This window comes from Anthonomus grandis, chromosome 19 (genome assembly GCF_022605725.1).
Source record: "Anthonomus grandis grandis chromosome 19, icAntGran1.3, whole genome shotgun sequence".
NCBI lineage: Eukaryota > Metazoa > Arthropoda > Insecta > Coleoptera > Curculionidae > Anthonomus > Anthonomus grandis.
In genome coordinates, this window is record NC_065564.1 from 3,144,080 (window position 1) to 3,284,099 (window position 140,020).

The 140,020-nt window shown below is 40.3% G+C and overlaps 18 protein-coding genes across 19 annotated transcripts; 16 read left to right on the plus strand and 2 right to left on the minus strand.

The window, feature by feature from the left end:
- Window positions 1-9,437: 9,437 nt before the first annotated feature.
- LOC126747175 (zinc finger protein 184-like) lies at window positions 9,438-10,269 on the plus strand. The gene is made up of 2 exons (XM_050455677.1): window positions 9,438-9,489; window positions 9,564-10,269. The coding sequence occupies exons 1-2, from the start codon at window positions 9,438-9,440 to the stop codon at window positions 10,223-10,225; spliced, it is 714 nt and encodes a 237-aa protein (XP_050311634.1). The 3' UTR covers window positions 10,226-10,269.
- Window positions 10,270-13,793: 3,524 nt separating this feature from the next.
- LOC126747176 (zinc finger and BTB domain-containing protein 41-like) lies at window positions 13,794-15,611 on the plus strand. The gene is made up of 2 exons (XM_050455679.1): window positions 13,794-14,131; window positions 14,288-15,611. The coding sequence occupies exons 1-2, from the start codon at window positions 13,794-13,796 to the stop codon at window positions 15,609-15,611; spliced, it is 1,662 nt and encodes a 553-aa protein (XP_050311636.1).
- Window positions 15,612-29,378: 13,767 nt separating this feature from the next.
- LOC126747177 (zinc finger protein 91-like) lies at window positions 29,379-34,142 on the plus strand. Its single transcript, XM_050455680.1, has 3 exons — window positions 29,379-30,070; window positions 32,134-32,763; window positions 33,212-34,142. Exons 1-3 carry the CDS (start codon window positions 29,379-29,381, stop codon window positions 34,140-34,142), a joined length of 2,253 nt encoding a protein of 750 aa, XP_050311637.1.
- A 1,269-nt stretch (window positions 34,143-35,411) lies between these two features.
- Window positions 35,412-36,542, plus strand: LOC126747178 (zinc finger protein 239-like). Its single transcript, XM_050455681.1, has one exon. It carries the CDS (start codon window positions 35,412-35,414, stop codon window positions 36,540-36,542), a length of 1,131 nt encoding a protein of 376 aa, XP_050311638.1.
- LOC126747729 (zinc finger protein 883-like) lies at window positions 36,539-40,490 on the plus strand. The gene is made up of 3 exons (XM_050456527.1): window positions 36,539-37,797; window positions 38,292-39,548; window positions 39,721-40,490. The coding sequence occupies exons 1-3, from the start codon at window positions 37,772-37,774 to the stop codon at window positions 39,980-39,982; spliced, it is 1,545 nt and encodes a 514-aa protein (XP_050312484.1). The 5' UTR covers window positions 36,539-37,771; the 3' UTR covers window positions 39,983-40,490.
- A 231-nt stretch (window positions 40,491-40,721) lies between these two features.
- Window positions 40,722-42,538, plus strand: LOC126747179 (zinc finger protein OZF-like). The gene is made up of 4 exons (XM_050455682.1): window positions 40,722-40,762; window positions 40,836-41,504; window positions 41,845-42,010; window positions 42,071-42,538. The coding sequence occupies exons 1-4, from the start codon at window positions 40,722-40,724 to the stop codon at window positions 42,536-42,538; spliced, it is 1,344 nt and encodes a 447-aa protein (XP_050311639.1).
- A 548-nt stretch (window positions 42,539-43,086) lies between these two features.
- Window positions 43,087-43,689, plus strand: LOC126747181 (zinc finger protein 525-like). The gene has a single exon (XM_050455683.1). It carries the CDS (start codon window positions 43,087-43,089, stop codon window positions 43,687-43,689), a length of 603 nt encoding a protein of 200 aa, XP_050311640.1.
- A 697-nt stretch (window positions 43,690-44,386) lies between these two features.
- On the plus strand, window positions 44,387-48,786 carry LOC126747182 (zinc finger protein 420-like). The gene is made up of 4 exons (XM_050455684.1): window positions 44,387-44,503; window positions 44,816-45,847; window positions 46,560-47,296; window positions 47,514-48,786. Exons 1-4 carry the CDS (start codon window positions 44,387-44,389, stop codon window positions 48,784-48,786), a joined length of 3,159 nt encoding a protein of 1,052 aa, XP_050311641.1.
- Window positions 48,787-50,379: 1,593 nt separating this feature from the next.
- LOC126747730 (zinc finger protein ZFP2-like) lies at window positions 50,380-54,359 on the plus strand. The gene is made up of 3 exons (XM_050456529.1): window positions 50,380-50,528; window positions 50,598-51,389; window positions 53,615-54,359. The coding sequence occupies exons 2-3, from the start codon at window positions 50,641-50,643 to the stop codon at window positions 54,126-54,128; spliced, it is 1,263 nt and encodes a 420-aa protein (XP_050312486.1). The 5' UTR covers window positions 50,380-50,528; window positions 50,598-50,640; the 3' UTR covers window positions 54,129-54,359.
- A 1,277-nt stretch (window positions 54,360-55,636) lies between these two features.
- On the plus strand, window positions 55,637-62,241 carry LOC126747183 (zinc finger protein 721-like). Its single transcript, XM_050455685.1, has 5 exons — window positions 55,637-56,946; window positions 57,292-58,135; window positions 60,343-60,701; window positions 60,752-60,951; window positions 61,223-62,241. The coding sequence occupies exons 1-5, from the start codon at window positions 55,637-55,639 to the stop codon at window positions 62,239-62,241; spliced, it is 3,732 nt and encodes a 1,243-aa protein (XP_050311642.1).
- A 330-nt stretch (window positions 62,242-62,571) lies between these two features.
- Window positions 62,572-68,355, plus strand: LOC126747185 (zinc finger protein 208-like). The gene is made up of 6 exons (XM_050455686.1): window positions 62,572-63,099; window positions 63,169-63,665; window positions 64,511-65,089; window positions 65,139-65,430; window positions 66,786-66,860; window positions 66,937-68,355. Exons 1-6 carry the CDS (start codon window positions 62,572-62,574, stop codon window positions 68,353-68,355), a joined length of 3,390 nt encoding a protein of 1,129 aa, XP_050311643.1.
- Window positions 68,356-69,065: 710 nt separating this feature from the next.
- On the plus strand, window positions 69,066-69,836 carry LOC126747186 (oocyte zinc finger protein XlCOF15-like). The gene has a single exon (XM_050455687.1). It carries the CDS (start codon window positions 69,066-69,068, stop codon window positions 69,834-69,836), a length of 771 nt encoding a protein of 256 aa, XP_050311644.1.
- Window positions 69,837-69,843: 7 nt separating this feature from the next.
- On the plus strand, window positions 69,844-71,215 carry LOC126747731 (zinc finger protein OZF-like). The gene is made up of 2 exons (XM_050456530.1): window positions 69,844-70,092; window positions 70,154-71,215. The coding sequence occupies exons 1-2, from the start codon at window positions 70,082-70,084 to the stop codon at window positions 71,079-71,081; spliced, it is 939 nt and encodes a 312-aa protein (XP_050312487.1). The 5' UTR covers window positions 69,844-70,081; the 3' UTR covers window positions 71,082-71,215.
- On the minus strand, window positions 71,202-71,954 carry LOC126747737 (cytochrome c oxidase subunit 4 isoform 1, mitochondrial-like). The gene is made up of 2 exons (XM_050456537.1): window positions 71,606-71,954; window positions 71,202-71,548 (listed from the first exon to the last, which is right to left on the minus strand). The coding sequence occupies exons 1-2, from the start codon at window positions 71,905-71,907 to the stop codon at window positions 71,254-71,256; spliced, it is 597 nt and encodes a 198-aa protein (XP_050312494.1). The 5' UTR covers window positions 71,908-71,954; the 3' UTR covers window positions 71,202-71,253.
- Window positions 71,955-72,379: 425 nt separating this feature from the next.
- Window positions 72,380-74,763, plus strand: LOC126747732 (uncharacterized). The gene is made up of 3 exons (XM_050456531.1): window positions 72,380-72,526; window positions 72,636-73,212; window positions 73,265-74,763. The coding sequence occupies exons 2-3, from the start codon at window positions 72,724-72,726 to the stop codon at window positions 73,673-73,675; spliced, it is 900 nt and encodes a 299-aa protein (XP_050312488.1). The 5' UTR covers window positions 72,380-72,526; window positions 72,636-72,723; the 3' UTR covers window positions 73,676-74,763.
- A 7-nt stretch (window positions 74,764-74,770) lies between these two features.
- Window positions 74,771-77,133, plus strand: LOC126747187 (zinc finger protein 468-like). Its single transcript, XM_050455688.1, has 2 exons — window positions 74,771-75,336; window positions 76,563-77,133. Exons 1-2 carry the CDS (start codon window positions 74,771-74,773, stop codon window positions 77,131-77,133), a joined length of 1,137 nt encoding a protein of 378 aa, XP_050311645.1.
- Window positions 77,134-97,896: 20,763 nt separating this feature from the next.
- LOC126747188 (zinc finger protein 239-like) lies at window positions 97,897-99,358 on the plus strand. The gene is made up of 2 exons (XM_050455690.1): window positions 97,897-97,913; window positions 98,224-99,358. Exons 1-2 carry the CDS (start codon window positions 97,897-97,899, stop codon window positions 99,356-99,358), a joined length of 1,152 nt encoding a protein of 383 aa, XP_050311647.1.
- A 2,093-nt stretch (window positions 99,359-101,451) lies between these two features.
- On the minus strand, window positions 101,452-115,517 carry LOC126747727 (zinc finger protein 502). Of its 2 annotated transcripts, none has more exons than XM_050456524.1 (9): window positions 115,155-115,517; window positions 108,782-108,984; window positions 108,137-108,718; window positions 107,808-108,078; window positions 106,906-107,115; window positions 106,605-106,845; window positions 106,373-106,546; window positions 106,124-106,317; window positions 101,452-106,063 (listed from the first exon to the last, which is right to left on the minus strand). In XM_050456524.1, exons 1-9 carry the CDS (start codon window positions 115,240-115,242, stop codon window positions 105,906-105,908), a joined length of 2,121 nt encoding a protein of 706 aa, XP_050312481.1. In that variant the 5' UTR covers window positions 115,243-115,517; the 3' UTR covers window positions 101,452-105,905. The 2 variants fall into 2 exon arrangements, with proteins under 2 accessions (XP_050312481.1, XP_050312482.1); XM_050456525.1 differs by having other exon boundaries at window positions 107,892-108,078; window positions 115,155-115,515.
- Window positions 115,518-140,020: the final 24,503 nt, after the last annotated feature.

Consider the following 140,020-nt stretch of genomic DNA (forward strand, 5'->3'; position numbering starts at 1 on the left):
TTAAGTTCACATGTTTACACTAATTTTTATTATTAATGCCCTAATAATGTAATATATTTTTTTTTAATTATATAATAAAAACATTTTTCATGTCATCCTTTCACCTGGTCCTCTTGGTCATTCTTTTTTTACTGACTTTATATTATGATAAAGGTTCAGTCCAGAAGATCTCTCCGTCACAACCATGCTTTTTTGGGGGGGGGGGTTCTTGTCCGTGGAAGATTTCCAAAAAACTTACCCGGCTTGACCTGCATATGCATAAATAGTCTAAGAAACCTCGATATCTTTCAGATCTAAACAGACAATTTTGAGCAAATATCTGAGGCCCTTCAAATGCCTCGAATGCACCAAATCCTTCTTCCTCAGGAGCAGATTGAAGAGGCACATGTTCTACCACGAGCAAAACAGACTGCGCCCCTTCAAATGCTCCCAATGCTCCAAAAGGTTTATGACACAGAGATGCTTAAGGTCACATCTGCAGGTGCACGCGAGCACTGAGCCTTCGTTCTGTTGTAACCTCTGCGACAGGAGGTTCAGCAGGAAGAACAGCTTAAAATGCCACCAGGAGAGGGTCCACTTTTTGCAGGACCACGTTCACTGTGAAATTTGCGGGAAACGGTTTGCCCTGAAGCATGACTTTCAGCAGCATTACAAAAGCATGCACGAGAACCAGGATAAAGTCGTTTGTTCTGCTTGTGGAAAGTTTTACACGCCAAGTGAGGTTATCAAGTATCCGTTAGTGAGTAAAAATCAAGCCGGTGAAATTTCAGAGTTTCTCCCAAGACATATGCAACTGATGCACGGGGAAACTGGAGAGTTCCCGTGCAAAAGGTGCGATCAAGTATGCAAAACTGAAGGGGCCCTCGAGAGGCACGTGAAGACCGAGCACAGAAACACGTTAAAAGTCTGTGAGATCTGTGGTAAACACGTAAGATGCTTGAAGTTGCACCTCAAAATCCACGCAGGTACCTTGTTGCCATCCTCAAAAGAACTGCTGTAAGCATGATTTTTAGGCATAAAAGACCACAAATGCAGTAAATGCGATAAGGCGTTCGTGAGAGTCGGAGCTCTACGGTTACACGAGAGGACTCACACCGGTGAGAAGCCTTACGAGTGTCCTTACTGCCGTCAAAAATTCACTCAGTCAGGCTCACTAAGGATTCACGTGAGGAAACTGCATGCGAACCGAGAGTGTGTTTAATAAAGGGTTGAAGAATAAAGTTTTGTTTTCTGGATTCCTTATCCTTGTCCTCCTCCTCGACTCCTTCGGGGGCAATGTTAAAGAAGAGGTGTCCATTTTCCAGGATTTCCAGATTTTACGAGTTCAAAAATTATTATTTTAGGCCTCCCACTCAAAAGTCATGCAGTTTATGTTCAAAAACCTTCAAAAACAAACGTCAGCTGGTAAAGCACATGGTGACCCACCAAACCGAGCGTCCTTACACATGCGCCCTCTGTCCAAAGACTTTCAAACGCAAATACGACATCACCTGCCACATGGTGGTGCACGGTAAACACCGCGTCTACAATTGCGAGTTTTGCCCGAAAACCTTCAAGACCAAACAGGCTTTTATGGTGCACCACAGCCGTCACCTCAAAGAGTACATCGCGACCTGCGTGGAGTGCGACCGTGGGTTCGTCACCAAGCACGAGTACCTCAAGCACATGGATTACAGGCACGGCACGAACCCGAACATTTGCGAGATCTGCGGGAGGGCGTGCTACAACAAAAACAGCCTGATCAATCACCTGAAGACTCACGACCAGGGTCACCACCAGAAGAAGTACAAGTGCGAGTACTGCAAGAAGAAATTTAATCAGCAAAGGGGCTTGGCGCAGCATTACGTGCGGATCCACAAGGACGGAGGGCAGAAGTACGTCTGCGACGTCTGCGGCAAAGAGATCCACTCGAAACCGAGTCTCGTGGGGCACATGAACATGCACCGGGGGGCGAAGCCCAACAAGTGTCCCTATTGCGAGAAGACTTTCGTGCTGAAGACCACGATGAAGCAGCATTTGTTAACGCATACGGGAGAACGACCGCACGGTTGCACGCTGTGCGGCAAAACGTTTACCCAGAGGGGCCCGCTGAAGGCCCACATCCAGAGCCACTTGGGCGAGAAGCCTTTCGCTTGTGATATTTGCCAGGCCAAGTTCGTTACGAAGGCCCAATTGAATTATCATATGAAGGTTAAGCATGGACAGGTTTAGGGGTTATTGGAGAAGTTAATCTTTTGTTATGAATAAATTTGTTGATGATGGTTTATCTGCTGTTTATTTGCCCTTAAGTGTGTTGATTATCGTGAAAATGGCTGCAGGAAAAGTGATTTTATCAATTAAGTGCTGCGAAAAAGCCCCTCTGCTTGGCTCCAGTAAGTGAGACAGACTGGAATTACTACAAGCAATTATGTAATTTTACTACATTGCTCATAAAAGATCAGAAAAGAAGTACCAAACTTCAATATTACTTGAAAAAATTAACACCCACAACAAAACAAAATTAACTGTTCCAGATTCACTGAAAAGAGTAAGAGAAAGAGGAGAATCTCTCTGTGAGTTGTTCCTCGTAACGGAAGATATTGTATTTAAAATTCTTTATAACATTAACAGTAAAGTTTTTGCTTATGATGAAGTTAATATAAATTTAATATTACTTACCGCTCACATCCTAAAACTTTGTATCATATTTTACTCATAAGTGGAAAGGAACTAATGTGGTACTACTTCCAAAAGTTCGTAATCTAAACGACTTTGGGCAATTTCTATATTACCAACTCTCACTAAAGTTTTAGAAAAAATTATTGAATTTTTATCACAAGAGCTATCAAGCTCAATAAATATATTGGTGTCGTTGGACTTTACTGGGGCCTTTGATGTGGCAAATTATAAAATTTTGACGTCTATTTTACACTATTTTGGTTTACTAGCACTCACTAGAGTGGTCCATTAAATTGATTTCCTCATTTCTTACTAATAGAACACAACAGATTTCTCTGAATGTTATATAGTACTTGGCAGTCTTAAGGTGATTGCAGCTGTACCTGAAAGGAGTATACTTGAGCCTTTGCTCTATATGTTATATACCTCTCAGCTATTTAAATTAATAAGATGCTCTCAATGCTCAAATTAATCCTAATTTAGAAAGTCTGTTTCAAGCAGCTACTAAGCATATGCTAAAAATGAATTCAGCAAAATCGGTTGCATTAGTGTTCTGTAGTGAGAGCATAAGAAATAATGTCCTTAACATAGAACTTATTTCTAATTAATATCAATGAAAAACTCTGCTAAAAATTTAGGCTTGATTATTGACAGTAAAATGAGGGATAAGGAGCATGTAATGTCTGAAGTTAGAATCAGTTATTTAGCATTAGGACTGTTGTTTCCACATAGGAACAATTTAAATTAAGATACAAAAAAAATTGTATGCAACAGCTTAGTGCCTTCAGCTATGAATTTCTGTGATAATATCTATGGATTCTGTTTGGACTTTTCGGATATTCAAAGAATTCAAAAGTTACAGAGCAAATTTTCTATAAACTAAAGGAAGTCAATTGGCTAAATATGCCACAAGCAACACATCATATATTATTTATTCAACGATTTTTTAGTAAATTTTTGGTTTTGGTGAATATATAATATATTTGATGAAATTCTTCTGAAAAATCATTGTTTTTGGTCCATGTTATCCAATCTAATAACGCTTTTTTTATACTAAATATTTATATGTAAAATTACATCAAATTTAAATAAACAGTGACACCAAATTAAATATTAAATAAATATGTTCTGCAAAAACATTGTTTTTCATCAAGACAACCCTTACCCCCCCACCCACCCCAATCATTTGCCCAGTAAGAAATTCTTTTGAAAAACCACCGTTTTTCGTCTTATTAATTATTTATTAAATACTTATTAAATATTTATTATTATTACAAATTGTTTATTTATTATATAAATAAACAATTTGTATTATTAGATTAGATATTAACGACGAAACCAGCTGGTATTTATGCGTATCATTTTTGAAAACAATTTCTTACTGGAAAATTGTGTGGGTTGGTTGGGGGGTTAAGGGTAGGATCAATGAAAAACGGCTTGTTTGCAGAAAATAATTGCCTGAGAAAAAAATGCTTTTTTAAGAAAATTATAGCTGATAAAAAATCTGTAGTTTTTGTATCTATACTTTTCTCACATAACCTCAAGGCTTTCGAGTAAAACGTGAAAAAAACCCTATTTTATTTCTCTTTTTGTTGTGACGGGTTAATAAACATTATATTTTTATAATTATTATAAGGGTTTATTTTTTAGGCCAGACATTTTGTCCATCATTTTACAGGGCTACAAGCAAAACAATTACAAAGACGTGCCGATCCAGTGCCCGTTTTGCCAAAAAGTCTGCAAAAACGACAAGTTCCTAAAGAAGCACATGGTGTGCCACCAGGACTCCCGTCCTTATCCTTGTCCCGTATGTGGCAGGGCGTTCAAACGCTCCCACGAAGTTAAGAACCATATCGCCTCGATCCACGAGCAAACCAAGAGGTTCCATTGCAACCAGTGCCCGAAAGTCTTTAAGACAAAACACGGTTTTCTCGATCACATGAATCGTCATTTAAAACAATTCGTGGCCGAATGCTCGGAGTGTGGCAAAGGGTTCGTGACGAAACAAGAGTTCGAGGTGCACAACGCCAAAAAACACAACGGCAACCGGGAGATTCTGATCTGTTTCGTATGTGGTCGCACCTGTGTGGACAAGGCCTCCTTGGCGGGTCACCTGAAGACCCACGAGGAGGGCTACCACGACGAGAAGTTCTCCTGTGAACACTGCGGCAAAAAATTCGCTCAGAAACGCGGCTTGGACCACCATTACGTGCGCAAACACAAAAACGGTGGCGAGCGATACGTGTGTGACCTGTGCGGCAAAGAGGTCAACTCGTTGCGCAGCCTCAGAGGTCACAAGTTGCTCCACGAAGGTGCCAAACCGCTGCAGTGCCCCGAGTGTCAAAAGTGCTTCGTCCTGGAGACCACGCTTAAGCAGCACATGGTCACGCACACGGGTGCGCGTCCACATAAGTGCGACGTGTGCGGAAAACGGTTCACGCAGCGGGGACCTTTGAAGGCGCACCTGCGCGGACACAGCGGCGAGGTGCCGTACGCGTGCGACATTTGCCACGTGGCATTTTCCACCAAAAGTCAGTTGAATTACCATACGAAGAGTAAACATCATGCTGTGTGATCCGAAGACACGATGTTTGATATTGTTTTTGTTGTAATAATAAAAGTTTCAGATCTTATTACCATTATATGAGTTGTTGTTATATTTCTGGTTCAAGTTTACTGGGCAATGAGTACTACAACTCGTTTCCAGCTCTATCAACAGGTTTTCCTCAAAAAAATTGCTCTAGGTTCTAATAGGTGAGCTTTTGAGTACAAGAACCCAACTACTTACTAACCGGTTTCCATTTTAGGAAATCCACCACAAGAGGCAAAAGAAAACCCAATCAGGCCGAGTGCCATTTATGCCAGAAGCAATTTTCCAATCACAAGCTCCTATCCAAACACCTTAGGATCCATTCAGACCAAAAACCCTTTAGATGCGACCAATGCCCGAAGAGTTTTAGGGAGGAAACCCAATTAAAGACGCACTTAGTGCGCGTCCACGATTCTAATCAAAAACCCTTTGAGTGCGACATTTGTGGACTGAAACTGAAGTCCAAAGGGTCCCTGGGCATTCACATGAAAAGACATTTGAAAGAATACGTGGCTGAATGCACGTACTGCAAAATGGGTTTCGTTACGAATCAGGAGTACGTTAACCACATGGGGTCCAAGCATGGCCCGAGCAACCACGTGTGTAACGTTTGTGGTAGGTCTTGTTACGACAAGGCCGCCCTCCAAGGTGAGTAAAAGGTCCAAGCATCTTCAATTCTTAAGCAAAAAGACAATTGACATTACCATTGATCGTATTGATTAAGATCCTCTAGGTATATTCAAATCTCTGCTAACCATCAATTGAAAATACATCTCAATGTATTTAATATTCTATTTAGCAACGAACTTTCTAAAAGTTTAATTTTAAATCGTCTAGATCTGCATATAGATAGCACACGAATTCCCATAGTGTCACAGGTAAAAGTCTGGGTTTGATTATTGACACTCATTTGCGTTTCTGTAAGCATATAACCCTAAAAGTGAGAAAAACATATTCTACTCAAGCTGAAACATAAGTCGTTATGTTATTAACTTTGCTTTTCAAAAACCCCTAAAGAAAAAATCTAGTGATGTTAAAAGTTTACTGATAAATCACTTCAACTTGCATCAATTTTTTTTTGGCAAAGTAATGGAAGATTGTTTGCCATTTAAAATTATGTATGACATTATGAGGCAACCTTTTGACCTACCAAAGTTTAAGTTGATAAAATGTCTTTCGTTACCACACATTTGTGCTTACTATCTGCTTATGTGTTAGCCGATTTTGTTTTTTTTTCTACAAATTTCCCACGACATTTTTCTAGGTGTTTAGTTCAGTTTGCTGTGTGTCAGCGGTGATTAGTTTTCGTCTAGGTGTGCTAACCCATGGGATAAAGAAAAATTTCTAAAAAAGCAGTGAATTATAATGTTGTTAAAGAACTAAGAAATAAACAGGAAAAAGTTTAAGTCGCATATATACATTGGCGATAATTCATTTGCATATATAGTTATTGCAATAAACATTTTTTGTGAAAGTGGCAAATGCAAATGTAAACAACAAAAGTGAGAAATGAATTCTGAGAAGAAGAAGCTGTTGTGTTAAATCTGTGCATAGCAAAAGACAAAGATTTCCTGGTTTTTTAACAGGTCCAATATGTTTAATACTTGGGTTCAGCGTCTGAAGCCTTAAAACCACTAAAATCTCAGTAATAATCAATTATATTTGAAATTATATGTATGTGAAACTTATTATATATATACACATACCTTCCGTTAGTCTCTCAGGCTTAATACGATGTAAGTTAGAATGATCTACAGAATATGACATCACTGCTGTGTGGCCAAATGATATTTGAAATCAACAAAATAATATCTTTTTATTTGTTTGACATTCCTTGTAAAAATGTTGTTTTTTAGACCACGATTATAAAAAACTGACCAGATTTAAAGACAGATTAAAAACTACACCCAGGTCTTAGTAATACCATAGGATCCTGATTGATATTATGGCAAATTGGGGTAAAATTTAATTTTTTTGAATTGAATTAAAAATTCTTTGAAATATACTTTATTGGAGAAAAATAAATTACCCAGTGAAGTTCAATATATCAGAATTCTTTTTGTTTTTGTATAGACTTTTTGACAGCCTCAATGTCAAAACTTAGTCTAAATCCGACCCCAAACCTAAGAGAAACCCAATTTCAGCAGTTTGAATGCATGATGAGCAATTTTGGATTCTATACAAATCTTGGAGTCTATGAAATTTTTAGGCCAATAGAAAAATTGTAACTCCTGTAAATTTTACTTTTAACATATTGCCTCTTTTATCACGAATTTGGTGATGGTTATTTAATTCATAATATTTCGACTTATGTTTCAAGTTATCTACTAGGGTTTTAGGCAGTATATTGATCAGTTTCGGTGCGATATATTTAAAATGTCTTTGCCTAATAACTTTTTTGGTTTTTTTGGAATTTTGTATGTATGTACTAGAGGACTTATTTGAATTTTATTCTTTTTTGCGTTCATTAAAAGAGTAAATAAATATAACTCTCGAATGTCCATTATTTTTATAGTTATTGAGTTTAAAATAAGCGATTTTTTTTTCAAAAATAACTTTAATTATCCGTTTTTTGTCAATTATTGAATTTGTTTTAGATGCAAGCTTTTCTCTTATTTCGCTGAAAGAGCCGTTAAAGAAGTTTGATTTTTTTTTGTTTTGTCTGTTATTATTTCACCTGTATTTAGTTTTAGTTGTTTTATTTCTTCCTTTTTACATTTTTGCTTATTACATAAGTTGTTTATGTTGTTCCACAAACTTCTGCTTGGATTTTCGCCTTTTGCTATTTCTCTTAAAATGTAGTTTTTCTTTGTTTCCTTTATTTGTTTTGTTAGTATTTTTTTTGCATTTTTTTGAAGCACATCAGTGGCCACTTTTAACAGAAATAAATCAAATTATTGATTTGTGATTCCTTGGTATTGAGTCAATTTAATTATTGCGACGTTGTTTATGGTCCTTGTTTGGATAGTTTTCAGTCACGTAGAATTCAAAAAGTACAGAATTTATGGATTCTTTTCTTCTTATGCTATTTTTTACCATTTCGTGTTTTTTCGATCCTATTTGTGTTTTTTTTCTCTTTATTTTCATCCAAATATTTAATTATGTTTTTTTTTTTGCAATTTTTTATTTCCTTTAAATTCATACATTAAACAGTACCTTGCATCTTATGTAAGCAACTCTTACCTATGCTGATGGTTTTAATAAACATATTTATTATATAAAAAAAAAACCTTTAAGGTCACATGGCTCGCCACGCCAAAGACTACGGTACCAATCCGAACATCAGGTGCGACATCTGCAACAAGACCTTCCTGCAGCCCAAGTACCTGAAGCACCACTTCATGCGCATGCACGAGAACGGTGGTCAACAGTTCATTTGCCATCTGTGCGGTAAGAAAGTGAACTCCAAGAGGTCCCTGAGGGACCACATGTACATCCATCAGGGCATTAAACCGTTGGAGTGTAAAGAGTGTGGCAAGACCTTTGGATTGAGGACCACGTTGAAGTTGCACCTGAGAACCCACACGGGACAGAGACCTTATAAGTGTATGGTGTGCGGGAAGGCTTTCACCCAAAGAACTCCTCTAACGGTTCATATGAGATACCACACCGGGGAGAGGCCTTACGGTTGTCATTTGTGCGGCGATAGATTCGTTAGCGGGGGATTGATGAATATGCATATTAAAAAAGTGCATGGGACTAATACGTGAGGAGGATTCGTTCGAAACTGTTATGTTTTCTTGCCAGACTAATTGTTACTTGCCAGTGCAATAAATTCTTATATTTGTTTTGCTCGGACTTATTATTACACCAAACCCTTTATCCTCCCCAAGCTTTGCAACCCTTTAATAAAGCATTTATGTTTTAGGTCCCAAAAGGCTGTAAAAATAAACATTTCCATTGTAAGGTTCTTTTGCCAGTACTGCAACAAAACCTTTAAGTCAGAAGAACAACTGCTAGAACACTCCCAAGTCCATGTGGACTTGAACACTACTTTCCAGTGCACCACATGTCAAAAAGAGTTCAAAACCGCAAAGACCCTTAAGACTCACATAAAGAAATTGCACGAAACGGCACGCGTAAGCTTCGAGTGTTGCGCAAGGGTCTACGTGGACAAGGCAAAGTTCGACAAGCACCGCGACAAGTATCACAACGATAACTGGGAACGGTTCAACAAAAACTACTTTTTATGCAAGTTCTGCCAGAAGGTCCTTCAATCATATCAGAGCGTCGTGGAACACGTGAACAACCAGCACGTGAAACCTGAAAAATTCACGTGCGAAATATGCGACAACCACTTTAACACCTCGGATAGCTTCAGGCGTCATCAGATCAGACATCAGAGGCCCCCCCTTATCACTTAAGGAAAAAATCTCGTTCAAATGCTCCTACTGCCACGCGGAGTACAGCACCAAAGAGTCACTCGAGGCCCACCAAACCCTCTCTCACACCGAACACTTCGATAAACTCCCTGACAAGAGGTTCCGGTGCAAATACTGCGACAAAATCTTCGTGGCCAGGATCAGCATCCAGGAGCACGTCAGCGCAGCACATTTAACAGACGGGGCGCACATTTGTATGCACTGCGGCGGCAGCTTTTATTCGGTGACCTCCCTGATCAGACACGAGAAAATCCACGTGGTTGCCAGAGCTTTTAGTTGCGATATGTGCGAGAAGACGTTCAAAACACGTCCGGCCATGAGGAAGCACAAGAAGTACGTGCACAAAGTCAGGATGAGAGACGATTTGAGGTGCGCGTGGTGCTCGAGGGCTTTTAAGAACCTCGGGGCTTTAGAAGCCCACGAGGTTAAGTATCATCCCGAAGTGACCGACGAGGATGGTGAGGTGGAGAGAAATGAGGTTGATGCACTTGAGGTGTTGGAAGAAGTTACGTGTGAGGAGGTGAATGATGAAAAAGAGGAGGAAGACGAGGAAGAAAATGGTGATGTGCTAATTTATGAAATCACTCCTGATTAAGCTGACTATGAAAGTTTTTTAATAAAAAAAAATATGAAGTTGTTGTTTGTTGTACTTGATTGGCTTTTAGGCAGTGGCGTATCTAGTAAGGGGCTTGGCGGTTTTGTTTCCTGATTTTTTTCACCAGTGGTTTCTAAGTAATTCGAGTTTTAGTGTCAATAGGTTCAAAAAAAAGGAATGTTCCTTAAGGTCTCTACTGTACTTGGAGGAATTATTATGAAATGAATGTTTTCGTACGTAATTGGATAAACTGCAATATAAGAACACAATTTTAACTTGATATCGAGGATATTAAAGAACTGAGACAGGAATATGTCCGAAAAAGTCGAGATTTTGGCTTTTTTAAGACTAAGCTCTATATCCTGGACGCAGTTTAGAAATAAGCCAAGAATTATTATAAATTGAGTCTTTTCTTACGTAATTGGATAAACTGCAATAGAAAAACATCATTTTGAATTGATACTGAGGATATTAAAGAACTGAGACAGGAATATGTCCGAAAAAGTCGAGATTTTGGCTTTTTTAAGACCTATGTCCTGGATGCAGTTTAAAAATAAGCGAGGAATTATTATAAATTGAGTGTTTTCATACGTAATTGGATAAACTGCAATAGAAGATCATAATTTTAACTTGATATCGAGGATATTAAAGAACTGAGACAGGAATATGTCCGAAAAAGTCGAGATTCTGGCTCTTTTAAGACTAAGCTTTATATCCTGGACGCAGTTTAGAAATAAGCCAAGAATTATTATAAATTGAGTGTTTTCTTACGTAATTGGATAAACTGCAATAGGAAAACATCATTTTAAATTGATACTGAAGATATTAAAGAACTGAGACAGGAATATGTCCGAAAAAGTCGAGATTTTGGCTTTTAAGACCTATATCGTGGACGCAGTTTAAAAATAAGCGAAGAATTATTATAAATTGAGTGTTTTCATACGGAATTGGATCAACTACAAAAGCAGATCATAATTTTAACTTGATATCGAGGATATTAAAGAACTGAGACAGGAATATGTACGAAAAAGTCGAGATTTTGGCTCTTTTAAGACTAAGCTCTATAACCTGGACGCAGTTTAGAAATAAGCCAAGAATTATTATAAATTGAGTGTTTTCTTACGTAATTGGATAAACTGCAATAGAAAAACATCATTTTAAATTGATACTGAAGATATTAAAGAACTGAGACAGGAATATGTCCGAAAAAGTCGAGATTTTGGCTTTTTTAAGACCTATGCCTGGAAGCAGTTTAAAAATAAGCGAAGTATTATTATAAATTGAGTGTTTTCTTACGTAATTGGATAAACTGCAATAGAAGAACATAATTTTAACTTGATATCGAGGATATTAAAGAACTGAGATAGGAATATGTCCGAAAAAGTCGAGATTTTGGCTTTTAAGACCTATATCGTGGACGCAGTTTAAAAATAACCGAAGAATTATTATAAATTGAGTGTTTTCATACGTAATTGGATAAACTGCAATAGAAGAACATAATTTTAACTTGATATCAAGGATATTAAAGAACTGAGACAGGAATATGTCCGAAAAAGTCGAGATTCTGGCTCTTTTAAGACTAAGCTTTATATCCTGGACGCAGTTTAGAAATAAGCCAAGAATTATTATAAATTGAGTGTTTTCTTACGTAATTGGATAAACTGCAATAGGAAAACATCATTTTAAATTGATACTGAAGATATTAAAGAACTGAGACAGGAATATGTCCGAAAAAGTCGAGATTTTGGCTTTTAAGACCTATATCGTGGACGCAGTTTAAAAATAAGCGAAGAATTATTATAAATTGAGTGTTTTCATACGGAATTGGATCAACTACAAAAGCAGATCATAATTTTAACTTGATATCGAGGATATTAAAGAACTGAGACAGGAATATGTACGAAAAAGTCGAGATTTTGGCTCTTTTAAGACTAAGCTCTATAACCTGGACGCAGTTTAGAAATAAGCCAAGAATTATTATAAATTGAGTGTTTTCTTACGTAATTGGATAAACTGCAATAGAAAAACATCATTTTAAATTGATACTGAAGATATTAAAGAACTGAGACAGGAATATGTCCGAAAAAGTCGAGATTTTGGCTTTTTTAAGACCTATGCCTGGAAGCAGTTTAAAAATAAGCGAAGTATTATTATAAATTGAGTGTTTTCTTACGTAATTGGATAAACTGCAATAGAAGAACATAATTTTAACTTGATATCGAGGATATTAAAGAACTGAGATAGGTATATGTCCGAAAAAGTCGAGATTTTGGCTCTTTTAAGACTAAGCTCTATATCCTGGACGCAGTTTAGAAATAAGCCAAGAATTATTATAAATTAAGTGTTTTCATACGTAATTGGATAAACTGCAATAGAAAAACATAATTTTAAATTGATACTGAGATTATTAAAGAACTGAGACAGGAATATGTCCGAAAAACTCGAGATTTTGGCTTTCCTAAGATCCATATCCTAGACGCAGTTTAAAAATAAGCGAAGAATTATTATAAATTAAGTGTTTTCTTACATAATTGGATATACTGCAATAGAAAAACTTAATTTTAAACTGATACCGAGGATATTAAAGAACTGAGAGAGGGATATGGGATATAGGCGCTGGATAACTTGGAAACTTATTCTTGGATCACTTTGGATACTAAGCAAATTTTATAGTGGACTCTCCGTAATCTAGAGCAGTTTGTTTTATTAATTTTCCTTCGGTGGATTTTGAGATATTTCAGTTTTAGTGACTTGAAGCCGGATAGCTTGGAAACTTATTACTTGATCGCTTTGAATCCTAAACAAGTTTTATAGAAAATTATTTCCTCAAACCAACGCAATTAATTTCACAATTTTTCCTCCAGTATTTTTTGAGTAATTTGAGTTTCAATGGGAGAGGGTCCAATAGAGAGACCATAATCTACTTAATTTTCTTTATTCATTATTTATATGTATCCACAACCAATATAATAAATACATAAACGTTACAAATTATTATTATTATTATTATTATTTTGGTTTGCGCCTTGGAAACATTCTGCCTCTTCCGCCTTCAGAAGCTGGGTACGCCACTGCTTTCAGGCCCAAATTTATGACTATGAGGGAAAAAAGGGGTTTTTAATATCGGTCCTTATAAGCATATCTGGATACTCGGAACCTTCGCTTCATGGATTCTAACCTAATAATAATCTTTTTTAGTTTTACAAAGAATCTCAGAAAATCAGCACGTCTGTCTTCCATCAAACAAACATACAAACCCATACCAAGGAGGTCAACTCTCAAATGTCCCCTATGCCTATGTCGCTTCATCAACCAACAGTATGTGGATTACCATCTGGACAAATCTCATACGGAGCACTTCGATCAACTAGAGCAACAATCGTTCAAATGCAAATATTGCAACGTGAAGGCGAGCAAACGCAAGAAGATAATCAGCCATGTGAAATTCGCACATAGAAAAGAACGAAACAAGAAGAACGTCCTGAAGGAGAAAAACCACGTGCCGAAGTGCCAGTTGTGCCAGAAGGAATTCAAAAGGACCTCGTCGTTAACGAACCACTTGAAAAACATGCACGGTTGGATCTCCAAAGAGGCCATCCGATGCCCCGTCTGCTTTAAGCCGTACGTGGTCAGGAGTTTACTGATCAAGCACATGTACAAGTTCCATCCTACGGCAGATCATAACGGATTCATGGCTGAATTGAATGAAGTTGATCGAAGAATGCGTCTGGACAATTTCGTGCCCCCAGACGCCGATTTGGAGGAAGAACAAGAAGTGGATGATGATGCAGATTATAGAATGTATTTTGATAATTTTTTGGCTATGGAAGCTAATAAGGGAAACGGTGCTGGAATTATTGATAACGTTGAGGTGTTTATGAAAGAGGAAAGTGATCTGGATCCTTTGTGCGAAGAAATGTTGATAGTTCCTGATATTAAATTAGAGCCAGATGTGTTTTGATTTTTTTTAAGTTTTTTTTTTTGTTCAAGTCTGATAAATTTCAATAGATTCAGTTTGGCGACTCTGTCAGTATTATAAATTAATAAATTATTTTTTTGTAGATGCGTTAACTCAGACGATGACGGCACGTGTCCGACCTGCCAGAAAACCTTTAAAACGCCCACCTCCCTTAAAAGTCACATAAAATCGGAGCATCCCTCCTTGGTAAAATACTGCTGCGAGATCCCTTTTTTCACACAAGAGCCCTACGATAAACACACGAGTCTTTACCACACAGAACATTGGGATCAATGTGGACATAACAAATACTTCGAGATCCATTGCAAGCATTGCACCTACTGGTCCATCAGCCTTAAGAGCATGGAGTCGCATTACGAACGGAAGCATTTGCACTCGAAGAGGTTCACGTGCGAGGTCTGCAGGGCCGGATTCGACCTCCTCGGCCCGTTCGAGAAGCATCGTCAAACTCACGAGGACAAACCGATGATGAAATGCGACATTTGCGACGCACCTTTCAAAGTGTTGACCGCCATAGAGGGTCACAAAAAAAAATTTCACACGGAACACTTTGACAAGCTGTGCAACACCGGCAAGTTGAAGTGCAAGCATTGCGACGTGACTACGTCTACGAAACCGGATATGCTTGATCATCTCGACTGCTCGCACGGTATAGTCGTACCGACGACCCAAAAGAACGACTTCCGTCAGTTTTATTGTAATACCTGCTGCAGATATTACAGAACGCGGCTATTGCTCAAGAGCCACGTGTCACGCGAGCATATGTTCAAACCGAAAAACGACCGGGTGTGTTCCATTTGTAGAATAACTTGCGGCGACAATAAATTGTTGCTGATTCACATGCGAGAAAACCATCTGTTCAAATACGTATGCTCCTACTGCAAAAAGCGGTTTGCGCAGCTTTTCACCCTGAGCCGGCACATGAGAGAAAAGCACATGCCCAAAATTAGGGAGAACGTGAAATGTCGCATTTGTGACGTTCAGTTTGCTCACATGAACGAGCTGCTGAGGCACATTCACGTTATCCATCCGGACACGGATCCTTCTACGATTTGTGTGGATTGTAACGAAACTATTGATGGTCAACAAAAAGAAGAAGGATCCACAGCAGTCCAGGAGTTCAGACAAACCATTAAGCAAGAAGAAGTGGGCTCTGATGATCGAGAAGAAGTTGCTATAAAGGTCAAACTTAAAAGCAAAATAATTGAACAAGAAGAAGCGTATAACGCATTCCAGGAGGCCACCAAGATAAGTAAACAAGGAAACGGAGAAGAAGGGGGAAGAGTCGTAGAAGTGATAAAAGTGAAAGAGGAAGTCCCTTCAGAAGATGAGAACACTGACATCCCAAGATTTTTAATTGAAATTGAAGAAGCAAGATTGCAACGTTCAGCAGATTCTGTTGATTGAAGATGTGTTGGCCAGCACGGCCACCAGACCTTTGTCCATTAGATTTCCTGGATATGGCATCAATAGCCTTTATTTATGTCATTATTCTTTTAGTTTCATATATAATATGTTACTTGCTATTGTGCTATGACAAATAAAGAGTTTTCCTGGATATCATTTTTATCATTAACAGCGATTTCAGGTGGTACGATCAGTCATCTGATATTATCTCACTCCAGAAGTGAACTATACTGAAAATCTATTATTTTAGTGGCTTCCAAGAGGTCTTAAATGTGGTCTCTTCAGCTCCTGTTCGTCCAGAGCAGTGGTACTGCTGCGAAAGGTTTTATTACACCAAAGACGACTTGCAAAAGCATCGCTCAGTATACCATAACGACCATTGGGACCGAGTGAATGACGAGCTGCAATGCCGCCATTGTAAACGCTGGTTCAAAACTCTGCAGAGCGTCAGTCACCACGTCAGCAACCACCACATGGGGACAAAAGAAACGTTTCACTGTCACCTGTGCGACATTCAGTTCGGGTCCAAGGAGGCGCTGTGGAGGCATCGCAACCTGAACCACGAAAAGCAATTTTGCAAAATTTGCCAGAAATATTTCAAAACATCACGGATTCTGGACATGCACCAGAGCAGGAAGCATAACGTTGTGTATTTCGGGAAAAACCTGCGATGTCCGATCTGTGATTACTGTTGTTTATACCGAAAAGTGATGTTGAGACATATAGCAAACTCCCATCCGGAACTTGATCCAGATGCGGTGTTTCGAAGAATGGACACGGAGAGTGTACAGAAGTGTACTTATTGCAATCACACTGTTGGTAGCAAAGAGGCCCTGGAGGCCCACGTGGCCTCCGTACACACCGAACACTTTGATGTGTTATCCAGAGGAAGCTACCAAATGTATGTGTGTAGGCATTGCAATGTGGTCACTTTGAACAACGTCTCCATGACTGACCACGTGGACTGTACTCACTTAAATGATAAAACTTACGTTTGTGAGGTATGTGGGAAGAACTGTTATGCACCTTTTGCCTTGAGCAGACATCAGGAGACGCATGCCGAAGATGTTGAGGTAAAAAAAGAACTTGATCCGATTGAAGAAATTATGATTATCGATGATGATGATGTAAAAATAGAAAAAGATACCGGTTGAGTGTTGATTTTATTTCCTTCCTTGTCTTAGAACTTTGAAAGGCTAGAATTAGCATTGCCGTGGAACGATGGGCAGTTTGTTTGCGTGCAATAAATGAATGGAAATGGTAAAAAAACACAATACTACTGTTCCTCTTTAATAAAATATCTCGCTTAAAGAAAAAGGCAACAACATCGCAACGCCGCTCGATCGCTTTGTTGATTCCACCGACACAAGGAATCTTTACCAGTGACGTTGTCAAAAAATACATGACAAATATTTATTATTAATAGATTATGCTTAAAAATATAAACAATTGTACCGTTTATAAACTTTTTATGCGTTTTTTAACGCATATCATTAGAATAAAGGTGGCTATCTAATAAAAAGCATTTTCATGGAAATTCAATATTTTATATTAAGGAAAAAGCTAGTAGAGGAAGTCTGTTCTCCACAAATAAAATCCTAATCCCCTAATTTCAGGAGTGACGCATTTCGGCAGTGTTCTTGCCATCATCAGACTCTAAAATATATTACCAACAGTTCAAAAACTTCTACGAAAATTTTTTTAATTTTTTTTTAAAGTGCATCACTCTTGAAATTAGCATTTTATTTATGGAGAAAAGACTTTCCCTACTAACTTTTCAAATATTTAATAATAATTACAGATTTCTTATTAATTTTTTATTTAGGTTTATTTCTACGATCCCCTATTCTACGCCTATGATGGCGGTTCTCTCTTGATATTATAAATAAGAATGTTGATAATTTTTTTTTTGCTTTGAAGTTTGGCGCTTATAACATATATCTATTTCTACTTTTTTTTTTAATCCAAAATCTAACATCATAAGTTAAATTAACATTATTATATGTGTTAATATATAGCTAAAAACTTCCTCCTTTGAAAATGTGTGTAAACTTGACTACAGAAAATCGGTGAATATGTTTGTAAATAAAACAGTAGCCCCTTTACTCCTGAGCACATGTTGAACTCAAACAAAGTTGTTGTTTACCAATTCTAGTCTTTCAATGTTCGAGGTTCCTTATACTGCGAAGTCCTCACGAAACCATTAACGCCCAAACCATTTTAGGAAACTAAAATACCCCAGAAAACCCCACCCGAGGCAGCACCTTCAAAAAGATTTGCAACTGAGCATCATAAAAGCCTCAGCCGAGCTGGACAAACAGGATCACAAGCTCAGATTCACTTGCGAGGTCTGTGACTATACTGCGGAGCACAGCCTGGACTTTGCCCTGCATTCCAAGCTGCACACGGAGAAGTACTATTGCCAGTACTGTCCGTACAAAACCAGCAAAGAAAAGAACATTGGGAAACACATAAAGAAACACGGGACAACCTCTAGTAAAGAGGAGCTCTTCTGCACGGTGTGCTTCGGGGTATTTCCAGATAAATTCCAAGCTGAGGAGCATAAGAACTTCCATAGTGGCGAGATGCCTTTTAGTTGTGAGATGTGCGGCAAGCATTTTATGTTTTCTTGGTTGCTGAACGCTCACAACAGGTCGGCATAACCAGTCCGGTCGAGTATCGGTTGTGTTAACGTTCATTTTTAGGTTTCTTCACCACGGGGTGACCAAGGAGGACGACCACTACACCTGTCTCCTTTGCAAGCTCACCTTCGGCACCAAATCAGGTTTGAAGAAGCACCAGACGAGGAAACACGAGCCCAAAGTGCAAACTCTGTGCGACATCTGCGGCAAGAGTTTATCCAGCACGGAAACCCTCAAGTTCCACAAGAGAACCCACACTGGATACAAGCCGCACAACTGTAACGTGTGCGGAAAGAGTTTCTTGAAAAAAGGGCTGCTGGTGGAACACGAAAGGGTGCACACCGGTGAAAGACCATTTACGTGTTTGGTGTGCAACAAGGGATTTAGCCAGAGAGGGCCCCTGAAGATCCATGTGAGGATCCACACGGGGGAACGCCCCTTTGTTTGTAGGTTCTGCGGAAAGGCTTGTATTTGCAAAAGTGTCCTGGATACACACTTGAAACGTTGCTCCGAGAATGTTGTTTAAATTAATATTTTTCTGGATCACGGTTATTTGTTGAAAGTTTTAATGTTTCGTTATGCCATACTGTTACGGTTTTATGTGGTGTGTTAATTAAAATAAAAGTATTCGAAAACCCCGTATACAGATTACTACTACCCAACAATCCCGAAACCTGTCCCAACCTTGACTGTTGCCATGGACAGCAATAAATATTTCCTAATCCTGTCAAAGTGACATTTTGCTGAATAGTTTGGAACGTTCTGCTTCTGTAATCGCTGATTCTTCTTAAAACCTTGTAAGGTGTTATAACGGGCCAGTGTTCGGGGGTAAGTACAATTTAAGGTTTGCTTTTGAGCTCTGGCTTCAGTTCTCCCCCGCAGTTAAAAGCTCCCTACTATCCTGAGTTTCTTTATTAAGAAGTCCTCGGGACTCTTTCTGCATTATTTGCTAACACTGTCCCATTTTTAGGCACTTCGACAGCTCGATCCTAAACAATTTAATATACGGGCCGGGCATATCGATCACCCCGATTGCCCCGCCTCAACCTCAGCCTCAACCCTATGATTATTCGAGGTTTGAGCGATATTCGTCGAGGCCCAACAACCAATACTTCAACTATAACCACTTTGAAACGGTTCCAGACTTGAACCCTTTCAGCCCAAGCTTACCAGCCATCTTAACCAAGATCCTGGAACCTCAAATTAACATGACCGACGGTCTGGACGTGTCCAAAGAAGAGGTGAAGGTTGAGGAGTCGAGTTTTTTAGCTAGCGACCTCAAACCTGACTTGGCGTCGAATATCGAGATCAAAGAGGAGCCGGGGAACGGTCAGGGTAACATCCTGGACTGTTTGCTCCCGAAAGATCCCGAAAAATTAAGTAAACCCAAGAAGCCTAAGAGCAAGAGCATAGATAAGCATCCCCCTCCAGTTGAACTGGACGAGCCTATAGAGTGTGACATGTGCAATGAGACCTTTAAAAATAACGTGGCCTTTGCCATGCACTCGATAGATCACTCCGATGATAACAAGTACTCTTGTCACCTCTGTGACTACAAGAACACTTCCAAGTACCACGTGGAGATGCACGTGAGGGCCCACGAAGGTACCACTAAGTACAAGTGCGAGGTGTGCGGCAAGGCGTTCATCATAAGCACCCACGCCATCGAGCACAAGAACTTCCACACCGGAGAGAAACCGTTTCAATGCGAGATCTGCGGAAAGCATTTCATGTTCTCCTGGTTCTTAACCTCCCATAGGAGAACCCAGCATTGGGAGATCGTCACCGGGAGCCCCCTGGTGAAATACGACTGCACCATTTGTAACAAACATTACACCTCTTCTACCGGTAAGCGTGCCAATGCTTTTCGTCTACTGTTGCCGGAAATGCGTTTATTTTTAGGCTTGAGACGTCACAACATCAAATACCACGACACCCCCGGGGCCGACCACTCGGTCCTATGCGACATTTGCGGCAAGAGTCTCTCCTCGAAAGAGAAACTAAAGTTCCACAGACGTATCCACACCGGATACAAGCCGTACTCGTGCGAGATCTGCACGAAGAGTTTCTCGCGTAAGGAGCAACTAAAGGAGCACGAAAGGGTGCACACCGGGGAGAAACCCTACATATGTAAATATTGCGGTAAGGGCTTCACCCAGAGGTCGCCCCTGAGGATTCACGAGCGCACCCATACGGGCGAACGCCCTTACACCTGCATGATTTGCCAGAAGGGGTTCATCTCCAAGGGGGTGATGGACACCCACATGAAGAGTTGCTCCGTGGCTAAAAACGTGTACGAGACCCCCCAGTTCGATTTGTGCTGAGGGAGGTTTCGTCCGATTGGAGGGGGCCAATGACGGTTCTTGACGTCATCGGCCGGGTTATTGTTAGGGTTCGCCTAACAGAGCTTAAGGTAGTAGTGACTGTATATGGTTTTTTTTAATGCTGCTAATTTGTTATGAACCTTTTGGTTTTCGCGTTCGCCCTGTACAGGGTGTCCCAAATTTGGACACTTTTGTAGGTTATTGCGGTTTTCGCGTTACTGTGCTACTTTCTTATGGGACGCGATTTGTCATTGTCAAAAAATTGACAGCCGTCATGGTTTTTTTAATCTACAGAGTAATTTTGAAAATTTTAGATTTTGGGACTCTTGAATATTATTTAACATATTAAAAAAATAAAAAATGGCTTTAATAGACTTTTTACTGTAGAACACGAATCATCGAAGATAGATTCTGGCTGGTTGATGTATATGACTGTTTGTTTCAAGTAGCCTTATAAAAAAAGTCAAGAGGTGCAAGATCAGGCGACCTGGCTGGCCACTCGGTAGGCCCTCGACGACCAATCCACCGATTAGGGTAAGTATTAGTCAAATATTGTGTAACATTGTTGCTAAAGTGAGGCGGTGCCCCATCTTGTTGAAAACTGTTTCCAATTTAAATTCATGAGTGTATTGTCTTCAATAATCTCAAGGATCAGTGGTTCTACTGAATTTTTCAACATGTTGAAGTATTATTACAATAAAACAGTTTGTATATTCGTGTTCTACGAAAAAAAGTCATCAAAACCATATTTTATTTTTTTAATATGTTAAATAATAACGGAGACAGAAGAGGGGTCCTAAAATCTAAAACTTTCAAAATCACTCTGTAGATTAAAAACTATGACAGCTGTCCAATTTTTGGCAATGCCTTATTTCGAGTTATGAAAAAGGAGCCCAGTAATGCAAAAATCATCGCAAGGCTCAATCTCCTATACTAACCTAGATAACCTACAAAAGTGTCCAAATTTAGACCCCCTGTATTTTGTAGGGTAGCCAAAGGATAAAAGTGAAAGTTCTGGAGACTTCCGAAGAACAAAGTTTCTTATGGCAAAAGATTCAGGTGCACAGTCAGGGCGCAATGGAGTAGAGACTGTTTTCTTTTCTCCATGGCCCTTGCTCCTTTCTGTAGATATTATGTTGTTTCCTCAATTTGTTTTACTTGTGAATTTCGCTTATTTTATGTGTTTTACGGATTATATCATGGACTGCAGTTAAATACAACATACTGTTTATATAAATCACTTATTTATTACCCGAAAAACCTATAAAATATCCCCCGAAAGGTTGCTCACCAGGCTAAACCACCCCCCTTTTTAGGCTTATACCACTTTTAAGAAAAAGCAAACGGAATAAGATAAAACTGGAGGTCAACGACGAAAACGAACTGATCAACATCCCTAAAAATAAACCTAAAAAGGCTAAAAAACAGCGCATCAAAAAACCTCCTCCCATAGACCTGGACGATCCAGTGGAGTGCGATGTGTGCAACGAAACCTTTAAGAACAACGTGGCCTTCGCCCTCCACTCGATCCGCCATAGTACCGACCAAAAGTACAACTGTCACCTGTGCGAGTACAAGGGCACCTCCAAGTACCACATCGAGATGCACGTGAGGGCCCACGAGGGCACCACCAAATTCAAATGCGAGATCTGCCATAAGGCGTTCATCGTCAGCACGAACGCCTTGGAGCACAAGTACTTTCACACGGGGGAGAAGCCGTTCCAATGCGAGATATGCGGCAAACACTTTATGTACTCCCGGTTCCTCGCCTCCCATAGGAGAACCCAACATTGGGAGATAATGACCGGCACCCCGTTGGTAAAATACGATTGCACGATATGCAACAAACATTACACCTCCTCGAGCGGCCTGAAGAGGCACAATTTACGAAACCATAACACCGAAGGGATCGACACGAGCGTCTTATGCGAGAACTGCGGCAAACGCATATCGACGAAGGAAAAGTTAAAGTTTCACATGCGCATCCACACCGGGTACAAACCGTTCGCGTGCGAGGTGTGCGGCAAAGCGTTTACGGAAAAAGAGCGACTCAAGGAGCACATCCGGGTACACACCAAAGAGAAACCGTTCGTGTGCACGTACTGTGGCAAAAGTTTCACCCAACGTTCCCCATTGAAGATCCACGAGAGAACCCACACGGGGGAACAGCCCTATCCGTGTCGTTTGTGTGGCAAAGGGTTCGTGTCCAAAAGTGCCATGGACGCACACATGAAGTCTGGACATTTTTCCACCGGGCGCACCTCCAGACACCATCATCACTTTACCTGCAAAATATGCGGGAGCATCTTCGGCTCTGGGGAGTCTTTGGAGGCACATCTGGTGACTCACACTCTGGCACAGCCCCCCAGAGGGGGGAAGGACGAGGAAGAGGAGGAAGGGAAACATTTGCAAGAGCTGTTGGAGAGGCGCCAGTTCACCGCCTCCTTAAACGAGCTGCTCATGGCGAGGAGCAGGGAGAGAGTGAGTTTTGAGGCTCACGAGTTGATTCAGAAGCGTGAGGAGGAGGTGAACGTCGGGGAGCCTCAGTGATTGTTGTTTTTGTTGTTTTGTTTGAGGGAGGCATGCAGGGCCAGCCCAACTATTGTTGCATTTTATATAGATTTTTATGTGTGTTATTTGAATGTAAGTTGTAATAATGCCGTACTTTTTAAATAAAATCTCTTGGAAATCGACGGTTTGGTTCATTTTTTTGTTTGATGTGACACTTTTAGCCCATTTTAGCCTCCAAATGTAAGGAAATTCGCCAGAGGATCGTTTTCTGAGTGTCCTACTGTTTATTGCATTAACGGAGCCTACAATGCAAAAAATATAGGTAAGTTTACAACTTCTTTAAGCTGTACAGGGTTATACAAATTAAATTTCCACCATTGGTAACTTTGTCATTCGTTTATTTCATTAATGGAGCCTACATTACCAAAAATAGGAATAAATTTATACAAAATCTGGATTGTTGTGACGAATTTATAATGAGTTCCTTATTTTATTGGGTATCACGTCACTTATAGCAAAAATCAATTTAGAAATTACTATCTCACACGCTCTAAAAAATTAAACGAAGAAGAAAATAGATTTATTCATGTATTTAAGAGAAATATGAACTCAAATCTGTAATGATACCGTTCGATATACTTAATTTAATTTAAGTTCAATAAGTTTTAAATACAATAATTTATTTGAGGTATAATAGATTTTTTTTTATATACCTATGAGCTGAGGTTTAATCTCTAAGCTCGTTTCTTTGTTTCAATATCCTACCTAACTTTGTTATGAATATTAAAATTAAAAAACGATAAAAACAACGAGAAGACCTACTTTTTCAAAATACCTAATTTGAACCAACGCTTCGGTAGTTATATCTACTACCGTTATCAAGGTAATTAAAGTAAAATTAAATTAAATTAAAAATATAAACAAAATATACTTATCTTTTAAATTTTCTCCTCTATAATACTTCCTTCAAAACTCTTTCCTAATTCGACAATACTTTAAATGCTTTTTTATATAATTTCACGGTTTATTAATAGTTTGACAAACTGTTTTTTTTGAGCGTGTGAGATAGTAATTTCTAAATTAATTCTTGCTATAAGTGACGTAATACCTAATAAAATAAGTAACTCATAATAAATTTATAGTTCCTTTAAGCTATGCAAGGTTATCCAAATTAAGTTTCCACCATTGACAGCTTTGTCATTCATAAAAATAGAAAGTTACTGAAATTTCCCTATTTATTTTTTGTAGTGTAACTTCCTTAAGCCAGGAGACCGAACCTCTGCCCTAAGAATAATGTAATTCCGTAATAAAGTCTTGTCAAGCACCAAGTGTTGTTTTTCATTCATCCCAACTCCTACACATTCTTGTACTAACTAACCAATGCACATTTTAGCATCGAAGTAAAAGTAGAAATAAAAGAGGAAGATCTTGCAGATAATTTCAACCCCCATGAATACATTGCTAGAAAAAGCACGAAAAAGAAACCCAAGGAGGAGCATCCTCCACCACTGGAACTGAAGGAGCCGATCGAGTGCGAGCTTTGCGATAACGCCTTCAAAAACAACATCATCTTTGCCTTGCACAGCCTTCGTCATAGCCAAGATGGTAAATACTCCTGCCACTTGTGCTCTTATAGGAGTGGCTCCCAGTATAGCATTAAAATGCACGTAAGGGCCCACGAGGGTACCACCAGGCACAAGTGCGAAGTGTGCCAGAAGGCTTTTACCAACAGCGTATACGCCTTTGAGCACAGGTATTTCCATACAGGAGAGACTCCTTTTCACTGCGAGATCTGCGGAAAACAGTTCATGTATTCCAGATTTTTGGCTGCGCATAGACGCAACATTCACTACGAACTGTTAACCGGACAGCCATTGGTGAAGCACGATTGCAACATTTGCGGCATTCATTACGCTTCTGCTTCCGGTCTTCGTCGACATAATCTGAAGAACCATAGCGAACAACCAGTAGATTTGTCGGTACTGTGTGATATTTGCGGCAAAAGGCTGACCAATAAGGAGAGGCTCGTTTTTCACAGACGTATCCATACTGGTCATAAGCCCTTTGCTTGTCATGTATGTCCGAAAAAATTCACCACGAGGGACCGACTCCTTGAGCATGTGAGGGTGCATACTGGAGAGAGGCCTTTTATTTGTAAGTTCTGTCAAAGAGGGTTTACCCAGAGGGCTCCTCTAAAAATTCATGAGAGGACACATACCGGGGAGAGGCCTTATGTTTCCAAGTGTTGCGGTAAGGGGTTCATTTCTAAGGGTCTGATGAATGGCCATATGAAGAATTGTAAAGTTAAAAAGTCTTCTGAGTGATTCTTCTAGAGTGGTTGCCATTTGGGAGAAAGTTGTCTTTTTATCAATGGATGAATCTCTTTTTTTTGTTCCTTCGAAATTTTCTGGAAGAATTAGGTTGAAGATCAGTTTTTCCTGGATCTGGAGATAAATTTTCACCTAATCATTGTCGATCTTTGGCAAAGTTTGCAAAGAAAAGTACTCTGTTACTGCCAATTTCAAGATCAGACCCCTTCTTTCACATTTATCATTTACATTGTGTAATAAAACTATGTGACAAGCACCGAGTGTTTCTCTTCATTTACCTACCTTCATTATCCTACTGCTGTACTGTCATATACCTACTCACCCAGACATGTTTTAGAGGGGAAATAAAAGTAGAAATAAAAGAGGAAGACCTCATAGAGAGTTACAATCCCCATGACTTCATGGTTTTACAAAATGCGAAGAAGAAGCCTAAGGTGGACCATCCCCCACCACTGGAACTGAAGGTGCCAATCAAGTGCGAATTCTGCGACAACCTCTTTAAAAACAACATCCTATTTGCTCTACACAGCCTCCTGCATAGCGAAGATGGCAAATACTCGTGCCACTTGTGCCCTTACAGGAACGCCTCCAAATATATCATTAAAATGCACGTGAGGGCCCACGAGGGTACCACCAGGTACAAGTGCGAAGTGTGCCAGAAGGCTTTCGTCAAAAGTGTCTACGCGTTGGAGCACAAGTACTTCCACACCGGAGAGACTCCTTTCCACTGCGAGATCTGTGGAAAACAGTTCATGTATTCCAGATTTTTGGCCGCACATAAACGCAACATTCACTACGAACTGTTGACCGGCCAACCGCCGGTGAAGTACGATTGCAACATTTGCGGCATTAATTATGCTTCTGCCTGTGCTCTTCGCCGACACAACCTGAAGAACCATAGCGAACAACCGGTGGATTTGTCGGTACTGTGTGACATTTGCGGTATTCCGTATGCTTCTGTCTACAATCTTCGCCGACATAATCAAAAACACCATAGTGACCAACGGGTGGACATGTCGGTACTCTGTGACATTTGCGGCAAGAGGTTGACCAGTAAGGCGAGGCTCGTTTTTCACAGACGTATCCATACTGGTCAGAAACCGTTCGCTTGTGATATATGCCCTAAAAAATTCACGACAAGGAACCAGCTTCAGGAACATGTGAGAGTCCATACCGGCGAGAGGCCCTTTATTTGTAAATTCTGTGGAAGAGGATTCACTCAGAAGACCCCCCTAAAAGTTCACGAGAGGACACATACTGGAGAGAGGCCTTATGTGTGCAAATATTGCAGTAAAGGGTTCATTACTAAAGGCTTAATGGATGGTCATATGAAGAATTGTAAAGTTAAAAAGTCTTCTGAGTGATTCTTCCAGAGGGGTTGCCATCAGGGAGGGAATAATCGTTTCTCTTTTTTTTTTGTTGCTTGTAATAAAATTCTGTCACAAGCACCAAGTGTTTTTCTTAATTCTTCCTTACCGCTGTACTTTCATATGCCTACTCACCTAAACATGTTTTAGAGGGGAAATAAAAGTAGAAATAAAAGAGGAAGACCTCTCAGAGAGTTTCAACCCGCATGACTTCATGGTTATAAAAAACTCTAAGAAAAAACCTAAGGAGGACCATCCTCCACCACTGGAATTAAAAGAGCCAATCAAGTGCGAATTCTGCGACAACGTCTTCAAAAACAACATCCTATTTGCTCTACACAGCCTCCTGCATAGCGAAGATGGCAAATACTCGTGCCACTTGTGCCCTTACAGGAATGCCTCCCAATATATCATTAAAATGCACGTAAGGGCCCATGAGGGTACTACCAAGTACAAGTGCCAAGTGTGCCAAAAGGCTTTTATCAACAGTGTCTACGCGTTGGAGCACAAGTATTTCCACACCGGAGAGACTCCTTTCCATTGCGAGATCTGTGGAAAACAGTTCATGTATTCCAGATTCCTGGCTGCACATAGACGCAACATCCACTACGAACTGTTGACCGGGCAACCGTCGGTGAAGTACGATTGCAACATTTGCGGCGTTCATTATGCTTCTGCTTCCGGTTTTCGCAGACATAACCTGAAAAATCATAGCGATCAACCGGTGGATTTGTCGGTGCTGTGTGACATTTGCGGTACTCCTTATGCTACTGCCTACGGTCTTCGTCGACACAACCAAAAACACCATAGCGACCAACGGGTGGATTTGTCGGTACTGTGTGATATTTGCGGCAAGAGGCTTACCAATAAGGAGAGACTTGCCGTTCACAGACGCATCCATACGAATTATAAACCGTTTGCTTGTCATATATGTCCGAAAAAGTTCACGCTGAGGGACCGTCTCCTGGAACATGTGAGGGTCCATACGGGGGAGAGGCCCTTTATTTGCAAGTTCTGTGGAAGAGGATTCACCCAGAAGACCCCCCTGAAAGTTCACGAGAGGACACATACTGGAGAGAGACCTTACGTGTGCAATTATTGCAGTAAAGGGTTTATTACTAAAGGCCTGATGGATGGCCATACGAAGAATTGTAAAGTTAAAAAGTCTTCTGAGTGATTCTTCCAGAGCGGTTGCCATTAGGGAGGAAATTATTGTTTTTCTTTCTTTTTTGTTGCTTGTAATAAAATTCTGTTACAAGCACCAAGTGTTTTTCTTCATTCCTCCTTACCGCTGTACTTTTATATACCTACTCACCAAAGCATGTTTTAGAGAGGAAATAAAATTGGAAATAAAAGAGGAAGACCTCACAGAAAGTTTCAACCCGTATGACTTCATGGCTATAGAAAACTCGAAGAAAAAACCTAAGGAGGACCATCCTCCACCACTGGAATTAAAAGAGCCAATCAAGTGCGAAGATGGCAAATACTCGTGCCACTTGTGCCCTTACAGGCATGCCTCCCAATATATCATTAAAATGCACGTAAGGGCCCATGAGGGTACCACCAAGTACAAGTGCCAAGTGTGCCAAAAGGCTTTTATCGACAGTGTCTACGCGTTGGAGCACAAGTATTTCCACACCGGAGAGACTCCTTTCCATTGCGAGATCTGTGGAAAACAGTTCATGTATTCCAGATTCTTGGCTGCACATAGACGCAACATTCACTACGAACTGTTGACCGGGCAATCGTCGGTGAAGTACGATTGCAACATTTGCGGCATTCATTATGCTTCTGCCTCCGGTTTTCGCAGACATAACCTGAAAAATCATAGCGATCAACCGGTGGATTTGTCGGTACTGTGTGATATTTGCGGCAAGAGGCTTACCAATAAGGAGAGACTTGCCGTTCACAGACGTATCCATACGAATTATAAACTGTTTGCTTGACATATATGTCCCAAAAAGTTCACGCTGAGGGACTACGGGGGAGAGGCCCTTTATTTGCAAGTTCTGTGAAAGAAGATTCACCCAGAAGACCCCCCTGAAAGTTCACGAGAGGACACATACTGGAGAGAGACCTTACGTGTGCAATTATTGCAGTAAAGGGTTTATTACTAAAGGCCTGATGGATGGCCATACGAAGAATTGTAAAGTTAAAAAGTCTTCTGAGTGATTCTTCCAGAGCGGTTGCCATTAGGGAGGAAATTATTGTTTTTCTTTCTTTTTTGTTGCTTGTAATAAAATTCTGTTACAAGCACCAAGTGTTTTTCTTCATTCTTCCTTACCGCTGTACTTTCATATATCTACTCACCAAAGCATGTTTTAGAGGGGAAATAAAATTAGAAATAAAAGAGGAAGACCTCACAGAAAGTTTCAACCCGCATGACTTCGTGGCTATAGAAAACTCGAAGAAAAAACCTAAGGAGGACCATCCTCCACCACTGGAATTAAAAGAGCCAATCAAGTGCGAATTCTGCGACAACGTCTTCAAAAACAACATCCTATTTGCTCTACACAGCCTCGTGCATAGCGAAGATGGCAAATACTCGTGCCACTTGTGCTCTTATAAAAACGTCTCCAAGTACCACATAGAAATGCACGTAAGGGCCCATGAGGGTACTACCAAGTACAAGTGCCAAGTGTGCCAAAAGGCTTTTATCAACAGTGTCTCCGCGTTGGAGCACAAGTATTTCCACACCGGAGAGACTCCTTTCCATTGCGAGATCTGTGGAAAACAGTTCATGTATTCCAGATTCTTGGCTGCACATAGACGCAACATTCACTACGAACTGTTGACCGGGCAACCCTCGGTAAAGTACGATTGCAACATTTGCGGCGTTCATTATGCTTCTGCCTCCGGTTTTCGCAAACATAACCTGAAAAATCATAGCGACCAACCGGTGAATTTGTCGGTACTGTGCGACATTTGCGGTATTCCTTATGCTTCTGTCTACAATCTTCGCCGACACAACCAAAAACACCATAGCGACGAACGGGTGGATTTGTCGGTACTGTGTGATATTTGCGGCACGAGGCTTACCAGTAAGGAGAGACTTGCCGTTCACAGACGTATCCATACGGGTTATAAACCGTTTGCTTGTCATATATGTCCCAAAAAGTTCACGCTGAGGGACCGTCTCCTGGAACATGTGAGGGTCCATTCGGGGGAGAGGCCCTTTATTTGCAAGTTCTGTGGAAGAGGATTCTCCCGGAAGACCACCCTGACACTTCACGAGAGGAGACATACTGGAGACAGGCCTTACGTGTGCAAATATTGCAGTAAAGGGTTCGTTACCAAGAGCCTGATGGATGGTCATATAAAGAATTGTAAAGTTAAAAAGTCTACTGAGTGATTCTTGCAGAGCGGGAGAAAATTATCGTTTTCTTTTTTTTTGTTGCTTGTAATAAAATTCCGTGACATGCACCAAGTGTTTTTTTTATATTTTTTCTTACTGCGGTACACTGGATCCCATTTTGAATAAGATTGCAGGGTATCCCTGTTATCTGCGATTTTCGCGACCCTATATTTATTTTCAAGCCACAAATAAAAATATTCCAATTACTTTTGTTCCTGAAATACAGAGCGAAAATGTAAATGGAGAAGTTATTATTTCTCAGGCCCTGTATAAGATAAAAACTGCTAAAAATTCTTACCTAAAGTCAGCGGCGTATTTAAACAAAAATTTAGAGCACTTTTTTAGAATGGGTCTAAACTTGGTATTTTTTAAATGGAACACCCTGTATATTTTAAAGTCAAATTTTTGCAATTTTTATTTTCTGGATATGTTGATGTATCACAACTTAATTTTTAATAAATTTTAGTAATAGTAATAATAATAATAGTAATTTTTTAATAGCAGGCCGTGAATCCTTTCACACACGCATTTAATCATTGCCTTTTTAAACCGCCATGTAATTTAAAACTATTTATTTAAATATATTTTAGACATAAACTTAAAAATGTTAAACAAGAATCAAATTGGCAAACTAATTACAAAAACGAAAAATAAAATTGTTCAGTGTCGTCCATTTTGTCTTGTACCTAAAACACATACGGTTTCAATTCGCCTTGAGGCATTTAAAATGTTAGGGCTCGGAGTTTCATCTTTATTATTTTGCCGATTTGCATAAATTTTATTTTTTAATTATGACAATACAAAGAAGTCTAAAATACTTGAGTAAGGTGACCTCGGGGGCCACCTGGTTGGCCCGTGTGTGCCAATCCAGCGTCTACCAAAATGTGCACATAAATATTGTCTAACTACCCTTCAATTAAGTACCCCCAAATCGGCCTTGTTACTGTCGTTCAAAAGAAATATGTTGGTTTTTTTTATACCAATGTCTTGGAGTTTGCCTATTCAATATGCCGCTGCTGCTTATATGGGGTTTGTCAGATCATATTACCTTTTTTGCAAAATTCGGATTTCCACTAGTTTTGATTAAAAACCAATTGGAAAATTCCAATCGTTTTAATGGATTGTCAGGATCTAATCCTTGAACAATATTTACCTCACACTTTGTTTTTTAAAACTCTCACCTCTTCCTCTATTTTACTACAGGAACTGTGGGGTTCTGCTTCCACACACGCTGAAATATTAATTTCGTCAGCTTCATTTCTTTCAACGTGAGGTTGCCTAGGTTTTGAATAGCAGCCATTATTTAAAAGATTGGATTTTATCCGCGATGCCTGACGTCTTCCTGGAAACCTAATAAGATATTTTTTATTTTTGAATCTAACAAAATAAAATAAGCCGATTCTTTACCTGTTTGCATATAATTGCAGCGCTTTTTCGACATTTTCGTTAGAAAGGTTTAAACATTTTATAACATCATACTTTTCAACATTTTAAAATTCCATGTCATTCAGCCATCACTATTGATTTGTATTTACTCTGTTTATGAATTAATTTCCATGAATGCAATAAACAAAACATTTTTTTATGCATGTGTGTAAGAATTAATGGCCTAACTATTAAAAAAAACAAACATACGTATGGATTTTTCTGATTTTTAAAGCTAAAATTTATTCAAGATTTGTCTATTTAAAAAATGCCAAGTTTATGACCAATCTTAAAAACAGTGCTCTAAAAAAAATTTAGATATGTCACTGATTTATGTAAAAATATCTATTTTAAGTAGTTTGCATTTGTTGTCAATATTTAAGGCCTAAGAAATAACAACATCTCCAAAAGTGAATATTTTTAGTCCTGTATTTCAGGAACAGAAGTAGAAGGTTGGAGTTTTTCTGTTTGTGGAAAATTATATTTTAAAAAATGACAGAGATACCCCGCAATCGCATCCAAAATGGGACACAGTGTACTTTCATGTGCTCACCAAAATATGTTTTAGGACAGAAATAAAAGCAGAAATTAAAGAGGAAGATTTCAGTGACAGTTTTAACCCTTATGAATTCATGGCTAGAAGAAACTCGAGAAAGAAACGTAAAAAGGACCATCCTCCGCCACTGGAATTGGAGGAGCCGATCGAGTGCGAGCTCTGCGACAACGTATTCAAAAATAACATTATCTTTGCTCTCCACACACTTCGCCATAGCCAAGATGGCAAATACTACTGTCACTTTTGTCCTTACAGGACTAGCTCGCAGTATAGTATTAAAATGCACGTGAGGACCCACGAGGGTACCACCAAGTATAAGTGTGAAGTGTGCCAGAAGGCTTTTACCACCAGTGTATACGCGTTGGAGCACAAGTACTTCCACACCGGAGAGACTCCATTCCACTGTGAGATCTGCGGGAAGCAGTTCATGTATTCCAGACTTTTGGCTGCACACAGACGCAACATTCACTACGAACTGTTGACCGGACAGCCGTTGGTGAAGCACGATTGCAACATTTGCGGCATTCATTATGCTTCTGCTTCCGGTCTTCGCCGACACAAACTGAGCAAACATAGCGAGCAACCGGTGGATTTATCGGTACTCTGTGACATTTGTGGCAAGAGGTTGACCAGTAAGGAGAGGCTCGTTTTCCACAGACGTATCCATACTGGTCATAAACCGTTCGCTTGTCATATATGTCCTAAAAAATTTACGGCAAGGGACCGGCTTCTGGAACATGTGAGGGTACATACGGGGGAGAGGCCCTTTATTTGTAAATTCTGTGGAAGAGGATTCACTCAGAGGACCCCCCTAAGAGTTCACGAGAGGACACATACTGGAGAGAGGCCTTACGTGTGCAAATATTGCAGTAAAGGGTTTATTACTAAAGGCCTGATGGATGGCCATATGAAGAATTGTAAAGTTAAAAAGTCTTCTGAGTGATTCTTGCAGAGCGGTTGCCATCAAGAAGAAAATTATCGTTTCTTTTTTTTTTGTCGCTTGTAATAAAGTTCTTTGACAAGCACCAAGTGTTTTTCTTCATTCTTCCCTACTCCTGTACTTTCAAATACTAACCAGAACATATTTTAGGATAGACATAAAACTAGAAATAAAAGAGGAAGACGCCAGTGACAGTTTTAACCCCCACGAATTCATGTCCAGAAGAAACTCTAAGAAGAAACAGAAAAAGGACCACCCTCCACCACTGGAACTGGAGGAGCCAATCGAGTGCGAGCTCTGCAATAACGCCTTCAAAAACAACATTATCTTTGCCCTCCACACCCTTCGCCACAGCCAAGATGGCAAGTACTACTGTCATTTGTGTTCTTACAGGAGCAGCTCGCAGTACAGTATTAAAATGCACGTGAGGACCCACGAGGGTACCACTAAATATAAGTGCGAAGTGTGCCAGAAGGCTTTTGCGACCAGTGTTCACGCGTTGGAGCACAAGTACTTCCACACCGGAGAGACTCCTTTTCACTGCGAGATCTGCGGGAAGCAGTTCATGTATTCCAGACTTTTGGCTGCACATAAACGCAACGTTCACTACGAACTGTTGAACGGAGAGCCGTTGATGAAGCACGATTGCAACATTTGCGGTATTCATTATTCTTCTGCCTCTGGTCTTCGCCGACACAACCTGAATAAACATAGCGACCAACAGGTGGAATTGTCGGTACTCTGTGAAATTTGCGGCAACAGGTTGAGCAGTAAGGAGAAACTCGCTGTTCACAAACGTATCCATACTGATTATAAGCCGTTCACTTGTCATATCTGTCCCAAAAAATTCATGACGAGGGACTTGCTCCTGGTACATGTCAGAATCCATACGGGGGAGAAGCCCTTTATTTGTAAGCTTTGTGGAAGAGGATTTACTCAGAGCACCCCCATGAGAGTTCACGAGAGGACACATACTGGAGAGAGGCCCTATGTTTGCAAATATTGCAGTAAAGGGTTTATTACTAAAGGCCTGATGGATGGTCATATGAAGAATTGTAAAGCTAAAAAATCCTCTGAGTGATTTTTTCTAGAACCATTACTAAAGGGTTTTCCAATATAAATGCTATTTTGAAAAATGATCGGATATTTATTACATCATAAAGAGGAAGGTATGCCGTTAATAATGGCCACCATATCCTTTTCATGATATTTTCCATAATCAAATCGCAGTCGATATTCAAAGTCTTGTCTTGAACCGACGCTGGTCTGTTGACGTAGACCTTCTCTTTCACGTAGCCCCACAGGAAGAAGTCGCAAGGTGTTAAATCACAAAATCTCGGTGGCCACTGGAGATCACCTCTTGGAGAGATAACACGGTCTTGAGGCTTTTCCCATAAAAGATCAATGGTTTCGTTGCTTGTGTGGCATGTAGCGCTATTTTGCTGAAAGTAAACGTTGTTTAGATCAATACCATACAATTCCGGCCATAAAAATCATTAATCATCTCTCGAGATCGTAATCCATTCATCGGAACTATTGTTCTACCCTCATTCTCGACAAGGTAAGGTCCATTGACCCAAACAGTCACACGTTGAGGATAGAGAGGCTTTTCAACAATAACTTTTGGGTTTTCCAAGCCCCAGTTGTGACAATTTTGCTTGTTGACGAAGTCACCGAGGCGGAACCGGGCCTTATCACTCAAGATGATTTTTCGATTAAATTCCCGATCGTTTTCGTGCATTTCAAGGACCCAATCAGCATAGATGCGACGTTGTTGTTGATCGGCCGGCTTGAGTTCTTGTGTTAACTGATCTTTATAAGGCTTAAGGTCTAAATCTTTATGCAAAATACGGTGTAATGGTGTTTGTCGAATGCCTAACTCCAAAGAACAACGAAGAATGGACAAACAATAGGACAAACCTTCAACACTTTCGGCTACAGCAGCACAGGTTTATTCTTCACATCACTAAGTTGTCCCAACAGCTCGAATTTTTCCACCAATTTCTATATTAGGGTTCGACAAGGTCTTTGACAAATTTTCACGATTTTTATAGTGAATTTTCAATGCTGTTGTTGTTGAAGCGTGTATCGTTACTTGTCAAACGTCAAAAAATTGCAGCTTCAAAAGTGACATCTACCGAAATAACGGTCTATTCGAAGTAACATCTCTTATTGGAAAACCTTTTATCTGCTAGAAAATTGTCATGTTCGAAAATGTATGTACAAAATAAAACTTATAATAAGCACCAAAGCTTTTTAATTAAACATTCCCTCCAGCTGTTACGAGGCATATGCTCCTATATTTATTCCAATATAAAAGTGAGCGTATGCCTTGCACCTTCCTGTACTAATGCATAACTATTTTAGGACCGAACCCAATGTCGAAATAAAAGAAGAGGATGACTCGGATCACCTAAACATCCCGGACCCAATCAGGGTAAAGAAAAAGATCAAAAAAACCCTAAAAAAGAAGAAGATTCCTGTAAAAAAGCGCCGTAAAACCCACCCTCCGCCGGTGGAATTGGACGAACCGATCGAGTGCGAGGTTTGCAACGCCACCTACAAGAACAACGTCAGGTTCGCCTTACATACGATCAGCCATAGTGAGGATGGCAAATATTCATGTCACTTGTGCTCTTATAAAAACGTGTCCAAGTACCACATAGAAATGCACGTCAGGGCCCACGAGGGTACCACCAAGTTCAAGTGCGAGGTGTGCCAGAAGGCTTTTACCGTCAGCACACACGCCTTGGAGCACAAGTACGTCCACACCGGCGAGAAGCCGTTCCATTGCGAACTGTGCGGGAAACAGTTCATGTTTTCCAGATTTCTGGCCGCGCACAAACGCTCCCAGCACTACGAGATCCTCACCGGAAGACCCCTGGTGAAGTTCGATTGTAAAATATGCAGCAAGCATTACGCCTCGGCCTCTGGCCTAAGAAGACACAAACTGAGCAAGCACAACGATCAGGGCATCGACTTGTCGGTACTGTGTGACATCTGCGGAAAACGGCTCTCCAGCAAGGAGAAACTCAAGTTCCACAGACGTATCCATACTGGATACAAGCCGTTCGCTTGCCAAGTGTGCGCCAAGGCTTTCACCAAGAAGGATCAGCTCATTGAACACTTGAGGGTGCACACGGGGGAGAAACCCCACATCTGCAAGTACTGCGGCAGGGGCTTTACCCAGAGGACCCCCCTGAAGATCCACGAGAGGACCCACACCGGTGAGAGGCCCTACGTGTGCGTGTGTTGCGGCAAAGGTTTCGTCACAAAGAGCTCGGTGGACTCACACATGAAGACGTGCGAAGGCAACTTGATGTCTGCCTTCGCCTCCTCCTGGATGAGGCATCCTTTGCCCGCACTCGCTCAGCAGTTCCTTGGGAGTGCCGATCGACTGCTCATGCCCGAACCAGGGGCTTCTTCTGAGAACAAAGTGTTTCCTTTGGTGTCCGAGATGAGTTTACCGAAAACCGAGTGATGGGAGGCTGTGGTTTTAGTACGGGGGCCGATGCACGATTTTTGGGACCTTTTTCCAAAATATTCGTTAACTTAGGCCCTTGGCTCTCGTACTTTGAAAGGGATGTGGGGCAATTTCGCATAGCAGGGTACACAAATCGCTAGTTTTTATACTTGTTAGTCTTAAGATATAAGGCACGCCCTTGGGAAGAAAACAAATAAATTAGGGGAGAGGAGACTTTTTTGTATAGTGCTGTATAGGAAGGACGTACAGTCTTTGCCCCTGCCTCCCCTAATATTTTTTCTTATTGGGCCCAAAAGAATTGTTATAAAAATTGAACAATTCACAAGAAAGACTTTATATACATATTATGTTTTCGTAGGTAAATAATGCTTGGGTTCGCTTATGCATTGGGGGAATATATATTTTTATTACTGTTTTTTTATAGATTTATATTTAAGTTAGTTATGGGGGTCTTAAGCCGCGTTCGGATCCCCTTAAGAATATCTTTTTTGTTGTTATCTAATATTTCGTTATCACTAAAACAGTAGAGATAAGATGCCTTGTGGAAATTTACTTTATTTACACCCAGTATTTGCACAAATTATAAGCACTTAGCAACAATTAATTTGTTCAAATACGTGCGTACTCATTAAAAATTTGTTGTTTCCGCATAAATTGTTTAAGTTTAGGATTTTGTTACTGTTTTGCCATTTAAAAATGCCATTCGGAATAAATTTATATTCTATTTACTTAATTGGTTTTATTGGACAAGGTGCAATTGTACTGTGGCCACCATTTTGACGATCCTCACAGTTTTTCTTAAAGCAGCTTGAATTTTTGAGTCTCCTTGATTTTAATGCAAGTTTGTATTAGAATCAACAAAAAAAAAATTATTAAGAAAACCAAAAAATCTTGAAGCCAACGCTGTACAACCACTTATCACCACATTGCATACGGGTCGATCTCTAGCACGTCACGTTTCCGTTCAACGACGCTTATACGAAGCGCAGAAGCGACGTTGTCGCTCGTCCCAATGATTACGTGCTGTTACTGATTTTTCACCTTGTGCACCACCCTTGGAACGGATCCGAATGAATCGCGATCCGGCAACCGTGTTTCAAGATGGCGTAATACCGAGTGTTGTGACGCTAGTGGGTTGACGAGACGGCACCAGCTTTCGCAGGCGTTTGTTTATTGGTATTTTGTTATTTGGTGCGCCAGTGGTCAATTGGTATCCGAGGAAAGTGATGAGTGCGTTATCAGACGAACCCACGTAAGTCTTTAATGTTTTTTTCACCGTTCAAATTGAGTTTCCCTTGGTCACCTTCCAGTGTGATCACGCTGTGTTGTGAGTTGTGGGCGTGCGCTGACGTACAGTTCGTTCTGGGGGAGGGGGTTACTGTTAAAACGGTCCTTCGAGCCGGACAATGTAAACACATTGCATGAAAATAAGCTGTAAAATCGATAGCGTGTTTGCATGATGTTTTTATCGGCACCCAGGGACGGACTGTTACGTTTCTTTTTCATTATTTTAAATGGAATTTAACAAACTCATAAAAAACCCTAAACCTTTTGGCATTTCCTAGAAATTCACCTTTTAATCATGGGATCGGAATTGAATAAAATTAAAATTCAGGTACCAGCTCTCAGGCACCTGAATGTCTTAAATCTTTTGCACCCTTATAAACATACTTGTCCCACTCTCACAGCTGATTTTGATACGCTGGAACTAAGAAGAACAAAAAAGTACGGTCTATAAATTTTTAGGTCGTGCCCCATGGCGTTTTTCACCCCTATTGTGGAGATAGCTGAGGTGTCAGAGGCAGAAACACTGAAACCCAAAGAGATTGCTCAAACAGAGATAAAAATAAAAGAGGAAGAGCCTGATGGGGGATTGTTGGAGGACAAACCACCTCAGCAACAAGTCCTGGTCATCCAGGAAATAAAAGAAGAGGAACAAAAACAAGAAGAAAAGAGTATCGTTACCAAAGAGGACTTGGAAGAAGTTAAACATGAACCAAAAGAAGAAGCCAAAGAGTGGAACGTGGACGACACGACCACACGTAGAACCAGCCAAAGAAAAAAGGGTAGACCAAGGAAAATAATCATCGAGGACGATGATCCCCCCAAACCCAAACGAAAATACACAAAAAAGTCGAAAAAAATCCCTACAGGGGGTGACCAAGAAAAGCCTGAGCGCAAGCCCAGGAAACAAAGCACGCCAAAGAAAAAAATGGCAGAATCCGATCTGCAGAATTACGGCAGCGACGAGCTGATCTCTCCCGAGCACCTGGACTGGAACAAAACCATCACTTGCCCCATATGCAAAGACGACAAAGAGTGGAAACTCAAAGAGATCAAAGACCATTACAAAGAATTGCATCCCGGCAAGCGTTTGAGGACCTCCAGGTTCTTCGGAGACACACATCCCTGCGATATATGTGCGAAAGAATTTAAATCAGCTGGCAGTCTTAAGGACCACGTGGAGACCCACAATAACTATTACTACTGTGACGCTTGCAACCATTCCACCAAAAAGATCCTGGATCACATCATTCACCTGAGGGCGCACAACGTGTTCGGGATATTCCAGTGTCTAATGTGCGAGTTTAATACCACCGAGATCAACCAGATGACGGAGCACGTGGTGAACCACGAGGATCTCCTCAAGTACTGGTGCGAGTCTTGCAAGAAGTCCTTTAGCATTTTACAGCATTTCCAGGAGCACGATAACTACCACACGGGGCTGAAGCCCTTCGACTGTCAGTACTGCGGGAAATGCTTCTTGTATTCGAGATATCTTCACGCGCACAAGCTCAACATGCACAAGGAGGAGATGCACTGTCCCAACACGTACCAGTGCGTGATTTGTAGCAAAGTTTATCAGCACAGGAACAGTTTGAAGTTGCACATGAACTCCCACACTGGGAATTTCGCTATATGTGATATCTGCGGTAAGACGCTGTCCAGTAAGGAGAAGTTGAAGTTCCATTTGAGGACCCATACTGGATACAAGCCTTACAGGTAAGAATTGATTGAGTCTTGAACCGTCTCTGGTTGCAAGAATGGCAAGGTAATAAAGAGGTAAATGTTGCTTGAACCCAAATTATTTTCCCTCTCATCTTCTTGCCAAGTCTTGCTTAAGAGATTGGGCACCAAAGGGCCCTTAACCTTAAAGACTCATTTTTATTTTTAGCTGTCAGTACTGCGGAAAATGCTTTACCAAAAAACCGATACTAGTCGAGCACGTGCGAGTGCACACAGGCGAGAAGCCCTATATATGCGAGTACTGCACCAAGGGCTTCTCGCAGCGGAGCAGTCTGGTGATACACATGCGTGGCCACACCGGGGAGAAGCCCTACGTGTGCCAGTTCTGCAGTAAGGGCTTTGTGGCCAAGGCCATGCTCAACATCCATCTCAAGTCTTGCAAAGGGTTTTTCACAAAGATGGATTTTTGAAGGGCGGTTCTCTCCCCCTTATATCCTTTTGTTTTGTGCAATTTTGTTTTTTACGGGTTGGAAATCCTGGTCAAGAGAACTTACTTTAGTTCACTAATTATTTTCCAGGCTTATTACAGAGGATGTCAATTAAGTGCCTAACAAAACTCCTCTGGATCTTCTTGTCCAAGGAGCACTTAATGGATACCCTCTGTGATTTCCTTGACTGATTGAATGTTTGGATACAGGGTGCATTTAATTGAAGGGTACGACCGGCTCACCAGCCCGATTTCGGTTCCGTTAACTTTAATTTCCATGTTATGTTCCTATACGTTTTTCACATTTATGTTAAGCACGATCTGTAGCTACGAAACCAAATAATAAAATTTTAGGTGTTAAGCTTCTGTTCACCAAATATAGAGACAGATATAGTGATTATAAATTAGTCGGTAAGAGATGAGCTACGAGGTTGCCATAGATGTAAAATCTAGAATTTTGATTTATAAATAAAAAGTTGGTTTGTAATAGACGGTGGTGTTTTCATTCATTACCCGGTTCCTTCTTCAACTATTTTTTATGTGGAAGAGAGAGGGAAACTCGTCGTCTTTTTTCCCAGCACCTTCATCAAAATATATTGATTTCTCTCAAGTCAGAGAGAGAGAGAGAGAGTGACTCAGCCGACAAGGCAATCTCGTTTCGATCGATAACCCGCTCTGGCCAATATACGACATTGAAGCGTATAAAAAGCCGGAATTTAATTATGCGACTCGAAGGACCAAAATGGGGAGTTTTAGCAAATTGGTGTTGCAGCTCCAATTAATCTTAAGTAGATGGAAACATGAAATAATTGTCTACAGCTTACCCAATTTTTTAGGCTCACTGTAAAACCCGATTTAGACGCTGAGGAAATCTACATTCAAATAGTTAACGATAATAACACAGACGAGAATAAAATAGAAGTGGAAGAGTTGGAAAACGTGCCATTTTCCGAAGAGATAAAGGAGGAGGAGGAGGAAGAGGAAGATGACGAAGAAAACGAACTCGAGGAAGGAGACCTTGACGAAAGCTCTTCATCCCCCAAACCACTAGCAGGAAAACGTTCGTGCAACGTCTGCAAACAATCCTATAAATTCCTCAGTCGCCACCTAGAAAAACACGGTTCAGAGAACTGTATGGACTGCCTCCTCAACTTCCCCACCAGCGAGAAACTCGCGGAACACATGCAAGAGGTCCACAACGCCTCCACGAATTACCAATGCGAAGTGTGCGATCTCACCTTCTCCTCCTTAGTACAACTAGGGGTGCACACGTTTAAACACACTAAAACCTACAGCTGCCCCCTGTGCAACTACACCGCCAAAGGTAATCACAAACACTCCCTGATAAATCATATTAAGAGACACGAAGGGAAGTACTCGGTGTTCTGTGATATTTGCGGCAGGGGGTTCTTCGATAAGAATATTCTGGCCAGTCATATGGAGATCCACGAGGATATTCCCAAGTATGAGTGCGAGTTTTGCAAGAAGAAGTTTACTGTGAAAAGGTAAGGATCAATGGACGCATTGAATTACCCCTTTGATTTGGTTCTTCGTTTCTCTTTGGAAATGCTGCTTCATTTTACTCTCTTCTGGGTCCCACTCAATTTTTTTAAGGCTTTTGGGGTTCGATGCCTTCCTCCTCTTCTTCTTTTGGTTTTGATTTTTCTCACTAAGAAAGCCTTTGCCACTTACCTTTTAGCTCAATTTCCAGTCTTTTACGTACTCCGAAATCTCTGGAATTGGCTTTAAGCTTTCTCAGGATGCCTGGAAACTGCTTTCTATGTCCTTACCCTGCTGCTTCACACAGACCCCCTTGGGTTACCTTTTGACCAATCTCTCTTTCAGATACCTTGAAGTTCACAAGTCTCTTAATCACAAAAAAGAACTGTTCGGAATCGAAGAGTCGTTCCAGTGCGAAATCTGCGGCAGGAACTTCACTTTCGAGAAGAGTCTAATCAGGCACCTGAGCGCCATCCATAAAATAGGCGAGGACCGAAGGGTGAACTGTCCAGTAAGTAAACCTTCGGACCTCCTTACCACCCTTGTCTGCTATAACGTTACTGATCCTTAGGTGTGCAATAAAAAAATCGCCAACAACCATAACTTGAAAAAGCACATGCGCACCCACACGGGCGAGAAGCGCTTCTGCTGCGACGAGTGCGGAAAGGCTTTCTCCGAGAAGAAGTACTTGCAGAAGCACCAGGCGGGGCACGTGCGCCAAGAGGAGCGAAAACGGTTGTTTCTGGAACGGGAGAAGGAGAAGGCGGCCAGGACGAGGAGAATGAACCGGATTAATCGGATGCGACATCAGCAAATGATCCGGGAGTATCAACCTCCTTCGCCTCTTTCTCCTCCCGTGGCCCATCCTTCCTTTCAGGAACGACAGGAGCTGTTGCAGCAGCAGCAGCAGCAGTTGTACCAACCCTCGCCTCAAGAATACTTGAATATGATGTACAGGCAGCAGCTGCTGCAAGGGCTGAACGATCCTGTGGGACAGGATCAGGAGGGTTTCGCCTTTTATTCATATGATGATGAATAGGGTTGTTTTTTTCGGGTTCTTTTCAATTATTGTTCTGTGATTTTATTTATTTTGAGGGATGTTCCCTTGAGGGCCTTGCAGGCTATTGTTTTAACAGTGAAGTTCCTTTATATAGCATCGAAATATAGAATGATTATTTTTGCAGAGTTTCTGGTTTTATTTGGGAGTGATTGGAGTGTGTGCGCCCCCTGGTGGGTTCTAAAATACTTATGAATAAAATACTTTTTAGCAGCAACACACGGCAACCAGCCCAAGTGTTTTTAATAAGAACAGCGAAGGGTCTGCAGTTGGTTTGCAACAAAATCGCTCCGGAGAAACAAAACCGCTTTCCAAAACTGCTTCCTAAATCTCCGAAGGAGGAGTGGACGCTCTCCTCCTCAAAGAAATTATGCCCAATATGTGGCAAACTGGTGAGTAACCTGAAAGGTCATCACCATCGAACCAACTTCTGTTGCAAACTCTGCTTCCTGGAAGTAAAATCGGAAACGCTTCTTAAAGAGCACGAGAATCTCCATAAAGAGCCTCACCACAGATGTGAGTACTGCCCGATGGTCTTCAAAACCCTTACCAAGCTGGCTCTGCACCACTACAAGCACACCAAGCAGTACCAGTGTCCTTTGTGCGAGAAATCCTTCAAAGTTCCCCACTCCATGATGGTCCACATCTCCAATAAAGAGAAAATATTCACGTTCACTTGCCCCATCTGTGGCAGAGGGTTCATCCAACGCAGCCTCTTCCGCACCCATATGGAACTCCACGAGAATAGCAAGAAGTACCAGTGTACTTTATGTGATAAGAAGTTTAACACCAAAAGGTACCTGCAAAGTCACGAAAGGTTTAATCACAAGAAGGAGCTGTTTAACATCGAGGAGGTGTTCCAGTGCGAGTACTGCTCCAGAACCTTCAGCTTCAAGCGTTCTTTGAAGCGCCATCTGAACTCGATCCATAAAGTCGGCGAGAAGAAGACTTACCAGTGTCACGTCTGCTCTAAGGTGGTGACTAATAAGTACAGCCTCACCGTGCATTTGAGGCTGCACACTGGCGAGAAGAAGTTCCAGTGCCAGGTGTGCGGAGAGAAAATGCCCAGGAAGCAGTACTTGATGAGGCATCTCTTTAGCAAACACGGCATTGGCCATAGCAGGCCTCATTGAGCTTTTTATGTTAATAAAAATTATTGTTTGTACTCTTTAGTATTTTTTTTTACTGTCAGTTTTCCATGCTCTTGATCCAGAAGTGTCCATCATACTAACCATAAACATTTTCCAGAAACATATCTAACTACTGATATAGATATATATTTAAGAAAATTTATTCCAGGCGATCCAGACACTATTAACAAACTGAAGCGATGATATAGAAAAAGGTGGAAAAGTCGAATTCTCATTTATATATATCCCTATTTCCCCCTCTCTTCTAGTTTGAGAATTAGAAGAGTACGGGAATGAAGTGATGTTTTTCGGGTATAATCTGACAAATTAAAGGAGAAAAACACTATTTCCAGGCGATCCAGACTTTATTAAGAAAATAAAACGATGATACAGAAAAAGGTGAAAAAGTCACGAATTCATATATCTCTCATTTATATATCCGTATCTCAGTCTAAAGATTAGAAGAGCATGAGAAAAAAGTGATGTTTTTTGTGTATAATGTGACAAATTAAGGGAGAAAAACACTATTTCCAGGCGATTCAGACACTATTAAGAAAATGAAGGAAGTAATTCCGCACCAATATGGAACTTCACGAGAATAGCAAGGTACTCCTTGCTTTTCTTAATGTACTTTATGTGATAAGAAGTGACTTTATGTGATAAGAACTTTAACACGAAAAGGTACCTACAGAGTCACGAGATGTATAATCACAAGAAGGAGTTCTTGAACATCGAGGAGGTGTTCCAGTCCGAGAACTGCTTCAGAACCATCAGCTTCAACCGTTCTTTGGTGCGCCATCTGAACCCAATCCATAAAGTTGGCGAAAATCCATAAAGTTACCAGTATCACATTTGCTGCGCAATGTGACCAACAAGTACAGCCTCACTGTGTACCTGATGAGGCATCTCTTCAGCAAGCACGGCATTGGCCATAGCAGGCCTCATTCAGCTTTTTGTGTTAATAAAAATTATTGTTTGGACTCTTTAGTATTTTTTTTCCCGACAGTTTTCCAAGCTCTTGATCCAGAAGTGTCGACCATACTAACCATAAACATTTTCCAGAACATATCCAACATCTGATATAGATATTAAATATGAGGACGTCAAACCAGCCAAGAACCTCAAAAAGGGTACGAAAAACCCCAAGAGGCGCCCTCCTAAGCGCATTATTAAGGTTGAGGATTGGACTTCCAGCGACGAGGAAGCGCGTCAAAAAACCGCCATAAGAAAAATCAGGAAACCCAGATCGGCATTGGAAAAACTCTGCAAGGAGCTCTGGGAGAAGCCTCCGACCTGGTCCGATGACTCAGACCATGAATCCGATTGGTTCAGTGACCCAGCGAGTTCCTCAAAAAAGAAACAGGACATGTCTGGATTATGTCCGCAATGCGGCAAGGTGGTGGCCAACATGAAAATCCACATGAAGAAGTACCACCTGAACAATTACTCTTGCGACCTCTGCTCGATCACCTTCAGGAACGAGAAGCAGCTGAAGGAGCACAAGGAGGTGCACGACTCCGAGAACCCCCACAAGTGCGACTTGTGCAATTTAATATTTAAAAACGTCACCAAACTCGCTCTGCACCGATTTACGCACACGGGCAACTACGACTGCCCTATCTGCGGGTTCAACGCCACCAGCAGGTTCAGAAACTCCATCATAGCGCACATCAAACGTCACGAGGACAATTATGCGGTCAGATGCGACATATGCAACCGCGGATTCCTCTGCAAAAAGAAACTGGAGGAGCACATTGAATGGCACGAGAACGTGCCCAAGTACGAGTGCGAGATCTGCCATAAGAAATTCCCCGTCAAGTCGTACCTCACCCTTCACAACAAGTTTAATCACAAGAAGGAGCTTTACGGCACCGAGGAGATTTTCCAGTGCGAAATCTGCGGCAGAAAGTTCACCTTCGAGAAGAGCTTCAAGCGACATCTGAGCTGCATCCATAAGATCGGCAAAGATTTTACCGTGAAGTGCCCGGTGTGCGACAAGGTGATCGCTAATAATCACAACTTGAAGAAACACATGAAGGTGCACACGGGGGAGAAGAACTACAGCTGCGACGTTTGCGGAAAGACGTTCTCGCAGAGGCAGTACGTCACTAGGCACCAGAAGGTCCACCAACCTGATCGGGAGAATAAGAAACGCCCATTGGTTAGTGAGGAGGTGCCGGTTGTCTAGAAGTCTTGGAGAGTCAATGCTTCTTCTTAGCGAGCTTCTCAAAGCCAGTAACTCTCCTGCAAGTCTGTAATGGGATGATTTCACTCCTCACAAGGATCGTCTTCATTATATTCGACCCTTACCTTCAGTAACTTGCTCTAAACCTGTTTCATGGTCAAAGTGATGTGGATCTTCTGGCAGAACTTCCAGCACTATCCATCAGCTCGATTCCTGATTATCATCCCCAGATTTGTCTGATTTCTTTAGCTTCTTGACTTTTGTCGCCATTTACTACTCCATCTTGAGACCTCCTTCAGTTCTAATTTCTAAGACTGAATGATTTGAAATCAATTTTATGTTAACGATCTCAGTTTTATTTGTGTGTACTATCAGATTGTGTCAAGGTGTGTAAATATTTGTACGACCTACTCATTTTATTGAAACGTATTATAAAATACATAATTAAGTTTCGTTTCATTTCTACCTTGCTGCCAATTTATCTTTCTTGGCTAAATTCATCCAAAATTTCAGGACAATCATCTCCTATTACATAATTTCCGAAGGTACTCAGCTCCAGTATCTCATAAACCTCTCAAACGCTCCACCGGCTTCAACCCTCAATCCCGAGCCTCAAACACTCCAAAAAAAACGAGATTTATGCAACATATGTGGTGTCTTGGTAGGAAACCTCAATGACCACTCCAAGACCCACCAGTTGACTTGCGACTTCTACAGCTTCGGCACCTCCAACTACCTTGGAGAGCACATCTCCGAAGAGCACACCCCCGAGGGACCTTATAGTTGCGACATCTGCCACGCCCCTTACCAAACCCTCCTGAAACTAACTGTGCACCGACGCATTCACTTAAAAAAATACGTTTGTCCCCTCTGCGGGTTCGAATCCTCCACAAGATCCTTCGCTCCCATCAAGCAGCACATCGACCGACACGGGGAGAGATTCAAAGTGAGATGCGACCTGTGCAAAAAGGGTTTCATGTGCATGGCGAAGCTCCGGGACCACTTGGAGGTGCACGCCTCAGAACCGAAGTACCAGTGCGAGTACTGCCGCAAGAAGTTCACGGTGAAGAACTACCTGAAGTTGCACGTGCGTTTCAATCACAAGAAGACCCTCTCGGGGATCCCGGAGGTGTTCCAGTGCGAGATATGCGGACGAGAATTCTCGTTCGAGAAGAGTTTTAGGCGCCACTTGAGTGCGATCCATAAAATCGGAAAGGATCTCACCGTGGAGTGTCCCGTGTGCCACAAGACGGTCGCCAACAATTTCAATTTGAAGAAGCACATGAGGATCCACACTGGGGAAAAGAATTATGCGTGCGCTATGTGTGGAAAGAGGTTTTCGGATATGAAATATGTGAGGAAACATCAGAGTGTCCATCTGAAAGAGGGCGGAGGCTTGAAGTCCAAGAGAGGGAGAGGAGGCAAGTGAGAATTGGCTACTTTCCCCCAGAACTTGCCTCCTCTCCCTCAGAGGCTTCCTGGAAGAAGAAAATAATTCACTTCTTCCAGGAAGTCCTGATTGGGGATCCTAGAACCAAGATGTGGTGTAAATAAAGATAACTTAAAAGTTTAAGGCAGTTTTTTTGACTCCTTTCCAGAAATTTGCGTTGTAAACAAATATACTAACTCATAAGTATTTTAGGTCGATACTGGAGAGGATCCTGATAAAACAGGAACTCCTGGAAGACATTCAACAGCACAAAAAAGTGCGGAGGAAACGAAAACCCGCTGGTTATACACCGAACGAGGAGCATCCGGATGAGGACAAGCCAAAAGTGCGTAAACCCCGAATAAAAAAAGAAAAATCGGACAGTCCTCCGAAGCACCCGAGAAATCAGAAGGCGAACATGTGGACTTGCAAGTTTTGCTTCGAAACCTTCGCCTCCAGAAAGGAGATGTTTCAGCATAGAAAGCAACATCCGGAGGAGGAGAAGAAGACTGTCACCGCGGAACCTTCCACCACAAAGTTCTCTTACGACGAGGAACTCGACATATTCACTTGTAACAATTGTTCTGCCGAATGCCAGGACCTGGAAGAGATCGAGAAGCACGTGGAAACCCACGAGAAAAAGTTCGCGTGCTACGTCTGCAAAGAAGAACTGTTCGGCCCCATTAACTACACCGTCCACGTCCAAAAACACCGGGACGACAAGCTGTTCCCGTGCCCCTGGTGCCAGTACATGTCCCATAAAAAAGAAGCCATGCAAGTGCACATAAACCGACTCCACTTGCAAATCTACGATTTCCAGTGCACCAAGTGCGGAAAATGTTTCAATGACGCACTGAGCTTCAAGGAGCACGACAACGTGCACCTGAACGTTAAGCCTTTCGGTTGTGTGGTGTGCAGCAAGAACTTCTACTACTCCCGATATCTGCTCTCGCACCAGCTGAGAACCCACACGGTGCGAGTGCTGGATCCAGAGTCCAAGACCCAGTGCAGCGTGTGCCAGAAAATCTTCGCACGGCTGGACACCTTGGAGAGGCATTACGCCGCCAAGCATCTCACCGTACGCACCGGTCCCTATGAAAAAAAGCATCTGTGCGACGTGTGTGGACAAGGCTTCTCCAGACCGGATAAACTTAAGATCCATTACAGGAAACACACCGGGGAGAAGCCTTATTCTTGCGTGTACTGCTCCAAAAGCTTTATTAAGCGCGACTACTTGATAATGCACGAGAGGATCCACTCCGGAGAGAAACCGTACGAGTGCGCCATCTGCGGGAAATGCTTTAACCAGGGGGCACCTTTGAGGATCCATTTGAGGAGTCACACCGGTGAACGGCCTTACGTGTGTCCCTATTGTGGTGCCGGTTCTGTGTCCAGAGGTGCATTGAACAGTCACATTAAGAGCTGTATTGGGGCGGTGGTTGGGGCAGCCCAGGATATTGGACACGAGGAAGTTGTGAGGATGTAAGACTGCCGTTGTTGTTGTACAAACTGGAAGATTCAAAGATTGTTCTGGAACAGTTGAGGAGCAGATCTTCGTGCAGTCGGAAATTCTTTCTCTTTGAGGAATCATACGGTGAAGTCTGTCCTCGGGTGATTTTGGAGTCCGTCTAGGCTGGATCTGGATGCAGATTTCTCATTATTCTTTTGTATATAACTAATAGTGATCTTTTTAGTTCCTTAACAGTCTGAGGGATGACACCGCGATACTTGTTCATAGTAGTTTATAATTAAGGTTATTTATTTGCTTCGTTGTTTATACAGTAGGAGCCTAAACATCCCTTGTCCTTTGACATTTACTGGGGGAGGATTTTTTGGCTTCTGCTGTATACAGGGTGTCCCATAAATAATGGTAAATATTTTAACAGCAGACCTTTTGAAAAAAATGAGGTTAAGTTAAACTTTCCCAGTCCGAGAGTCAAAGACATCTAAGATACAGGGTGATGAACTTAATGTTATATTTTTTTGAATTTTGCCCATAAATTTAGCATTTAGACAATGTACAATTTAATTTTTGATTTAAAATAAACATTATTTTGCTTAAAAAGGTACACTTCAGGCATCTCGCTACGATTAACCCTTTTCGAGATATTTACATTTAAAGTTTTTAATGCGTTCAAAATTTAATTAAATTTTCTTACTTACTTTAGAGTAAAATATTTGTTAAATATACTGTGCCTGACAAGATGAATTATTATTATAAACCTCATTGTCACTGTCAGGGTTTATGTTCTGGTCAATTACTTTGATAAGTTGTTATGAAAAATCAAAATCAAACAATTAGTAACGTTGTCTATTACAGACCTCTTTACAAGACTATTTTCAGACCTCGGCCCGCACGAAGTCCAGACCCTAACCCATTGGATTTTTGTATATGGGGATACATAAAATTAATTGTTTGCCAAAATACAATAATCACAAAAGAGCATTTAATTGAGGCAAATATTCATAATTTTAATTTTTAATTTAATTTCTGTATTTTATCATTTATTCGATGTGTAGTAGAGCAATTTGAATAGTTTACGAATGTCGTTTTTGTTGAAAACTTTTAATGTAAATATGTCAGAAAGGGTTAATCGTAGCGAGATTTCTGAAGTGAGCAAAACTGTTTGCACAATACATACTTGAAATAGAAAATTAAATTATGCCAAGCCTAAAAAAGTTATGGAATTAAAAAAAATCAAAATATTGCTCTATGACATACCAATTTAAAAAAAGGTTAATTTAAAGAAGTGTCATATAAAAGAGAAACCGTATTCCAAATTTTGTTACCTACTAACAAGTAATAAATGCTAAGTTTATGGCTAAAATTAAAAATAAAATACATTATCACCTTGTATCTCGGTTGTCTTTGACTTTCGCACTATAAAATCATTACTTAACCTCATTTTTTTTCCAAAAGGAATCTGCTGTTAAAATATTAACCATTATTTATGGGACACCTTGTAAATTTGTCTCTGTAGGGGTGCATGGTTTACATTTCTATTTCAAGAGATCATTATTTAGTTTAAGCATCACAAAATAAGTGATTCACCCTCTGTATTTATTTATTTTTTAAGAAATTAATATATTAGTTTGAATTTATCGTTAATTTTTCTCCTCTCCCTGTAAAGACAGTATCCCGGGTAACCGTTTGTGTTGTCTCCTTAGCTGTCAAAGTGGCGTCAGTGTTTAAATTTGTTGTTGTGGTCCGCGAGTATTTTTTAAAAGGTAAGTTTTTAATCAAATATGACCTGCTCAGTCTGCTCTTGATCAAACACTGACCCCACCCATTTTTAGGTACAATTTCTGGTCCTACCACAGTGACCATTTACAAATAGAAATGAAGGTGAGCGATGTGGAGTTCAAGCCCGACGTGGGCACGTTGGAGACCTCTTTAGAGCCTCCCGACTCCCCACTTACGCCCGTATCGATCAAAATAGAGCCGGATAGCGACGAGGAGTATCTGCCGGGCAAATCAGAGAAAAAAAAGCCAATAAAGTTGCGAATAAAAAAGGAACAACTGGAAAAACCGAAGAAAAGAAAAAAGAAATCTTCTTCATCGAAGAAGAGGAAGCAGGAGCACAAACTGTGGACCTGCCGTAAGTGCTTGCAAGAGTTCGACAGCCGTAAAGGCTTGACCGAGCACTCCAAGTTGCACCACGAAGAGTCTTCCGACGAACACACGTTTAAGCACAACGAAGAACAGGATCTGTACAACTGTAACACTTGTCAAGCGGAATATCCGACCCGATCAGAGGTCGAGGAGCACATAACCAAGGTCCACGAAGAGTTCTACTCTTGCGACCAGTGCGAGCACACCTCCAAGAAGGCGTACGCCTTCGCGATCCACATGAAAAGTCACTCCAATGACGAGTACATGGTGTGTCCTCTGTGCAGCTACACGACCCCCAGGAGAACTTGTCTACAGACCCACATCAATAGAGTGCACTACCACAAGTTCTACTACACCTGCGGCACTTGCGGCAAAGGCTTTAACGATTCTGTGATCTTTAAGGAGCATAATAACGAACATTTGGGCATTAAACCGTTCGTTTGCGTGGTGTGCTCGAAGGCTTTCTGCTACTCCAGGTGAGTTCTCGATCATCTTAGTAGTACCATACTATGACCTTCGCCCAAAAAATTTTTTTTGCTCTGAAAAATCTTGTGCAAAATATAATTAATTAATCATTAAATTAAACAAAATTGCACTCATTCTGTTACGCATTAAATTATGTATTACACGAAAGTATGTGACTTGTGCTATATGCGTTTACTAAGTTTCCTTCTTTTTTCTTGTGCGGTTATTGGTTGCCAGGTGTGTACCAGATAAGTCGCAGTAGTAAATTGCACTATCGAGTTACGCGATAAAATTTATATCGAATTAAAGGTAGATAATTAAATCAAGTAATTGTAGATATATTAAAATCTATAAAAAAATCTCTTTTAACCCGTAATGTGATAAAAAAAGTCATTTATTTCCTCAGGTTTGTTACTCAATTACAGGAAAGAATGTGGTTTGAAAAAAGAGAAAAAATAAAAATAATATGTTGAAGTTGGTACTTCACCATATGCAAAGCAGGAAAGAAAAAAGAAAAGGGTGTATAAAAATGGAAAATAAAAATGAATAACATTCTATGTACAGGGTGTCCCATTTTGGGTACTTTTGCGGGATATCTCCGTTATTTTTAGAGATAGAGAGTTGCGGTTTTCGTGACACTGTGCTAGTTTTTCGTAAAACTAAAGATGCGGTTAACAAAATTTTCATAGCCCTTTTATTTTTTAAGATACAGGGCATTTTTTAATTTTTTTTCGCATTTTGGGTCCCTCCTCGTATCTCCGTTATTTTTAAAGTTTTTGTATAAGTAAAAACTCATTCTTATAGAGTTTTTTCCGTAGAATCTAGTGGTGTAGATATATTTTTTTTTGATTAATAGTTTTTGAGTTATAACCTAAACTTATGTTTTTTTAAACGGAAAATCCTATGTATTTGAGTTCATAAAATTGGCCTTTTTTCACCTTTTCAAAAATACGCAAATAAATAACAATTTTCTAAATTTAAATAATCAAATTCATAATTTAATGGGAGGCCATGGCTATTTATAACAAGAAGCAAAAAAAAAGACAAATAAATAAATAAATGTCAACTATATTCAGGTTTTGATTAACATTTCTCTGTTTTTGATTGAGTTTATGCTCCAAAACCCATTTATTTTCGTTGTTTGTGAACTTTGGCAAAAAAATGGCAGAATGAATGATGAGGCGTTAGAATGTCATTTTCTATCAAAATATGTCAAAAAAATTGGGGGATCCTATTTAAAATAAGAGGGTAAGGGTCATTTCCGGCTAAACCGGAAGTGACAGAAAACTTTAAAAATAACGGAGATACGGGGGGTCCCAAAATGCAAAAATTTCAAAAATGTCCTGTATCTTAAAAAATAAAAGGGCTATGAAAATTTTGTTGACAGCATCTTTAGTTTTACGGAAAAGTAGCACAGTGTCGCGAAAACCGCAACTCTCTATCTCTAAAAATAACGGAGATATCCCGCAAAAGTACCCAAAATGGGACACCCTGTAATTAAACAGACTACATACGTATTTCACTCTAGCTAGAGCATTATCAGGCCTGAAATAAAGTATTAGTCAAAACAACACTAAAAATTTAAATAGAAATCTCCAAGGTACCATAAGATTGATAATAGATATTGAAAATAGATACTGAAGATGATTGGCAAATTCCTCATCGAATGATAAAAAAACAAAAAGTTAAAAAGTAGACGCAATAACATAGACTCATCGAGAATCGAACCCGGTACCACAAAATTAGAAGTATGGGTGTAAAACCTATTGACTAAGTAAACCTAATACTAAAGTACTTAAATTTCAACAAGTTAACCAATATAAGCTGTAGATTACGACTAAATAAATAATGGTAGGAATATGATTTACATAATATTTATCGATATAAGTATTTATTTTTTATCATTTTCCCACCATTATTTATTTAGTCATAATCTTCAGTTTATATTGGTTAACTTGTTAACATTTAAGTAGTTTAGTATTAGGTCTACTGAGTCAATAGGTTTTACACCCATACTTCTAATCTTGTGGTACCGGGTTCGATTGTCGATGAGTCTATATTATTGCGTCTACTTTTTAATTTTCCATTTTTTTATCATTCGAGGAGGAATTCGCCAATTATCTTCAGCATCTATTTTTGTGAACAATTTTATATCATCCGGCTGAAGGTCATAGTATGGTGGGATCTTAGACCATAGGAGGCACCAGACTATGACAACAATCGCGATCTCTTCCAGATACATGACGATCCACCAAACGCGTCATCACACGGTCTACATCGAGGGCTCCCTGCACAAGACCCAGTGCAGCATCTGCCTCAAGGTCTTCTCCAAGGTCACCACGTTGCTAAAGCACATCACCTCCAAACACTCGCAGGGTGAGGATCGCAACGAGAAGCGCCACCTATGCGACCATTGCGGCAAAGGGTTCGGTACCGGGGACAAACTGAAGATCCATTATCGTATCCACACGGGGGAGAAACCGTACCATTGTCGGTTCTGCGACAAGTGCTTCACCAAGAAGGATTACTTGGTGATGCACGAGCGAGTGCACACTGGGGAGAAGCCGTACCCGTGCGAGTACTGCGGCAAGTGCTTCAATCAGGCGTGCTCGTTACGGATCCACGTGAGGGGGCACACGGGGGAACGACCGTACATTTGTAATATCTGTAACGGGGGGTACATTTCCAGGGGGTCCTTGAATTTGCACATGAAGACTTGTTCCGGGGAGAGGTACGACATTATTCAGTGATCTTGGGTGGGTATATGGGTGAAGTCTGATGGAATTTCTTTATTCCTGGATAAGTTGGAGAGTTATGGTTATTACGCAAAATAGACGGATTATGGTTTATTTTATTTGTTAATCGGTGTACTGGGTCTTTTATTTTTTTGTTATGTAGAATCGTTGTGCAATAATTTGTTTACTTTGTTGTATTTTGATTTAGGTATAGATTAAAGTTTTAATAAACATATTAGTTGATAAGGGATTTTTATCTGAACGAGTTGAAGAGCTGAGAAGATCCTAGGAAGAAAAACTACTCGCACCTTGGTTTTCTATTTCCTCTTGTCCTCCTTCTTTTTCTTCTTCTCCTTCTCTGCCTTCTTCAGCTTTTTGTTCTGTTCCAGTTATACAGTGAAAGGACAAATTGATTTGAAATTCGGGTGTTTTTTTCTTCTTTTATTTTTTGGGCATCGATTAGTAATGCCATTGCGTTTTTTAAAATCAAAATTGTCTTTACTAGGTACCTCGACTGGAAACGATGGGTCAATATTCATTTTTTTAAATAAAACACTATATATTATGACGTATTCTGAATATTTGTTGTATAGCAAACCATATTCCTTAAGTAGACCTCATTATTTTCGAACAGTTTCCAATTTTAGAACCTACTTGATAACTGTTTGTAAGTATGATAATAAGTAAGAGGCTCACGTACCTAATAACGAAATATGGTTTCAACAAGTCTTTTCAACACTTTGCTATCGCCGTTCGACAATGTCCTGATGCAACTTTTCCTAACCGATGGATTGGACGAAGAGGACAGATTGAGTGGCCACCAAGATCACCGGATATAACCGCATTAGATTTTTTCAAATAATAATGAATGAATTAGACTAATTGATCCGTAAGTGATTGAAAATGTGCAATTGAAAGTTTTTTACCGACTTCAAAAATGCATTGAAGTAAATGGACATCAGTTGCAATTAATATTGTATAAATTTTTATTTTTTAACGTCGTATGTTTCATTAGTCTATTACGTAAAATTTGACAAACCGCTGACTTTAGGCACATGGTATGATATACAAAAAGTATTCAGAATATATCGTAGAATTGTAAAATGTCATGATATACAGGGTGTTCTATTAAAAAAATACTTGAATTACCCTCTATATAGAAAATTTTTCTTGCAAAAAATGCGCAATCATAATTGACGTGTCCGAAAAATAAACGAAGGAAAAAACCTCTGAACTTTTAATGAATTTATCCCTTTCATCGTGAATGCACTGTATTTATACCAGTTTAATTTATATAGAAATGTTTACCTTTTTATATATTATATTCTTTTATGTTATTATTATTGTTAAAAAAAATTATTTGGCACATATAGGCCTCACAAAGACCAAAATGGCTTGTTTTGTTTGACGCTTCCTCCCCTTGACCCACTCCCTTGTAAGAAGCAATAAACGCAAAACTGACTTAAGTCCCTTTTAGGAGACTAAGAAAACGAAGAAGAAGAAGAAGCTCCAGTTCCAGAAAAATGTCCAGCGGCATAATCGGGATAACGTTTCAATGTTCGGACTGCGGAAACACGTTTAAGAGCCTGCAAGCGCTCACGGAACACATGGAGTCCCAATGCGTAACTATTGCCACACAAAACAATGAGGTGGAGGAACTCTTAAGCAAACTGCCGGGCATAAGGGTGGTAAAGAAAGCAGAAAAGAAGCAAAAAACCACCCCCAAAAAGTCGAAAATAGAGAACAACGAGTCCGTGAGGTGTTTCTTCGTGTGCCCCACTTGTCCGGAAATATTCGCCTCCGAAGAAATCCTGGATAAGCACCAACCGACTTGCGGAACCCCAAAAGAATCTCTCAGCAAGAAGAAGCAGAAGAGCTCCTTTGAACCGTACACCTTTGACCGACTGGCACACACGTACAGCTGCAACAAATGCCCGGTGGAGTTCGAATTCAAGTCATTGATAGAGGATCACGTCAAGTCCGCTCACGCGTACTTCCACTGTGACGTTTGCGACATCGAATTCGACTCCCCCTTGAAGTTCGGATACCACAGCCTCAAACATGCCCCGGACATGTTGATGAGTTGCCCCTGGTGCTCCTTCAGGACCCCCCTTAAGACCGAACTGAAAAATCATCTGCAAACCGAGCATCCCGACGAAGAAATGAACCTGCCGCACGTCGAGGACTCGGACTATCCCTGCGTGGTTTGCGGCAAGCAGTTCTTCGACTGTCGCAAACTGTTGCACCACCAGAAAAACGTCCATAAGGCCAACGTGATTTGCGTGCCTCTCCTTGGAGCCAAATTGCCGGAGAGCACAGAGGTCGCCCCGAAAGAACCGTGCTCGTTATTGTGCGACACCTGCGGCAAGAATTTTAGCTCCAAGTACCGCCTGGAGCGCCATCAGAGGGCGATGCACGAGGGACTAAAGCCCTTCGTGTGCAATTACTGCGGCAGAGCCTTCACCGGCAAAGATACCCTGAAGAAGCACGAGAGGATTCACACGGGGGAGAAACCGTACCATTGCGAGTACTGCGGCAAGAACTTTAGGCAACCGGGACCGTTTAGCGTTCACAGACGTACGCACACCGGCGAGAGGCCGTACCAGTGCAAGTTCTGCAACAGGAGATTCATTACCAATCAAATCAAGAAGATGCACATGAAGAACTGCACCATTAGGGCGGGGAAGTTCGCTCCCGATAGTACCACCGTCGAGTTTTATCAGGAGGTGCGCGAGGTGAAGGACGCTGCTCTGATAGGCGCTACCATCGAGATGGCTGAGTCTGGAGAGCCGGCGGTTATCGGAGGGTTCTTGCCTGACGAGTACTGTTTCGAGTACAAGATCTAATGCAGTTCACTTGCGGAGGAATTGGGAGAATTCTCATTAATTTCCTCTCATAAAGGGTCCTTAACTGAGGACTCATATAATTTTTAAGTTCAAAACTATTTTGTATTATTTTAATTATATACAGAAAACAAAAATATGAATAACATTAAACTGCATTTTTTAAACTTGTTTTATTGAGAACTGAGTGAGTGAGTGAGTACCATCCTAATTCTTATGAACAACCTTCCAACACCATTTTAGAGCCCTCCGCTCGCCCTAGCTCCCAACCCTTTCCTCCCCCTCCTTATTGAATTTTCTTTGAGGGCTCACAGTAATGCCACCCCAATTTTTAGGATAAAAATCGAACCTCCCGATACGCCTCCACGTCGAAAAACCAGATCGACCAACAAAAACAAATATTTCAAATCGGAAGAGAGCGACGACGAGCTCCCGCTGCTAAGCAGACTTAAAAACCTCGCGGAAAAACCTCAAAAAAAACTCAAAGGTAAACAGCGGAGGTGTCCCCGCTGCCAAGAAACCTTCGACACCGCCGCAGAATGGCAGAGGCATAAATGGAGCGAGGACTGTAGCTTCCGACCTCCTCAGTCTCCTCCTCCCGCCGTCAAGCGGAGGAAGCCTCACTCGAATCGTATCCACGCTTGCAAGTACTGCCAGGAGATTTTTAAAACGTTAAAATTACTGAAGGAGCACAAGAAGGTGCATAAGCCCGAGGAGATGTGCGAGGAGGAGGAGCCTTTTTATAAACTCGACCATATCCAGGACCTCTATATTTGCTCCGTTTGTTCCGCGGAGTATCAAGAGGAAGACGAGGCCAAGGAACATATTCTCACCCATAGACAGATAATCAAATGTATCGCGTGCAATATGGAGTTTAAAGAGTACTTTGACTTGGGGGTTCATAACAAGCAGACGCACGATCAGGAGGGCAAGTTTGGGTGCCCACTTTGCACCTACGCGTCCTCGAACTTGTACAGTTTTAAGGCGCATATTAATTATGTGCATCTCAAGAGGTTTCCTTTTTATTGCAAGGAGTGTGGGAAGGGATTTAAGCACTATAAGACTTATATGGAGCATCAGAACTTGCATATTGGGAAAAAGCCTTACGTATGCATTGTATGCGAGAAGGCTTTTACTTACGAGAAGTACTTGCATGTGCACCAAGTGAGAAATCATCAGGTGAGTAAGGAGTTTCTTAAGTCCAGGAAGTTTTGTCCAAGTTTTCATTAGCTTAGGGTTTGAATTTTTTTAAATAATTTTGCCCTTGCTTGCCCCTGTATGCTAGCTAAAGTCTGCTGTAATTTCAATCCGATACCTTAAACCGTTTGAAAAACATTAAGGTCGAACGAGTCATAGTCCCAGCCAATCCTTAAATATTTGGATCGACGAAGTTAAGTCCAAGTTTTTGTAAGCTTAGGGTTGGAATTTTTTTAAATAATTTTGCTCCTGCTTGTCCCTGTATGCTAGCTAAAGTCTGCTGTAATTTCAATCCGATTCCTTAAATCGTTTGAAAAACATTAGGGTCGAACGAGTCATATCCCGGCCAATCTTTAAATATTTGGATCTAGGAAATTGAGCCCAAGTTTTTATTAGCTTTGGGTTGGACTTTTTTTAAATAATTTTGCCCTTGCTTGCCCCTGTATGTTAGCTAAAGTCTGCTGTAATTTCAATCCGATTCCTTAAGCCGCTTGAAAAATATTAAGATGAAAGGACTCATAGTCCCAGCCAATCCTCAAATATTTGGATCGACGAAGTTAAGTCCAAGTTTTCATTAGCTTAGAGTTGGAATTTTTTTTGATAATTTTGCTCCTGCTTGCCCCTGTATGTTAGCTAACTCTTGCTGTAATTTCAATCCGATTCCTCAAGCCGTTTGAAAAATATTAAGGTCAAACGAGCCATAGCCCTGGCTCATCTTTAAACATTTGGGTCTACGAAATTGAGCCCAAGTTTTCGCTAGCTTAGGGTTTGAATTTTTAAAATAAACTTTGCCTCTGCTTGCCCCTATATGTTAGCTAAAGTCTGCCGTAATTTTAATCCGATTGCTTAAGTCATTTGAAAAACATTAAGGTTGAACGAGTCATAGTCCCAGGCCAAGCTTTAAATATTTGGATCTAGGAGATTGAGCCCAAGTTTTCACTACCTTTGGGTTTGAATTTTTTTAAATTATTTTGCCTCTGCTTGCCCCTGTATGTTAGCTAAAATCTGATGTAATTTCAATCCGATTCCTCGAGCTGTTTGAAAAATATTAAGGTCAAACGAGCCATAGCCCTGGCTCATCCTTAAAGATTTGAGTCTACGAAATTAAGCCCAAGTTTTCACTATCTTAGGGTTTGAATTTTTTTTAATAATTTTGCTCTTGCTTGCCCCTGTATGTTAGCTAACATCTGCTATAATTTCAATCCTAATCCTTAAGCCGCTTGAAATATATGAATTTCAAACGTGTCGTATCCTGTCCAGTCTTTGAATATTTAGCTCTACGAAATTGAGCCCAAGTTTTCACTAGCTTAGGGTTTGAATTTTTTTTAATAATTTTGCCCTTGCTTGCCCCTGTATGTTAGCTAAAGTCTGCTGTAATTTCAATCCGATTCCTTAAATCGTTTGAAAAACATTAGGGTCGAACGAGTCATATCCTGGCCAATCTTTAAATATTTGGATCTAGGAAATTGAGCCCAAGTTTTCATTAGCTTTGGGTTGGAATTTTTTTAAATAATTTTGCTCCTACTTGCCCCTGTATTTAGCTAACGCCTGCTATAATTTTAGTCCGAATCCTTAAGCCGCTTGAAAAATATCAATGTGGAACGAGCCATAGTCTTAGCCAATCTTTAAACATTGGGATCTAAGAAATTGAGCTCAAGTTTTTACTAGCTTAGGGTTTGATTTTTTTTTGAATAATTGTGCCTCTGCTTGCCCCTGTATGTTAGCTAACACCTGCTATAATTTTAGTCCGAATCCTTAAGCCGCTTGAAAAATATCAATATGGAACGAGCCTTAGTTCTGGCCAATCTTTAAACATTTGGACCTACAAAATTGGGTCCAAGTTTTTACTAAATTAGAACTGGAATTTTTTTTAAATAATTTTGCTCCTGCTTGCCCTTGTATGTTAGCTAAAATCTGCTGTAGTTTCAATCCGATTCCTCAAGCCATTTGAAAAATATTAAGGTCAAACTAGCCATAGTCCTGGCTTATCTTTAAACATTTCGATCTACGATATTGAGCCCAGGTTTTCACCAGCTTAGGCTTTGAATATTTGAAAGTAATTTTGGTCCTGCTTGCCCATGTACGTTAGCTAATAACTGCCACGATTTTAATCAAATGTCTCAAACCACTTGGACGCTATCAATAATTACCGAGAAGTCCTCCAAGGTCTAACATCAGACCTCTTTCAGGTGGGCATAACGGGCAGAAAAATCGAAAACGAATGTCGCACCTGCAACAGGCACTTCTACAAAGCACAAGCCCTGGAGGAGCACATAGAAATCTGCTATAAACGGCAAAAGAAACCCAAAAGCGCCATCCCGGTGAAGGCTTTTCTCTGTGACACTTGCGGGCAAACTTTCACAGAGAAAGCGAAATTGCTGGAGCATCTGCGTGTCCACAGGGGCGACCTGCCTTTCGTGTGCACCTGGTGCGGGAAGAAATTCCCTGTTAAGTCTTACCTTAAAACTCACGAGAGAGTGCATACGGGGGAGAAGCCTTACTCTTGTGAGTTTTGCGGTAAACGCTTCGCTCAGCACGCTCCCTTCAGGTGAGTAAAGGACTAAAGGTGGTTTCCGGTACTAACTGGGAGGGTTTTAGGGTTCATCGCAGGACTCACACGGGAGAGAGACCGTATGTGTGTGAGTTTTGTAACAAAGGCTTCACCACCAATCAGGGGTTGAAGTTGCATAAAAAAAACTGCTCGGGGGGGTTGAAAAAGGCTAAAATAGAGCAGCTGCCCCAGCAGCAGTACGTTCAACTGAATCCCACTTATATTATGGACGATCATGGCATTTTTGGTATGGTGGAGTAATTGTTTTGTGATAAGCCTTAAGTATTTTAAAATAAATGCAATAGTTGTAATAAGTTGAAGTTTACTATTTCCTTAAAATAAAACTCCTGGCAGTATAATTCCTGGAGTGAGTCCAATTTGTCATTTAAGAAGGCCACTCCAAATAAGATTTACTGTTTTTAATTATTTTAGCATTAATCCAAGAAAAAAGACCTTCAAAGGAAACAAGAGAGGGTGGTTTTGTTGCAAGTTATGCAATAAAAACTTTAAAACCATAGGTCGCTTCACGAAACACACCTTAACCCCTTGCACCAAGACCACCTGGACCTGCAAGTATTGTCAAGAGAAGTTTGAGGACCGACACCTCCTTCGCCTTCACAAAACCTCCCATAAAGCAACTTATTTTGAGGAGGAACGTCCCTCTTATAAGTACGACGAGGTGCAAAGCATTTACTTCTGTGAAACCTGCTCCGCTGAATACCAAAAGGTCGAGGAGGTCGAAGAGCACTTGAAGATCCACCAGAGGCTCTTCAAGTGCTCGAATTGCTCTCAAGAGTTCGAAAGTCCATTCGAGTTTGGGATGCACCAGATGAAACATAGCGAGGCTAAAACTCTGAAGTGTCCCTGTTGCCCGTACATCAGTAAAACCTTGAACCCCAACAGCTTCAAAGCCCACGTGAACTATCAACATCTGAAGCGATTTCCGTTCTTCTGTAAGGAGTGCGGCAAGGGATTCAAGCAGTTCAAGGTCTACCAAGAGCACCAGAACCTGCATCAGGGCACCAAGCCATACTCCTGCATCGTCTGCAGCAAAACCTTCACTTTTGAGAAGTACATGGTGGTGCATCAGCTAAAGAAACACCAGGCCTCAGTTAGTGTCAAAGACTACGACATGCCTCAAATAATTAGCCACAGAATCAAAAAGCAACCGAACTCCTTTCTCTGTGACACTTGCGGTCAAGGGTTCACCGAAAAATCCAAACTTCTCAAACATATCAGGGTCCACAAGGGCGATCTACCCTTCGTGTGTCAATGGTGCGACAAGAGGTTCCCACAGAAGGACTATCTGAAGACCCACGAGAGGGTCCACACGAGAGAGAAGCCTTATTCGTGCGAATTCTGTGGGAAATGCTTTGGGTTTTCAGCCTCCTTTAAGGTCCACATCAGAACCCACACTGGGGAACGACCTTACGTCTGCAGCTTTTGCAGCAAAGGCTTCACCACCAACCAAGGCTTGAAGCTGCATAAGAAGAATTGTCCGGGGATTTCAATGTTGAAAATTGAGAAAACCCTTTGATTTAACGGAATTATCCAGAAGGAGTGCTTCTTATGAATTTGATTGGCTATTCAGAAGACAGTTGCCCTCCAAACCAGCACAGAGGACAGTTAGTCCATTAATAAAGAGAGAGGGCAATCTGGAGGTCATGTGATAACCTTGTAACAGATCGAATTGTCATATAATAATTTATATTCCTTTAGTGCAATAAAATATTTCTGAACTGCTGACGCTTGATTTTTCCATTTTCCTGCTCAAACCTGGATAAAAAATCATCCAGTCTTAACTAATACAGCCTCACATTTTAGCCATAAAATGACCCTAAGGAACACCTCCCGGGAAAGTAACAAAATGAGTGAATTTCTAAACATAATCCTAAAGGAATCCGATGACGATTTGAACTATGACGATCCAGACTTCACACAACCAGACGATTTGAAGGAAGAACCGGAGGAGAAACCGTTGATGTCTCTTAGGAGAACCCTGTACCCTTGTCATAAGTGCTCCAAACTGTTCACCAGCAAGTTCAACTTGAATAAACATATGAGTAAAGATTGCAACCCGAACGAAACGACGGATTGGATCACCAAGACGGAAAATGGCAAGAGGATATACTTCTGCAAAAAGTGCCCTTTAACCTTCCCCACCGTCAGGGAGCTACAGATTCATAGAAAGGAGCACTTGCCAAAAGAGTACGTGGAGTATCACTACTACAGCTTCGACGACATCCAAGAGCTCTACGTGTGCAACACTTGCTCAGCAGAATTCAAAGACGAGGAGGAGGCCAAGAAGCACGTCAAAGGCCACTCGGAGATATTCGATTGTAGGTTTTGCGAGGAGAAGTTTCAGACATTGTTCCAACTGGGGAGTCACATCAAGGTAAGTCGGAGTCTCTGGCCAACTTGGACCAGAGCACGATCCATTGGTTAATCGGGGCCTTCTTTGCAGACCACCCATAGCGACGACGGCCAATTCAGCTGCCCGCTCTGTCCCGACCAACAATTCTCCAAGGCCTCCCATTTTATGAAACACGTGGCAATCAAACACCAAAAACGGTACATGTACAACTGTCCCGAGTGCGGTCGCGGGTTCCACAGTAAAACCTTGTGCCGAGAGCACCAGAACGTGCACAAGGGCATCAAACCGTTCGTTTGCGTGGTCTGTAACGCCGGATTCACTTACTCCAAGTCGGTGGTGACCCACCAGCTGAAGGCCCACCGGGTGGAGATCCTCGGCAAGTCCCACGCCACCGAGTGCACCTTCTGTAGGCACCGTTTTGTCACCGTCGCCTCCCTGGAGAGGCACGTGTTACAATGCCACGGCACCCCCAAGCCTCCCAAGGAGAAAATCCATCTGTGCGACATTTGCGGCATGGGATTCGTTAAGAAGAACAAATTGGTGGTGCACCAGAGGGTCCACACGGGAGTGAAGCCTTATCCCTGCCGGTATTGCGACAAGCACTTCTCCAAGTCTGGAGAGAGGAACTGCCACGAACGGATACATACCGGGGAGAGGCCTTATAGTTGCGAGTACTGCGGGAAGGCTTTTAGGCAATCTGCCCCGTTTAAGGTCCATATTCGGACTCATACTGGCGAGAGACCTTACGTGTGCGAGTTGTGTCATAAAGGGTTTACCACCAATCAGGGCTTGAAACTCCATAAGAAGAATTGCAATTGCAGTACTGATTACAAAGGTTTCTGATAAGGTTTCCTGTGGATGGCTTCAGGATCTGTTAGTAAAATGGTCTTTAAATTCGTCATGGTTTGTCTAGTTTTCTTTGAAAGTCAATTGTTCGGCTTCCAAGGTCATAAGGCAAGAGCAAAGGTTGTATCCGTGAGCTTTTTTTAAGAATCAACCTTAGGCAGGAAAGCAGAGAGTCCTTAGGCAGAAAAAATTACTGATGAAGTCTTTTATTCCTGGAAAAATGGGAAAGACACTTCTTTAATTCTCTAAGGGCTCCTCTTCATCTTTGATTGGGTTACGTCTAGGTTGCCTTGGAAATAATTTTGACCACTGGGTTCCTTGAGGAGTAGAGGAAATCACTTTTAGGGATTCTAGATTAAACCATTCCAGTGCTCTGCAAATCTCAATTTGAGCTTCTGGGAGAAAATTGAATTAAATTAATATTTATTGTAAATAACAGAAATTATGACCATTATATGAAAAACCATGTAAGGAAACCAATAAAGCTTATAATTTGACAATTTTTCGTTTATCTTGTAAATAAAAGGATGACTACAGATCCCAATTCTCCCCTCAGTACCTGACCTAAAGCCACCCATTTTTCTAGTTTCCCAACCAGTATCAACCAGGAGGAGCTGCAGATCAAGGACGAATCAACTACAGACGAAGAAAACAAAAACGAAATAAAATGCAAAAAATGCCCAGAAACCTTCTCGACCATAACGCAGCTAAAACAGCACAGAAAACTGCACAAAAACGTCATTGAACTGCCGGAGCACACGTACAAACTGGACACCCTGCAGGACCTTTACATATGTTGCACCTGCTCTGCAGAATTCCAGAAGGAACTCGAAGTGAAGCAGCACGTGAAAGATTTCCACGAGAATGAGTACTGCTGCTCCCAGTGTCCAAAGACGTTCCAGACCCTGTTGCAGGTGGCCCGGCACTCTGGAAAGCACGATCCAGAGGGACGCATGAGCTGCTCCTTGTGCCCTTTCCAGACTCTGAAAAAGAGCACGTTGCACACGCACATCAACGGGGTCCACTTGAAAAAATTCCTTTACTTTTGTCCCACATGCGGCAAGGGGTTTAACGATCAGTTGCTCTTTAAGGAGCACGCGAATGAGCATTTGGGGGCGAGACCTTTTGCATGTATCGTGTGTGGTAAGAGTTTCACTTATAGCAGGTAAGTTAGGACTCCAGAGTCGCGACACGGATCCAATTCGACATTTTAGGTACCTGACCACCCACCAGATCAGAAACCATCGGGTAAACATAGAAGGCACCCTCCTCCCGAACCAGTGTCCAGTATGCAGCAAACGGTACAGTAAACCAGAATCATTGGAGAAGCACCTCAAAGAGATCCACTTGAAAAAAGGCCCTCACGAGAAGAAGCATCTCTGTGACACGTGCGGCAAAGGGTTTGCCACTCGCAGCAAACTAGTGGTCCACGAGAGAGTCCACACCGGATACAAACCTTACGCTTGCACGTGCTGCGGTAAGTGTTTCACCAAAAGGGACTATTTGGTGAGCCACGAAAGGTCGCATAGTGGGGAGAGGCCTTACTACTGTGAGTACTGCGGTAAGAGTTTCAGCCAAAGGGGTCCTCTGAGGATCCATCTGAGGATCCACACTGGGGAGAAGCCTTACGTTTGTAATTTGTGCGAAACCAGGTTTAGCACCAGGAGTTCTTTGAATATGCATAAGAAAAACGTGCTGTATTGCTGTGCCGAATGAAAAGGCTTAGGATCCCAGTAAACAGAATGACGTGAATAATTGGACACAATCGACGTCATTTGACGAGAAATATGACGTCAATATGACTTTATATTGACGTGATAATGTCACATCCCATAGACGACAGCTGCCGACGTCTTATTTGCGACATCTTTAACGTCAAAAGGACCATAAAATGACGTTAATATGACGTACGAAATAAGGCTTTTAAAATACGGTGAAAATAAATAAAATATTTTACTTAATAGTCTTTTATTGCATTTAATAAAAGTAATTTTTTAATACTACTCAGTATAAATTCGTGAAATCACAAATTTTATTAAGACAAAACTAGTAGATTGTACAACATTCTCCGAAGTATCCAAAGATCCATTTTTTCTAAAATGACGTAATGACGATGACTTTCAACTTTTGTATGACCAACACTGATATTTAACAAAATTTTTGGTTACTAGCTTACTAGCAAAACGATAATGTAAAATAGAACAGGAATGTAATAAGCAAATAACAAAGTCTGCAAAAGTATTATTGGTAACGCCAATCATGCCAAACAATCATTGAATAAAATATAATAAGCATTATTGAGGCGGTATATTTAAACAGGAAAGGTATTAAATTTAAATCACATTTTTATGTATTAATTATATTTATTTAAACACCTAATAAAGTTAGTATAATTGGCAAATTCAATACTGATAATACATACTTTTGTAGTTAAAAATTAAGTATGAAAAGCCTTTAATTTGTTTAAAAAATAAATGTAAAAAAATTAATTGTTTATTTTTACGCGTTGAAAAAATAGTAACCTTTCGACATAATTGTGACGTAAAATTACGTCATTGGTTGATGGCATAAATAACTTCATAAATGTCACGTAATTTCTGGCATAGTTTTTCCATCATAGATTCCATAAAATTGACGTCATTCACCTTCAGTGTGTTTACTGGGATCTGAGCTTGTTGGAGGCGGAACCTGGAAAGACTTATTTATAGATTAGAAGGGATCTTTTATTTAATCTCTTTCCTTAGATTTTAAGTTTCATATTGCCATACAGAATAAAATCCTTTAAGTTTGAATGGTTGGGTTTTATTGCTCCTGCTCAGCACATCCTTCGCACTGCTCCTACTAATTTACGAATATTTTAGGACCAAACGTACCAGATCGGGAAAGTATCAGCGCTACGTCTGCATACAATGCAACAAAATGTCCAAAACTCAAAGGCAGGCGAGCCTGCACAAGCATTTCCACAACCAAAACTCCTACTTCACCACTGATAAACTTAAGAATATATTCAAGTGTAACTTTTGCTCTACCACGTCATCGAGTGAAAGTGCCATTAAAGTTCATTTAACAGAACATGCCACCAGTTGCAACACTTGTCTATTAAAATTCGAAAATATTTTCTTGCTGGGGCTCCATATGGCGGAGCACGACGACTCCGAAAGAATCTTCTGTCCCTCCTGTGATTTCTCTGGAAAATTGCCTGCTCTGTTAAAGAAACACATCAGCAGCAACCACTTTGTGGTTAAAGTAGAAGAAAACGACGAGGACTACAAAGTTTCTAGTGACTTTGTAGAAAGTGAAGAGGACGAGGAAGAAGAGAAACCTAAAAAGAAGTCTTGCCTTAAGGATGTGCGCAGGAGAACGAACGCCCAACGAGTATGCAAGGTCTGCAACAAGGAGTTCACCACAGCAAAAGACCTGAAGAACCACAAAAAGGTCCATAAAGCAGAAAGGCTCGAGTCCCTCTACAAATTCAATGCGGTCAAGGAGACTTACACCTGCGACACTTGCCTGAGCGAGTTCGAAACGAAAGACCAAATCCTGGAGCACGTGGAGGTCCACACCTTCACTTGCCCGGTTTGCTCTCAAAAATTCAAAAAAGCCCTTCTGATGGGCCTTCACATGGCCGAGCACAACCCGGAAGACTTCATAAGTTGTCCAATATGCAACCACGAGTTCAAAACCAGATGCAAGAGCAGACTGGCGAGGCACATCAGACAAACCCACCAAAAAGAACGTCCCAAGACCAGCCAGTGCGAGTACTGCGGCTCCTCCTACCTCTCGAAAACGATGCTGGAGGACCACATCCGGGTGGTTCACCTAAAAAAGGAACCCTCCAAGTGTATAGTCTGTGGCAGCACCTTCACTCTACAATCCAGCATGAGAATCCACCAAATAAACAAGCACCGGGTTGTGGACGAGAGCGAGCTGCCGTCCAACTATTGCACCTTGTGCAAGATGACCTTCAAGAAACCCTCCTCCTTGGAGAAACACTTGGAGATGAAACGTTGCATCCCCTCGCCGAGGGTCGAGCGCCAAGGTCACTTCATCTGCGATCTTTGTGGCAAAGAGTTCAGGTTTTTCAAGACCTTTAAACTGCACCTCAGGGAGCATGCGGGAGACAAGCCTTACAAGTGCTCCTTCTGTCCCAAATCATTCGTGATCAACTCCAAACGGTTGGCCCACGAGGTCTCGCACACCGACTCCAGGCCGTTTTCCTGCGAGAGCTGCGGTCAGAGCTACAAGACCTGGAAGCACCTCAGAAGGCACCTGGTGATCCACGGTACCAACCCCAAAGCGAGTTTCAACTGCTCGTTTTGCGGCAAAGAGTTTGCTAACAAAGACACTCAGAGGGGTCATATGAAGAAGTGTTCTAGGCCCGAGAGGCCTCCTGGGGAGCTGTTTTCCAGCACCTTCGGAGGTACCGCCTAAAGAGATTTATTTAAAAGTTGTCTAGACTATCCTGGAGCAACTCCACATGCTTCAGGATGGCATCCAAGAGATCTTGAAGGTTGTTTTTTGGTATGTTTGGGACTTGCGCCTGAGAGTCCAGTTCAAATAAGGCTTTAACATTTAAATATTTTATAATAAAAGAAGTATTTTATTTATTCTCTCCTGCATAATTTAAATGTGTGATTTTTGAATACATGTATGTATGTGAACGTAAATTTGTAGTTTTTATGGGAATCTTTCCTCTCTCATAGGAGTCCAAGACTTATGCAGAGGAGCCAGATTCTGGATCTGGCAAATAAAACTTCTCTACTGAGACTCACATGACTAACTGGGCCTCTTACATTTTTAGCATGATAATTGAGCTGGATCACTCAATCCGGCACAAATACAAATTCACCTCCAAGCGGAAGTCGTCGAAGAAACTAGTGCATCGAAAACCCCCGAATATAAATCCCGACAACCCAGTCCAGTGCCGACAATGTGACAAAACCATCACCTCCCAAAAACATTTTGAGATCCACACGTACCTCCATAAACTTTTATCCAGGAAACTCTTTGAGGAAGGCAAATGCTCTTTTTGCGAGGCTCATCTTTCGGCAGATAAGCTCCAAGAGCACCTGAAGTCCCACGAAGAAACTTGCAACGTCTGCCATGCGGTGTTCGCTAACCCCTTCGTCTTGGGAGTGCACATGTCTGATCACGACGAAGAGCATCGCCTCTGCTGTCCCTTTTGCACCTACAAAGGTTCCCTCTCGCACTGCCTCAAGGCGCACCTCCTCACCAAGCACCTTCAGTTGAAAATATTCAGGTGCGAGGAGTGCGGCAGCACCTACACCGCCAAGAGGCACCTGCAAGAGCACATCAGGTTCCACCATAAGAAAATGGACCCGTACTCTTGCATAGTGTGCCGCAGGGTTTTCATATTCAAGTCCAGCCTGGACAAGCATCAGATCAACAGCCATCGGCCACTGATCGACGGCGACGTACCCTCGAATTATTGCATCATCTGCAAAAGGGTCTTGTCCACGGTGGAGGCGCTCCAGAGGCACATCCAGGAGAAGCATTCGGGAAGCAAACCGGTCAAACTGACCGACCGATTCGTGTGCGACATCTGCGGCAAAGACTTCTCGCATAGGCAGTCTTGGTTGTTGCACACCAAAGGTCACAGCGGATTGAAGCCTTACAGCTGCAAGATGTGCTCTAAGTCCTTTAGGGTGAGAGCCTTTTTGACTCAGCACGAGCGATCGCACTCCAATGACCGTCCATTTTCTTGTGAGAAGTGCGGCAATCGCTTTAAGAGGAAAGAGGCTTTGAGGAGGCATTTGGCCACTCACACAGATGTCAAGCCCTTCGTTTGTCCCAACTGTGATAAAACCTTTAGGAGGAGGGAGCACCTCAAGCTCCACCTGAACAGCTGCAACAGGAATATGGAGGCGATCAGAGGTGCTATGGGAGATTAGGGTGCCCTGGAATTGTATTTTAGTTTATAAGGGTTTTTTAAATTATATTTTTTATTTATTTATAAATCGTTGTTTGTCTACGCGTTCCCTAAGGAGCCTCAAGAGACGTGCTTTATCCGATGTTCCTGTAAAAACTAATATAGATGCAGAATTAGAAGTGGCAGCATTAGATACATGGGGCATCGCTCTATTTAGAAGTTTCTGGGCTTGGTTCTCCCTTACAAAGTCAGGAAGTTGGGCAAATAATGGTAAAATGGTAAAGGTTTATGATTTGCGGGTATGCCTGAGTCAATTCAATTAACCTTACCCAATTTTAGGCACAATTTATTAAAAATCAAGACAGAAGAGGTCCTCCATCTCACGTGCGATCACTGTTCAAAAACATTCGCCAAGAAGTATCAGCTTCTCTATCACTTGAAAACCGTCCATAAGGACGCGTCGCCTTTCGAGTGCTCCGAGTGCCATAAAACATACAAATTCCGCGAGAAACTCGAGCAACACTTGGCGAAACACCAACGGAGCCCTAAGGCTCCGAACAGGGAGGCCTTCGGGTGTGACATTTGCCACAAGACACTCTACAGTAAACAAGGCCTGATCGCGCACACGAAGAGACACATGAAACTTTACAGCATCAAATGCGACACGTGTGGCAAAGGCTTCTTCGGCCAGAACAGCCTCAGGTTGCACATAAACTCCAAACACTCCGGCAAATCCGAGTTTATTTGCGGCATATGCTTCAGGCCGTGTTACGACAAGGGCTCCCTGAAGAACCACATAGAAAAACACCGGGCGGAATACAAAACCCGTCTGAAAGTGAAATGCGAGGAGTGCGGCCAGGAGTTCCTCGACCAAAAGTACCTAAAGATCCATATGGCGAAGAAGCACAACATGGACAACCGGTTCGTGTGCGACCTCTGCGGCAAAAAGTTGTACTCCAAGAGCGGCCTCGCTGACCACATGAACATCCATCAGGGTCTCAAGCCGCACAAGTGTGAATTCTGCGGAACCGGTTTCGCTAACTCCACGACCTTAAGGTTGCACGTGCGAAGACACACCGGGGAGCGGCCTTACAAGTGCACCATGTGTGAGAAGGCTTTTATCCAGAGTCACAGCCTCAAGGCCCACCTGAGGCTGCACAGTGGCGAAAGACCTTTCTGTTGCAGCTTGTGCGGTAAAGGCTGTATCACTAGCAATGCCTTGAGGCAACACATGAGGAGCACCCACAAGGTCGATGATGTGGTTTAATCGTTTTTTTTGGCAAAGTTAAAGGCACGTCTAAAAACCCGGTTTTTAGACGTCCCTTTAACTTTACCGGACCCCGTTCTTTTTTTATCATTGTGTACATTGTTATATTTTTATAATAAATTTTAAAGACTAAATATGGGTTTTTATTATTTAAAAGTTTACAATGCTTAACTTAATTGGTTCTCCATCTGTCATTGGGATTCTTCCAGTCGTCCTTCTCATAATCCCACTTGGAGGCGAGACCCTGGATAGGGTTGACCTTCATGTCGAGCCACCGCCTGAAGATGTACTCCCTACAGTCATCGTCAAAGCCCTGCGGCATGGGGCGGTGCCGGTATATGGTCAGTCTGAAGAAGTACATGATCCAGAAGGCCGGAGCTATTAGTAAGCACACTGTGCCTAAAACAGCCTTCCATTCGCCTTGAAGGGCACATTTCATTTCCGAGTATGTTTGGCAAAAAGAGTACCTGGATTATAGATAGAAAGAATAACCAAAGCTTTCGCTGAGAACTCATCAGTCTTACCTATAAAGAGCCTTCTTTTCCTCGCAAGTAAGCTCGTTCCAGTCTCCCTTCTCTTTTTGCCTAATGGCCTCTATCTCAGCGGTCGGTTTCAAGAACCTTATGGCCGGAAAAGGGAAGTCGACGCGGTCAGCGTAATTCTTATGGCCGTTGTGTCCGTAGCCCACCACCTCGCGCTTACCGATTAAAAACTTCTCGTGTTCTCCCATGCTGATGAAGTTGGCCCTTAGCTGGAAAATGCCTGGAAATGCTTTATTTATTTGGCTGTTAGGCCTTAAAAGGCTCGAAAGAGGTCTGCGCAACATCTTTTTCAAAATTATGATCTGTCACCTTGATTGATTGATCGATTGACGTGTTTGGGCACCATAGTAACTGAAATAGCTGGATATCTTGAAGGCCCTTTGAGCGAAAAAGTTTAAACTTCTTTCAGCTTTAGCCTGATCCGTTACCTATTTTCCATGAAAGTTTCACCTTGATAAGTCTCCCCAGTTACTCGCAACTGAACCCCAAAAATTTTTTAGGCAAACCTGTTGTAACCTCTCGTTCTCTTCCGAAAAAGAGTTGCAAGAGCACCAGCAGCTCTACCATATTGCTATAAAACAGGAACCAACGTACGATTTAATCGAGGAGCCAGAGCCGGAGGTTCCAATCAAGACCGAACCCGGAGAACCGCTTCCCTCGTTGAATAACTTGCTAATCAATACCGATTCGAAGGTGGAGGGGCCTCTGGTGCCCTGGCTGGCCCCGATTCTACCCGAATTTCCGCCCTATTTACTGGTAGGGAGCGAAGTCTACCTGAGGGTGCAAAAGCTGGAGACGAAGCCCCCCGAAGTGGCTCCTGGGGGTGGTGAAAAGGGTGCCGAAGATCAGCAGAGCCACAGGCGGAAGTTAGGCCGGAAGTGCAAGAAATAATTTATACGCGGTGTATGTGATGTTATAGCTTTAAATTAAACGTTTCGCCTCATTGTCAAGTGTTTAATTTTTCTAGTTAAACTAATGGTGGTAATATTTTATTAATTCCATGTGTTTGTAGGAAATCCGGTCCTGAGTCAAAGAATAACGTAAGTCATAATTTAAAAAAAGCAAAAAGAAGGCCGCATGATGAGCGTTCCTCGCCTATTATGATCCCTGGATGTTTCGAGTTTTTGGGCTTAAACGAGCCTCCTCGGGACGCAGACTTGAACGTGGTGCCCATCATTAAATTGGAACCGAAGGAGGAACTGCCCCTTCTCGACTCCCAAGGACAGCCCTTGGAAAAGTCCTCAATCTCTCGAAAGAAAAACAAAGAGAAAAACGAAAGAACTTACCTCGACTTCATCGAGTGGCTTATGAGTAGCACCCATTCGACCATATGTGAAGAATCTCTGATAGAGTACTTCACTAATAAAGCCAGAGTGGCCAAAGCTTCCACCTTATGGGCCAGTTACTACATGATTAAATCTATCATGCTGAACAGGCACAGCATCGACATAGGAAACTTCAAGAAGGTCCATAAGCTCCTAAGGGAGAAAAGCAAAGGGTATGTGGCCGATAGGGCCAAAGCATTCACTAAAGAAGAGGTGCACAAGTTCCTCAAACTGGCCCCCGACGAAGATTACCTTTTATACAAGGTCTGCAGCGGCTTCAAATACAAAGAATCGTCTATAATGAGAAATATTTTAGGTGGCACTGATCCTAGGAGTCTGCGGAGGCTGTAGACGAGACGAGTTGGCCAAGCTAACAGTGGAGGACATCCAGGACCTCGGAGCTGTCCTGCTCGTCAAAATCTCCGATCCGAAGTCGAACCTTTACAGGACCTTCACGGTGGACTCCGCGCATCCAGAGGTACTGGACTGCAGGGAGATCGTTCGGAAGTACATCAATCTCCGTCCGGTGGTTATGAAAAGGCACAACCGGTTCTTTGTGACCTACAGCGACGGAGTCTGCGGTATTAGTGTGGTGGGCACGAACACCATAGCCAAGATACCCAGTTTGGTGGCTAGATTTTTAAAATTGCCCGAACCGGAGAAGTTTAACGCGCATTCCTTCAGGAGCACCAAGGCCCTCCTGGAAAAGACCGATCAGTTCTTTTAGTTCCATTGGATTAAGAGTTTCTTGGAAGTTTTCGGTGTCTTTTTTCCTGGAGGGGGGAATGAATTGAAAGGACTTAATTTAGAAAAATCATCCATTATTCTCAAAGAGACTTTAATAATAAGGCGGAAAAATAAACTCGAAGTCAAAGTCTCCCAATTGTAGCGCCTACCAGAAAAAATATAAAATGAGTGTCTAATCATAGGTGCATATTTTTAATGTTTATTTTAGGTCTGATGATGCCGCAAGGCGAAACGCGTAACCTTACTAATAGACGCTACATTTGTGACAATTTGACTTCGAGTTTATTTTTTCGCCTCGTTACAACTTAATTTATTTTTGTAAGGTTATTGTTGCATGTATAAAAAAGTTTTATTAGGATTTTGTGTTGCTATTTTAATGCTTCACCTTATGATAAATTTTTTTTGAGTGTAAAAGAAAAAATTTTTTTTAAAGTTTTTTGGCTCAAAAAATGACCAGTTTTTCAAAAATTCTTCGCAGCTCTTTTATTACGCGATTTAGGAGAAAAAGGTATTCTAGCTTTTTTTAAGGTACTTTTTCGTAGAAATTATCGCAATAATAAAAACATTAATTTTCTCCATAGTTTTCGAGAAAATTGGGAAAATATGAAAATCAGTTTTTTGAAAATTTCTGGAAAATGGAGGTATATAGACGCTCAAAATAATTTGCAAATAGTAGCTCTCTTAAGACCCAATAACTTTTATTTAAACAGTTTCTTTCTCGGACCGACAGTTTTTCCCATAAAAAAATAAAACCATTTTTGGAAGATTTTTCCAAGGGTACCCCCTTTCGAAAAATCTTGAAATTTTAATTTTTTTCTTTTAATTTATATTTTAGCACTTTGACACATATATTAAGCTAATAAATTGAAATTTACTCGAGCAGTAGCTTAATATGTGGTTTAGCCCTGAAAGTTTCGTATTTTTGGGACTCATCATTTGAAAGATTCATTGTAAAAACAAATAAATTATTGATATCCAAAAAATGTAATGTTTTCTTACATTCTTCCTTGTCCAAGACAATAATTCCATTCAATTTATTCCAAGAAATAAATAAAATATATCTTTTAGCCTGCAGATGTTTATTAAACCAGAAATTGACTTTTTTCAAGAAGACTGGCCTGTAACAATCAAGCAAGAAGAAGTAAATGCTTACATTAAAGAAGAAGTACCTGATCCAGTTGACCCCTCGGCATTCACAGAAAAAAGGGAGCGACTCAGGTGCGGATATTGCAAAAAAAGCTTCTTAACAAAGTCGAGACTAAGGAAGCACATCCTGGAGCACATCGACAATAAAGAGTACAAATGCGAGTACTGCTCGGCGGTTGTCTCCCAAAAACTGCTGATGGCCGCCCAGCGGGACAAGAAGTACCTGTGCAAGGTGTGCGGCAAAGAAAATTTAATAAAAAACCTCATCAGGGGCTACGCGGAGAACTTTAAAGAGCCCCTAGAGTGTCACACCTGCGGTAAGACGTACAGGCAGGTGGCGAGGCTGGATAATCACCTGAACAAGCACGTCAACGAGATGAGGCATCAGTGCGAAATCTGCGGGAAAACCTTCTTGAACCTGACGAGCTTGAGGAGACACGCTGCGAGTGAACACCGCGGGGCGGAAACGGTCGAGTGCGACTGGTGCCGCAAGAAGTTCACCCACGAGGTCTTCTTGGACATACACGCGAAGAAATGCCTTAGAAATAAAATTTATTAAGCTAGTTACGAGACCTGTTTCAGTAAAGATGACCCGACTATCAAAATTGCGTTTTTTTTTAGGAAATTTGTCATATTAGCGGAAACGTATTAAAAACTAAAATGTATTTCTGATAACGTACGATTTTTTTATTTATTATTAGCCCAAAATACGACATAAAGCAAACGAGGGTAACATGCAGAATACAGTTCTTTTTCCAAACTAAAAATATTTATTTATTGGCATTATAAAGACTACTTAGTAATCGACCTACAAAATGTCATAGCTCTATAGCTAAACACATTTTTGTCATACAGTGTGTCCCAGGATGAGCGAATTTATACGTAGAAATTATAAAAAGTGTTGGGGTTGAAATTTGACCGTTTGGCATCAAATTTTAACCCCAAAACTTTTTGTAATTTTTACGTATAAATTCACTCATCCTAGGACACACTGTATATTCATCATCTTACCCATAGGGGTTGATAAGCTGACGAACTGTATTGGGTAAGCTGCAAGAAAAAAGGACAAGGCCTATAGTTTTTATCCAATTATTTATTTTTTTGGCAATGTTTCGACACTATGTTGGTGTCTTTTTTTCAAGCCTCAAAATCTTATTGGAACAGCCACGGTGTTAACACGTTGATGGACGTTAGTTACTGTTATAGCAGTTCAATTCATTATAATTAGCACACCGATTTCCCTTGATAATCCGTTTCTTTTAGTTGATGTTAGAATAACGCAGTCAGCTTCAAATTTGGGTTTTTTGAACAGTAGATCCAGTTGTTTTGTACCATTTACGACTTAGTTACCATATTTCGACTACTCACTTGTCTTATTTCGTCAGAAGCAGCTTTACCACGAGGAGCCATTTTAATTATTATTTACAACGCCAATGCATTGAAAGATTATTTAAACGGAAAATATTATCGTTCGTTTTACAAAACCTACCTTCACGTATCTCCTCCATCACGTATTTTGCAATACACAAATCATTTTGCAAAGAAGACAATTTCGCAATAAAAATAACCGCGTCGGTTTTGTTCGTTTGCTATAAACATTTAAAGAAATCAATAGTTTTATATTTTAAATGGATTTTTAATGAGATGTGCATTTTATTTAGAGTTCCTCCTTTGACATCTTAAGATGTCCACGCGACCCTACTTACACATACTCATTTTAGATCACTACCTACCATCAAAGAAGAGCTTGTAGTCATAAAAGAGCCGATCAAAAATAAAGCAGACGAACCACGGCAGCAAGACGGAGACAGTTTCGCCTCGTTTTTCCTCGAAAACATCTTCAAGAACCGCTACTCCGAAAGCTCCAGCGTTCCGAACCTTATAGAAAAAAAACCGAAATGCGAGGTGTGTCACAAGATTTTTCACAGCAAATATCTGCTGTTCATGCATCAGAATATACACACCAAGGAGCTACAGTTTCCCTGCGGACTATGCGGAAAAGTCTTCTTCACCAGGTCCGACTATCGCACCCACAAAATGATCCACAAAAGGTGCCTCATGGAGTGTTGGGCCTGTGGGAAGGACATCAAGAGGCTGGACATGGAGTCGCATATGAAGACGCAACATATGCAGAAGCAAAATGGTGCAAAAAGGGACAAAGCGAGAGGTGATGACGCTCGTCAGCCAGTTGAGTCTTTAAAAGAAGAACCTATAGATGAGAATGAGCAAGAAATGCCAATAGACTTCAATTTTGTTAAGGTTGAGGAGCTTGATTACGATGACGACCAATAATAAATTTGCCAAGTATCCCATAAGTATCCCAAGGTGTTCTTTAATACTATCTAATTACATACATAACTAATATATTATTAATACATAATTCTTTATATCTAATTATCTACCTATTACACTAGTTATTTGAAATAAAAATTAAAAAACGTACAGATCTAAACTTTTCCCAACGAATAACAAATCAAGTAACATATGTGCAGGCAAGCAGACTAACGCACAGAATTTTCCCGTTAGTGCCTAGATAAAAGCCGACCTCCAAAGTTTTGGATTTTTCATTTTTCGGGTATCGTTTCGATTTTTTGCAGAAATTTTTTTTTTTTCGAATTCGAACTAATTATACCAGCGGATTGTTCTCATCAAGTAGATCACGAAACTACCGGGTTATAATAGGATTCGATCAGAAATAAGGGAATGAGAGCACTTTGAAAATTCGAAAATTGTCACTTTTTGACCTCGTTTTTGAGCCCAAAAATGGGCATCAAAAATGCCATATCTCGGCTATCATAAAAGCTACCACCTTGCGGATGGTCTCGTTGGATTCAGAAGGACGAAACTAAGACAAAACCGTTGGAATTTTCCCGATGGCTCCCATAGAAGCCGAGATATCGGCCTTCAAAGTTTGGGTTTTTTCATTTTTCGGGTATACCCCTCCGTTTCGATTTTTTTCAGAAATTTTTTTTTTTTCGAATTCGAACTAACTATACCAGCGGATTGTTCTCATCAAGTACATCACGAAAATACCGGGTTATAACAGGATTTGATCAGAAATAAGGGAATGAAAGCATTTTGAAAATTTGGAAATTGTCACTTTTTGACCTCGTTTTTGAGGCCAAAAATGGGCATCAAAAATGCCATATCTCGGCTATCAAAAAAGCTACGACTTTGCGGATGGTCTCGTTGAATTCAAATTGACAAAACTAAGACAAAACCGTTGGAATTTTCTCGATGGCTCCCATAGAAGCCGAGATATCGGCCTTCAAAGTTTGGGTTTTTTCATTTTTCGGGTATACCCCCCCGTTTCGATTTTTTTCAGAAAATTTTTCTTTTTTCGAATTCGAACTAACTATACCAGCGGATTGTTCTTATCAAGTACATCACGAAAATACCGGGTTATAACAGGATTCGATCAGAAATAAGGGAATGAGAGCACTTTGAAAATTCGGAAATTGTCACTTTTTGACCTCGTTTTTGAGGCCAAAAATGGGCATCAAAAATGCCATATCTCGGCTATCGTAAAAGCTGCATCTTTGCGGATAGTCTCGTTGAATTCAAAATGACGAAACTAAGACAAAACCATTGGAATTTTCCCGATGGCTCCCATAGAAGCCGAGATATCGGCCTTCAAAGTTTGGGTTTTTTCATTTTTCGGGTATACCCCCCCGTTTCGATTTTTTTCAGAAAAATTTTTTTTTTTTCGAATTCGAACTAACTATACCAGCGGATTGTTCTCATCAAGTACATCACGAAAATACCGGGTTATAACAGGATTTGATCAGAAATAAGGGAATGAAAGCATTTTGAAAATTTGGAAATTGTCACTTTTTGACCTCGTTTTTGAGGCCAAAAATGGGCATCAAAAATGCCATATCTCGGCTATCAAAAAAGCTACGACTTTGCGGATGGTCTCGTTGAATTCAAATTGACAAAACTAAGACAAAACCGTTGGAATTTTCCCGATGGCTCCCATAGAAGCCGAGATATCGGCCTTCAAAGTTTGGGTTTTTTCATTTTTCGGGTATACCCCCCCGTTTCGATTTTTTTCAGAAAATTTTTATTTTTTCGAATTCGAACTAACTATACCAGCGGATTGTTCTTATCAAGTACATCACGAAAATACCGGGTTATAACAGGATTCGATCAGAAATAAGGGAATGAGAGCACTTTGAAAATTCGGAAATTGTCACTTTTTGACCTCGTTTTTGAGGCCAAAAATGGGCATCAAAAATGCCATATCTCGGCTATCGTAAAAGCTGCATCTTTGCGGATAGTCTCGTTGAATTCAAAATGACGAAACTAAGACAAAACCATTGGAATTTTCCCGATGGCTCCCATAGAAGCCGAGATATCGGCCTTCAAAGTTTGGGTTTTTTCATTTTTCGGGTATACCCCCCCGTTTCGATTTTTTTCAGAATTTTTTTTTTTTCGAATTCGAACTAACTATACCAGCGGATTGTTCTCATCAAGTACATCACGAAAATACCGGGTTATAACAGGATTCGATCAGAAATAAGGGAATGAGAGCATATTGAAAATTTCGAAATTGTCACTTTTTGACCTCGTTTTTGAGGCCAAAAATGGGCATCAAAAATGCCATATCTCGGCTATCGTAAAAGCTACGACCTTGTGGACGGTCTCTTTGAATTCAAAATGACGAAACTAAGACAAAACCGTTGGAATTTTCCCGATAGCTTCCATAGAAGCCGAGATATCGGCCTTCAAAGTTTGGGTTTTTTCATTTTTCGGGTATACCCCCCCGTTTCGATTTTTTTCAGAAAATTTTTTTTTTTCGAATTCGAACTAACTATACCAGCGGATTGTTCTCATCAAGTACATCACGAAAATACCGGGTTATAACAGGATTTGATCAGAAATAAGGGAATGAAAGCATTTTGAAAATTTGGAAATTGTCACTTTTTGACCTCGTTTTTGAGGCCAAAAATGGTCATCAAAAATGCCATATCTCGGCTATCGTAAAAGCTACGACTTTGCGGATGGTCTCGTTGAATTCAAAATGACGAAACTAAGACAAAACCGTTGGAATTTTCCCGATGGCTCCCATAGAAGCCGAGATGTCGGCCTTCAAAGTTTGGGTTTTTTTATTTTTCGGGTATACCCCCCCGTTTCGATTTTTTTCAGAAATTTTTTTTTTTTCGAATTCGAACTAATTATACCAGCGGATTGTTCTCATCAAGTACATCACGAAAATACCGGGTTATAACAGGATTTGATCAGAAATAAGGGAATGAAAGCATTTTGAAAATTTGGAAATTGTCACTTTTTGACCTCGTTTTTGAGGCCAAAAATGGGCATCAAAAATGCCATATCTCGGCTATCGTAAAAGCTACGACTTTGCGGATGGTCTCGTTGAATTCAAAATGAGGAAACTAAACACATCTCGTGAGAGTTTTCCCGATGGCTCCCATAGAAGCCGAGATATCGGCCTTCAAAGTTTGGGTTTTTTCATTTTTCGGGTATACCCCCCCGTTTCGATTTTTTGCAGAAAAAATTTTTTTTTTCGAATTCGAACTAACTATACCAGCGGATTGTTCTTATCAAGTACATCTCGAAAGTACCGGGTTATAACAGGATTCGATCAGAAATAAGGGAATGAAAGCATTTTGAAAATTTGGAAATTGTCACTTTTTGACCTCGTTTTTGAGGCCAAAAATGGGCATCAAAAATGCTATATCTCGGCTATCGTAAAAGCTACGACCTTGCGGATGGTCTCGTTGAATTCAAAATGATGAAACTAAGACAAAACCGTTGGAATTTTCCCGATGGCTCCCATAGAAGCCGAGATATCGGCCTTCAAAATTTGGGTTTATTCATTTTTCGGGTATACCCCCCCGTTTCGATTTTTTTCAGAAAATTTTTTTTTTTCGAATTCGAACTAACTATACCAGCGGATTGTTCTCATCAAGTACATCACGAAAATACCGGGTTATAACAGGATTTGATCAGAAATAAGGGAATGAAAGCATTTTGAAAATTTGGAAATTGTCACTTTTTGACCTCGTTTTTTGAGGCCAAAAAATGGGCATCAAAAATGCCATATCTCGGCTATCAAAAAAGCTACGACTTTGCGGATGGTCTCGTTGAATTCAAATTGACGAAACTAAGACAAAACCGTTGGAATTTTCCCGATGGCTCCCATAGAAGCCGAGATATCGGCCTTCAAAGTTTGGGTTTTTTCATTTTTCGGGTATACCCCCCCGTTTCGATTTTTTTCAGAAAATTTTTCTTTTTTCGAATTCGAACTAACTATACCAGCGGATTGTTCTTATCAAGTACATCACGAAAATACCGGGTTATAACAGGATTCGGTCAGAAATAAGGGAATGAGAGCACTTTGAAAATTCGGAAATTGTCACTTTTTGACCTCGTTTTTGAGGCCAAAAATGGGCATCAAAAATGCCATATCTCGGCTATCGTAAAGCTGCATCTTTGCGGATAGTCTCGTTGAATTCAAAATGACGAAACTAAGACAAAACCGTTGGAATTTTCCCGATGGCTCCCATAGAAGCCGAGATATCGGCCTTCAAAGTTTGGGTTTTTTCATTTTTCGGGTATACCCCCCCCGTTTCGATTTTTTGCAGAAAAAATTTTTTTTTTCGAATTCGAACTAACTATACCAGCGGATTGTTCTTATCAAGTACATCTCGAAAGTACCGGGTTATAACAGGATTCGATCAGAAATAAAGGAATGAAAGCATTTTGAAAATTTGGAAATTGTCACTTTTTGACCTCGTTTTTGAGGCCAAAAATGGGCATCAAAAATGCCATATCTCGGCTATCGTAAAAGCTACGACTTTGCGGATGGTCTCGTTGAATTCAAAATGACGAAACTAAGACAAAACCGTTGGAATTTTCCCGATGGCTCCCATAGAAGCCGAGATATCGGCCTTCAAAGTTTGGGTTTTTTTCATTTTTCGGGTATACCCCCCCGTTTCGATTTTTTGCAGAAAAAATTTTTTTTTTCGAATTCGAACTAACTATACCAGCGGATTGTTCTCATCAAGTACATCACGAAAATACCGGGTTATAACAGGATTTGATCAGAAATAAGGGAATGAAAGCATTTTGAAAATTTGGAAATTGTCACTTTTTGACCTCGTTTTTGAGGCCAAAAATGGGCATCAAAAATGCCATATCTCGGCTATCGTAAAAGCTACGACTTTGCGGATGGTCTCGTTGAATTCAAAATGACGAAACTAAGACAAAACCGTTGGAATTTTCCCGATGGCTCCCATAGAAGCCGAGATATCGGCCTTCAAAATTTGGGTTCTTTCATTTTTCGGGTATACCCCCCCGTTTCGATTTTTTTCAGAAAATTTTTCTTTTTTCGAATTCGAACTAACTATACCAGCGGATTGTTCTTATCAAGTACATCACGAAAATACCGGGTTATAACAGGATTCGATCAGAAATAAGGGAATGAGAGCACTTTGAAAATTCGGAAATTGTCACTTTTTGACCTCGTTTTTGAGGCCAAAAATGGGCATCAAAAATGCCATATCTCGGCTATCGTAAAAGCTGCATCTTTGCGGATAGTCTCGTTGAATTCAAAATGACGAAACTAAGACAAAACCGTTGGAATTTTCCCGATGGCTCCCATAGAAGCCGAGATATCGGCCTTCAAAGTTTGGGTTTTTTCATTTTTCGGGTATACCCCCCCGTTTCGATTTTTTGCAGAAAAAATTTTTTTTTTCGAATTCGAACTAACTATACCAGCGGATTGTTCTTATCAAGTACATCTCGAAAGTACCGGGTTATAACAGGATTCGATCAGAAATAAAGGAATGAAAGCATTTTGAAAATTTGGAAATTGTCACTTTTTGACCTCGTTTTTGAGGCCAAAAATGGGCATCAAAAATGCCATATCTCGGCTATCGTAAAAGCTACGACTTTGCGGATGGTCTCGTTGAATTCAAAATGACGAAACTAAGACAAAACCGTTGGAATTTTCCCGATGGCTCCCATAGAAGCCGAGATATCGGCCTTCAAAGTTTGGGTTTTTTCATTTTTCGGGTATACCCCCCCGTTTCGATTTTTTGCAGAAAAAAATTTTTTTTTCGAATTCGAACTAACTATACCAGCGGATTGTTCTCATCAAGTACATCACGAAAATACCGGGTTATAACAGGATTTGATCAGAAATAAGGGAATGAAAGCATTTTGAAAATTTGGAAATTGTCACTTTTTGACCTCGTTTTTGAGGCCAAAAATGGGCATCAAAAATGCCATATCTCGGCTATCGTAAAAGCTACGACTTTGCGGATGGTCTCGTTGAATTCAAAATGACGAAACTAAGACAAAACCGTTGGAATTTTCCCGATGGCTCCCATAGAAGCCGAGATATCGGCCTTCAAAATTTGGGTTCTTTCATTTTTCGGGTATACCCCCCCGTTTCGATTTTTTTCAGAAAATTTTTCTTTTTTCGAATTCGAACTAACTATACCAGCGGATTGTTCTTATCAAGTACATCACGAAAATACCGGGTTATAACAGGATTCGATCAGAAATAAGGGAATGAGAGCACTTTGAAAATTCGGAAATTGTCACTTTTTGACCTCGTTTTTGAGGCCAAAAATGGGCATCAAAAATGCCATATCTCGGCTATCGTAAAAGCTGCATCTTTGCGGATGGTCTCGTTGAATTCAAAATGACGAAACTAAGACAAAACCGTTGGAATTTTCCCGATGGCTCCCATAGAAGCCGAGATATCGGCCTTCAAAGTTTGGGTTTTTTCATTTTTCGGGTATACCCCCCCGTTTCGATTTTTTTCAGAAAATTTTTTTTTTTCGAATTCGAACTAACTATACCAGCGGATTGTTCTCATCAAGTACATCACGAAAATACCGGGTTATAACAGGATTTGATCAGAAATAAGGGAACGAAAGCATTTTGAAAATTTGGAAATTGTCACTTTTTGACCTCGTTTTTGAGGCCAAAAATGGGCATCAAAAATGCCATATCTCGGCTATCGTAAAAGCTACGACTTTGCGGATGGTCTCGTTGAATTCAAAATGACGAAACTAAGACAAAACCGTTGGAATTTTCCCGATGGCTCCCATAGAAGCCGAGATATCGGCCTTCAAAGTTTGGGTTTTTTCATTTTCCGGGTATACCCCCCCGTTTCGATTTTTTTCAGAAAATTTTTTTTTTTTTCGAATTCGAACTAACTATACCAGCGGATTGTTCTCATCAAGTACATCACGAAAATACCGGGTTATAACAGAATTCGATCAAAAATAAGGGAATGAGAGCACTTTGAAAATTCGGAAATTGTCACTTTTTGACCTCGTTTTTGAGGCCAAAAATGGGCATCAAAAAAGCCATATCTCGGCTATCGTAAAAGCTACGATCTTGCGGATGGTCTCGTTGGATTCAGAAGGACGAAACTAAGACAAAACCGTTGGAACTTTCCCGATAGCTCTCATAGAAGCCGAGATATCGGCCTTCAAAGTTTGGGTTTTTTCATTTTCCGGGTATACCCCCCCGTTTCGATTTTTTTCAGAAAAATTTTTTTTTTTCGAATTCGAACTAACTATACCAGCGGATTGTTCTCATCAAGTACATCACGAAAATACCGGGTTATAACAGAATTCGATCAAAAATAAGGGAATGTGAGCACTTTGAAAATTCGGAAATTGTCACTTTTTGACCTCGTTTTTGAGGCCAAAAATGGGCATCAAAAAAGCCATATCTCGGCTATCGTAAAAGCTACGATCTTGCGGATGGTCTCGTTGGATTCAGAAGGACGAAACTAAGACAAAACCGTTGGAACTTTCCCGATAGCTCTCATAGAAGCCGAGATATCGGCCTTCAAAGTTTGGGTTTTTTCATTTTCCGGGTATACCCCCCCGTTTCGATTTTTTTCAGAAAAATTTTTTTTTTTCGAATTCGAACTAACTATACCAGCGGATTGTTCTCATCAAGTACATCACGAAAATACCGGGTTATAACAGGATTTGATCAGAAATAAGGGAATGAAAGCATTTTGAAAATTTGGAAATTGTCACTTTTTGACCTCGTTTTTGACGCCAAAAATGGGCATCAAAAATGCCATATCTCGGTTATCGTAAAAGCTACGACTTTGCGGATGGTCTCGTTGAATTCAAAATGACGAAACTAAGACAAAACCGTTGGAATTTTCCCGATGGCTCCCATAGAAGCCGAGATATCGGCCTTCAAAGTTTGGGTTTTTTCATTTTTCGGGTATACCCCCCCGTTTCGATTTTTTTCAGAAAATTTTTTTTTTCGAATTCGAACTAACTATACCAGCGGATTGTTCTCATCAAGTACATCACGAAAATACCGGGTTATAACAGAATTCGATCAAAAATAAGGGAATGAGAGCACTTTGAAAATTCGGAAATTGTCACTTTTTGACCTCGTTTTTGAGGCCAAAAATGGGCATCAAAAAAGCCATATCTCGGCTATCGTAAAAGCTACGATCTTGCGGATGGTCTCGTTGGATTCAGAAGGACGAAACTAAGACATAACCGTTGGAACTTTCCCGATAGCTCTCATAGAAGCCGAGATATCGGCCTTCAAAGTTTGGGTTTTTTCATTTTCCGGGTATACCCCCCCGTTTCGATTTTTTTCAGAAAATTTTTTTTTTTTCGAATTCGAACTAACTATACCAGCGGATTGTTCTCATCAAGTACATCACGAAAATACCGGGTTATAACAGAATTCGATCAAAAATAAGGGAATGAGAGCACTTTGAAAATTCGGAAATTGTCACTTTTTGACCTCGTTTTTGAGGCCAAAAATGGGCATCAAAAAAGCCATATCTCGGCTATCGTAAAAGCTACGATTTTGCGGATGGTCTCGTTGGATTCAGAAGGACGAAACTAAGACAAAACCGTTGGAACTTTCCCGATAGCTCTCATAGAAGCCGAGATATCGGCCTTCAAAGTTTGGGTTTTTTCATTTTCCGGGTATACCCCCCCGTTTCGATTTTTTTCAGAAAATTTTTTTTTTTTCGAATTCGAACTAACTATACCAGCGGATTGTTCTCATCAAGTACATCACGAAAATACCGGGTTATAACAGAATTCGATCAAAAATAAGGGAATGAGAGCACTTTGAAAATTCGGAAATTGTCACTTTTTGACCTCGTTTTTGAGGCCAAAAATGGGCATCAAAAATGCCATATCTCGGCTATCGTAAAAGCTGCATCTTTGCGGATGGTCTCGTTGAATTCAAAATGACGAAACTAAGACAAAACCGTTGGAATTTTCCCGATGGCTCCCATAGAAGCCGAGATATCGGCCTTCAAAGTTTGGGTTTTTTCATTTTTCGGGTATACCCCCCCGTTTCGATTTTTTTCAGAAAATTTTTTTTTTTCGAATTCGAACTAACTATACCAGCGGATTGTTCTCATCAAGTACATCACGAATATACCGGGTTATAACAGGATTTGATCAGAAATAAGGAAATGAAAGCATTTTGAAAATTTGGAAATTGTCACTTTTTGACCTCGTTTTTGAGGCCAAAAATGGGCATCAAAAATGCCATATCTCGGCTATCGTAAAAGCTGCATCTTTGCGGATGGTCTCGTTGAATTCAAAATGACGAAACTAAGACAAAACCGTTGGAATTTTCCCGATGGCTCCCATAGAAGCCGAGATATCGGCCTTCAAAGTTTGGGTTTTTTCATTTTTCGGGTATACCCCCCCGTTTCGATTTTTTTCAGAAAATTTTTTTTTTTCGAATTCGAACTAACTATACCAGCGGATTGTTCTCATCAAGTACATCACGAAAATACCGGGTTATAACAGGATTTGATCAGAAATAAGGGAATGAAAGCATTTTGAAAATTTGGAAATTGTCACTTTTTGACCTCGTTTTTGAGGCCAAAAATGGGCATCAAAAATGCCATATCTCGGCTATCGTAAAAGCTACGACTTTGCGGATGGTCTCGTTGAATTCAAAATGAGGAAACTAAGACAAAACCGTTGGAATTTTCCCGATGGCTCCCATAGAAGCCGAGATATCGGCCTTCAAAGTTTGGGTTTTTTCATTTTTCGGGTATACCCCCCCGTTTCGATTTTTTGCAGAAAAAATTTTTTTTTTCGAATTCGAACTAACTATACCAGCGGATTGTTCTTATCAAGTACATCTCGAAAGTACCGGGTTATAACAGGATTCGATCAGAAATAAGGGAATGAAAGCATTTTGAAAATTTGGAAATTGTCACTTTTTGACCTCGTTTTTGAGGCCAAAAATGGGCATCAAAAATGCTATATCTCGGCTATCGTAAAAGCTACGACCTTGCGGATGGTCTCGTTGAATTCAAAATGATGAAACTAAGACAAAACCGTTGGAATTTTCCCGATGGCTCCCATAGAAGCCGAGATATCGGCCTTCAAAATTTGGGTTTTTTCATTTTTCGGGTATACCCCCCCGTTTCGATTTTTTTCAGAAAATTTTTTTTTTTCGAATTCGAACTAACTATACCAGCGGATTGTTCTCATCAAGTACATCACGAAAATACCGGGTTATAACAGGATTTGATCAGAAATAAGGGAATGAAAGCATTTTGAAAATTTGGAAATTGTCACTTTTTGACCTCGTTTTTGAGGCCAAAAATGGGCATCAAAAATGCCATATCTCGGCTATCAAAAAAGCTACGACTTTGCGGATGGTCTCGTTGAATTCAAATTGACGAAACTAAGACAAAACCGTTGGAATTTTCCCGATGGCTCCCATAGAAGCCGAGATATCGGCCTTCAAAGTTTGGGTTTTTTCATTTTTCGGGTATACCCCCCCGTTTCGATTTTTTTCAGAAAATTTTTCTTTTTTCGAATTCGAACTAACTATACCAGCGGATTGTTCTTATCAAGTACATCACGAAAATACCGGGTTATAACAGGATTCGGTCAGAAATAAGGGAATGAGAGCACTTTGAAAATTCGGAAATTGTCACTTTTTGACCTCGTTTTTGAGGCCAAAAATGGGCATCAAAAATGCCATATCTCGGCTATCGTAAAAGCTGCATCTTTGCGGATAGTCTCGTTGAATTCAAAATGACGAAACTAAGACAAAACCGTTGGAATTTTCCCGATGGCTCCCATAGAAGCCGAGATATCGGCCTTCAAAGTTTGGGTTTTTTCATTTTTCGGGTATACCCCCCCGTTTCGATTTTTTGCAGAAAAAATTTTTTTTTTCGAATTCGAACTAACTATACCAGCGGATTGTTCTTATCAAGTACATCTCGAAAGTACCGGGTTATAACAGGATTCGATCAGAAATAAAGGAATGAAAGCATTTTGAAAATTTGGAAATTGTCACTTTTTGACCTCGTTTTTGAGGCCAAAAATGGGCATCAAAAATGCCATATCTCGGCTATCGTAAAAGCTACGACTTTGCGGATGGTCTCGTTGAATTCAAAATGACGAAACTAAGACAAAACCGTTGGAATTTTCCCGATGGCTCCCATAGAAGCCGAGATATCGGCCTTCAAAGTTTGGGTTTTTTCATTTTTCGGGTATACCCCCCCGTTTCGATTTTTTGCAGAAAAAATTTTTTTTTTCGAATTCGAACTAACTATACCAGCGGATTGTTCTCATCAAGTACATCACGAAAATACCGGGTTATAACAGGATTTGATCAGAAATAAGGGAATGAAAGCATTTTGAAAATTTGGAAATTGTCACTTTTTGACCTCGTTTTTGAGGCCAAAAATGGGCATCAAAAATGCCATATCTCGGCTATCGTAAAAGCTACGACTTTGCGGATGGTCTCGTTGAATTCAAAATGACGAAACTAAGACAAAACCGTTGGAATTTTCCCGATGGCTCCCATAGAAGCCGAGATATCGGCCTTCAAAATTTGGGTTCTTTCATTTTTCGGGTATACCCCCCCGTTTCGATTTTTTTCAGAAAATTTTTCTTTTTTCGAATTCGAACTAACTATACCAGCGGATTGTTCTTATCAAGTACATCACGAAAATACCGGGTTATAACAGGATTCGATCAGAAATAAGGGAATGAGAGCACTTTGAAAATTCGGAAATTGTCACTTTTTGACCTCGTTTTTGAGGCCAAAAATGGGCATCAAAAATGCCATATCTCGGCTATCGTAAAAGCTGCATCTTTGCGGATAGTCTCGTTGAATTCAAAATGACGAAACTAAGACAAAACCGTTGGAATTTTCCCGATGGCTCCCATAGAAGCCGAGATATCGGCCTTCAAAGTTTGGGTTTTTTCATTTTTCGGGTATACCCCCCCGTTTCGATTTTTTGCAGAAAAAATTTTTTTTTTCGAATTCGAACTAACTATACCAGCGGATTGTTCTTATCAAGTACATCTCGAAAGTACCGGGTTATAACAGGATTCGATCAGAAATAAAGGAATGAAAGCATTTTGAAAATTTGGAAATTGTCACTTTTTGACCTCGTTTTTGAGGCCAAAAATGGGCATCAAAAATGCCATATCTCGGCTATCGTAAAAGCTACGACTTTGCGGATGGTCTCGTTGAATTCAAAATGACGAAACTAAGACAAAACCGTTGGAATTTTCCCGATGGCTCCCATAGAAGCCGAGATATCGGCCTTCAAAGTTTGGGTTTTTTCATTTTTCGGGTATACCCCCCCGTTTCGATTTTTTGCAGAAAAAATTTTTTTTTTCGAATTCGAACTAACTATACCAGCGGATTGTTCTCATCAAGTACATCACGAAAATACCGGGTTATAACAGGATTTGATCAGAAATAAGGGAATGAAAGCATTTTGAAAATTTGGAAATTGTCACTTTTTGACCTCGTTTTTGAGGCCAAAAATGGGCATCAAAAATGCCATATCTCGGCTATCGTAAAAGCTACGACTTTGCGGATGGTCTCGTTGAATTCAAAATGACGAAACTAAGACAAAACCGTTGGAATTTTCCCGATGGCTCCCATAGAAGCCGAGATATCGGCCTTCAAAATTTGGGTTCTTTCATTTTTCGGGTATACCCCCCCGTTTCGATTTTTTTCAGAAAATTTTTCTTTTTTCGAATTCGAACTAACTATACCAGCGGATTGTTCTTATCAAGTACATCACGAAAATACCGGGTTATAACAGGATTCGATCAGAAATAAGGGAATGAGAGCACTTTGAAAATTCGGAAATTGTCACTTTTTGACCTCGTTTTTGAGGCCAAAAATGGGCATCAAAAATGCCATATCTCGGCTATCGTAAAAGCTGCATCTTTGCGGATGGTCTCGTTGAATTCAAAATGACGAAACTAAGACAAAACCGTTGGAATTTTCCCGATGGCTCCCATAGAAGCCGAGATATCGGCCTTCAAAGTTTGGGTTTTTTCATTTTTCGGGTATACCCCCCCGTTTCGATTTTTTTCAGAAAATTTTTTTTTTTCGAATTCGAACTAACTATACCAGCGGATTGTTCTCATCAAGTACATCACGAAAATACCGGGTTATAACAGGATTTGATCAGAAATAAGGGAACGAAAGCATTTTGAAAATTTGGAAATTGTCACTTTTTGACCTCGTTTTTGAGGCCAAAAATGGGCATCAAAAATGCCATATCTCGGCTATCGTAAAAGCTACGACTTTGCGGATGGTCTCGTTGAATTCAAAATGACGAAACTAAGACAAAACCGTTGGAATTTTCCCGATGGCTCCCATAGAAGCCGAGATATCGGCCTTCAAAGTTTGGGTTTTTTCATTTTCCGGGTATACCCCCCCGTTTCGATTTTTTTCAGAAAATTTTTTTTTTTTTCGAATTCGAACTAACTATACCAGCGGATTGTTCTCATCAAGTACATCACGAAAATACCGGGTTATAACAGAATTCGATCAAAAATAAGGGAATGAGAGCACTTTGAAAATTCGGAAATTGTCACTTTTTGACCTCGTTTTTGAGGCCAAAAATGGGCATCAAAAAAGCCATATCTCGGCTATCGTAAAAGCTACGATCTTGCGGATGGTCTCGTTGGATTCAGAAGGACGAAACTAAGACAAAACCGTTGGAACTTTCCCGATAGCTCTCATAGAAGCCGAGATATCGGCCTTCAAAGTTTGGGTTTTTTCATTTTCCGGGTATACCCCCCCGTTTCGATTTTTTTCAGAAAAATTTTTTTTTTTCGAATTCGAACTAACTATACCAGCGGATTGTTCTCATCAAGTACATCACGAAAATACCGGGTTATAACAGAATTCGATCAAAAATAAGGGAATGTGAGCACTTTGAAAATTCGGAAATTGTCACTTTTTGACCTCGTTTTTGAGGCCAAAAATGGGCATCAAAAAAGCCATATCTCGGCTATCGTAAAAGCTACGATCTTGCGGATGGTCTCGTTGGATTCAGAAGGACGAAACTAAGACAAAACCGTTGGAACTTTCCCGATAGCTCTCATAGAAGCCGAGATATCGGCCTTCAAAGTTTGGGTTTTTTCATTTTCCGGGTATACCCCCCCGTTTCGATTTTTTTCAGAAAAATTTTTTTTTTTCGAATTCGAACTAACTATACCAGCGGATTGTTCTCATCAAGTACATCACGAAAATACCGGGTTATAACAGGATTTGATCAGAAATAAGGGAATGAAAGCATTTTGAAAATTTGGAAATTGTCACTTTTTGACCTCGTTTTTGACGCCAAAAATGGGCATCAAAAATGCCATATCTCGGTTATCGTAAAAGCTACGACTTTGCGGATGGTCTCGTTGAATTCAAAATGACGAAACTAAGACAAAACCGTTGGAATTTTCCCGATGGCTCCCATAGAAGCCGAGATATCGGCCTTCAAAGTTTGGGTTTTTTCATTTTTCGGGTATACCCCCCCGTTTCGATTTTTTTCAGAAAATTTTTTTTTTCGAATTCGAACTAACTATACCAGCGGATTGTTCTCATCAAGTACATCACGAAAATACCGGGTTATAACAGAATTCGATCAAAAATAAGGGAATGAGAGCACTTTGAAAATTCGGAAATTGTCACTTTTTGACCTCGTTTTTGAGGCCAAAAATGGGCATCAAAAAAGCCATATCTCGGCTATCGTAAAAGCTACGATCTTGCGGATGGTCTCGTTGGATTCAGAAGGACGAAACTAAGACATAACCGTTGGAACTTTCCCGATAGCTCTCATAGAAGCCGAGATATCGGCCTTCAAAGTTTGGGTTTTTTCATTTTCCGGGTATACCCCCCCGTTTCGATTTTTTTCAGAAAATTTTTTTTTTTCGAATTCGAACTAACTATACCAGCGGATTGTTCTCATCAAGTACATCACGAAAATACCGGGTTATAACAGAATTCGATCAAAAATAAGGGAATGAGAGCACTTTGAAAATTCGGAAATTGTCACTTTTTGACCTCGTTTTTGAGGCCAAAAATGGGCATCAAAAAAGCCATATCTCGGCTATCGTAAAAGCTACGATTTTGCGGATGGTCTCGTTGGATTCAGAAGGACGAAACTAAGACAAAACCGTTGGAACTTTCCCGATAGCTCTCATAGAAGCCGAGATATCGGCCTTCAAAGTTTGGGTTTTTTCATTTTCCGGGTATACCCCCCCGTTTCGATTTTTTTCAGAAAATTTTTTTTTTTTCGAATTCGAACTAACTATACCAGCGGATTGTTCTCATCAAGTACATCACGAAAATACCGGGTTATAACAGAATTCGATCAAAAATAAGGGAATGAGAGCACTTTGAAAATTCGGAAATTGTCACTTTTTGACCTCGTTTTTGAGGCCAAAAATGGGCATCAAAAATGCCATATCTCGGCTATCGTAAAAGCTGCATCTTTGCGGATGGTCTCGTTGAATTCAAAATGACGAAACTAAGACAAAACCGTTGGAATTTTCCCGATGGCTCCCATAGAAGCCGAGATATCGGCCTTCAAAGTTTGGGTTTTTTCATTTTTCGGGTATACCCCCCCGTTTCGATTTTTTTCAGAAAATTTTTTTTTTTCGAATTCGAACTAACTATACCAGCGGATTGTTCTCATCAAGTACATCACGAATATACCGGGTTATAACAGGATTTGATCAGAAATAAGGAAATGAAAGCATTTTGAAAATTTGGAAATTGTCACTTTTTGACCTCGTTTTTGAGGCCAAAAATGGGCATCAAAAATGCCATATCTCGGCTATCGTAAAAGCTGCATCTTTGCGGATGGTCTCGTTGAATTCAAAATGACGAAACTAAGACAAAACCGTTGGAATTTTCCCGATGGCTCCCATAGAAGCCGAGATATCGGCCTTCAAAGTTTGGGTTTTTTCATTTTTCGGGTATACCCCCCCGTTTCGATTTTTTTCAGAAAATTTTTTTTTTTCGAATTCGAACTAACTATACCAGCGGATTGTTCTCATCAAGTACATCACGAAAATACCGGGTTATAACAGGATTTGATCAGAAATAAGGGAACGAAAGCATTTTGAAAATTTGGAAATTGTCACTTTTTGACCTCGTTTTTGAGGCCAAAAATGGGCATCAAAAATGCCATATCTCGGCTATCGTAAAAGCTACGACTTTGCGGATGGTCTCGTTGAATTCAAAATGACGAAACTAAGACAAAACCGTTGGAATTTTCCCGATGGCTCCCATAGAAGCCGAGATATCGGCCTTCAAAGTTTGGGTTTTTTCATTTTCCGGGTATACCCCCCCGTTTCGATTTTTTTCAGAAAATTTTTTTTTTTTCGAATTCGAACTAACTATACCAGCGGATTGTTCTCATCAAGTACATCACGAAAATACCGGGTTATAACAGAATTCGATCAAAAATAAGGGAATGAGAGCACTTTGAAAATTCGGAAATTGTCACTTTTTGACCTCGTTTTTGAGGCCAAAAATGGGCATCAAAAAAGCCATATCTCGGCTATCGTAAAAGCTACGATCTTGCGGATGGTCTCGTTGGATTCAGAAGGACGAAACTAAGACAAAACCGTTGGAACTTTCCCGATAGCTCTCATAGAAGCCGAGATATCGGCCTTCAAAGTTTGGGTTTTTTCATTTTCCGGGTATACCCCCCCGTTTCGATTTTTTTCAGAAAAATTTTTTTTTTTCGAATTCGAACTAACTATACCAGCGGATTGTTCTCATCAAGTACATCACGAAAATACCGGGTTATAACAGAATTCGATTAAAAATAAGGGAATGAGAGCACTTTGAAAATTCGGAAATTGTCACTTTTTGACCTCGTTTTTGAGGCCAAAAATGGGCATCAAAAAAGCCATATCTCGGCTATCGTAAAAGCTACGATCTTGCGGATGGTCTCGTTGGATTCAGAAGGACGAAACTAAGACAAAACCGTTGGAACTTTCCCGATAGCTCTCATAGAAGCCGAGATATCGGCCTTCAAAGTTTGGGTTTTTTCATTTTCCGGGTATACCCCCCCGTTTCGATTTTTTTCAGAAAAATTTTTTTTTTTCGAATTCGAACTAACTATACCAGCGGATTGTTCTCATCAAGTACATCACGAAAATACCGGGTTATAACAGGATTTGATCAGAAATAAGGGAATGAAAGCATTTTGAAAATTTGGAAATTGTCACTTTTTGACCTCGTTTTTGACGCCAAAAATGGGCATCAAAAATGCCATATCTCGGTTATCGTAAAAGCTACGACTTTGCGGATGGTCTCGTTGAATTCAAAATGACGAAACTAAGACAAAACCGTTGGAATTTTCCCGATGGCTCCCATAGAAGCCGAGATATCGGCCTTCAAAGTTTGGGTTTTTTCATTTTTCGGGTATACCCCCCCGTTTCGATTTTTTTCAGAAAATTTTTTTTTTTTCGAATTCGAACTAACTATACCAGCGGATTGTTCTCATCAAGTACATCACGAAAATACCGGGTTATAACAGAATTCGATCAAAAATAAGGGAATGAGAGCACTTTGAAAATTCGGAAATTGTCACTTTTTGACCTCGTTTTTGAGGCCAAAAATGGGCATCAAAAAAGCCATATCTCGGCTATCGTAAAAGCTACGATCTTGCGGATGGTCTCGTTGGATTCAGAAGGACGAAACTAAGACATAACCGTTGGAACTTTCCCGATAGCTCTCATAGAAGCCGAGATATCGGCCTTCAAAGTTTGGGTTTTTTCATTTTCCGGGTATACCCCCCCGTTTCGATTTTTTTCAGAAAATTTTTTTTTTTTCGAATTCGAACTAACTATACCAGCGGATTGTTCTCATCAAGTACATCACGAAAATACCGGGTTATAACAGAATTCGATCAAAAATAAGGGAATGAGAGCACTTTGAAAATTCGGAAATTGTCACTTTTTGACCTCGTTTTTGAGGCCAAAAATGGGCATCAAAAAAGCCATATCTCGGCTATCGTAAAAGCTACGATTTTGCGGATGGTCTCGTTGGATTCAGAAGGACGAAACTAAGACAAAACCGTTGGAACTTTCCCGATAGCTCTCATAGAAGCCGAGATATCGGCCTTCAAAGTTTGGGTTTTTTCATTTTCCGGGTATACCCCCCCGTTTCGATTTTTTTCAGAAAATTTTTTTTTTTTCGAATTCGAACTAACTATACCAGCGGATTGTTCTCATCAAGTACATCACGAAAATACCGGGTTATAACAGAATTCGATCAAAAATAAGGGAATGAGAGCACTTTGAAAATTCGGAAATTGTCACTTTTTGACCTCGTTTTTGAGGCCAAAAATGGGCATCAAAAATGCCATATCTCGGCTATCGTAAAAGCTACGACCTTGCGGATGGTCTCGTTGAATTCAAAATGACGAAACTAAGACAAAACCGTTGGAATTTTCCCGATGGCTTCCATAGAAGCCGAGATATCGGCCTTCAAAGTTTGGGTTTTTTCATTTTTCGGGTATACCCCCCCGTTTCGATTTTTTTCAGAAAATATTTTTTTTTCGAATTCGAACTAACTATACCAGCAGATTGTTCTCATCAAGTACATCACGAAAATACCGGGTTATAACAGGATTTGATCAGAAATAAGGGAATGAAAGCATTTTGAAAATTTGGAAATTGTCACTTTTTGACCTCGTTTTTGAGGCCAAAAATGGGCATCAAAAATGCCATATCTCGGCTATCGTAAAAGCTACGACCTTGCGGATGGTCTCGTTGAATTCAAAATGACGAAACTAAGACAAACCGTTGGAATTTTCCCGATGGCTCCCATAGAAGCCGAGATATCGGCCTTCAAAGTTTGGGTTTTTTCATTTTTCGGGTATACCCCCCCGTTTCGATTTTTTTCAGAAAAATTTTTTTTTTCGAATTCGCACTAACTATACTAGCGGATTTTTCTTATCAAGTACATCACGAAAGTACCGGGTTATAACAGGATTCGATCAGAAATAAGGGAATGAAAGCATTTTGAAAATTTGGAAATTGTCACTTTTTGACCTCGTTTTTGAGGCCAAAAATCGGCATCAAAAATGCCATATTTCGGCTATCGTAAAAGCTACGACCTTGCGGATGGTCTCGTTGAATTCAAAATGACGAAACTAAGACAAACCGTTGGAATTTTCCCGATAGCTCCCATAGAAACCGAGATATCGGCCTTCAAAATTTGGGTTTTTTCGTGTTTCGGGTATAGGTATTGAATTTTTTCATGAAAATTTGATTTTTGATACCAGCGTCTTATTCTGATCACCTAGATTACGAAAACCCCGGGTTATAACGGGATTCGATAAGAAATAAGGGAATGAGAGCACTTTTTTTGTTTATCAATCAACTCGTCTCATTCTATGGTTTATATGATTATCAAAAGAAGTTTGTGTTTGTAATTGTTAATATAAAATGTTTATATATAACGCATACCTCCTGGCTACAAGGCCCAGCCATGTTCATAGTTGGCAGCAATGAGTTCAACTAGATTTGCATTACTAATGTTATGCTTTTTAGGTCGGTGATAGTGCATTCGGTGATGACGATTCCAGAGTTCATTTTTTGTAAAAAAACCAATGAATATATAGCCAATCCCAAATACGATCCCTTACAACAGCCAGAGTTGATCATGGATTATGGGGTTACGAATGAGGAGGTCGTGGAAACGGCAGAAGATCAGACCAAAGTTGTTGCGGAAAATCCTCAAGAATCTTCAAGGGATTGTTCTGTAAACAATGAGTTTAAACGTGATCGCAGATGTAGAAACTGTCATCTGAGGGAGGACGGACTGAAACATTTATGTGACATCTGCGGAAGGATGATTAAACATAGAAACTCGTTTAGGAGGCACGTTCTTAAACATGCCTCAGACAAGGCAGCTCCAGAACCACCAAGCCCGGAAGAACCGCCTGGAAACAAAGACAAAGAAAACATTCTAGATAAAACATCAGAAAGAGGCGCTAATAACGTAAAAGATCTGGATAATGACGCAAGTGCTGTGGCTGCCAATGCTCTGATCAAACTTTCCGAAGAAATCCGGGACAAGTCAGAGTCCGCGCCCCCTGGAACCGAAAATACTACGGAGGGTGCCAATTCTAAACCCTTTAAGTGCAAGAAATGCGATCGAGCTTTTCGTACGAAGACCAACCTTCGTAGACACGTCCTACGCATCCATTTGAAAACGGAAACAGGAGAAGTGATAAAGTTCAGGTGTCGCGTATGTTTGATGTTCCTCCAAGATGAGGAGTTGCTGTTGTGGCACGAGGAGACCAAGCATTCCAAAGAAGAACGCAGTGCTAAGAGTGACGTTTATTAATGTCATTTAATTATGTAGTTTCCGTATTAAATATGGTTACCGTTTATGTTTTGTGTAATTTTTTTCTCTACGCCAGAATTTCCTGAGGCCCACGTTAAGCTGTGTGAACATTAACAGCCCCAATTTTAGGTCCCTCCCAAAGCGAAATAGATGCACCGTACCACTAGGAGCCCCAAAATCAAAAATAAAGTCGAATAAATACTGTATCTCGATAAAACCCTTAGAAGAACTACAAAAATCTTGCTCCACCAGCAGAACATTGACAAAAAGTTTGGATACTGATAAAGACACTGTGGCAGCTAATGCTTTGATCGAATTTTCCGAAAAAATCCTGGACAAGTCAGAGTCTGCCTCCCCTGGAACCGAGAATACTACGGAGGGTGCCAATTCTTTACCCTTTAAGTGCAAGAGATGCGAACGAACTTTTGGTAAGAAGACCAACCTTCGTAGGCACTTCGTACGCATCCATTTAAAAACCGAAACAGGGGAAATAAAGAAATTTCGCTGTCGGGTGTGTTTAATGTTTCTCAAGGATGAGGAGTTGCTGATGTGGCACGAGAACGCGAAGCATTCGAAAGAAGAACTCAGCATCAAGAGTGAGATCTGATATGTGCTTAACTTAATATTGTTACCATTTAATAAATTGACTTGCTTTTCGTATGTTTTTTTCACTAAGCCAGAATCTGTTCTCCCTGACCCTCAAAGCAAAGCCACATGAACATAAAATCTTTTTTTTAGGGTCCTCCTAAAGCAAAGTAGACGCAAGCCTAATTTGTGTTGCCCCAGCTGCAACAAACGTTACACCTCATTAAAATCCTTCGAAAAACACCAAAAATCTTGTACGACTCAAGAAAAATACCCCAAGGAGCCATTAGAATGCTCCAATTGCCAACTGGAATTTACCAGCAGAAGAAAACTGAAGCACCATCAACAATTCCACAGCTCGTTGACTCCGATCCAGGAGGTCGGATACGAACTGGACCCCAACTCGAACTGGTACACTTGCAAGGTGTGCTCCCAACGATTCCTCAGCGAAACCGAGATTGAAACCCACCTGAAAATCCACATCGCCCAAACCTACGCTTGCCCCAAGTGCCCCGACAACTTTCGCTCCCTGAAAGCCCTGTTTTTCCACATGGAGAACCACTTGGAGGAGGGCAAGCTGCCATGTCCCGTGTGCACCCATAAAGCATCCAAGATCCAATTCCTACTAAGCCACTTACGGTCCAGCCACATGCAACCGAAAGCCTGCCAAGAGTGCGGGAAAATTTTTACAAACAGTGCCAACATGAAGAAGCACATGCTGCGCCACGACGAGACCAAAAAGAAGATCTGTCTGGTGTGCTCCAACGAGTACTTCGGCGAGAAATCTCTGCTCAGACACCAGCAGTGCATGCACAAGGCTGATATCCTCGCTGATCCATCGCTGCTTTGGTGCAACTTGTGCAAAACCGAGTTTAAAACGGCCAACTTACTCAAGTACCATCAGGATAAGGCCCACACCAAGACCACCACGAAGCCCACCAAGAAGAACTACCTCTGCGACACCTGCGGACAAGGATTCAAAGACTCCGATAATCTGAAGAAGCACAAGATATCGCACACGGAGGACCGACCCTTCTTATGTCTGGAATGTGGCAAAGGGTTCAAGCACAAGTACGTGCTGACGTACCACCAAAGAACCCATACTGGGGAACGACCTTATTCCTGTGGCTACTGCGGAAAGAGCTTCAGGCAATGGACACCGTACAAAGTGCATTTGAGAGGGCACACCGGAGAGAGGCCCTACGTTTGTAAGATTTGCCAGAAGGGATTCACCACCAACCAGGGGCTGAAGATCCATATCAAAGTCTGTTTGGATAATAAAGAGTGAACAAAAGGGACTTAGAATTGTTTATATAAATAAATATAGTGGTTTTTTATGTTTTTTTTTATAGTGGTTTTTATTCTCGGTTATGACTGGCTTCAGAGAAGTGGTGCACTCTAGAGCCTAATGAAGAGAGGTTGTCGTTGGGAGCAGCAGAGGAGGGATGAATGAAGAAGACTTCTCCCCCCTGATCTCTCTGTCGATGTTTAAGGCAATAAATAATTTGTTTGTACGTGAACTCGTGGTTTAAGATTTTTTCGTGTGCAGAGTTTGGAAACCGAACTGAGCAGTTGTATAGCAACACCATTTTGTAGAAAGAAACTGTTTATTTCAGGAATTTACTAATTTATTAAATTGTTGTTTGAAAAGTAATGGCCTCCGTTTGTTTAAGTATTCGTGACGTTAGTTTTTTTTAATTCTTCTGATGCGTGAAAAGTAAAAAGTTTTATGAGTTTCGGTGCTGAAACTGTGCAGTTGCATAGATCCACCATTTTGATGAAAGAAGCCGTTTATGTCATGAATTTATCTGTTAAGAGTTAAAAGTTATTAAAGTTTTTCCAAAGATGATTGTTGTTTAAAAAATCATGACCCCCTGGATCTGAATTTGCTTAAGAATTCTTTGTGTTATTTTTTTTTAATTCTTCTGATACCCGAAGAGTGAAAAGTTTTATGAGTTGGTGTACTAAAGCTGTGCAGTTGCATAGATCCACCATTTTGATGAAAGAAGCCGTTTATTTCATGAATTTATCTGTTAAGAGTTAAACGTTATTAAAGTTTTCCAAAGATGATTGTTGTTTAAAAAATCATGACTTGGATCTGAATTTGTTTAAGATTTCGTGGAGTTAGTTTTTTTAAATTTTTGTGATGCACGAAGAGTGAACAGTTTTATGAGTTTGTATGCTTTTTATGACTGAGCTGCATTATTCCAGTAAAAGATACTGTTTATTTCAGGAATTTATCTGGTAAAGTTTAGAAGTTATTAATATCTTTTCAAAGGGTTCATGTTATCATAAGAATATCAGATACCTGAAAAGCACTTTAGATCAGTGGTATTTCAAAACGCCTCTTAATCATATTCTAAATATTATATTTTCGACTCGTTTGAGGTTCAAGGTGTCTATTGTAACACAGTTTTTGAAAAAAAGCTTAAAAACAGACTTGAAAATTTCTTAATTCACATACAAATAATAATTTCGTTCAGGCTTGTCTACTACTGACGCAGTACACAAACTAACCTTTTTAATAAACAATTCAATGCACGAATATAAAAATAGTTTGCCGATCTTTTTTAATCTAGCCAAGGCCTTCGATAGAGTACCACATTTTTTTGCTGATTATCTCACAGAGAGAGAAAATGTGGTTAAAAATTGGCAAAAACATTAGTGGAACAGTGAATCTCAATGAAAGTATCTTAGAGCACAGCTCTTGCACCATTATTATTTATTATACAGGGTGTCTTAAAATTTACGCTGATTGATCTACAACGGGCTCGAGATAAATTTTTTTCCTTGAGATAGCCTCAGAAAAAGAATTCCAAGGGATTGAGATCCGGCGGTCTAGGTGGCCATGGTATGGGGTCACCCCTTACAATCCACCTTGGTAGGAATCAAGTCTGATCAAATTTGAACAGCTGCTTGTTACAGACAAAAACAATTTAGGTAAAAGTTCCTTTTTGCCAAATTTCACATGCTTATAACTTTCTTCCTGGTTTATTTCAATCTATGAAACTTGGTAGAAATTCAGTCTATTTGATCTACTTTTGAACAGTACAACTCCCTCAATTAAATTTCCCCTCTGTTGCTAGTTACAGACAAAAACAATTTAGGTAAAAGTCCCAACAAAATAATGACTTTTTAATTAAATAAATTATTTGAAAATATTTTAATTTACCTATCAGGAAATGTTTCATTCAAAAATCTTTTCACTTATAAATTCCAGAAGCACGGGCGTCAATTTTGAGACACCTTGTGTACGTTGATAATATTTGCTCATTAAATCGCCTTGGAACTCTTGATATTTGGTTTGAAAACTCGTGGTTTGCTCATCGATCTGAATTTTTCTTATTGTTTATTGGGAAGGGTAAAAAAACACACAAAACATTAACAAATACATTCATATTTATTTAAATATACATTACCAAGAGAATCAATTCATTCACATACTCCATTTTCTATTAGAATATATTTATAATATAAAACAATTCCGGTATTTACAGGTTTTGTACTTTTGAGCAAAAACATGTCATGAAACAGACTCATTACCTGAACCGTAATGAATCCAGCCCATTTTCCTATTGCGTTTATTGTATAAAAGAAAATCTATTGTACATTTGTGGTTGAGCACTTAGTAACTATTTGAGGTTATTTACGTTCGTACTGGTGGAAATTATTAAATAATTTATTAATTTGTTTTTAATAAAACGGAACAAACCAACCGAAACTGAAATGATTCTCTTAATTTTTTGAAGGATGCTGGACGCAATACTTTTTCAAATTTTTAATCTAATTTCAGAAAAAGACGAGTCGATATCGATTTAAAGATTGTCTTGGAACTGAAAAGAACCGAATCTGTGAAATAACCCTGTTTATTTCGTAATATCCCAGTCTTATTCTATTTTAGGTTTTTCCCTTACGTTTGTTAGGCTTGTGGCAACATATTTCAAATAAACTTGAATTTTACGCACAAAAATGGCTAAACAGTTTAAGTAAGTTATTTTCTGGAGAAGAACTGCCTGGCCTATTTTGTGTGGAAATTTCTATATACTACTACCAAATAATGTGATACGTATGGAGTATTTTTCAAAATAAGAAAAAAAACTTCTGAGTATTATTCAGCGGTCATAAAACCTACTTATCGCTCTACAATCTTGTATTTGCTTCCCATAACAATAACGCGCTAATAAATAAACGAAAAATCAACGATGCCGAAACCCGATAACAATCTTTAATCAATCTACAATATCCGAAAAATTAAAAAAATAATCAACGATTTATCACTTTTTTTTCTCAAAAAATTTCGCTACACTGACTAGAATTTTGATAATTTCGTCCTAATAAAAAAATACTGTTAGATTACAATTTCAAATACAAAATTGCGTACTTTTCAATACGGATCTAGGGTCTTTTTTATTTTGATTTTTCCAAAAATTGGAAAATCCTAAAGCTATGGCACTTAGTAAAATACATTTTCCTGGAGATCCAAATTTACAGCTAAAATTTTTTTTTCAAAATTTTATACATTTGGTGAGGCCTCCCCGCCACACCATCCATACATGAGAAGTGAGTCTAATATTAAATTTTGATGAATGAGAGCGAGAGAGATAGAGAGACAGAGAGTATCTTACAAGGTTTTTTTTTAAAGCGCAATCCTTAAAAACTATTTATAATTTTTGTATACGAGGGGTAGTTAATCTATAGTTATAAAAAAAGAAGAAACATTTTGCCCCATACGAGTTTAATAAGCCTAAAACCGTTCGTTGTTCATTAAAACCCTACTGAAAACAAAAAAAAGTAGTACTGCAAATTTAGTACAATATGGGTCAAAATGTTTGGTACAATTTCAAAGTGGCGGCCTCAGGGGGTTCAGAAATAAATGCAAAAAATGGAATGCCTGTCCCAAAGCCATCGAGAGTCGATCTGGAATGATCCAAAGTGGTTTCAGTTTTTCCCCAACGAACCCCCTTAAGCGAAAAACGTCCTAAGTGCATTTTCTTTTAACTACCGACGACGTGCATACAGTACGTATTAAGCTAAATAATAATTAAACAAAAAAAAAAACAATTATTAGACCCTTTAAACTGGGATATATCACACATCACAAACTTCCTTTAAAATATCATTGTTTTACAAGAATTAAAAAAGAAAAAATAAAAAAAACAAAACACACTTGTAATAAAAAACCATGGAGGGGGATAAAACTATTTACAAGGAAAACTACCCTTAGAACTAACGATAGAAGCTATCACGATTTTAAGTCTTGTAGCTCAAATGTTATTAGTCTGGTTAGAAAGTCTTGGAACTTTAAATTTCAGTAGTCTTTTGCATTTTTATTTCGTAGATCTGTATGTGAAACGTGAGGCTTTTTAACCAGACGGAAATAAACCATAACCGCTGTATATGTTTCTGTTACCTGTCTAAAAGTAATCGTATACAAAAAATCTATAATATGATAAAGAAAAAACGTAAAAAATTTAATACACAATACCAAAAACGTGTTTTTTTTTTGGTCTCTATGCTAATATAATTTATTCAATAATTTTTGACGGGACCTAAAGAGGATTTTCATATATATTTACACATCTATTTGCACGAGGAGGGTCCGAAAATGGTGAATTTCCAAAGTTAAGTCCGAGGGTGTGAGGGACCCCCCTCGCGTACGACCTAAACTTAAATTTTTTTTTTGCAATTGTCCTAAAAAATTACGTGGAAACGAGTTTCCAACTTTTGCCGAAATCCAAAAAACTGGTTTGGTAAAAATTAGACAAATTAACAATAACTTTAACAGTTTCAGTAACAAAAAACCTTAATATTTATTTTGTTTTGTATAGTTTATATCTATTGCAGTGTACATGGTAAAAAGTGAGTTCCAACACCGGATTTGGAGTTAGGGACGGAAAGTGCCTGAAACTACCGTTTCAGGTTATGGTTCTGTAATCCTGTTAACTAAATTATATAGTTTTATAAGGAATTATCACGGTTTTTCTTGAGAATTCCTTGCACCACTTCGAGGAAGTCGAGGAAGTCTCTCTACTAAACCCTATATAGTTCCTCATAAAAACTTTGATAAATAAAAAAAATATTTTGATTATAAAGTATTTGTCTATTATTATTATTAATATTATTATTATAACTATTATTATATTATATGTTTTATTTATCACTATTCATTATCGTTGAGGCACTGCATTTGTGGAACGAAAAAGTGTATTAAATAACTCACGGAAAAAAACGCTGGTTTTGAGATTTCCGCCTCTAACCCCAAAAAAAATGTAATAAAGTATATCTTATGTAGGTGTATAAACCCTGTATAAAAAAGCTAAACTTTATTAACTTATACAAGTTGTGTATATATAGAATATATATGTATAAAAACGGCAAGTATAGAGTTGAGTTTCCGGTACCATCACCATATTTTTTTTGTTAAAAATCTGATACAGGCATTCGTTTAAAAAACAAAATCATATTTTGTTATCAACTATTTCGCTTAAAATGGGACCAAAATAGTCACCAAATATAAAGACACCGTGTAGAATTAAATTGTGTAACTATTGTTTAACTGATTATAAAAATAGGTTTGTTTCTATTGCACCCGGAACAACTTTTAAAAATATTCTGTTTTTTTTTTAATTATTGGTTTAGAACGCAGCTATGGTTTGACCAAAAGTTTAACATAGTGGACACGTTAGCTCAACCCAAACTTATCAGAAGAACAATGATAGCAATAGAAAAAGAAGATGATGACGATAAGGTTGGTGTGCCCTAACAAGCCCTTACTAAAAAACAAGTTTCTTTGGAGCTGCGTCGCGTAGGCACTGGGCGAACTTTTAAAAGTTGTTCCTTTTTAACATTTAATCTGTAGAGGTACTATTTTATAACTCTGTAAAAATATGGAAGTTTTAACCACAGTTGCTTGGCATATTTAAGTTAGAACCCGTCAAACAGTTCTATCTTATTACTTGTTTTGCTTTTACATTTAAGAGAGATCACATATCGTAACCCTAAAGTACTACAACAATATAATTCATAATAATGTTTTTTTTTTAAAGGACGCGGTCCGTGGACCACGCCCCGGGGGGAGGGGGAATCGGTACTTTTAACAGTACCGGCTTCTGTTGTGCACAGAACGTATTGCCACCTAGTGATCAGGACACTTTTAATAACAACAAAAAAATAACACTATTTCTGTTTTATAGACAAATTTTGTCTTTATTTTAGCGGAAAATGGTCAAGTTTTAACTCTCGAGGTGCTGCCATCACCTCCTGGTAATTATATTCTAAGGCAGTAGCTTAAGGCATGGGATATTTTTAAAACTTTGAATTAAATCTCTTTAAATTTTTAAGAACCTTATAGAGAACACTCTTCCTCACACTGGACAGTAACTTTTATCAAAACTAGCCAAGTACTTTTTGAAAAAAAACTGGATTTTAGTGAGGCAAGAACACTGCCTCAGAAGTGGGATATTTAAGAAAAAACTTCAATGTAATTGACGAGCCAAATTGACCATTTTCCGCCTAAATAAATGAATTTTCCGCGTTCAGAACGCGTCCCTAAACCACATGTTTTATAACAGCACCATTTGTTTCACCATGGGGAAATATCTATAATATAGAAGATTCTATTCCCTTAAATAACTAGCAAATAAACATTAAAAATAAATACAACTTAAAGACTTACTTAACTAACGACGACGAGGACGACGTGCTGAAGAGTCCTTGCTGTTGCGGTGACCATTTTCTTCTTTAAATCAGCTGACAACTGGGAAAGTTGAATTTTTTTCGCTGGCTTCGACCATCTAACCTATACACGGAGGCCCCAGTTGCCAGCCAGCTGTTAGTCACTGGGTGGGAAGCCCGTTGGCCGGCTTGAACTCCGGATTTATAGCCGCTTGAAACTGCGCCACGCTGGTGGGAGGATTGAAGGTGGGATAGCACTGCGGAAAGTACAGTTCCGGCTTTACCACACTACTGGGCGTCAAACCGCGAGGCAACATCCCTGAAAACCGATAAAACCCAACTCATTTCAATCGCATAAAAGCGCATTTTCCAGATTTACCATTTGTATGCAACTTTCCGTCGGAACTCGTTGAGTCCCTCCTAGTTTTCGCTGCATGTGGGTTCATATGGTTGTCAATGTGCTTCTTCACCTCTGGTTCGGTGGCGAACCTTCGCCGACAGTTAGGCATCGGACAACAGAACGGTCTGTCGCCCTGGTGCGTCCTCGTGTGCTGATCCAGAATCGCTTTTTGTCTAAAAAATTCACCCAATAAGCATCTTAATATTAGAGTCAAAATCTGGAAAGCACCTGAAGTCTTTCCCGCACTGCGTGCACTTATACGGCTTCTCACCGGTGTGGATGCGCAGATGTTGATTCAATATGGTGCGCTGTCTAAAGTTCCTACCGCAGTACACGCATCCGTAAGGCTTCTCGTTGGTGTGTATCCTCAAGTGTTGCGTCAAGTGACTCTGTTGTCTAAATCTGCGTAAGAAATGGCTGCAATGCAAGTTTTTTTGAAGGAAATTCAACGTTTCCTTACCTCTTCCCGCATTCTGGACAAGGATACGGCCTGCTCTCGATATGTATGCAGCCGTGTTGCAACAACGTGCTTTTCTGTTTGAACTCCTTCTGACAGATGGGGCAGCGAACGTATAGCGGCATCCCCGCCGATCGACCGTGCTGGATGATGTCTGGCAATCCCTTACCACCTCCCTGGCCCTGCTTGAGATACTGCAGAGGATTGAAGTTCGGACCCGGACCGAATACCGAATGGTTCATACCTGGAAAGCCGGAAATTGCTTCTTTACCGATTAGAAGTTCGGACAGACTCCCGGACTTACCTTTCGCGTCTTTAAAGTAAGCAGGATACTGTAAATTGCCGACAACCCCGTTAGGGGAGAAACAGTTGGTCCTCTCGTTATTCGGTCCGTTCTCGTTGTCTCCGTAAGTGGAGGTGACCTCCTCTTTACCCTCGTCGGGAGGAAAAGGTACGTCTTGGGGCCAGAGGGTCGGGTTGATCCCGTTCTTGAACACCAGGTGCGGGCTCACGTCTGGAATGAAATGTTTCGGTAAAATCGGGATCGATTTTGGGAGAGTCTGCCCAAAAAAAAATTATTTGTTACGGTGACTCGTGCCAGAACGTTTTATACAGTGAAGGTGCGCAAAAGCAAAATATGTTACTGGGGGCAGGAAAAATTAAACCATAACCTTGAAGCTACAAAACCAGCAAGGCAATATTGAAACGACATTTGCTGGTTTCGAAACTTCTAGTGAAAAGATCGTGATAAGTGTGGAAAACAAGCAGCAGACCACTCCAACCGCCTGCGTCCACATCATATACGTGAATTTATTTTGGTGTGCCTGAAAACCCGGGTCGGGGAGTTTTATTCTCCTTAAGGAATGAAAAACACTTCATTGTAAGGCAAAATATGGAAATTATGATTCAGGTTATCCAAGAATGCCAGATTTGTCACCAAGTCCATGGTTGGGGCTTCTGTTTCGGATTGTGAAGCCTCAAAGTAGGTCCATTGTCACGAATCTTCTGAACTCCTCAAGATAGGTGATGGACAATATGTCCAACCCAGACACCAAGTGCCTCCCACTGCACTTTGCCTTACAAGAAACTCTTCCAAGATTTCTCCCCGACCGTGGTGATCTTCAGGCAACCGGTGCTTAAGATATGTGCTACCGCTAGGGCCGCCGCGAGAGTGGCCTGCGCCCGCCTCTTTTTTTAGGGCCTCGCCTTGGTGTGTGCGGACGTGCTGGTTGAGAATAGCCTTCTGCCGAAAGTGTTTCCCGCACTCCGGACATTCGTACGGCTTCTCACCCGAGTGTATGCGCAGATGCTGATTCAGGATCGCCCGTTGCCGGAAGGTGCGCTCGCAGTAGACGCACGCGTACGGTTTCTCGTTGGCGTGGATGCGCAGGTGCTGCGTAAGGTGCGACTGCTGCCGGAAACGTTTGCCGCACTCCGGACATCCGTACGGTCGGCTGTCGGTGTGGATGCGCTCGTGCTGGAAATGATTATGCCTTACACTGAAATGTTAGAACTAAAATGACTCAAAGTCCAACCTGTAACAGGGTGCTCTTCTGTTTAAAGTCCTTCCCGCAAGTAAGACACTTGAAGAGCCTCAGTTCGCCGCTTAAACCGTTGGTCGCCTTCTTCAAATTGGCCTGCTGTTGCTGTATGACGTCCGGTAGGGACGCGCCCCTCATCGCGTCTTGCATGTTGGAAGTATACTGGTCCAATTGACCACCTCCATCGGGTCCCAAACTGCTCAGCATCATCCCTGGTTGCTTAAGATACTGAAGGGCTGAAAAATTCGCGCCCAACATGTGAGGTGGTACACCAGGGACCGAGGGAGGTGGAGCAGCAGGAGGAGGGGCGCGCGCGTACTGCTGATAAGCTTGCTGTTGCTGATGGGCGGCGGTGATGGCCGCCTGTTGCTGCTGCTGTTGCTGTTGCTGCTGGGCCGCCTGCTGTTGCTGTTGTACCACCAGGTCGGTGGCTGTGGGAAAACATTGCGACGAAGGTCTCGGTTCCAAGTCCATCGTCGGAGGCGCCTCTGGAGGTTGCTGGATCGGATCGGTGTCGTCGCGACCAGGTTCTGCTTGCGTGGCAGGATAAGGGGACGGGGCGGGGGACGGCAGGCTCTGCAAGTGTTTCAATAGTCAACGCACACCCGAAGAATTATACGCGCGTTAACTACAACTTACGCTGACTTGATCCCTCGAGGTCACAGCGTCAGCTTCGACCCCCAAGGGCGGCACCGGAGTCGGTACCATCGCCTGATGGGGAGGACTGGCCGCCCCTTGGGGTGTCGGCTGTTGCTGCGGGGGAGGATAAACGTCCTGCGGTCCCCATTGCGTTTGCGCCCTGTCCATTCCATCCTTGTAGAGGACGTACGGTGCCGCTGTGTCTGCAAGAAAAATTCGAAAATTTTAATTTTGAAGAATAACCGATGCGCCACCACTGTCCGATGTAAATATACGTCTTAAATCTGCATCCGAGCAGTTGCTGAACCCCGATGGTGTGGTCGAATAAAATCCGTGGCCGAGAGTGTCGTGTTCAAGGCCACTCCGTCTGCATTTCTGCTGCTGCTGCTGCTGGTGCCAAGCGAGAGATGCAGGCGGATTTTAGATTTCTTTGTGCCCCGACAGGGTCCCCCTTCTACCCCACCCCGTCAACGCTTTATAGCCCGGTGCCTGATTATATTTAGGTTTTGGTGTAGATTCGGGGATTAAGATTAGAGAAAAGACGCTGAAATTTTAGAAACAAGGGCTTAAGCCTTAATGTCTTTCTTGTTTTGGGATTTAGGTACTATCAGATATTCCCTATAAATAATGGCTTAGAAGTTTTTTTTTTTTGGTAAGGGATTTTTGGCGCCCAACATGAAAATAACTATTCCTTGTCTTACATCCCTTATAAATTTCGTACAATTGCCTACAACTCCGTACAATTTATTCTATTTAGAATATAATTTACAGTCGGAGAGGAGCAGGTCCGCGATAAATTGGCCGCAATTTACATCTCGACTGGTTATAAATTTAATGCCCGCTGGAAAAAGACTCTAATGGCCGTAAACGTTGCTAATGCTATTTATGGATTAATCTTCTTGCAATCGGTACTATACCGAGTGCATTTCTGATTCTAGTAGAAATATTAACGGGTATTAACCTTCCGAAATTGCCTCATTCCTGCTTAAGAACTGTGACGCTCTCTTGGAAAACTTTCACAACAAGAGAAAAACTTAGATGACGACAGCACTTTCATAACTGCTATCTAATATTAATTAATTAATTAAGCGTGAAAATTAATTCGTCGGGAATGGGGGAGAGAACGCCCGCTCGCAGACCAGATTTGACTCCACGAGAGTCACTGCCAATAAGAATCTTTATTAACTTATAAAAGTTCCCATTGTCGATTAATCATTAAACAAACATAACCGGACATAAATTTCTTCGTATCCTGCATTAAATTGGCAAAAAGTGTAACAAACTGGCTGCCTAAGCAGTAATTAAATGGTGGTCTCTTACTTTTTGCTGAACTGCAACATTTGAGAGACAAGCGATCAAACTCCAACGGCAAAAAAGAGATTAAACTCTATTAATTTATAGAAATCTCATATCTGGGACGCCGTCTAATGGGCAATAAAGCATATAAATATTGTTATTAATTATTAATATTTCCGGTGTTTTTTTTTTATTAGCAATAATTTATTTATTTTGTCATCTGGTGTAACTGTGTCGAACCATAAAATTTAAAACAAGGAGAAAAACAAACACAAAGTCTTGTGTGAGAGACTTTAAGAGACGATGTTTTCTTGTTTTTCGTCTTATTTAAAATCATATTGAGGTCTCTATGAGCGAAATGGACGACGAATTCTTTTAATTTTAAAATGTTACGATGTGAGAAGGTTTTTTTGGGGCTTGATCCTGGATATCTTCAGTGGTTTTTGAGAAATTGAACTAGAAATCGAGACAAATTTTATAACAAATCGCTTACGAGCTGTGGAAATACTGTCGACCATAAAACGAGCGGTGAGTAATTCCCATTTTCCACCCAACTAGCATGAAACCGCGAATTTTATTGCAAAAAAAATGGTGCAGCAACATTCTTGCACTCAACTACGTTAAGCAGCTTTTGTTTCAGAATACGAAATAGAGCGGAAGAGGAACCCGAACGTACGGGTCGTAAGGGCACTAAATGGTGTCTTTCATGCATTATCGAGATCCATATCTTAACGTCGACAAGCGAGTAAACTAAACAATAAATTGCGATAATTGCAATAATTACTGTTGCAGCAGTAAAGCTTAGACCGGCCAACGAAGTCTCGCATATAGACCGCGATTTTTTCAAGATTTCAGGGCTATTTTGGCACTTTTACGGAGGCCAGAAGAGAACTCAGTCTTCGGGCCACCTCCAACTGTCGGACTTCCACGGTTGTCGCGCCACGGCCAACAGAATCGAAACTTGAGTCAGAGGTTCCGCCGAAACGGGTTCAGTGTGTCTGGATGGTGCATTGTCTAGAGAGCGGGGCCGATTTTTTTTTTTTTTTTTACGACCGCTCGAGATGTGCACAAGGTCAAACGCTCTCGAGCGGTGCGGTAACATTTCAACAGAGTTCACCGAACATTCGAAATCCCGCGTGAAGGGTCTGTCTGCTGAAAAACGATGGACTGGTGAGTCCTCTCTCCTTAGGGATAAAACGTGGCCCTCAAGGAGGTGCCGAAGGAGGCTTCACTCGAGTTTCTCCACTTAATGAATTAATGTTAAATTAACCACAAGGAGAGCGGCAATGATCGTCAAGTGCATAGACTCCCGCAGGAATCACTGACCCGCACGACGCCGTCGTTCCCGATGCGTCACGACGCCGCCGTCGGGACGTCGCACTTATAAGGTTGCATCTCGACGTCGTCGTTCCATGTTTTTGTTGTCTTGGTGTTTTTGTATGTACACGAGGGCGCAACCGCATCCAGATCCTGCCGCTGCCGGCCTTCGGGCCAATTTTATTTTCTCTCTTATTACTCGCCAAAGTTACTTTGGAGTTAATGAACGCAGCAGCCGTACCAGAAGGCGGGCGCGAGGGGGGACGAAACGGCAGAGGCCATGAACCAGCAGCAGCTGATGCCATGGAATGCGGGGGAAAACTTTTCCTAGAAAGTAAACCGGTGTTTTTGGGGTAAATGGGGTAAACCGGGGTTGATAACCTAACCTATGAATGAGCAACAAGATTTTCAAGAAGGGCTTTGGAGTTGAGGACAGTCAGGCTGATGGAGAGGCTCTAGTGAGACCTTAGACAGTATTACGTTGGAAAAGTTTTGCCTCAATTGCTTTTACTCTAAGCTACATTTATAAACCATTTATTCTTTAATTTAACACAGTTTGTTTCATGTTGTTATCTTTAGTGGTTTTTGAGATATTTGCGTTTTAGTGTTGAAAGCAGCAAGTCTCTTATTCGACTGCCAACTGGACTTAGAGTCAGATAACTGTAATAGTTTTCCCTGGAATGATTTATCAGGTTGCTCTTTCCTTTGTCTAGTCCAATTTCTTTCATATTTTTCTTTCCAGTAGCTTGGGCTTTGTGAGTGAAAACAATGTAGAGGCAGTCGTTCATTGAACCGTCAACGACGTGAAGTTGGATAACTGGAAACGTTTTATCTGGATTGTTTTTATAGGGAACTCTTTTTGGCATCGAACTCTATATAATTCATCATTTTATCCTCAGTAGTCTTTGAGATACTTAGGATTTAGTGAGAGGGGGTCACTTAACGTCGGTCCTTGGACTTAAAGTTGAATAACTAGTAAAGTTTTTTTTTGGATTTCTTCGCAACCTTGGGCCGTCATAGGGCACTTTTTTGCTTCATCTAGCGCAATTAGTTTCATATTTTTCTCTTTAGCGGTTTTTGAGATATTTGGGTTTTAGTGGGAGGAAGTATGTTGGGATCAGTCTGTCAACTGGAATTTTCCCTGAATTGATTTATACTATGCAAAATTCACAGGATGCTCTTTCCCTTGTGTAGTGCAATTTGTTTCATTTTTCTTCTCAGTAACTTGGACTTTTTTGAGTGAAAAACAAGGTAGAGGCAGTCGTTCATTGAACTGTCAACGACTTGAAGTCAGATAAGTAGAAAAGTTTTATCTGGATTTTTTGGTACCCCTGAAAATATTTATAGGCCACTTTTTCTGGCATCGAATCCTATATAATTCATCATTTTATCCTCAGTAGTCTTTAAGAAACTTATGATTTAGTGAGAGGGGGTCTATTAATGTCAGTCCTTGGACTTGAAGTTGGATAACTAGTAAAGTTTCGTCTGGATTCTTTTGCAACCTTAAGCAGTCACAGGGCGCTTCATCTAGCGCAATTAGTTTCATATTTTTCTCTTTAGTGGTTTTTGAGATATTTGGGTTTTAGTGGGAGGAAGTATCTTGAGAGGAGTCTCTCATTCGACTGCCAACTGGCCTTAGAGTCAAATAACTGGAAACGTTTTCCCTGAATTGATTTATACCATGCAAAATTCACAGGATGCTCTTTCCTTTATCTAGTGTAATTTGTTTCTTTTTTCCTTTCCAGTAGCATGGCTTTTTGTGATTGGGCAGTCGTTTGTTGAACTGTCAACGACTGGAAGTCGGATAACTGGAAAAGTTTTATCTGGATTGTTTTGTACCCCTGGCAATATTTATAGGGCTTTTTTTCTGGCATCGAATCCTATATAATTCATCATTTTATCCTCAGTAGTCTTTGAGATACTAAGGATTTAGTGAGAGGAGATCACTCGAGATCGGTCATTGGACTGTCCACTGGACTTGAACTCGGATAACTGCTAAGGTTTCCTCTGGATTTTTTTGCAACCTTCAGCATTCAAAGGAAACTTTATGCTTCATCTAGCGCAATTCGTTTCATATTTTTCTTTTGAATGGCTTTTAAGAAACTTGAGCTTAAGTGAGAGGTAGTCAGATGAAACTAGTTTCACTAGACATGCCTATAGAAAATCTAGGATAACTGATCGAGTTTTTCACTTAAAAATATATTTAATATCTTAAAGTATTCCTCAGGATATCGTCTATCGAGAGCTGGAAACCAATTCGAAATCGGATAACGGGCTTCGGACTTATTAGAGAACATGTAAGATATTCCCAAGCTCGTATGTCATACAATGCAGCTTTTATATACGAGACAGAATATTTATGGGGCGATGCGGGTGGCCCTTAATTTTGCAATATTTATTGATTGGTAGAAAGAGGGATGCGCGATAACCAACTAAAAACGGCGCCGTTACAGCGAGGCGAGGAGGTGAGAAAAACTAGCGGCGGAATAATGCATTTTTCCAGGCTGGATCATTTACTCCCTTAGCATTGAGGAATCCGTTCGAAAATTCGGGGAAATTGACCTTAGATCTTTATGTAATTTGTCCAAACAGTAGGGTCTAGTTTATGCGAGGTTTCTGGAAGCAATCCAGGCTTATTTGATAGTTCACCATCATCCCATACGATGAATTAATTAAAATTATCTCGTGCTAAGCGACTAATTAAGTTAACTGACCAGCCTCTCTAAAATCTCGCATTTTTTATCACTCTTAAATGTCATGTGTCCGATATCTCGCTAAAAATAGACGTAAACAACAATTTTTTTTTAACAATTTATTTTCGAATTAAGTCTCTTAGCAGCCGACCAGACGGGAAATCATTCGATTTTCCCGTGCTGCCGCTTTCCCGTCTGTTCCGTGCATTTTCTTCGATCCTTCGGGGTGGGCGGGAGGACGTCGCCGGGGTGGATAGGCGGGGATTCACTGACCCGCACTTTCCGGAAAACTTTACGCACTTTCGCGGTGCGTAAAACCGGAAACATCTGGACGCAGGGAGACCTCACAGGGACATTTTTTTCCAGGAATTTTCCCGGGAAGGGAGAGTGATTTTCTGGATCGAATGCTTATAGAGAGACGCGTTTGGAATCCGATAAATCGGGTCTGGGATCAGGTTAAAGTTTAACTTCTGGATTTCTACTTACTGGTGTTGGTGCCAAAAGGTTTTGCTTGGTTATAACAGACGTCGGCTGTGAACTCTTTGGGTGGCACCCCGTGGAAGATGCCTCATTTGGTTTAGAAATACTATAGCCTCTTGGGGTGCTTACAAATGTGGAACGTGCATTTTAGACACACAAATCTTAAGAAATAGACTCTAAAAGATTGTAGAACCAGAAAAGATGTCTTGAGTTGGTTGGGGACTCCTTGGAACGGAGGTAGATTAGGAGAACCTGAGTGGCTAGTGTCGGAAATATCTGAATAAAGGTCGCAAGAGATTAAAGGGAATTTTGAGAGATCAAGAAGACTCTGGAAGACCACCCTAAAAAGATATTTGTTCCTGTAATAAGAAATTCGTCAATTATAAGGAGGGAGAAGAAGAAGGCTGCCCTAGAAGGGTAAATGATCTGCAGATCCACAACATTAAAGAAACTGTGGAAATATTCAGGGAATCTTTAATTTGAAGGCACGAGAGTTAAAGAATGTTGATTTCTATGTGAGAAACTAGATCGGAGAATCCAGGGGGTAATAATTAGGTCGTTTTGATGCACTTATGTATTAAATTTACCTTGTGAGATGCAGTACATGATCTGCCTGGGCACTTTGAGTCCCGCGGCCAGACAAGCCGCGAACGAGGCCGAGAAGTTGATCGCCATAATTCCCAAATTTTCCGACTCAACCCAAAATGAAAAAAATTAAAAAAATCACAAAAATCACAGAATCACTGGTCACATAATTTCGGTCGCCGATCACCGGATCACCGTGTCGTCTTATTATGATAGCGGGAGCGGTCGTTTAGTAGCGGCGATGTGGATGATGATTGTTTTATTGTTGGGCGCGTATAATATTGGATACAAAACGCGCCATCAGACGACGATGACGCGCGTGTTGCACGAGCAGCGAGTTGCATACAATTTCGAAAAACCCGAAGAAGTTCCCCCCTGAATCCGACGTCGGCGCTCCACGCCACAGTCGACGGTGGAGGAGGAGGACGGAGGGCGTCCGAGGGGATCCCGGTTTTTGACTGGCGAGTGGGGCGCAGGGAACGAGGAGGGGAAATGGACGCCACCGACGACGTCGACGACGTTCTTTTGGTAATTGCACCGTGCTAGCGATCATGGGTCGGTTTCGGCGATGGATTGATTCCTCCTGCTGCCGCATGGTAGTACGGGCCGAAACGACTTAACCCACGCCTTAACTAACTTAAGAAGGATCACCTCGAATTCTGCAACGAACGCCACGACTTGCGACTTTTACACATTATTAACTGGTATAGTGATTTTTCTCGTAAAGTGAACAGAAACTGAGATTTCTTCGAAAAACGGATCGAGCACTAATAACTGGCTGCTGAACGAACACTCGGCAGCTTGTTCGTTAGACATTGGATGCAACATCTCTTAAACTAAAGGTCTTACAAATAAATTGCCTAGAGCAAGACGTCATCCTCAAAAGCTTATTATCTACAAAAAAAAAAAAAAAAAAAAAAAAAGAAGGCGTTTATTTACAACAGGATTGTTACAAGAATTCTTAAACATACTATATACATACTAGAAAGACCGTGCAGCACCTACCTGCTTTATACATTCTATAATGAAGGACCATAAACTGTCAACAAAAATATCGCACCGTTCATGTAAATTATTAAAATGCCTACAGTTTATTGTTGGTACTCGAAAATTTAATCCAACCAAAAGGGTAGGACAGGTAATCTTGTTATGAATAAGGTTATATAAGAAGTTTGTGGAAAGAATTTCTCTTCTGTTTGTTAAGGGTATAATATTAAATTTATATAAGTATAATTGACTATCCAAACCTCTTGCCGGAAAGGCATCTTCCTTAAGATACTTTATAAACATGGGCTTAATGCAGCCAATATCATCGCTCAGGTAGTTATAAATTGGGTACCAAATTAGAGATCCATAATCTAATTTATAGTCTATTGACATTGCACCAGTTCTCAACTTTATTAATATTTACCTGAAGATTTACCTCCGCATTATGTACGCCCAGCAAGAGAGTGGTTGGATAATCATTGCCCAGAGCAGTGGATTGGTAGAGGTGGACCTAGAATGGCCACCTAGGTCACCAGATCTGACACCGCTTGATTTTTTGCCTTATGGGGTCATTTGAAATCTGTTGTATTTAAAATTCAACCAGATTCAATTCAACAAAGAATTGTACAGAGGTATAAAGCTATTTCACCTGCCACTGTTGATAAAAAGTCGGAGAACAGTTTGAATACCGGCTGTACTTGTGCTTGGAGAAGAATGGAACCCATTTTGAACAATTCATAAAGTAGTAAAATAAGGTTTCCAGTATTTCATTATCATAATTTTAAAAGAAGTTGCATTATTTAAATGTACTTAAAATGCATTTCACTCATTTGTGAGGTTAAGTCGAGATTTAAAAAAAAAAGCAGTTTATGTATGTTTCAAATTTCTTTACCCTTCCACTGGGGGTCAGGGGGTTGAAAGTAACACGACAATGCCTCAAAAATGGTCTCCCTTGATATGTAAATTGACGTGTTTCGCCTAACTTTGATTCTATCATTGGTAGAGGCAATATTAAATGCTGCTCCTCTTCAAATTGTCACCTGGTATAGTGATTTTTCTCGTAAAGTGAACAGAAACTGAGATTTCTTCAAAAAACTGAATGAGCACTAAACGAACACTCGGCAGCCTATTCGTTAGACATTTGGTGCAATACCTCGTAAACTAAAGGTCTTATAAGAAAATAGCCTAGAGTAAGACTTTATCTTCAGGAGCTGATCTACAACTTTGCATATAGTGATTTTTTTCGTAAAGTGAATAAAAGTTGAGATTTTTCAACAAACTTACACACGTACTCACGTACTCTTGCAAGTAATGCGCCAACTTATATGCAAAATCATTCACCAAAATGGCTAAAAAAGCCCTTCCTTATCCCTGAGGACTTCCAGTTGCAGACCGCACTAAAAAAACCCAGTACCAAACAAACGAGACAAAGACTGGGGCAACATGGGGCGGTGCATGACTCAGGTACTGGTACGAAGGTTTATCCGCGCGATCTGCTCATTATACGGGTACCGTCAGGTAGATGGATCGGAGTCGGGGTTGCCTTTGCCCATCGAGAAACCTGTTGCACCCTAATTACCGAAAACTTTCTCCTCCGAACCATAACTCCTGGAGAGAATCCTGATGTCTCCTGTTCGGGAACAAAGTGCAAGGTGCACCGCCACCGCGATCGGTCGACGGCGTCGCGACTCCCTCCTTTCTGGCGGCGTCTCTCCCTCGTTCCCGCCACGTCTCTCTCTCTCTCTCTCTGTCTCTCTTTCGCAGCAGGAGTAGCAGCAGCAGCAGCAACGGATATCGATCCGAGTGCAGCAACCCTGCGTTGCGCGAGATGCACGTGCATCGCATATGGGGATGAAGAGGGAACGGGAGGGAGGAAGTCGCGGGCTCAGGGAAATGTACGGCAACGTTGCCATCTCCCCTGGGGGGGACCCAGAAGAAAGGTTTACGAGGCCGCACGGTTCTCGTTTTGTCCAACGAAAGTTTTTGAACTTGACTACTTAACAGGTTTCTGGAATAGGACGTTTTTGAAAAACCTGCACGCCAACCATTTCAAGTTCAAAAAAAGAGAGAGACGTGAGAAGAGAGTGACTGACTGGTCCCCACACGGGGGATGAACACATAACTTTCTGACAGGTGTGCGTGACGTCATAATTAATTCTAAGCGCCACGAAGTTTCGTAAGTGGCACTAGTGCCCCAGTTAAGCATGTGCATCCGCACCCCTGCTTGTTGGTAGTAGACAACTTTCGAAACACCGGATTAATAAGAGGAGGGGCGGTTAGTTTTGACGAGGTGATGAAGAGGGTGCGAATGTTAATTTATTCGTTGGGGAGTTAAGAAAGTGGGTTTATGGGGCACGAGGCTGAAAATACCACCCAAGCAACACATCATATATTATTATCGTTAAATATATATTTATTCAACGATTTTTTTAGTAAATTTTTGGTTTTGGTATATTTATTAAACTGTAGAATATACGAGTATCGTATATGATTCTGTTTGCAAAGGGGAGAAAATGTTCATTTCAAAAAAAAATTGTCACGGTATATACATATCTAGTTTTTAAACTCGATTACTACATCTCAACTATTTGATGAAATTCTTCTAAATAATCACAGTTTTTCGTCGATATTATCTAATCTGATAATGCTGTTTTTATACTAAATATTTATATGTAACATTATATCAAATTTAAATAAACAGTGTTATTAAATTAAATATTGAATTTATATTTTCTAAAAAAACATTGTTTTTCATCAACACAACCCTTACCCCCTCACCCACCCAAATATTGTCCCAGTAAGAAATTCGTTTGAAAAATCACCGTTTTTCGTCTATTCATATTCAATCAAATAGCACTGTTTTTCTATTAAATATTTATTAATACATATATATAATTATATTAAATTTAAATAAACAACTATACCTCAAATATGGGATGAAATGACTCCCGTATCACATATATGCCACTGTGTAAAATAGAATTTATTTTAGAAAAATGCAGTGGTGTAATTTTTTTTTATTAAATAATATTTACGATAAATCCCTTATGTACGCCATTGGTAAAAATTTATTTTTTTCTTTGTATGTATGTCAAAAAATGCCCCCTGATGCATAAAACACACCTGCAAATTAATAAAAATATATTTACATTGATAGTAAAGTTATTTTTAAAAAAATCTCAAGTTGATTAGTAATGTAGGTGAAAGAACAAGGAAGGAATTACTTCCACGACCTGGAATAACGAAAAATTGAATTCAACATCATTTTGGAAGTTAAGAACTGCATGAAAGAGTGAAAAGTTGATGTTAGTTACCAGAAAACCAGCCTTAACGAAAGAAACAGACCATGACTCCTACGGAGGCTGATCAATTTAACTGGATAAAAACTCTTCAGTTTTACCCAAACCATAATAATTTAATTCTGAATTATAACGCGCCATTAGAAACCACTTTTCGCTCGGTTAAACTCGAAATTTCGTTTGCGGTGCCGAAATAAAAAAATTTTGTCACATCATCTCGGTACGGCACGTCGATCGTTGGGCCGTTACGTTTCAAGGGACACCACAGACAAATACGTGCGAACTAAACGCTCGGTAACTCTAGTTTCACCCAAATAATTGGCTTAACCAGGAAACTAATTAATAACTGGCCTGCATCGGGCAACCATTACATTCCCGAGCGATTTGCCAATATAAAAAATAAAGATCATATAAATTTTATATTGTCGTAAAACGTTAACGAGGTCTCTTAGTACCCGGTATAACATAAAACTTTTAATTTCCAATGCCGAGTGGTAATAATTGAGCCTTTATCACGTTGGGGCATCGTAAACTCGATATTTATATTTCTGATTCCGATTAAAAAAAAAAAACAGAAAAAAAGCGCTTGAATGGAAACTCGGACGGAAAGTTTCCCCGAAACTTCTCCTCAATAATATTTTGTTCAACCCAGTTTCCAACTTGGCGGGCGGCGAGAGCTGCCGCAATTTATTTTTATATCTTCACTTTCGCTGATTTTCCTCGGCTTCTTTTGCTTTTCTCGTATTTCCAAGCATGGACTGAACATAGAGCGCCTCCACTGCTCTATATTTTAATTTTTTTCTTTTGTTTTTAAGGAGTTCCTCCCCGCGGTACCAGAACTCGTTTTAATTTTGTACTTTTTCCAGGCAGTTGACATCAATTTGTTCATTCATTCACAAAAAACTGTCAAAATCCCTTCTGATACTTGTGGCTTTAACTGAATTCTTACGGAATATCATTAGAAATGAAGAGAAGAAGAAGAAACGATCGGGAGCCTGCGGCCACGACCTTCTCAAGGGTTTCGGGTTCCTTCTAGTCGACGACCAAACTGACTGCATGATATTTTAATTATATTGGCTGATTTTTCCTTGTAAAAACCTGTCAATTATTAAGTTGTTGTGTTTTTTTTCTCTGCTAGGAGAGTAATTATTAATCTAATCCAAAAGTTGCGTGTCACCTCGCAAAATTAACCGTTCAATCCGTTTACTGGGCCCCCATTGGCCGGATCGAAATAACTATCACAGTTCTGCGACGTTAACGATCACTTCCTGTGGCTTTTTCACAAAAATAAAAACTTCGTGCTGCATTCGCTTCTAATTTGTATCATTTACCGTTTCAGATGCTTAATTGAGTTGTTGGTTTGAGGTTTATTTTGGTTGCGTATCCCATATTTTATCCTTTTATTTTAGGTTTACTACAAGAACATATAGGAAATTTAATAACCTTTCATTTGATGTATAATAATTTTAATTGCATAAACGAGCCTCGATGTTATGTGAGGTAGAGCTACTAAGGATCTAGGACAGTTGCTTCGCTAAATATGACTTAACAAAATTTACTACAACTTTGTTGCTGTTATAGTTACAAAAATTATTTAAATGGCGATGCCTAACAGGAGGCTAGAGCTCATTTAATGTTAATATAAATATCTTAAAAAATTGTAAGTTTTTGAGAAATGTCCAAAGTTTGGGTCGAATAGTTGCATTTGTGATTGCCTCTTAAGAATTTTTGCTCTAACTTTTCTGCTGTTATAGTTAGAAAGATGATTTAACAAACTCTGCCTAACAGAAGGCTATATGCTTATTTATTGTTAACATACATTTCTTGAGAAATTATTAGTTTTTGAGAAATTTCAAAAATTTGGGTCAGACAGTTGCATTTGTGATCACCCCTTAAAAAAAATTGCTGTAACTTATTTGCTGTTATATTTAGAAAGATGATTTAAATGGTGCTGCCTTACAGGAAGTTAGAGCTCGTTTGATGCCTACATAAATTTCTTCAGAAATTGTTAGTTTTCAAGTAAATCCCAAAGTTTGGGTCGGATAGTGGCATTTGGGATTGCCCCTTAAGAAATTTTGTTGTAACTTTTTTGCTGTTATAGTTAGAAAGATGATATAACTGGCTCTGCCTAACAGAAGGCCAAAGGTTTATTTATTATTCATATAAATTTCTTGAGAAATTATTAGTTTTTGAGAAATCTCCAAAATTTAGGTCAGATAGTTGCAATTGCGATTGCCCCTTAACAAAATTTGCTGTAATTTTTTTACTGTTATAGATAACAACATGATTTGAATGGCGCTGCCTCGCAAGAGGTTATAGCTCATTTAGTATTTACATAAATGTCCTAAGAAATTATTAGTTTTTGAATAATTCGCAAAGTTTGGGTCGGATAGTTGCATTTTTGATCGTCTCTTAACAAATTTTGTTATAACTTTTTTGCTGTTGTAGTTAAAAAGGTGATTTAACTGGCTCTGCCTAACAGAAGGTCAAAGGCTTATTTAATATTAATAAACATTGCTTGAAAAATAATTAGTTTTGGAGAAATCTTCAAAACTTGAGTCGGCCACATGTACTTATGGTTGCTCCTTAACAAAATTTGCTGTAACATTTTTACTGTTATAGCTACGAAGTTGATTCATCTTCAAAATTTAGTCCTGATAACAATTCCTGTAACCTTTTTACTAAACTAATTCAAAAAATGCAATAATAAAAATTTCCCTTCACGTATTAAACAACTCATTATAAAACCTTCTTAGGCAAAACATTTAATTTATTTCGGATTATGCTCGAAATGCCGTTCATTCAGCATCACATACATACAACCTAACTGTATCCGAATTTACAGTATTACCTCTTGTTGCCACAACGGAGCCAATACAACCAAAAAGACGACAAAGAAAAAAATGGAAAAACTAGAGCGAAAATTCGCAGCAGCAAGGCAAGTTCAAGAATGTACGATGGTGAAGGCCGCGTTGCCCGAGCTACTTGTTAACATTTACATGCCGTGCCGTATCATGAAATTGCTAATAAACATATAACGAACGATGGTGGTTCCGCCATGGAACTAATATTAAAAAAAAAAAAGAAAAACCCTGGAAAAGATAGCACAGGTATAGAATTCCCGGGTTTTTTGTTTCCATTTGTTCGCATTCCTGCACGGAGCGGCCTGGGGTAAACAGCTGTTAATAATTCAGAGTATGAAGGGTGGCTGCTCAACAGGATGGGGCGATGCAAGTATCATTGTGCGATTTTGAATTAAACATGAGAGGCGCTTGCGGGAATCCCCTCGGGGGATGTTTAGACTCTGGACAAGTTAATTTGGCCCCAATTCTCGTAGTTTTCTGGATAGTTAAGCTCAATTTTTCAATCCAGGCGGTTAAAGTCAAAATTGTGATGCAGTTTCTCGATTCTTTCGGGAAGGAAGTTTGGTAGTAAGCAGTCTGGTATATATAGAGGTCCATCTGTGAGCACTGATAAGTATCTCCTTGATCTTTGCCATTCAATCCAGAAAAGAATAATGAAGCAGTTGTCATTATCCAGACAGTTGCTCCGAGCGGACGGATCGCTTGGGCCTAAGCCTCTGGAAATGCGGGGTAAAGATGGCTTTATTTGTTTTATGGAACGTGAAAATAATGAACAAAGGGACAAAGTTCTCGTTTTTTAGAGTTTTCGATTTATTTATGTCTGCTGCGAGTATGTGCTTCAAAGGCCCGCCCGGCCGATAAAGGTGAACAAAAGTGAAACGCGGTGCAAAAAGTGCATGTGAACGGAGGTGGGTGGTGGTGGAGGAGGAGGATGAGAGCTCATCCTCCTCAGCCAGTTTAAATGGCTTATTCGTGTATCTATTCAGGTATTCTAGTGCGGACTTCGTTGGTAGAAGTTTATCAGAAGCAAAATTGGTATCCCGAGGCAAATTTTCTAATGGTCAGCGTTCGTTCGCCAAATCACACACGATATCGCCGGTAATAATACCTTTGGAGATCATTTTGCACCGTTACGACCGTTGAAGTAGTGCATATGCACGGATCAATCAAATCGTTGTCGGCTTGGCATAAGAGTTTTTCTTCTGGAGATGATGAATGCGGTTATACGTAAATGTGCAAGAAATCTTTTGTACGGTTACCCCATTTTAGTACAATTTTGTGATATATCTATTAATTTTTTTGCACTAAAGCAGAATCTTTCCAGGAGGCTTAGAGTTTATTTAGTATTAATATAGATTTATTCAAAAAATTATTAGTTTTTTGAGAAATCTCCAAAAGTTGGGTCGGACGGTTGTACTTGTGATTGCCCCTTAAGAAATGTTGATGTAACTTTTTTGCTGTTACAGTTAGAAAGATGATTTAAATAGTGTTGCCTCACAGGAAGCTACAGCTCATTTAATGCTTACATAACTTGCTTGAGAAATTATTATTTTTTGAGTAATTCCTAATGTTTAGGAAGGATAGTTGCAGTTGTGATTGCTCCTGAACAAAATGTGTTGTAATTTTTTTGCTGTTATCGATACAAAGATGATTTACATGGCTCTGCCTAACAGAAGATCAAAGGTTTATTCAGTATTAATATAGATTGCTTGAGAAACTATTAGTTTTTGAGAAATCTGCAAAAGTTGGGTCGGATGGTTGCATTTCCGATTGTCCCTTAAAAAATTTTGATGTAACTCTTTTGCTGTTATAGTTAAAAGGATTATTTGAATGGCGTTGCCTCACAGGAAGTTAGGGCTCATTTAATGCTTACAAAAATTGCTTGGAAAAGTATTAGTTTTTGAGTAATTCCGAAAGTTTAGGTCGCACGGTTGTATTAGTGATTGCTCCTTAACAAAATTTGTTGAAACTTTTTTACTGTAAATATAAGATATATTAAAGAGTTTTTCTTTTGTAGATGATAAATGCGTTTATACGTAAATGTGCAAGAAACCTCCAATAAGTTACCCCATTTCAGTACAATTTTCTGATATATCTATAAATTTTTTGCCTCAGAGTGAAAATTTGCCAATTATTTTAAAAAATCCTGATAAGCTCCACATTTTGCTTCCCTTTGATCGCCCTCCATACAAATTAATGGGAATATGAAATTTTAACCGAACGAAAAAGGGCCTTTGTGCCAAAGGTAGAAACTCTCTGGGCACCAGCCGCCATAGTAGGAGAATTTAATTATAGTTCCTCTTTTAACTTTCGATACGCGTTAAAAGAGTTAAACGTGGGATTAATTCCGAGGGGTACATTGAGTTCGCTTTGCATAATTGCTGCAATATCTGCCGGTGGCAGCACCGAAAATGGCTTACGGTAATGGAGAAACAATCGCCATTTTCTTTTTCTCAATTTGTCCGGGGGAAAATGGCGAATATTTCCCGCCAAAATTGTCGGGGGGCATCAGCATCCGAAGAAAGAGTGCGTGTTCTCGAGTGCAGCTGCCGATCTCGTCCCGCCCCGCGTCCGTCTAAGTATAAACTCCCGCCAAGGTCAAATGTTTGGCTCCTCTGCGGCAGGAGCACCAGCAGCATTATCTGAATTATCGCGTTGTATCTCATTGCGAGGGCGACTATACGATATAAGAGAGAGAGAGAGGCTCTCAAGTAAAGTCTATCCTATAAGAAGTTGTAGTCTTGGGTCACAAGATCGATGGACTCTTGAGCAAAGAGTCCATCAGGAGCAACTGTAGTCTTTAAATCAGAGGCATTTAATTACACATTACCAGTGTGAGATGACTTGTACGTAACGTTCTGCGATTATAAAGAATAGATTCTACTTGAGTAGATGTTCGTTCCACACACACGCACCGCCCCCGCCCCCTCCCCACGCCGTTTTAGTTGAAAACCAGGTTCGCTATTCGTGCCTCCCTCTCCAACGAAAGTTCTTCTCGTTATATTTTTGCCAAAGTGTGGCCTTAGCAATAAGGTCAATGTTAATTACCTGAACCGGCCCCGAGAGCCAATCAACTCCGCTAAACTACTATCTTCACGCATCGCTACTTTTCGTCTTGCTCTTTTTTCCACCTCTCTCTACTTCTTCTTCTGCTTCTTCCTCTTAGGAGTTTGTTTATTTATTAAGAAGAAGCGGTGGAAGAATGAAATAGTTGCCTGCTACTGCATAAACATGCTCGGACGATCTATCATTATCGATGTCGTTTTTTTTTAATGAATGAAGTAAAATTTTACTCAGTCATGCGTATAATTGCGCCATCACGATCATTATTACAATTATCCTACGTTTTCTCTTCAGCATTAGAAGTTGACAGGAAAAAAACCGAAATTTGCAAGCCATCGCTCAATAACCCCTTTAGGACCTCTGCCAAAATGCCCCTCGTTTGGGCACTTCTTGCGATTTGCCGGTAAATCTCTGGGGATCTTTCGACGAACTAGTCCTGGGTCCATCCCTGTGGGGCTCATCGGTCCGATATCGGCGGTGGCGGTTCGTGGCGCCGCCGATGCAATCGACGGATCGCGACGCCGAAATTTTTCGTGCATGCGCCGCCCTCCGCCCTTCACCGCCGTCAGCGCCCTCCGCCACCGAAAAACAAAGACTCCCTCAAAAACCGCCGCCTCCACACAACCGATCGATTTGTTCGCTTTGTTTTTTCGCCGCCTGCATCTTTGTCACGCAATCGTCCTCTTATACCAGGAGTTCAGGTGATTTGGAGGGCACTTCCCGAAGGATTGACCCTTGTCTTCTGGAATTTACAAGTATCTTGAGGGGGCGACTGCTTTGTTGCAAGTCGGAGCTCCATTTTTCTGAGTTCGTGCGGAGGCAAGTACCCGGTGGTATCGCTAATCGGGTGTAACTGTACACCGCAACCGAATGCACGCGGAAAATATTATCTTCAGCTTGTATTGTATCTCCGACCTAATGGCGAAGCTTAATTATTATTAAGCTCGGTACTGTTAGGCTTCTTTCGTTTGTTTCCTTTTAAATATCAATCAACGGAGGCTGCGGGTATCGCTTTACATCGTAATGACCATGGGTGGTACCCACAATAGGACCGATCATGGAAAATGGAGGCCAATAAAACGTGCAACGAACTGTTACAGAGATTTTTATGTTGGTGCTCCAATGGGAGCACGCCACGTAATAAATTGGAGAAAAATTTGTTGGGCGCCAAAGTGCCATAGAAAAAACGTGCGTACAAATCAGCGTCCACTCGAGGCACTCGTCAAGATTCCGAGATGTCAACCTCAGGTGTCTGGTCCACGCTCATTACACGTCAATCGCAAGAAGTGAACAGCTTCTTCATCTCGTTCGCTTCACCGATGATCGTTACAAGACGACGATTTACGAGGTTTTAGCGCAAAACAAAAAAAAACCACTAATGACATGCTAATTGATTTGGCGTGATCGTGGTTCTCGTGAGAACGACCGTTCTATTTTATTTGAAATCCTTCGGTCTTCCCCTAACACACATACACAAAGAAATGCGCTCCTGGGCTTTCTTTCGGGTGCCTTTGTCCTTCCTCGCGGTTATTTACGTGAAAAGTTGCAAGAATGCGTGTGTCCCGGCCGTGGACTGCATCGGGACGCCGTCGTCGCCGAGACGCCTATTTTTAACCACCCTCGAGGGCACTGAACAAGGCGTCGATGGCCTAAGTTGGGCCTTAATGGACTTCATTTGAGGACACGATATTTTTGGGGTGAATGAAATTTGAAAGTTTTCTTAAAGGGCATTAGGAGACTCTATGATTTACTCATATTGAGCAAAAACACTTCTTTACTTGCCTGGCTTCAATCTTATGAAAGAAGACAGCACCATCTTCATCCGGAAAGAAGAAAAGTCAATAGTAATTTTTCATCCTCATGATATTTCCTATGACTTTGGTCTCTTGGCAATTTTCCATAGAACAAATAGAAATCAAGATATTCGCGAATGCTTGCCTGGCTTCAACCCTGGAGGAGACAGCTCTATCTTTATCCAAAAAAAATTACATTCAGTCTTGACGTAGAAGTTAACAATTGCATAATTCCTGCGGTGCCACCTCCCCCTTCCCGAAATGTTTATTTAGCAAAGTGCATATACACAAATTTTTAATATTAAATGAAAAAGTTTGGCGAACACAAATTCCAATTAGCACGTACGCAAACACGAGAATATCGACGCGTTCGTCCCCGTTTTGTAACGGGAAGGGTGGCGATTTGTTTTTTTTTTATGCAGTGCGATGTAAATGGGAAATATTGCAGGATGGCATTGCCAGGAGCCCATTCCAAAGAAAAGCCTCGGATCCTACCGACTGCGCCACCCAAAACTACGAAGTAAAGTGCCTGGAAACATGAGCATATTTAATCAAGCATGAGTAATTCGATAGAGCCTCACTAAATCCAGAATAAAATTTAAAATCCAGTGAAATATTTATCAGGTTTACACGCCGGCTGCCCCGCCATGTAATGCATTAAACGTGTATCAGTATCAGCCAATAGAAAATCGATGCTCATGTATTTATTCCAAATGAAATTCAGAAACTTTTGGGCGTCAAGAGGTGCAGGGAAAGGGGGACGTCACACAGGAAAATGCTGGTAATTTTAGATCTCCGACGGTATCCGGTAACAAAGAAACATGTTCCTAATGAGCTTTTATTTTTAACTTTATTATTAATTACACACTTCCCATACGAAAATTACAATTATTATCCTTATCGAAGATCCATTTGGCTTTGCCCCCCTTATGTTTCAACATGGTGGACAAGCGTTGATGCGTGTACAAAACAAACACGGTCAAGATCAAAAAGAAATTTAACAAGAAAAATATCACCAGGCAATTGATCCAGTCCAGTCTGTCCCGTCTGCGCTTGTAAAACTTATCGATGGGCGTCCCGACGGCGATCCAGGATTTCCCCTTTTGTTCTGGAAAGGTGGTCACGTGCAACACAGAGAAGTCACAGTATGGATGGGCCACGCGTAAGGTAATTACGCTGTTCTCCGGGATGTTTAGCATGACGAACTCCCCTTTGGGGCTGAGGGTCAGTTTGGTCATGCCGTGGAGGCTGGACCAGACGTCCACTTCTGGAGGCGATCCGGCTTCACAGGAAAACCTGCCATGGACCACGACTGCTTCCAAAGCGTTTAAACCGAATAGAAGTAGGAGTAATGAGAATAGTCTCACTGACATTTTGATAATTAGACAGTTAGGCATTGACATTGACATCGAGATGGATCTGAACGTCCCAAGCAACACATCATATATTATTATCGTTAAATATATATTTATTCAACGATTTGTTAGTAGATTTTTGGTTTAATTATTAAGGGTAGGATTAATGAAAAATGATTTTTTTCCAGAAAATAATTGCCCGAGAAAAAATGGTTTTTGTATCTATACATACGTTAAAAATTCTATATCTCTAATTATGTTATAAACGTTTATTTAACTCATCAAGGTGTCATCAACCCTTCTCTACAACAACAAAAATTCCACAAGCCTTCATCATCATCTGTTTCTTTTATTTTCGATATCCGAAATAAATCATTACCTGTCTCGATGGGATCGTTTAGTGTGTACGTCCCTGGTACATCCCTCAAAACCCAAAATAAAGGCTCTCGGTCGTCGTGTTGCCAACCTGGAATCGATTAATCACCAGAGTTTGACAGGGCCCGACGACGGTCGAAGAAATGGCACTGAACTTTCGATGCGGGTCTCCCTGCTGCTTCGGGTTTCGCCGAATGGATGATAGAATTTCATTTTAAAGAAACCATACTGCATTATACGACTTTGACTGCTCGTTTCATGTCTCTTTCGAAGGGATCAGAAGTGGGATTATGTTATCTGCGCAAATAAGTTCGTGATTTCACCTCTTCCGGTCGCAAGACATCCAATTCTAATTTTAATATCTGAAAATCCGCCCCGCGGAGGCAACAGCTGCCTCCCAGACATAATTAATGAATTTCATAAAGGGAACGGCGTTTAATAAATCCTTTGCGCCGTAAAACACTTCCTCTGTAACCTCCAGGTAATTTTTCCGTTTAAATCCATCCCGAACGTTCATGGGAAAAATGTCTACACCTGCCGCACAGTACGTCTCGGGAGGATGATAGAGTCGGGAATCAGCAGGAAGTGGCGCCCAATTATGGAGTCCAAAAAAATCCACACTTACGCCCATTTAACCTTCGGTAACGGTTGCAATGAAACGAAATCTTTATGATAAAGAAGACAAAAAAAACAACACATGAAAACAACAGGTTTATGAGGCGCGGCCCGATGTAATTTTGGAAGTAAACTTTGTAAGGCAGGTCATGGCCAATAAGAGCAACGAGAGGAAAGTTGTTTATTAATTTCATTGCCAACTTGCTGCTACTACTACGTCGTATAAGACGCGTACTCCAGTTTTGCCTGCAGATGGCCACAGGAGGAATGAATGACAGGCATTTTTTTGAATGTTTTCCTGCTGACCTCTCATTCACACCAGTTTTCATTAAAAAATAAAACAATTAGCAATATTTACTGTAACAAATTATTAACTCTTACTACTACACCGTCCTCACCTTCTCTTCCAAGCCAGCACCCTCCTCGGAGAAAGGCACCACCTTTCTGAACTTCCACATGAAAACAACCAGCAAAACGGCAAAAAAGTTCAAATACAACCCGAAATAAATGGACCAAGGGGTGGCAGCCTGTCGCCTTGCCTTCAGCAAACCGTGAGCGACGAACACCTCTTGGATTTTGTCTGGATGAGTGTCGATCCGGAGGGTTTGAAATGAGCAAGGCGTCTCGTCAATGACACTCAGATAAAACACCTCGTTCGTGGGCAGTTCAAGTTCGAAGTGGCCGTAAGGGTTTATCGGAAGCAGCAGTTTCCTCTGGTTCAGCAGGACGAGCAGTTTGGATTTTTCAAAGGGGATATTGTCGCTTCGGCACTCCAGTTGACCCCTGATTTTCTGTAGCTTTTCACAGCTAATCATGCAAATAAATTGGAGGACTATTAAGAGTTTGTAGACAATCATTTTAATGTTTTGACACAATCGTTAGTTTGACAAGTGAATGAATATGATAGAGAGGACAATTTTTCAGTGTACATCTTGCATCTCCTCTCTCTTTATTCCCAAGCGAATGATTGACTGGCAAAAAACAATCAATACATTAATTTTCCTTTTCGATTTAAAAGCGCATTTGCATCTACAACTGCTCAGTATATGTAGATATCCCATTAAAGATAAAGAATTGGCCTTATCAAGTGCAACGATCAGATATCCACGTTATTATTTGATCTAGTTAATGTTGTTTTATTTCCAGCTGGGTATGTTGTATTAAAATCTCGCTCCCAACAGATAATTATTAAGTACATTAAACTTCGAGTGCCTTTTTTCCTGCATAGCAGGATCGAGTGCAAAAAACTAATTACACACGTAACGTTTAAAGAAAATTGACTTAGATGATGAATTGATTATAGGAAGCATGAAAATGAGAAATCTTTAATGAGGTTTAAGATGTTTTTCGAACAAATCGAGGATCGAATAGTGGCCCGTACCATCGGGTGCCTTTAAATGGCATTCGGGTACCAACGAAACGGGTTTTACGAGGCTTAATTATGACATTGAAAGTGTTTCTGCTGAATTGCGATGGTGAACGTCTTTTGTGTTTAAAAAAACTAGAATTCATTTGCATTTCATTGTATTTTAAATTGAGGAATTTTGTGTGAGGGGCTCAGGAAACAATTTTTGATATCGAGGAAATTTGGACCAATAAAAAATGAGATATTTCTACTGAACAGAGGAGCCAGGATTTTTGTAGCAAAGTGACCGATATCTCGAAAAACACTTGATTTACAAAAAAATTGCCAAGAGTAAATTTTTATCCCCTTGACGTTTCATATCACTTTGATCTCTTGGTAATTTTTCTTTTTAATCTTTTGGTAATTTTAATTAGTAGACCTAATAGAAATTAAGATGTTCAAGAAAACTCATCTTATTTTTACGGTTTGTTTTTATAAGACGCCTGAAAATTTTAATTCCCACCCAAAAATCATGAAAAAACTAAAATTCATTTGCAGTTTATTGTATTTTAAAGAGGAATGTTGTGTTAGAGGTTCAGGACGTAATTTTTGGTATTCAGAAAACTTGAATCAGGGAGTTTTAAGACCATTGGACTACTAATAAAAAACGAGATATTTCTGCCGAACGTAGCTAGCAAAATGCCAGATATCTCGAAAACCACTTGGTTTATAGAAAAATTGCCAAGAGTAAATCTTTATCCTCATAATATTCTCCATCACTTTGCTCTCTTGGTAATTTTTCGTACACCTAATAGAAATCAAGATTTTCAAGAAAACTCGTCTCATTCTTAAGGTTTATTTCCATAAACCGTAAATTCCCACCCATCGCGGTCATAAAATTACGCAAAATATACATAATTCGTCGATCGGGCCATCATCCAGTTTTTTGCCAGGCGGCGCCCCGAAAAAAAATCAATGCGTTCACCCCCGTTCCCCTCCTATAGTTTAGAGGGGGTGAAGGGGAAAGGGGAGCCCCAAAAGCGGTTTTGAGCGATGCAACGGCGCGAATTTCCGTTTTTTGCTGCAACGAATGCGTCCACCACTCCCCCAACCCCTCGGTTCCTCCCTTCCCCGCACCATCCCCCGCATCAGCCAGCCCGCCTTTGATTTGCGATTTTTATGCACTTTTGATTCCGGTGCACTCCGGGATTTTTCGCTCTATCGTCAAAGGAATCTTAATTAAATCCCGCCGCAGCTGTGTGCGTATACAGTGATTTCCATCCAGGAAACCGGCGGGTTTTTCATGGAAACGTACGTACATTGAAAGGTTTTTAATTAAGGATACTGATAAGTGGAAGAGAGAACTCTGAAAGATTTGTTGGGTAAAAGAAGCGGCTACCCCGCCCATGGATTTAGCAGATCATCGCGGATAATTACAAGGGCATGTATGGCACTTAAATGCAGCTCCAGACAGCTCTCGGAACGGAGCAGAACGGCCAATTACTGTACACGCCACTTCTATTATTAAACCCTCAAGATGTTCGGTGTCACACGTATATATATATATATATACGTTCGAGGGGCATAATTAGACGAACTTGAAAACGAAACTCGACACTCCACACTACTTGACGGCCATAAACCGGGAATATTCCCTGCGAGAGCACGTACGGCCGTGACCCACGTTTCTCACTCGAATTTTCCTCCTGAATTTCCCTTTGCAGCAGGGAAATGACAAAGAGTAATGGTTTTATGGCCGAAACCCAGGTAGAACCAGAATATGCACGAAATGCTCGTACGGTGGTACCGCGGGAGAGTTAAACGAGCACCAGCAGCCGGTACATAAAGAACAGGTTTTTTGAATTAACATTGTTGTGTCTGGGATTTTCAAGGGCAAATTATTTAGCAATACGCGATCAATAACAATTTAACAGTTGGGGAAGGTCACGAGTAGTTTTTTTTATATTATCGAGTGTTCATACGCGATAAGACGCTCATTATGTCTCCGGGGGGACAATACGTCATGATAATTCGAAAGTACTTTTTTCTGCTTTATATAGTTCATGAGGTTTCAGTTTCTTGGGTTTCACGAGCGATCTAGAACACACCCTCTCAATTCCTGGACTTCTATTCTTATGGAAGTCAAAGGTGAGCAAGGTGATGGATAATATAATGGAGATAAAGAATTACTTTGCATTTTTTTCGTAAGTCCAATGGTTTTCGAGATATTCGTCAGTTTTAACTCAAGGGCTTCTCTAATTGCGTGAAAAAAATTATTTATTTTTTCCAGGCAGCTGAGGGCACTTAATTTACTCTTACTCTTGGCGTTTTACGTAAATCCAATGGTCTTGATGATATTCGTTAGTTTTGACTTAAGAGCTTTTCTAATTGCCTGGAAGAGCCTAATTACTTCTTCCAGGCAATTGAGCGCATTAATAGACTTCTTTTTTGATTCGTATATAGCTTATGCAGTTTCGTTTTCTTGGGTTTCTCCTTCTAAGTGTCTAAGAAGCTGAATGTTTTGTAATTTAGGGGACACCTTCTCAATATTTCCTCGACTTCTATTCTTAGGGAAGCCAAAGGTGAGCAAGGTGATAGATAATATTAAGGTGATGAAGATTTACTCGTGGCATGTCTTACATCTGGAACATTTGATCAAAAAAATAATTATTCTCCTTCGGACTGCTTAGAAACTTGATACCCTTGGGCCACTTTCACTACCGTCCCTCCTCCAGACCCGTTGCATCCAACTCGAAACAAAATTAACCCGAAATCCCAAAACCTGGATGACATTCGATCCCGGGGCATACGTGGATCGATTTCCAAATGAAAAATTAAAAAAGACAAAGAGCACCCAGGCCTGCCGAATGTGCCCGTCGGGGTTGTTAACGTTACGCCCGCCAATAAGGGGCAGCGTTTTTATGCGGCCCCCCCGCAGCCGCCCCCCATGCACCGAATTTTTCGCCGTGTTGTCCCCCCGGGCCCCCGAAGGGGTAGCAACGTTGCCGTTCGCCATTAAATCGCCGTTTTTTTTTTGTTGTAATATTTTATTTTTTTCCGCGTCGACGTTTATTTGCTTTAAATATTTGAATTTTTATTATGGAGGGATGTGACAAATGTGGTGTGCAGGAGGACGAGGAGGAAGGGGTCGGTCAGCGTTACCGCAGTATTACTGCAATGTATATGTTCATCTGAAATGGGTCTAATTTATCCAGAGGTCTTTTGCCTGGCTGTGCTCCAAGTTCGTGCAACTGCACGTCATCCATCCATCCATCTACATAGTTGGATGCTGCACCGCTGGCTGTCTGCTGCTGGGCAAATAATTGATGGAGCTCCATGGTCAGGGGCGCCCCCAGTTAATTTTTCGTCATGATCTAATAACTCCTGCAGGGTACAAGATTGATACACTTTATATAGACTCCGCGGTGAATAACGAGCGATAATTCTTCACCTCGGGGCTCCTGTCGAGGTATAGAAAGGAGGAAGAAAAAACCGAGAGAGGAGGAAGTCCCCCGTCATACGTTGTGGCGTTTATTGCCTTAATCTAGGCGCATAATTTTCATCCAGATTAATTATTTGTGCAACGGCCCCGACCGTTCCATTTGCGCCAACGGCCCAGGCTACACAAGAACGACGATTAATGCATAGTGAGTACAAAATGCATATTTAAGAGTGTGCATAATTGTACTCGGCCTGAGAGAGCCAATTATGTCGGATGATTTGTCGAATTTAATGTGGTACGTGGGTGCCACCACGTAATGCCACTTTACGAAGAGAATGTTCCTTGGCGTTATTTCAAAAATCCCTTAAGATACAAGTGTGTCATAAAACGAGCTGGATTGAGGAAGGAGAGCTTTGGTGGAAAATTTTTATCCTGCCTTACAAGTACATAATACATTTTTATGGAAAATTTTGTGGACGAATGAATCTAATTTTTACTAATTCTCACAATCTACATTATTAAACAGACGAAAATCCTCATATGAAGAAACAAATTTCATTTCAACAAAAATTTAATGTAAATGTTTGGGCAGGTGTAATAGGCACAGTTTTAATCGGTCCGTATTTTTTGGCAGACAATTTAAATGGAGAAAATTATCTAGAATTTTTTGAGAAATAACTTACCTGATATTTCCTAATATAAGAGCCTCTGAATATAAGAGATTTTCTTAACAATTATTTTCGTAATAGGCCGAAATGGACTGATATTGTGGCCAGCTAGATCTCCTAGTTTAACATCCCTCGACTCCCATGTTTGGGGAAGAATGAAAGAACTGGTGTACAATAAAGAAATCTTAAATCGAGAACACCTTATCCACAAAATTAACGCAGCAGCAGAAATAATAAAGGCTATCTATATATGGAAATATATAGATAGTCGATAATCTATAGAAATCCTTTATTGCTTCATAATCTGGAACCGTTTCACTTAATGTGGTGGTAATACACTGAAAAAATTAATTACTTGCCCGAAATGCATATGACTTTGTTTCAAAACATGTCTCTATACCAAATTTTCTTGCTCTACAGTTTTAAATATTACTTGAATAATCCCTTGATTCAAGAGTGTATGAATATTGGTACATCATCGATATAAAGGGCTCTTTACGCTCAATATGTTTTTGACAAAAGCCAAGACGCCTCGAAAAAGAAATTTGTATTCTGGTTCAAATCCCGTTTTATTCTATTGGTGTCTAAGTTTATGTTAATTTATCGTCATCAGATATCATGTATCTGTTGGCAAACTACCCATAGGTATTTCATGTATGCTTGAGATGGCTAATGAATGCAAAACGTTTGTGAAAAAATAAATTAATTAATGGTTAGACACATCAGATATAGTTTTATATTTAGATAATACAAACAACTGAAAAAAAGTATGATTTAAAAAAATACTTGCTTACCTTCCAACACTGGTTATAAGTGAACAATCTCAAATTTCTGCAGCAACTTATTTAAACCTATCTTTCTTGGATTAACGTGGCCTAAGGTATCCTATATCTATAATATTATACCATACTTAATGCACAATTGCAACTGTAAATAAACACTCTCTTACTTTAATTTACACTATAATAAAATAATTTTTCTTTGAGAAATTAAGGCACCACGTCGAACTGCGATTAAGCACATCGCGAAATGTAAGTTTTTGAAACAAATTTTATTCTCTTGAAAGAAATGCGTTGTGTTTAGAAATTCTAGGTATTTCGAAAAAATCCATTGCTCTTGGCTTTCTTAATCATCCATAAAAAAAAAAATTGGTTGGGTTGGGTTGACTTCACTAAAGGTAGTTTGCCTTTGGTTAAAGAGATAACCCATCAAGTGAAATTCCTAATTGCTTGAAGAGAAACGTTTTTCTTGAAACAATTTAAATCCTCTTAGGGTCACATAAATTTCATGAAGAGCGCTAACGACTTTGGCTTCAAGAGACCTTTTTTAGGATAATCCAGACCGTTCCTGCTACTTCAGTAGATCTACTAACTCTAGCGAGAATCTGGCAGCAGTGCCTAGACGTCCTGCTGTTGTTATCGGGTCCCAAGAGCAGGGGACGCAGGGGGAGCGGGAAGAGCCTTGTCTCAATGCAACGCCGATGATGATGATGAATGTGCCTGTCTGTGCACCCCCGGGACGAACGGGGGTAGACGGGAAGGCAAAATAGACAGGGACGGAGTAGAATCCTCACTCAAAAAAAAATAATTGCGTGAACCGTAAAATGCGATCAAGTTTCTTGTTGCGCCAATAAATTGATATTAATTATTATGGTAAACGCTTCGATTGTTTCACTTGTCAGGCCATCGACTGTGAAGAATTCACCATTGAGGTTTTTTTTCCTTGTCGTTTGGTGAGTTACGGAGAAAAAGGTGTCAACGGCCTGCTGGACCTGGATTTTTTATTTGGTGTATTTATACGTTCAATAAAGTACAGGTGCTGAAGGTTTTTTCTTAAATGTGTTCAGATCTGGTGGGTTTGTTGGCCGCTCTAGAACTAGATCTAGTCCATCATCGGTTCGAGCTTAATCGTGTTGCGGCCATTAAAGTCAAAATCCGAGGCATGTAATTTAAATTACGACACATTTTTGCATAATCGCGGGCAACAGCCATCTTATGTCTTACAGTCATACAGTAGCTGAGCTGCGTTAAATTAATTTGAGAATTTTTTAAAAACCGGTGCCGTTAGATACACCGTTGTCAGCGGAGGCATTTAAATATATAAAAGTTTATTAAACATTAACGGGCTAGCAGCGGGGAAATTATTATTATATTGCTGCCGCACGGCGGTATCCTGATTGATGCTGATGATGATGGCGTAGCGCAAAAATGCGGATTTAGTGGAGCAACGGTTTTAATGCGGTTACGGTTCTTCTACTGCGGAGGCGATCGTTCGGTAATTAAGGCATTTCCGTTCGTATCCTGGCTCAAGAAGTTTCGAGGAGCGGAGCAGTGTTTGAGGGATTATTGAGGCTCATTTCCATTGCTAGACATCTTAATAGATTTCCTCTTTTAAATATTATAGCTGAATGTTTCGTAATTTAGGGGGACACCTTGTCAATATTTCCTTGGCTTCCATTCTTACGGAAGTCAAAGGTCAGCAAGGTATTCAATTTTGTACTGGTAAGTTGTATAAGGTGGGTGGGTGGAGGGGTAAGGGTAGGGTTAATGAAAAATGTTTTTTTTTGCAGAAAATAACGACCTTAGAAAAAAACTTTCTTTTTAAGAAAATTATAGGTAATATAAAATCTATAGTTCTTGTATCTATACTTTTCTCACATAACCTTAAGGTTTTCGAGTAAAACATGAAAAAACCCTATTTTATTTCTCGAAAGATCCAGTTATAAAATAAGGTTCAAGTCATTTTTTATTTTTTCCAGACACTTAAGGGTACCTTCTCTTTCCTTCAAGAAGTTGAAGTCGTTTTTTGTCAGATGTCTCGATAACCATTGAACAAATCTCGTTACTGTTGTAATCTGGATCCCACTTGTCCAGAAATAGCCTTATATTTATGGTACTTAATTAAAGGCTATTGAAGAGTCTATTCCAGGAATTTGAGTGCCTCGAAGTTTCTTCTAAGTACTCTTTAATGTTTTCTAGGCACTGAAGGGTAATCTAAGAGTCAATTAAAGAAATTTGAACCACTTTTATGAATACTGCCTATAAGTTTCTTCTAGATACTCTTCAAACTCTTCCAGACACTTAAATGTTATTGGAGAGTCAATTCCAAGAGTTTGAGTGCGTGGAAGAACCTTCTTAGTACTCTTAATGCTCCTCCAGGCACCTAAGGGTAATCTGAGAGTCAATTTAAGGTATTTGAACCACTTTTATCGCCTGTGAGTCTGTTCTCGATACTCTTTAGCCTCTCCCAGTCAATTAAAGTTATTGCAAAGTCAATTTTAGGAACTTGAGTGCCTGGAAGAATCTTCTAAGTACTCTTAATGCTCTTCCAGGCACCTAAGGGTAATCTGAGAGTCAATTCAAGGAATTTGAGCCAGTTTTACTGCCTTAAGTGTCTTCTCAATACTCTTAAGCCTCTTTCAGACTATTGGAGAGTCAACTCCAGGAATTTGAGTGCCTGGAAGAATCTTCTAAGTACTCTGAATGCTCTTCCAGGCACCTAAGGGTAATCTGTGAGTAAATTCAAGGAATTTGAGCCAGTTTTACTGCCTGTAAGTGTCTTCTCAATACTCTCACGCCTCTTTTAGGCCCTTAAAGGTTATTGGAGAATCAATTTCAAAAATTTGAGTGCGTAGAAGTATCTTCTAAGTACTCTTAATACTCTTCCAGACACCTAACGGTAATCTAAGTCAATTCAAGGTATTTGAACCACTTTTACTGCCTGTAAGTTTCTTTTAGATACTTTTAAGCCTCTCCCAGTCACTTAAAGGGTATTGGAGAGTCACTTTTACTGTCCATAAGTGTCTTCTCAATACTCTTAAGCCTCTCCCAGTTAGTTAAAGGTTATTGCAAAGTCAATTCCAAGAATTTTAGTGCCTGGAAGAATCTTCTAAGTACTCTGAATGCTCTTCCAGGCACCTAAGGGTAATCTGTGAGTAAATTCAAGGAATTTGAGCCAGTTTTACTGCCTGTAAGTGTCTTCTCAATACTCTCACGCCTCTTTTAGGCCCTTAAAGGTTATTGGAGAATCAATTTCAAAAATTTGAGTGCGTAGAAGTATCTTCTAAGTACTCTTAATACTCTTCCAGACACCTAACGGTAATCTAAGTCAATTCAAGGTATTTGAACCACTTTTACTGCCTGTAAGTTTCTTTTAGATACTTTTAAGCCTCTCCCAGTCACTTAAAGGGTATTGGAGAGTCACTTTTACTGTCCATAAGTGTCTTCTCAATACTCTTAAGCCTCTCCCAGTTAGTTAAAGGTTATTGCAAAGTCAATTCCAAGAATTTTAGTGCCTGGAAGAATCTTCTAAGTACTCTGAATGCTCTTCCAGGCACCTAAGGGTAATCTGTGAGTAAATTCAAGGAATTTGAGCCAGTTTTACTGCCTGTAAGTGTCTTCTCAATACTCTCACGCCTCTTTTAGGCCCTTAAAGGTTATTGGAGAGTCAATTTTAAAAATTTGAGTGCCTGGAAGAATCTTCTAAGTACTCTGAATGCTTTTACAGGTACCTAAGGGTAATCTGAGTCAATTCAAGGTATTTGAACCACTTTTACTGCCTGTAAGTTTCTTTTAGATACTTTTAAGCCTTTCCCAGTCACTTAAAGGTTATTGGAGAGTCAATTCCTAGAATTTGAGTGCTTGGAAGAATCTTCTAAGTACTTTTAATGCTCTTCCAGGCACGTAATGTTAATCTGAGAGGCAATTCAAGGAATTTGAGCCACTTTTACTGTCCATAAGTGTCTTCTCAATACTCTTAAGCCTCTTTCAGATTATTGGAGAGTCAATTCCAGAAATTTGAGTGCCTGGAAGAATCTTCTAAGTACTCTTAATGATCTTCTAGGCACGTAATGTTAATCTGAGAGTCAATTCAAGGAATTTGAGCCAGTTTTACTGCCTGGAAGTATCTTCTCAATACTCTTACGCCTCTTCAAGGTTATTTTAGAGTTAGTATCAGGCATTTGAGTGCCTGGCCAGAAGCCCCAATAGCAATTGAAAAAATCTCTTGTTACTGGATCTCATTTGTCCAGAAATAGCCTTATGTTTATGACCTTTTTGTCCAT

Bases quoted from the DNA above. Each gene is read 5' to 3' on its own strand.
- LOC126747175 (XM_050455677.1), top strand. From the start codon at position 9,438: ATGCAAGTTCTGCCAGAAGGTCCTTCAATCATATCAGAGCGTCGTGGA. The intron at 9,490-9,563 runs GTGAACAACCAG...CACCTCGGATAG, and splicing joins ATCAGAGCGTCGTGGAACAC to CTTCAGGCGTCATCAGATCA.
- LOC126747176 (XM_050455679.1), top strand. From the start codon at position 13,794: ATGCACGGTTGGATCTCCAAAGAGGCCATCCGATGCCCCGTCTGCTTT. The intron at 14,132-14,287 runs GTGCGAAGAAAT...ATTTTTTTGTAG, and splicing joins GAAAGTGATCTGGATCCTTT to ATGCGTTAACTCAGACGATG.
- LOC126747177 (XM_050455680.1), top strand. From the start codon at position 29,379: ATGCACGTAAGGGCCCATGAGGGTACTACCAAGTACAAGTGCCAAGTG. The intron at 30,071-32,133 runs GTTCGTTACCAA...AATATGTTTTAG, and splicing joins TGCAAATATTGCAGTAAAGG to GACAGAAATAAAAGCAGAAA. The intron at 32,764-33,211 runs GCTCGTTTTCCA...AACATATTTTAG, and splicing joins AGGTTGACCAGTAAGGAGAG to GATAGACATAAAACTAGAAA.
- LOC126747178 (XM_050455681.1), top strand. From the start codon at position 35,412: ATGCATAACTATTTTAGGACCGAACCCAATGTCGAAATAAAAGAAGAG.
- LOC126747729 (XM_050456527.1), top strand. From the start codon at position 37,772: ATGAGTGCGTTATCAGACGAACCCAC. The intron at 37,798-38,291 runs GTAAGTCTTTAA...ATAAATTTTTAG, and splicing joins GCGTTATCAGACGAACCCAC to GTCGTGCCCCATGGCGTTTT. The intron at 39,549-39,720 runs GTAAGAATTGAT...TTTTATTTTTAG, and splicing joins ACTGGATACAAGCCTTACAG to CTGTCAGTACTGCGGAAAAT.
- LOC126747179 (XM_050455682.1), top strand. From the start codon at position 40,722: ATGCGACTCGAAGGACCAAAATGGGGAGTTTTAGCAAATTG. The intron at 41,505-41,844 runs GTAAGGATCAAT...TCTCTCTTTCAG, and splicing joins AAGAAGTTTACTGTGAAAAG to ATACCTTGAAGTTCACAAGT. The intron at 42,011-42,070 runs GTAAGTAAACCT...ACTGATCCTTAG, and splicing joins ACCGAAGGGTGAACTGTCCA to GTGTGCAATAAAAAAATCGC.
- LOC126747181 (XM_050455683.1), top strand. From the start codon at position 43,087: ATGGTCTTCAAAACCCTTACCAAGCTGGCTCTGCACCACTACAAGCAC.
- LOC126747182 (XM_050455684.1), top strand. From the start codon at position 44,387: ATGTATAATCACAAGAAGGAGTTCTTGAACATCGAGGAGGTGTTCCAG. The intron at 45,848-46,559 runs GTTAGTGAGGAG...GACCACTCCAAG, and splicing joins AGAATAAGAAACGCCCATTG to ACCCACCAGTTGACTTGCGA. The intron at 47,297-47,513 runs GTGAGAATTGGC...TAAGTATTTTAG, and splicing joins AAGAGAGGGAGAGGAGGCAA to GTCGATACTGGAGAGGATCC.
- LOC126747730 (XM_050456529.1), top strand. From the start codon at position 50,641: ATGAAGGTGAGCGATGTGGAGTTCAAGCCCGACGTGGGCACGTTGGAG. The intron at 51,390-53,614 runs GTGAGTTCTCGA...GATCTCTTCCAG, and splicing joins AAGGCTTTCTGCTACTCCAG to ATACATGACGATCCACCAAA.
- LOC126747183 (XM_050455685.1), top strand. From the start codon at position 55,637: ATGTCCAGCGGCATAATCGGGATAACGTTTCAATGTTCGGACTGCGGA. The intron at 60,702-60,751 runs GTGAGTAAAGGA...GGAGGGTTTTAG, and splicing joins GCTCAGCACGCTCCCTTCAG to GGTTCATCGCAGGACTCACA. The intron at 60,952-61,222 runs GTATGGTGGAGT...TTAAAACCATAG, and splicing joins GGACGATCATGGCATTTTTG to GTCGCTTCACGAAACACACC.
- LOC126747185 (XM_050455686.1), top strand. From the start codon at position 62,572: ATGAGTGAATTTCTAAACATAATCCTAAAGGAATCCGATGACGATTTG. The intron at 65,090-65,138 runs GTAAGTTAGGAC...TCGACATTTTAG, and splicing joins AAGAGTTTCACTTATAGCAG to GTACCTGACCACCCACCAGA. The intron at 65,431-66,785 runs GTGAGCCACGAA...CGAATATTTTAG, and splicing joins TCACCAAAAGGGACTATTTG to GACCAAACGTACCAGATCGG.
- LOC126747186 (XM_050455687.1), top strand. From the start codon at position 69,066: ATGTCTGATCACGACGAAGAGCATCGCCTCTGCTGTCCCTTTTGCACC.
- LOC126747737 (XM_050456537.1), bottom strand. From the start codon at position 71,907: ATGTTGCGCAGACCTCTTTCGAGCCTTTTAAGGCCTAACAGCCAAATA. The intron at 71,549-71,605 runs GTAAGACTGATG...TCTATAATCCAG, and splicing joins GAAAAGAAGGCTCTTTATAG to GTACTCTTTTTGCCAAACAT.
- LOC126747732 (XM_050456531.1), top strand. From the start codon at position 72,724: ATGATCCCTGGATGTTTCGAGTTTTTGGGCTTAAACGAGCCTCCTCGG. The intron at 73,213-73,264 runs GTCTGCAGCGGC...GAAATATTTTAG, and splicing joins AAGATTACCTTTTATACAAG to GTGGCACTGATCCTAGGAGT.
- LOC126747187 (XM_050455688.1), top strand. From the start codon at position 74,771: ATGTTTATTAAACCAGAAATTGACTTTTTTCAAGAAGACTGGCCTGTA. The intron at 75,337-76,562 runs GTTCACCCACGA...TACTCATTTTAG, and splicing joins TGCGACTGGTGCCGCAAGAA to ATCACTACCTACCATCAAAG.
- LOC126747727 (XM_050456524.1), bottom strand. From the start codon at position 115,242: ATGGCGATCAACTTCTCGGCCTCGTTCGCGGCTTGTCTGGCCGCGGGA. The intron at 108,719-108,781 runs GTAAGTTGTAGT...AAACACTTGCAG, and splicing joins CCTCGAGGGATCAAGTCAGC to AGCCTGCCGTCCCCCGCCCC. The intron at 107,116-107,807 runs GCGAGGCCCTAA...ATTTCATTCCAG, and splicing joins GCACGTCCGCACACACCAAG to ACGTGAGCCCGCACCTGGTG.